A 132667-nucleotide genomic window follows, 5' to 3' on the forward strand; every position below is an offset into this window, starting at 1 on the left:
GCTGCTAACTCTTCACTTTTTTAGGTGACAACATCAATGAAACTTCGACCAGAGAATGTTAATAAATATTTATTTTATTATTTATTAAATATTTACTTTATTAACATTCTCTATTTGCGCCTTCTTTATTTATCAACATTCTCTGCTTCGACTGTAAATAGTTGATGGTTGTAATACCAAAAAACAGTTTGGTTGTTCTGAAGTTGAATTGCTTTAGCTTCAATTCAACTGAGTGCAGTAGCAAACCGTAATAAGGTTATATGTTTTGAATCAAAAAGATTTAATTTATATGCTATGCTACATACTTACGACACGCATTGTTTGGTATGCAAGAATAACACAGCTATTTGATATTTTATATATCTGACACCGCGAGAACAATGTTAGAATAATATAAAGCGACACACTAATATGATATCTCTGACAAACAATGGCGCATAATATAATCTTTATTTATTTAGTTGTTGTCAAAGGGCACTAGTAAATATCCGAATATAATTGCACCACCTACACACAACACACAAACAGTCATTAAAATGCGTCTTTATTTCGAAGGTCTCCAAAGCACCTTCGTTGTTAAACAAATATTTTGATAATCCAACAAAGTGTTGCGGAAATTGAGCGCGAGTTGCCACTTTATGCCAAAACTTATAATGCAAACAAAGGATAAGCGGAAAATGCTTGCCAGAAGTACAAAGCGCCACAACGGATAGTAATAAAGTGCGCTGAAAGCAACGCGTTATTATTTAACCTTTCCAATGGAGGTGACGTGAGAGCACTTGGGGTTCGCTTAAGACCATGAAGCGAAAAACTGTTTGGTAGAAAGCAACTTGATTTGTGGCGAAGCACACAAATGCATGCAAATAATTTGTTAGTGATAAGCGTGAAATAGCGCCGGCGTCTGAGGGAATTAAAACCGAAATGCTACAAAACTCGCACTGATATAAGGCTGCAATGGCGGACGGGCCGACCTTTTTGTGGTTATATCATCTGTTGGCAGCACAGGGTGGATGGGACATGGGCGGGCGGATATTTGCGACAAAAGGTCGGTCTATTGTGGCCACAACTGTTCATAAATTCAAATGCAAATCGTTGCCACACATGCAACTCCAATATATGTACATATGTGCATGTATATGGCATGTTGCCTGTATGTGTGCCTGAGCACAAGTGGTTTTATTTAATTGTTGAGGCGTTGTTTGGAAGTCGGAAATTAAAATTCATATGCAAATCATTTGGAAATTTGTGACATTCCCATTCCTATAGCACATACACGATCCGGCTATTAACTTTGAAATGGTCGCAATCAACCCTTTCCCATATGGTCCTTAAGATAATACTCGTGCGTTGGTATGTATACCTGTAAGGAATTCTTTTATAGCCCAAGGAAACACTTGCAGCACTCCAAATTGAAAATAAACCATTTTGTTACATTTAAATGCACATACATATGTGTGTGTAAAAATTAATTTATTTGTGTAAATATCCGTTATATTTCAGCATTAGGCATTGTAAACGCCTATTTAGCAAGCTGATGGGGGTTTCGCATATGAGTTTGCGCCCGGGTCGCTTGAGATAAGAATAATGCCGAATGCTAATTAATTTGCTTTAACACTGTATGAATGTTAATGCTAAATTGCGGGGATCCACCAATTCTCACTACTACTTGCTGTTTAAAGCAAGATAGATTGACTTACAACTAAAAAAATGCGACGTTCAATCTGCTTCAGCTACAATGATATAACCATTCATGAATCACTTAATAAAGACCACAATGCATAGCAAAACAGATTTCAGCCCACCTACAGTGCAAGTAATTGAAGCTTAAAAGTGCGGCTGTAGATCTGCTAGCCAGCATTATTAAGCATGAAGCACCTATATTAAGATTGCAAGTACCTCATTTGTACATTTGTACAAAATTTATTAGTTTTGAGTTATTATTAACAGAATTGGTCTTCATATGCCAAATGCAGTTGCCTGTAGTTTTCTGGACAGCCAATCAAATCAAATGGTATGTATTTATTTGTTTAAAATAAATTAGCTTCTTAAAAATGCATGATTTCATACCACCAATATTAGCTTTAAATTGCTGAGAGTAGTCCACAATCAACGTGACATGCAATCCAGCTCTGCATTTTTATGGTTCACATGCATTTTAGCTAACAGTCACTTCAACTAATTGGGTCGCCCATCAAGCAGCACAGCAACACAGCAGCGCAACAGCTAAATATCCGCTCAACCCACAACTGTGTTAACTCGAAGTTCCACCGCATTTCGCGCTGCACTAACAATTGCATCAATGAGCTCCCTACCTTGTCTACCGACTCCTTGCCACACAAACAGCCTGCTCACATTTCATTCGACGGCCCGCTCAAGCAGACAATCGCTTGACAGGCTGTCTTTGCTCTAAGTGACAATAGCTCTTCGGCTTGGTGTGGTGCTCTACTTTATTCTATATTCTTCAGTTGAATGCGCTAGCCGCCTGCTGCATCCGTAGAACCATCCTTTGTTGTGAGCAACGCTTGCAACACACTTTCTTTGTTACTGTTGCTGTTGCTGTTGCAGTGACGTCTTATGCTTTTTCATTGCATAAGCCATTAAGGCTAAGTGATATTCACTTTACTCATTTAAGCTTCTCTAACAAAACCTTTAACCATTTATATAACGGGTTTTGGATCTCTTGCTAATACCATATTGTGCTTTGCAAGCTATTTACTTCAGTGGGTTTCGAATGCATTTCTATTCATGCATTCTTAAAACTAATTACGCAGACAATATTTTTAAAGTTGAAATAAATAAGAGAAAATTAATTATGTACGTAAAAAGGACTTCCATACTAATTTACTTGTGTTGTGTTTTCATATTTTCTAATAGTATTATATCTGAGTGACGATATCGTTAATTTGAAGAATCGAGCGATTTTGACGATCCGACAATATGCTTATGCACCGAACATGTTATCTATTTGTATTTAATTATCTCGAATAAAATAACATATACAAGAAGCAGAACAAGATGAACCACCCTGTCTACGTATCATAAGATTATCTATAGCGCGACCGAGAATTTAAGTTTGGTAGAAGGATAATGTACCTGCAGCGAACGCAATAAAAATTGTGACATGCTTGACCAGTGCGCAGCACATTCCACACTGGCGTGTATTTTCATTTCGCACTGGAGATGCCCGCATGCCACCTCTATTCAGCGCTGCTCAAATATTTGCTCTGCCAGTTGAGTATTGAACGCCAGTGGCAATTTTTCATTGATTGCATTGGCACAGCTTTACCGCATTACACATTGGGTATCGCACGAAAGCTCTGCTGCACAATTTTACTTAGATATTTTTTTAATAACTAATTGAATTATTAACAATTGCCTCAAAACCCAACCATGAATGGTTCGAAATCTGGTTATGACGAAACCATTGGCGACGACGGTGTCTGCCTCAGCAAACCCGATGCAAACCAGTATTGTTACATGGCAGAAGCTTGAGCGCTGTCGTCGTTGCTTGTGACAAGGATCAGCAAACACCCCGCTCTTGGTAAAGCAATCAACACCTTCATCCTTCGCAGTACTTGCAGTTTCGGGCACAAGTTATTGCAGACACTAGGCCTTCGTAGCGATGATTTCGTGTGGACGAAGCTGTTGTTCCCTTTGGGCATGGTTTGCATGCCACAATTGCTACATTGGTGCTTGTTAAGCTAATCTGTGGTTGAGTATTTAACTTTTTCCGATCGTCGTATGGTTTATGGTTTCTGCTTCGCCTGTACGACTGGGCCACCACTCGCGCTTTCATTTTTCTATTCATTCCATTTACATCTTATATAATATTTGCAGCGGAATATATGAGAAATAGAAAAATTAACATATTTATAGTTTTCACTAAAATATGTATCATTCGAGTATGCTTGCTATAACCACATCTGTGGCCTAACTATATAAATGGCTATGGCCTCGAATCATTTTAATTATACTTTCAAGAAATATCACATAAACTAACTATCGGCTCGTTTAACTATTGAGTTTTATCAACCAAACTCCAGGATTATATTAGTTATTACACCTACAAGGCGTTAAATTTAGGCTGAACTTCAGACTAGTAAATGAGCAATAACTTTTGATGGCTCACAGAAGAAGAACACCTAATATTTTCAAAGTTTAACGCATACATTTGCTATTATGTCAGCTGAGTTAATAGGGAAAATCGGGCCACAACCATATTAACTCCCCATATAACGAGTGGAGAATAGCTTTATAACAGATATTTTCAAAAGACGTATGTGTCCAGCTACCCTTAATGTATTCAATTTACATTGAAAGTGCCAAATAATCAATAGCTCAAGCTTAGAATGTTAAAGAATGGTAAATATTCTATATTTTCTTTCCCCGCAAAGTTGCGATACAATTTTGAAACACACAAATTGTTCGGCAAGCTTTTACGGCATAGCAGGAACCGATGCGTGTTTCATAACCTAAGAATAAGTATCGTTTCTATATCTTAACTATCTATATTACTAAAATAGTTATTTTCCGTTTCGCATTCGAGTAAAAAAGTTATGCCAGAGTTCAGGCGAATTATTTATTTAGATTAGTCGTATGTAATTGTATATCATAAGTACCCCTACACCTGCTCTATTTGCATAACCATTGCACATATGGTTATGGGAGGTAAGTACGTAGTTGATTACGCACTCATGACTTTGCCACAAATCAGTGGTAAAGCGAAATCGGATGTCTTTACACATTCTTAACGCCACAGTTTGAATACGTGCTTTAAATTGTTGTTTGCTTCGCTGTATTGCTGTTGGCGTATGCAAAGTGAATTTATTGAGTTTAAATGCAAATTTCCCGTTCACAAAGATCCTAACATTAATCCTGCGCCACAAGAAGAATCTGCGTGAAGCTAGTCTCTCGCTCATCGTCACCGAATGCCATAATAGGAATGGGTAGGCGATATCCAAAAGTCGCAAAGTAAGCGTCTAATGCAGTCGACAGCTGCTCAAAAATGCTGCTTCACAAATTGACAAATGTTGATTCAAGTTGTTACACAAATATCTACAAATGTTTTGCATGAACTAAATGGATGGGCGCGTGGGTGGCTACGTGTGGATTAAGTGTCGATTTGTGTACTGTGCGTTGACAATTTGTTATTTCGGGATGCGAATGGCGTTAAATTCGAAGGAAGAGTATAATCGCTAAGGAATGATAAACAGTTCCGGTTGGAAAAATAAACTAATTGCAGAGATTTGCTTATCTACTTATTCACAAAAGGTTTTTGATATGAAATTTGGTACACATAATATTTTATTTACTCTTATTTACTTTAGAAGTCATATAATGCACATATAATTATCTACAGTGATCACGATTATATATTAACGAAAATAGCCGTATCTTCCTCTACGTCCATGCCGACCGCCATAGGGACCACCGTAGCCTCCGTAGCCGCCGTAACCGCCGTAACCTCCGTAACCTCCGTAGCCACCGTATCCTGGGTACCCATATGCACGACCGCCGTATCCACCACCGTAGCCATATCTGGGAAAACCAAACTGACGTTTCGTTCTTATGACAACACCATCTTCATTGGCAGCTGTGTCACTTATAACGCCTGATAAAATTATAAGAAGCAACCCGAGAAGCCTGAAAAATTTCATATTTACAATAACCTAAGTTGATTCACAAACACCTGTGACTGACTGTTTTCGTAAGTCATACCAGCTTTTATACTACAATGCATTAGCTTGTTAAAAATACCCTATGCACTTTTTAATAAAATCAAAACAAAAAGTTAACAGTAGAAGAGTGATTAAAAATCCAAAAAATCTTCTTTATACCCAATGAAAGTTTCAAATAAGTATTATCATCGAAAAATTCGGAATTACAACATATCACATTTATGTAGAAAATTTAAAGCTTCTGCTATAAAATATAACCAAGTTATAACTAAAATTCAAATACGAGTAGTGTATGCATTATATAATATTTATATAGTTTTTTCTTTCTCCTGTAAACTTATGAAAAGTGATATTATGTTTTTTGCATTATAGGTATCTACATATAACTGCTACTGCTGTTAAGAAGTGTTAACAGAAAACGATCTCAAAACTGCCTTTAATTTCAGCAGAAGTCTTCAAGAGACCTACCACACTTGAAGAAAATGTGGTAGGATTTATATTATAGAAATACATGTTTTATAAATATTTATTTATATAAGATGAAATCTATGCTATTTATAGAGCATTGCGTTTTAAGGGGTTACGTGGGTTTCGTCGAGCAATAAACACCCTATTTTCAATAATCGTTTGTTCATATAAAAAATTAAGTATTTTATTCAAACTTTTTATTATTCCAAAGATACATATTTGATAAAGATTTTTTAAAAATTTCAAGGGAAAACATTCAAAACTCGGTCATTACGACGTTATTTCCGGCAATCCCTCGAAAAAAAGGTGCTTCCGCGTTGGCAGCAGAATTACTGACAGCATCATCAAAAGTAGAAAGAAAAAATACGTGTTTGAACTAAGACCATTAACTAGGTACGGAGATGGAGAAGAAACAAATATAGTGAAAATTGTATTTTTGGCGGACGTTTTTACAAAAAACATGCAAATATTGGTGAAAATTTCTCGAAGTTTTTTGTTTTTTATATAGTTGTAATTGAACAATAAAAATCCTCCGGCAAGACCTTGTTAATTATATCTCAAAGAAATGTGTAAAATTTCATTAAGATCGGTTGAGTATTTCGTGCGAAATCTTGACAACCGACTTCGAAAACACAGTTTCGAGAAAAACGCGTTTAAAGTTTGAAGTGACTTTATAGCTGATCTCGTGCGCGCAATTTTTCAAAGCGGTATCTGCAATACTATTACTGGTATCAACTTGAGAATTTAGGACAATATTCTAGAGAGGTTATAGAAAAATTAATAAGACACCATTTTTATTTTTATTTTATTCTTTTTGAAGCCGTAAAACCCATGTAACCCTTTAACGTACCCATACTCAATGCCTGTGTTTGTTTTTCATATATTTTACAGAACATAAAATAGCATTATGTTTGTATTAAACTCTTTTCCAGCAGTTGCACATCGGGTATAAAATTGCATGCACATTTTAGAAGCCAAAACTTGTTAGCAAGATTTGCCTTTTTAAGTGCCCGGTTTTACAATTATTGCCTTCTATATTTTCATATATAACAGCTCTGTGTAAAAAATAAGTTCGAAAGCAAAATACCAACGGTGAAATAACAGTTAAAAAACTTATCCAATTTAAAGTATGGCACATGGATAATTAATTAGCGGTTTCTTGTCGCTTATAAGACAATTTATGTAAAATGTGTCCAAAAAATTTCTCTTGACTTTTGACGAAACCGGTTGGGCAGTGGCAGTGTTCAATCCTAATTTAGCTATTTATAAACTCGTATGTACATATATGAAGTTTACGAGTATTCAGAAAAACTCCTTCATGAACATAAAATCGTAATTAAATATCGCTAGCGTTTCAATTGCATGGCTGATGATGTGAATATAACTGAAAAATTCTATTTCATTACTACTTTCGATATTAGCTTGGCGGAAAGAGGCCGTACTTCAAAGGACGGAACTTATTGGAGCCCAGCTGAATGAGCAATTTGCGGTACTAAATGAATGATTTGATTTTCACCAACCCTATTCTGGCGTCTAAGGTCTAGTATTTTTTACAATACCGCGCCCATAGCATAATTCCATCTTTAAAATTCACATTAAAGGCTTTAATGTAAAGAGCAAAAAGAACATGCAAGACTATTATATTACTTGTTCTCATGTCACCGGCAGTTTAAAACCGGTTAAAGTCAGAATGAAATATTTACTAAAAATCGGTGATTATTTAATTATATTAACCCACAGAGCTATTGCATTTCTACAAAGCCGCTTAAAAAGCGCAATGTACTACCAAAGAGGCACAGCCACAACAATGAGTTAGTCTAATTTGAAATATATTTAAGATTTTATTACTTATTGTTAGGCTTTAAACACGCTGATGTAATAAATATAGAAGTATTAAAAAGTAAAAGATAATAATATATAAGAGAATACTCATATCGATAACTTTTTTACTATTTTTATTTTAATCGTTTGTATGAAGTGTCGAAACTAAATAAGGACATGTACGCAGAACTGTTTGCTGCTGGAAGTTTTTTATCGCCAAAGAACATTATCTATACCCACTTTCTTTGTCATTTACAGCCAATTGATATAAATTAGATATCCACATACAATGGGATATCGAGTGTGACCATTTCAAATTGTCACCATTTAAGCGGAAGTGCTTTCCCACATAAGTAACTTAGTATAGTTTTCAATACCACACTATTTGCTTTTCTTTGTATGTAGGTATATATGTTGGTATGCTTCCAAGCAGCAACGAGCGCACCTGTAAATGGTAAATGGTATGAACAATCAAACGCAGGAAAATGGTGAGCGAGGGTAATCGAGTCTGACAAATGCACACATCCATTGAACATTACTTAGAGAAAGCCTTTTCCTACATAAACTACTACACACACATCCACGACCGTGATAAAAGCAATAAAAATTGGACATGAAAGTATATTGACAGTGCGGTGAACAAATGAAATGAAAGTGTCCATTGCGGCGATTGTCAATGTCGATAATACATCCAAGCACACATATGTTTGTATGTATGTGTGTATGAATGCGTAGTGCAGTATGTGTTGAAGGGCATTGCGGCGTCATTATTTTGCGGCAAGCTCTACTGAGGGCTTTTAGTTGTAATTCCGGCGATTTGGCAATTTTTCTTCATCTTCTTTTTTTTACTATTTTATGTGAACATGATGCTTGCAGAGTAGTCGTGCTTTAACGGAAGTTTAGCAGTTGTTTACGTGTGCTAATAAATCACTCACAATGTGAGTGTATTGAAATATTCTTTATCGAAGTGTTAAGTAGGAGAGAGACTACTCGCATATTTTTTCAACATTTTTTACTCTACATTTGAATATGTGCACATATTTGTAATTGTGCCACATATATGTATGTACTTATACATACATAAAATTGGAACATTATAAAAAGCAAGAAGCAATTCTTCATCTTGACAATTTTAAATGCAAATAAATGCCACACAAAACGTTCAATTGTCAAAGAAATACACCTGAGAATTACACCACCCAGGACTACTTACGCACAACAACATGGACTTGACACTTAATGTCCCCACCCAAATAAAAGCATTTGACTGAGATTCGTTTTACCTCAGGGAGAAATGGCTTGAATAAAAAAGTACATTTTTTATTTCATTTCATTTGACTTTTTTCAAGGCATTTTTATGTGTATGCGCTTTTTTTGTTGTAGTTACATTAATGTTGGTCCATAGAACGCACATTTACAGTTAAGTGGTATCATGTTCACTGCTTTATGGGTTTGACAGTGTCGCCAAATTTGTATGCACCCTCACGATTTTAACATACTTCCAGGCGCTGAAGAGCATTATTCGTAATAGGCAAAACATTTAGTGAATACAGTGAAAAAAATTAAATGTTGAAACAGCAGCTTTTTGAAGCTACGTGGCTACGAAGTATATTACTTGCGTAGTTTGCAATTGCCAGTTTAGTTTGTTAGAACCAGATATCAGCATATTATTGTAGATATTGTGAAATAAATCATTTTAACTTATGTTATGATGTAAGCACACATGCCGAGGTACTTATGTGTTGCTATCCACGAGCACTTCACTTTCCGCTCGCTCTGATGCTAGCACTGATTTCAGTACTCTATATATGCACTCATGTACTCATCCTCTACACATACGCTACGCGGCCTGCTTATTCAACAAAGCGCTGTCGCCCAGCTACGCAGTTGCCCTGTTGTTGTACTGAAAACTCACACTCTTGTAAAATAAGTAAGTATCAGTGAAGTAGAGACAAAGTAACTTTTTAGCTGGCAGCGCGTGCCACACAGGCAACACCAGTGACGGCTGGAAGAGCAAATGCTTCCGTCAGATTACAACAAAATCCTCGTGCACACAACTATCAACTTACTCCGATGCCGCCGAAAATTTGTGTGTAAAACGCAAATTTGCAACACTAACAAATTTATGCGAAAATTTCCCTTATAAAAGCGGCAAAATATAAGTAAACACTTTACAAAAACTACAAAAAAGTGTTACAAAGGATATTTCCAAAATAAGAAATAAATTTTATACACCAAGCTCCATCGTGAATAACAACAAGCATACATATGTATGTATGGCGAGTGCGAGGGAGTTATGTTTTCATAAAGTTAAACTTCTGCCACACTTGCAACTCCAAAACCATATTTTCAGTTGTTCGTGCATACAACCAAATTATAGAATTGGCATTCAGTAGGCGTACCACAAAAGTGGATATTGATATTTTGTCCTAAAATTTTGTTATTTATGTTTTTTGTGTCGGTAGCTGTGCGTCGCACCCATTCTCACATACACACAAGCACTAAATGTGTAAGTCCGTTAAATTTGCACCAATTTGCAAAGTCTCCGGAAGTGCGAAATTTGAGTAAAAATTTACAATTTGCCCAGCAAAGACTACACACTAAATATATATAACACGCGGCTTTTATGTAATATTTTGTGGATTTAGGCTTCGACGAAAAAACCATTCAGCACGTCTAAGTAGAAGCTCATTGGTATTCAGCTCACATGTTTAGGTGGCAGAGAGTCGCCCTTGACAAAAGGCTCATAATGGAATTTTTCAATTGTCGAAATATGAAATTCACTTAAAACAAATATTCAATATGCTTTGGTGAGAAATGCAAGAAGTAAATTGAACGATGATAACTCTTTGCTGACGAATAAATATGTATGCCAGAAAAATCATTCTAAAATGCGGCCATTTTTGTGAGTTAAAACATTACTTATGATTAGTCTCTTATTAGTTTTGATAAAAAAAAAATGTATAATGAGCTTCATAACTTTTTCACCTTGATACTCATGTTAAAAATATTATTTTAAGTCTGAAGGACTTTTGACGAATATTTATACAACTGATAAAAAGGAGTACGAATTAACCAAAGCTTATTTCTACAAATGTTTAGAATTAGCAAACTTGACCCGTTCTCATAATTTTGAATATAAGTTAATCTATCTTAATGCCAGTTTTGAAATAGAATGTAGAATCACTACTGCCAGCGTACTGTGAAAACTAAAAATTTTTTTTGTGAAAAACATGTGCACCTACATACATATGTATGTACATATATGCATCCGAGGCGAACCTCTGAATTCAAACTTGCTGCTAACACCGGTCAACACAAAATTTTACCTAAACTTTAAAGTATTGAATTTCGACCTTTTAGGACATAATTCGACGGAAAAAAACTATATAGTAAAGTTTGATTTTCTTTTGATGCATTTTGCTATATATAATATATCAATATCACATTTACACTTTCGCGACGACATTTTTAGTTTTTCTGAACTTTTCCTAAACACCTAATCCTTGTTTAAGACTCGAGTGCCATCTAGTAGTAGTAGTGAACAAATTTCTTTTATAATTATTATATGCAATATATATGTATAATATTTTTGAATGTATTTAAAATGTTTTAAATTTAGGAAAAATTTAAAAATGAGTATTTTTACTATAACTGTTACAAAAGCAAACTTTATAACGCAAAAAGATATTTTCTTTTCGTTTTGTACATAAATAACCATAAAATCATAAAATAAACTTTAGGACGAGGAAGAAATTTTTTTATAGAGTGGTGTAATTTAAGGCCCAGAAACATATTCACTACTCTTTACACAAAAATGTTGCAGATAATTACTTTGTGCACTTAATATAATGGTCCAGCTGTGTCAAGCGCCACAAGGGAACTGTCATTTGATGCATGCAGGTTTGTATTGCAACATGCTTATTAACATTGTTTTGTTGCAAACCCCGGCTATGGACAGCACCTGATGATGATTCCGTTGTAGAATATTGCAAAATACGTACAATTCCTGAAGACTTTTCTCCAAATTGGAAGTATTGAAATTATTTTCTTTTACTATAAGACAAAAAAAAAATTACAAAGCAAACGTTTTTATTCTTTTGCAGATATTTCTTTTAATTGCTGTGCAGCAACAATTTAATCATTGTTTATGACCTCCTAATGGCTTATCGAAAGTCTGGCGCTTATGCGCTCCCTACAGATTTACGCATTATTATCACACTTAAGATATACTACTTAGTGAGTGAAAGTGAAACTAAGCGATGGAGATTTATGTGCTTCAAAACGATGTGACCAGCCCACCAACTTAGGCAAGACCACGATAAAGTCCATAAAAAATAAGTATGCGCTTACTTATGTGTATATTTATCGAAAAGTGCTGTAATAAATCTGATATCAATGCGTGTGATTCTTAATGTGCACATTTTTTATTAAGTGTTTAATGCCGACGATACAAATGTCGCAAAAAATGTTCATACTAAGTTGCTGTATACATATACATATGTATATGTACACATCGATGCTGCCACACGCATATGTGGCGCCCTGCGAAGATCCCTTCAATAAGTCAAAATCACTGTATGTAAAACAATGTCCGTCTTAACTTATACGTATTAAAGTGCATGTACATACATACATACATACATACATATGTTAGCCCTGGTGTTGGGGTGATGTGAGCAGTGTCCTTAAAAAACAACCAACCAAATAGTGGATATTTCCTTTACCGTGCTTCTCCGTAAGAGGGTTGATGTGGCCGTTCGTTGGTGTGGTGAATTGAGCGCCGTTACCCGCAGGACATCACATATCTTCCTCGCTTGTCTTGAGGAAACAAGTAAATAATTTGCGGTCATAAATCATTTTCAGGGCGCACAAGAGTGAAATATTTGCTATTGATACTTGGCTGCCAGAAGGAAACTTAGAGGCTGGTACTCCCTTGCCACACACATGTAAAAGCAAAGCTACATTTTAATTACTTTAATAATTTTTAAGCTCTACAATCATATAAATTCATCAAAGCAGGCAAATGTGGTCTAAGAAAGTTAACTACTATGATTTGAAGAGAGAGTCACATATGTTTTGGCAAAAGTAATAAATTAGTCAATATGTTGGAAGGTTTTATACCAGTACGTTCAAAATATATTTTGCATATTCACATGCATTTATATTAAAGAAATATGTGCTAAAGCTATGAGCAAGACAAAGCGAAAGGATTTAAATAAGTAGAAATACATACATACATATGAATATAACATGTAGACATACATATGTACTATGTAAATCCCATATGCATGAATAAGAAGTATTCGTTCTTTATTCATTTCCCAGCGTTTGTTTAATTCATATGCAAGGGTTACTCTAACAGTTTCGCAAATTGTTTAGAGGCTTGAGAGTTAAACAGCATTCAGATAGTTGCCGATTCTAGGCCATTTTACCGAAGTGCTTAGTAATGATTTGACTTTCTTATCTTACCTAATTGCCGCACATATTGTAATTGTCAGCAAACATGGTCCGAGCTATCAAAATCAGAAAAATTATTGTTTTAGAAAATCTTTTGTTGCGATCAATAATAGTTCGCTACATCGATATAAAAATCTGGTTGTTTACAAGTGTAAAATGTTCAGTTTTAAATATCAAACTTCAATCATGAAACGTTCTTAAAACTATTATCTCCAATTCACTCACATATAATGGATTTCAGTATGCTTGGAATTAGCCATTTTTTGTGCATATTGGTGTTCTTGTAATTTAGCGCTAGTCTAAGACCCTGGTATGAAATGATTATCAACTGACTACACGTTACAGAACTCATTTACGATTATAAAAATACACAAAAGTCAAGTTGACAACAGTATGGTCATCAAACATTACAAAAGCAACAAATACCGAAAAAGGGGAGAAGTGAAATCGAACGGAAATCATAGGCGAAACAGCAGCGTCGTTTGTAACAATGCCATAGCCATATTTACTTTCGCATTTGAATATGACATTTAGTTGACAGCTGTGGTCGTCGTAGACATTAACTCCGTTGACTGCTCTTGTATTTGCATAGGTCTGTGAGTGAGCATGTGTATTGCTGTGCGTGCAACTGCGTGGCATTGTTATACCGTTTGACGTTTGGTTTATTAATACGTTTGGCCTGCGGGAGAGTCGCCCACCCAACCAAACGGAGAAGCTCGAAACGAGTTTTAATTTTTTGCTACGACTTTTTGTCCCCCTCCCCATAGCTGACAAGTGCTTGTGGGAGTGAATAGTTAGGCGTGCGGAAGTGCACATGAAATGTTGAGTATTTGACAACTTTTTCCACCACCTCTCTTTTTTTTCATTTTTAATTTTGGCCTTTTGCGCCTTTTTGCACACTCCGTTGGTGACAGCCAGATGGGCACAACCCTGGGTTACACATTGCTCAATCCTGCGGTTTTTTTACATCTTTTCGAGATGGTACAACAAACAAAAAAGTCAACCAAATGTCAGTCGCGTGTTAATCAAGTGTGAATAAATGGCGCAAAGATTAGAGCTGCCGACAATGACGAAAAAACGCGAAAAAAGTAAAACGTGCAAACCCATTAAAAGCGAAAGTAAGCAAGTCTGATATAAAAACAACGTGGTCACAACGAGCGAACTCAATGTTTTAAAGAAGTGGGAGTTGTTTACGGCGGCATAACAGGTGGAAAGCATGCTTAAATGGAAAAATAGAATTTTTTCTCAATAAAAGTGTATGAAAAAAGAATTGCAATTTAAATGATTCTTAAAAGCAAGAAGACCTTTCATTAACCTTTGCTAACTACTTTTAGGCCTAAGAACCAAATTGCTTTGTATAAAACCTTATTTAATATAAAGCATTTATTTGGAAATTAGCGGCTTTAAGTAACATACTATTTCCGAATTTCATTAAGATCAACATAACAACCCTCAAAATCCTTAAACCCTTTGTCTTCACACCTAAACCAAAGTATTAGACATGAAATTCATGCAAATTAAACGAAATTATGTTATCATGATGTTAATGTTTTTATTTGCCTGCTCCTACCACCACTGACTTTTCGACCACCGCTACCACCGCGACAACAATCTACGAACGCCTTCAAGCGCCCCACATAACTTTAAAACATCTCTTGCTATAAAGTTGGGGTGAAAAGAAATCAGAAAACAAAACATTGTCCTTTTGTATCAAATCTGAATTCAACAATCTGTAAACAGCGAAACCTTGAGGCGAACGACCACACCCCACACAATGGCATTGATGATGCGCCATTATCTCGTATCATCACACTGTTTTTGTTGTTATTACGTACTTTAAGTATTCTCGCAATAGTCATCGGCAACGACAGTCACAGCACAAGCTGTCAACGACTTCAACCTATTCAAAAAATGTAGATTTTCAAAAATTTACACCGAAATGTCGAACCGCCTTCGGGCGGGGTTAGTGGGTGGAAACGTTTTATTGGCATTAAGGTTCGCTAACACATTCCCCAATCAAAAGGATAAAAATATATGTTATTTTCGTTAGATACATTTTTACTTGTATTACTTGGTCCAAGTGTAAGGTATGTAAAAGGATCTCAAGCTGTGCTTGTATACTAACAAATAACCACCATTGGCGATTGGCCCAATAGCTCAGGGTATACAGTGAGACGAATGGTTTGAAATACATTTAATATGTATAAAACCATCGTACTTAAATCAAACTAATTTTGCAAAACATTATAGCTTTGTATCATACATATGTAAATGTCAATATATTTATGTATATATTATATCAAAGTATTGATCTAGCTGAGTAATATATTTTAAGGATTTTTTATCATTTTTCCTATTAAGTCATGATGCAATTTAGGTTTGTCCCACTGTGCTAGAGCATTAATGTTTTTTAAAAGGGTGAAAATTGCGCTACTTTAAGACTCTCAAACTCGTTTACAAGTGTTTTTTGAATTCCTTGTTTCGGCATGGCCTGAGTGGTCTAGCTGTACACAGTTTTATCTAATCTTATTTGGCATTATTTATACGTTAAACTTGCATTTCAGCATTTTTCCTTCTTTGTCATTTATAGGCTGAGCTTGCTCAATACCATTCTTATTTTTTATTTTTTTTTTTGTGGTAAGCAATAAAACAACGGAACAATAGAGTTTAGCGGAGAAAATAGAATGCTAATTTGATGCTGTTTACACAACGGAAATTGCGACGGAACAGTAATCTTGACTAATTCAATTCATGGCATACATATTTAAAAATTGAAAATGCATAAAATTGTGTTATCAATAATAATTCGGTGGTGTTGTTGTTCGGTCAACGCTGTGATTACGACATCAATCATTTTTGCAGCATAAAAATTCGTCACAGCTGTGTATTATGCTCTATGAGATTCGTACCGTTATACTGGGGCACTCAAAAATGTTTAATAGTCTTTCGCGACGACCTCGTACATGTTGGGATCGCCAACAGGCTTCGACATGTCACAAGCCACGAGAGTCAACACAGTAGCGTTCGCGGCGATGATTTCGGCATGTGGGGATGGCAGGGATGTGGGCATGCACTATGATGGTTATGAACATTTATTGGCAAACAATATTATTTATGACTTCTGCCCGCCGCCGCCGCATGCACTTGAACGCAGAGCTTTTGCCGTACATTCACAAGGGGCAAACATGCGCTAATTTGGAATGTCATTTTAAAATTGCAATATTTCAAATATTGGATGTGGTGTAGCAATTGAAAAGAAAAGCGGATTTTGATTTATGCGTTTCGAGAGAATGAATTACATTTCTCAATGGAAAGTAGCAGGCTTTGGAAAGTGTCAGTGGTCTAAGCTGGAGTGGAACCGAACGGTAGATAGCCTTACAGGTGAAATGTTAATAAATAATGTCCAACTTATTTCGGAGTGTTAGCGCTTCTTTAAGGTCCTCTTAAATGTATTATTCATCATCGATCACGATCGGTAAGTAATATTAAGGCATGTAATATTAATGAATTGCTAGCACTTCCGACAAATATAATAAAGGGAATTAAAATAATGTCTGGATATCCCCTAAGAATCTAAAACTGCGTAGAATACTTGGAAACTATGGATGCACACATAATGGAGCCCAAATAACGAATATATCAGACGGTTACTAAGGATATAGTGGATATAGTAGCTTGGCTGAGCTGCGATGAAATTGTTTTTCCATTAGATGTCTTGTCCGTCCGAAAGGTCACCTGACGGTCCTTATAAAGAAACGAACCGAGTGAAGATGGAGTTGTGGAATACAAGACAGATTTGCGTAGTTGTTAGTATTGTAAACCAATTCTGTTTTTCAATCGTGTCACAGAATTTGATTGGATTTTCGTCTTTTCGAATATACACAAAACCAATATTCGAATATAGTATGTAATATAAACTCAAACGAAGTAGCTAAATTTAATATACTTGTAATGAGTTGATATGAAAACGTCAACCAGAGGATCGAAATTCTTTATATTAGGGATATGAGATCTAGACCAATTCAATTAATATTCAGTGGCAAACCACATAATTTTGTGAGAAATTTGGCCGCTTAATTTCATTAAAATATCACATTTTGACCAACCTAAACGGTTAAAAGACTGGTAAAAATATAAAAATAATTTTATCAGGTATATTGGGGATAGGGAAAGGGACAAGCTGATTGCATTAATTTTGACATTGCTCAGGTATACTAGAGAACATATTTTAAAGCAATTTTATATATAAATAATACTCACTGACCGAAAATCATTATAAGTAGTATATGGGAGTTGGGGGTAACGATTCGATTTTGTCTATTTTTGCGAATACCACATACCATGTGGCATGTTAGCCACATACTAATAAAATGCTCCATTTCTGTTTCATTAAGGTACCTCATAAACCATCACCAATTATATGGACTAAAGTCAGACGGATGTTCGAAAATCCTGATATTAGTTATATGGGGGCTAAGTAAAGTTTTCGCCCAATTTTTAGGCACAGGGATACATTGTTATGTGTAAAACACGTTCTCTTATTTTCATTGAGATAAATCACATATTGGCCGATATATGCGGTATAAAGTCACCCGGAAGTTTCAAAATCTTTATATTAGGTATATGGGGGCTAAAGGAAGTATTGATCCATTCAGCCCATTTTTAACATAGACATAATATTATCAGGAAAGAACCCTCTCTGAATTTCAATTACATATCTCACACATTGACCGATATTTTGGGTAAAAAGTCAATTATGGGGTCCACATATTCGGTACATAGGAGCCTGAACTGGTTTAGTACGATTTTGACAATTTTCGGTCATAAGGTGGCATGCTTTACAGGCATTATTCGTGCGAAGTTTTATCCCGATAGATTCATTAGTGCTTGATTTGTATACTGGAAAGTGAAAGAATCTGATGGAATTTAAAACTGTTTTATTTGGGAAGTCGGCGTGGTTGTAGTCCGATTTCGCACCTTTTCGCACAGAATTATAGAAATGTCAGAAGAATGTTATGTAGTATAAATTTGGTTGAAATCGATTTAGCAGGTCCCGAGATATGTGATTTCAACCAAATAGACAGTGCCATGCCCATCGTCCAATTTCGACCCCGGCTCCTGTAAAGTCTTCCCATACCATCTCGGGGGTAAAATTTAATCTTTGGCGTATTTAGTTATTGCTTTATCGCACTTTAAATAGTTTTTAACAGTACAATTATATGGGGAGTGGGCGGGGCTATCCTAAGAGATCATCCATTTTCGCTGCCGAGTTGACAATCCTTGGCCGGATAAAAATCCGGATCCGTTCCGGTTACGTACACCCGACTGTCGTAGGAACGGATTTTTCACACCGTCGGTAGGGGTACCTAAGGGATTTGTTCTGTGAGAATTTGGTTATTTTAGCTTAAATGGTTTGGGATGTATGTACATTAAACCTTTTAGAGGGCGGGGCCATGCCTATTTTTTCAAAATTTATTTTTCGTTTATTGGCGTTTTGCGGGCGTGGCAGTTCTTCGATTACACCACACCCATCTACAACCTCGTCCTAACTTTTTTGCCAAGGAACACATGTACCAAGTTTCATTACGTTTATACAGATTGCACAGATAGACGGACGGACAGATAAACATCCGGCTTTCAACTCGTCTCGTCATCGTGATCATTTATATATACATATGTATATAGCAACATGTTGCAAGAATATAATAATATAAATAAATATTATAAATAAAAAGCAAGAAAAAATAAACTAAGATGAAAACTAAAAAAAATTTTAAAAATACAATAAAACTAAATAAAAACAAACTAAGCAGGAAGAAATAAAATAAAAACAAATTATTACCAAGCCGTCGTCACAGAAAATTATTATGTATGGATACATAAAACTTTTTTTTGTAGTACATACATATATGTACATATTGACCAAGTGATTGTTCGAAATTGGGTGCATTGAATAATTTAACCCAATGCGTTCCTAACTTACAATGGGTAAATGAATGTACATCAAATTAAGAATTGTAAGGACCGTTTTCGAACTGTAACGCCATATTTCCGAGAGTGTTTTAAAATCTCATAATAACTGCCATCCTAATATAACATATTTATTAAAAAATAAAATTTAAATAAAATAAAAATATTGAATTGTTTTATGCAACATTTTGGAGAAAATAAAGAAACTGCAACAATACAATATTATTCTTCACCATTACGTATTGTCAGTAACCCACCACTTAATATGGATTAAGCGAGTACGTTGACGACATGATATGTCACAGCGAATCAACTGAAGGGATGTATTTTCAAAGCTTTGACCATTACTAACCTCAACTAGCATCTTACTGTACCCCATATATTTCCGTCAACTAATGTCTATTGGTAAGCTGACCTCTATCACGCACTGCTATGGTTAAAATATCTACAAATGTACATAAATGTATATATGGCTTTTAAATATTGTATGTTGTGTGGGTTTAGACGCTGATGATTGATTTTTCCGATGTTTATAGGTACTCGTACATATATTGTACATGTGTGAGCAAATAAAATTATTCAAGTTGACATACACAATACTGACATATATTAATAAGATTGGAATATGTCAATGGAACAAAATGTTAAATGCAATATTTAATGGAATGTATACATTACTCATGCGTTAAAAAGTACAAACAAAAAATTCACAACAGTTATTCGCCCATGATTCTCCACTGATACAAAAAACCCCTTAGCCGTGGCAGACAAGTAAAACTTTTAAATCAATCAACACATACACTCAAATCTGAATCCGTTAAATGTGTTATTGAACTAATATTTCGTATGTATAATTAATCCTCCGTTTTCGCCTTTTTACTTGTTGTTCGAATCACTTGACTTCGTTCATACTTCTCTTCTAAGAACTTAAAAACCGATTCAAAGGCAGAATATGAAGTCCATTCATGTTTAGAATGTCCTGCCGATACACTAAGCATTTCACCCTCTCCCGCATAAATTTCCGTATCGAGTGCGGCAGAACTAGATATCCAATTGCATGCAATATCCAAAACAACGTGTTTTGCATTTCCTGGTATTTGGAAATGAGCAGAGTCCGTTAGCGCAATTGCAAACACTTTATCTTCAAAAAATTTGGTAAATCGATTTGCCTAAAAGGGAAGAACATTTATTATTATTCGTATTTCTGAATTAGTATTTTATAATTGGACTTACTAAATCCATCGCAATTGCCCCACCATAACTATGCGCTACAATGGCTACACTCTCAGGGTTACAACCCATTACACATTTTTCCCATACATATCTAGCGTGTGCTGTTGCATGCCCCAGACGTGGTATTGGACGATTTTCCCCGTTGATGTTGCGATAATTGTCATTTGTATTTGTCACCAATATATCATAGCCAAGCGATTGAGCGCGTTTTATATAAGGGATCTGAGTACCATGGTCAATAGAATTGTTAATTATGAGGCTATAGTAGCGTTATAAATAGATGGATATATATTATGTATAAAGGAAATAAGCAACGATACCGCAATATAAAAATTTACTTACCTTCTAGCCCACTGCCCCGCTCTAACATAACCACTACCGTGGATTAATACAATTAATTTTTTAGGTTCCACGAGCTTTGGAGGTTTAGTAAAAATGAATGTGGCTTGCTCTTGCGGTATATCCTCCGGAAGGTAAGTGCGACTCAAACCATTTTGTTCTAATAAATCATAAACTATTTCAGGAATTTGCTGAAAAATTTTATATTACTTGTTCATCTAAAAATGTATTATGAATTTTAAACTTACATCAGCTAATTGTTCATAATGATCCTGATTTTTTTTGTGATCGTCAGATATGGTGAATTTGAAGGGCTCTTCACCTGGCTCTCCAGTAATGTCATCAATTCTCCGCAATTGTCCATCTATTTTTTTAATACATGTATATCTATGTATAATTGTATTTCATACAATAAACATTACCTGCATTGAAAGCATAGCCGAATTCACGTAATTTTTTTAGAGCCAGACCACTTCTTTCAGCTGAAGACATACTTTTGCACTCACACCCGCTGATCGGTTGTGCTGACTATAAAAGTACAAAAGCAATTAAATCGCTATTGTATTAAAAATGTTGTGCATAGAAATAAATATGCATATACATATAATACATATACTTTGACACAATAAATCTTTTATCTTTAGAGTTAGTTGTTTTGTTCTATATGTATGTATTTGCGTTGAATTTTACTGAACTCAGGAACTTGCTTGAAGGTTAGCTCTTGCATCACAATTAAAAACTTCAAGGTCAATTAAACTCACAAATTCTATTATTTTTCTCTGATCGACTAAATTTTTTGATAGCAATGCAGCTATTGTTTATTTACCTTCCGTATGTAGCGCCAAAATAATGCTACTTTACAAATTCGTGCCACAAAATTTGACATTTTCTTTTAAAACTACAGTTGCCACCTGCTATTTTTGATTTTGGCTCAATTCTAATTTGCAAGCTGTCAAATTTTCAACAATCTTGGTTTATGTTCTAAAAAGCAAGAGCAAAGATTAAAAATAATTAAATTTTTTTATTTTTGTGCTCCTTTGTTTTGTGATCTTTCAATGAGTGGAACTTTTTATTTAGAACTTTTTCAAATCGACAAATGGCAATATATTACAAAAATCCTAGAGTAAAAAGTCTCAGTTACAGATGTCGCTATTCGATATTAATCAACTAAACGAATTACAGTAGTTTAATATTTGTATTGTTGGTACAGCCATATAATATATAATATATAGAGCTCAAAAAAATCAATAAATAAATTTAAATGCTAAAAAATGAAATTCTCAAATTTAATCGAGCTGCTTTTAGAGCAAAAATAAAAAAAAAGTTTTTTACGAAATTTTTTTGGGCAATAATTATTGAAACTGGCAAATGTTTAATAACAATAGTTCATTGCCCAATATGTACGATATAATGCAACCGGAAGTTTGAAAATCGCATGTTATATGGGAGTCGCATGGGAGATAGGCGTAGCTGGCTAGCTGCTAATAGTCTCACTTTGATTACCTTTTTATTTAGACTTTTAGACATATTCACATGAAGACTTGCGAATGAAGGCAAGATAAGATGCCTGCTACTGAATCAGTTCAAAAAATCGAAATTTTAACCATTCAGATCAAAAGTTTTTTCCCAGCCAAATAAAGTGGGTGAAAGGGGAATTTAGAAAACGGAATTACTGCATATTCCAGCGAATATGACAATCTTTTATTAAAAAACGTATTATATAGTTGAATGAATACTAACTCTATTGAACTTGAGCAAAAAAGTAGCCAAATCCAAATATTTTATATGTACTACCTACAGAGAACGTATAAATGTATAATGTCAATTCGTTCTCTGCTGCCTATACAGACAGGTTAAAACCGAAGACTAAAGAAACGAACTTAAACAAATATGACCATATGTACATGTGTGTTGGCGCAAATGAACAACCACTTTTAAGTTTAAAGTTCCATATTGCAAATTTATATTTATTACAACAAAAATGATGTTAAAATGTATTTACATTTACGCCGATATCGTTTAAATTACACTAAATGAGCTAAAATATCTATACATATACATATGTAAGTGTATGTTATCTATTGCGTTTAATAACCGAAATGTATGGTTAATCACAGTTGAATCAATTACATTCTCTACAAAGTAAGACACAATCATATCTACTGGCCACCTGATGAACTGGACGAGGTGGAAGCTAGAGCATTACCACTGCTAGCCGCAAAGGCGCGCTGCAAATTGCCGAAAAAGCCCCATAGCATACCAACAAGGCTACCTGCGAAGTCAAGTAACTTGAATTCTGTGCTCTCGTTGGCGGCCTCACGGTCCTCCTCTGTCTCTATTGCTGATGATTCATTCGCGGGCATGTGATCGGCCATTCCACTCATCATTGAGCCCAACAGTTGATGATGTTGCCTGGCCGCATGTACCGTTTGGTTATGCTGATCGCGTACCGTATTTAGAAGATGACGCACAGGCTCCAAAACTGGAATACTTTGTTTCGTGCGACTCCACATCATACCGCCAACACGAGAATGACTCTCATTATTTACAGATTTAGGTGATTCATGCTGTTCATTGCGACCAAAAATGTCATCTGCGTCCTCCAATGTGTTTTGTTTTGTCAGAAGTAAGTCATCAGTATGACGCGCCGACTCCGTTGTGGATATGCCAATTACCGGAGTTGTATTAGTGCGTGAGAAGTCATTATCGAGACTCATATCTAACTGCTCAATAAATGCACCATATAACTGGGAAATGGGTGTTGAGCGTTCCGTTGCACGTATAGTAGCGTTTCGTCCGTGTTCCACACTGTGAACCCTCTCGTAGTCAAATTCCCTGATTTCAGCACTCTTAGTACCGGCCCTCCCTTGGTGTACATAGCTGACAATGTGGGTGGTATGAGGTAGAGGAGTAGTCGCCGGAAACGCTGCTATCTTCAAAATTAAGTACTGAAAGCAAAAAATGCAATATTTATTTTAAACGAGAAGTGTGAAGCCTCATAAATCGATTCGTTATTTTTATTGAATTTTGTTAAGGCAATACATGAGTAAAACCACACAAATGGCGGGCCATTAATCAAGTGGAAACACTGAAATGGTTCGTAGCTCATCAAAATTACGCACAAATATGTTATGGCATCATAACAACATAGGCACTAGGGTGGTTCAAAAAAAACTTAATTTTTCTTATGATCGAATAGAAAGATTCATATACAATACATATATCAAATTTGTTTTTTCTTTCGAATTTTATAACTCAATGAAAAAAAAGACATTTTAAATTGCAAAGCTCATAGTTTGGTCTGTATAATTTTTCGATTAAGTTCAGCGTTAAGTTAAGGAAAACACATAAAAAAAAAAACAAAAAAACCAAAAAAATTAAAAACAGAGACCATTTTTTCTAGAGCAGTAAATTTCCTACAAAACTATGAGCTTTGCAATTTAAAATAACGTTTTTTCATTGAGTTATAAAATTCCAAAGAAACAAACAAATTTGATATCTGAATATGAATCTTTCTATCCGATAATAAGCAAAGATAACGGTAAAGCGCAGAACCTCCCTGTTACAATTAAGAGCTGTTACTTGGAGAGCCTTTCTTAGAGGTTTCTACCAACCAATTTTCGGAGTACCAAGCGAAAAGAAAACCTTGGGTTTTTTGATCCACCCTAATATACAAAATCGTTTTTTGCATACGATGAGCGTATGTATGATTACAAAATATAATACATAGAGATATAACTGCACAGCTCATCGCTAAACGTGAAACCTTTTGTGCTCAAGGTCTAGAGCGAGTTATGCTTTTTCTCAAGAGAATTTGTCTTAAGCTATTCTCACCACATTACATAATTGTCACATTTTTAATTACACGATCCCGCGTATATCTTCATAATATAAAATTCAAAAATACGCTATATTATTTTACGTTATGTTATTGTTATGTAAGCTGCAATCGCTTCTGTAGAATAATAAGCGGGTTAATACAAAATTTGGGGTTAATTGTAAATACGTATGTATATGCTATGCACTTACTGTCGCAAACACATAAACACAAGTGGTATGCCACCAAAAACCGTGTACTCTCCGCATTGTGGCCGGCTCAGTTTCAAAATAATTAAATATTAGATTTAATGCAACGCGCCTGAACTCCAATAAGAGTCGATTCCGCGGGATACAATATTGCTCCAAGCAACCTAACAGACAGCTTAGCTCGAACTAACCGCCACAGACTTAGCCAATAAATCGAAAGTATAAATTAAAATTTTAGAAGTTAAACAAACTGATCCATCCACAAATTTTATCATTAATATGCAAAGCACATTTCAATACTTTTATGTATCGCTGCATTACTCACATGGATTTATAACGTGGCGCACATATAGAAACTTAATTGTAAGTAACTGCGTTTGCACTTACTGGAAGTTTATAGCGCATACGCGCACACACATACATACATGTATCTTTAGCTTTATTGATATTGTCAATGTTTAGAACGCCTTTGCATCGTTGCCAATAGCGCTGAATTATTTCGCACACACCTAAAACGCCACTACACACACAACTGTAGGGTTTTGGCTTTGCGACACTTATCGCAACAGCGATTTTTGATGTCTTTAAACGATTTACTTACTGAAGTACTCCACCCTTTTATAAAAATACTTTGCGACAAATTTGATTTTTTTTCAGTGATCTGCAAACAACTGAACCTTTTATCAAAAAATTTTCAATGAAAATTAAAAAATACGAAAAAATTGTGTCATTTCTTCTGGTTTTTAGCAAAATTTCTTGTGTAAATAAAATTTTAATTGAAAATTATGCGAATATTTGGGAAAGTCCTGCAGACTTTGCGGGTGAGTTAACAACTAGCACACACTTTTAGCGCCACTGCCACTGTGCTGAATACATATGTACGCATATACATATATTCCTTTTTAGCTGTCTCGAAGACAATCAAACTTCAAACCACGTCGCTACTCTTCAATCTTGTGCTCCCATAACTGCGCGCGTCGCACAAATCTGCATAATCGCAATTCAAAAAATGGTTCTATGCGATCGATGGCGGCAAAGTCAGGTAAATGCATGGCTATATGGCTATGAAAGAAAGCGAATTTAAATTGTTTGCGTAACTGCAGATTCATCTAACAAGGGCAATGATATAAACAAGACTACCCTAACGAACATACTGCCAGTGGCTTTGATACAGTCTAAATCTGCGACCACTTCCACAAAAATCATGTTGATTCCGCTTAACTTGTTTGACGGTGACGATGATGCCAGCAAAAACACCATGAAGACTTTATCTATTATTCGAGAACATGCTAGACAAATTGAAGCTTTTTCCGAAAATGTATTGGGCACAGCAGAATCAACACATTATGGCGTGCCATTGGCAAGTAATAACGCTGAAACATTGCTGGATCAATGTTCTGGGCAAGACGATGTTACTTTATGGACTCATGACGAGGAAATGTCCAATTCACATGCATTACAACATTGTGAAGAGACGATCAAGAGCAAGCATATATCGCTTTACGAAAAACTTGAGCGTGCCATGGCCGAACAAGAACGTAATCGTATCGAAACGCATGACTGTTACGAAGTAGCGGCCTGGAATAGTTCCAAGCGTGACTTGGTTGTGTTTGTACCCGAAAATTTAGAGCAGAAATTGCAACAAATGGCAATAGCATCTATGCAGTTGGTATTTGAAATGGATATGAGTAATATACGTGATGCTATTTTTAGAAGTGCGGCTTTAGAGAAAATTAACATGTTTAAACCTCCAACACCGAAAACTTTGACAGATCCCACAGTGAAAATTGAAGCTAATTTGGATTTAGAAAGCGCTAAAACCGAATGCACTATTCCTCTTGACTTCAATGCTATGATTCAGGGTACCGTCGAAATTGATCCATCCAAATACACACCCAGCGTTCTAGGCGAGATCAAAGTGCCGGAGTTCAATGATTGTGTCACAACCATAGCGGCTAATATATGTAGTACAGCATTACAGAAGGGATTTCCGGCGGATCTCAGCCGAATGGCATATTCTACAAAGCCGCCAGCTAAAACTAAAACCGACGCAAATCGAGATCCACACATTGTTTGTGTTCGCAACGGTTCCAAAGGGTGTGTTTCACCAGGTAACGCCGCTTATCCAAAATTCATACCTCAAGGCGCAACCGTAAATACGGAAGAAGCTAAAGGATTAGAAAAGTCGAACAAAACTAGTATATCGTCAGAAATCTCTCTACTTTCGTCTTCGGAAATCATTGACGCTTATAATTCACGCGGTCTAATGAGTTGTAAAGCTTATGCCAGGGCGCTAATTGAAGCAACTAAACGACGTGCTGAGATTGCCAACACGAGTTCTGTACAATGCGATGAAAAGAAAACTGTGAAAAAAGAAGCGTTCAAGAAGAAAGATAAGTGCGGTGACCCTAAAAACAATCCATGTACCAAACCTCTATTAGATGAATGTGGTAACGAGTTAAAAAAGAATTGTCCAACTAGGAAAAAGGAAGAGAAGAAGAAGGATCCTTGCAAGAGTGATCCTTGTAAAAAGGCGGCTAGTAAAGACAAAGGATCTTGTACCACACCGGGTGTACCGAAACCCTGTGCAGGTAAGCGTAAAAAGAAGCCGTCCAAGGATAAGGGGAAAAAGGACATATGTGGAAATTCGAAGAAAGGAAATAGATGTAATAGTGAAACTGATGCATGCCAACAGGAGAAAAAATGCCCAAAACCAAAGAAGAAGAAATGTGATTTAGGTGATCCCTGTAAGGATCCGTGTCTAAACATCAATGAAAAATCTGATAAAAACAAAAAGGAATTCTCTTCTGGAAAAGATAGCAAATGTAAGACGGTGAAGAGTTTATGTGATGTGAAAAAAACCCAATCTTCGACCTGTAATAATGATAAGGCACCAAAGAAATGTAAGAGCGCCAGTGACGTAAAAAAAGCTGATAATAAATGCGCATCCTCAAAAGCAAAAAAATCCGACTCCTCTAAAAGTAAATGCAAGCCATTTAATAGTGTTTGCCCTAAGGATAGTAATAAGTCAAAATGTGGATCAGACGGAAAATCAGGTAAAAATGCGAAAAACCTTTGCGACGTAAAAAAATCACCATCTACATCTTCATGTGAAAATAAGTCCAAATCATCCGCAAACAAAGAGTGTAAACGTTATGAAGGCTTTTGCAAAAATAAAGATTCAAAATCCTCCTGCTCAACAGCTAAAGACCCATGTAAGAAATCAAATGATTCGCGTGCATCTGGAGATAAATCAGAGTCGAAATGCAAACCTATCAAAAATCTATGCGATACAAAGAAATCGAAATCGCCATGCACCAAGGACAAAAAGCCCGATTGCAAGTCTGAAAATATACCGAAGGGAGATTCAAAATGCAAACCCATTAAAAGTCTATGCGATGCAAAGAAATCAGCATCTTCAGACAAAAAGTCTTCCAGCAAGCCAACTGACTGCAAGAAAGCTAAATCGTCGTCGTCTAAGAGTGACTCAAAAGATCAGTGTCAGAAGAAAAAGTCAACAAAACCCAATTGCAAAACCAAACCCGGCTCTTCTGCAAAGAAGTACAGCACCTTGGCGAATAACCAGTTATTTGTGGAAATATCACCCATTAAACGTTACTTCAGCACAATTCCCGTATACGCTGTTCTACGTGGATTCATTTCATGGCGACAGCTCAGTTCGAAGAAAAGTTCTAAAGGGAAAAAGAAAGGCAGCAAGGATGATGGAATGTGCATGAAGTTTCAATCAAAACCAAAGATGAAACGCATTGATAAACTTGAACGTAGGAAACCGAAAACAGACTGTTATAGCGATCCTGATGAGTGTCAAGAGCAAGCCTGTAAGGATCCTTTGAAATCCAGCTGTGCCAATAGTAAAAAGGGTAAGTAGCAAAAATATTGAAAAAGATATTGCAAAATATAAGCTTACATTTGAATTTTTAAAATAAGGTAGAAAATGAGAATCCCTCACCGCTCAGCTTTAGAACGTGCTTGAATGTGACTACTTCCTTACCTGCCCTTCACAAAAGAAATTATGGATCGGATTCCTATAATGAAAACCGAGCTCAATGCTACGAAGAAGGCAGAAAAAGTTATGAATCTGAAAACCAGCAGGAAGTTGAGCGATGTGCTGATGAAGAAGATACTAATTCATATCTTATAAACAAGACAAGAAACGAAGTGATTAGAATAATGGAACCATGTACAGTCGAACGTTGTTTAGAAGCATTACCAAAGTTTAATGAATATGGTAAAAAAAAAATTCACTATTTATGAATATATAGGAAACTGTAATTTCGAACAATAATCCACCCAATAGATGTTCTGATACGCACCGAAGCAGTTGCAATTTCAGGATCTGATCTGCATTACTACGAAACTGGAGGGAAATCCTATCCCGGCATGACGCTGGGTCACGATGCATCTGGCATAGTTCAAGAAGTATGCTCACTAATTTATATTTGACGAAATTGGTAGTACACGAACACGAACTTGCACTTTTCTATTACTAGGTTGGTTGTTCAATAACGAAAATTCGACCAGGCGACCGTGTTGTTGTTGAATCAGGCTTAGCATGTGGAATTTGCGACTATTGCAAGAAAGGCTGCTACAACATCTGCAACAATTTAATATTTAATGGATTTCTACGCAAATACCAAGTTCACCCCGCTGATTTGTGTCACAAAATTCCAGCCGATGTCGATATGATCGAAGCGACTCTTACGCAAACGTTGGCGCTTGGATGTCAGGCTTGTTTCAAAGCACAAGTTCTACCCACGACAAACATACTAATAATCGGTGCTAGTCCCACTGCCATTTCGGCGGCATTGTGCGCACGCGCGATCGGTGTTGGTAACATCTGTATAGCGTCCACTATAAAAGATCCACTCGAAACAATTGAGAATACCTTTCACTTTAAATGCATGCACTATGATGCCGATATGCAGTATTGCATGATACTTGAGTGTTTATATAGCGTTTTACATGACTGGCCAGATGCTGTTATAAACTGTGCCGTTTCAGAGAAATCGATGAATTTATCTGTAATGGCACTGAAGCCATGCGGTATATGCGTACTAGCGGAGTGCGATGCGGAGTGTGCGTGTTTCAATGCAATGGATGTGCTTATGAAAAATCTAAAACTGATTCCGAGCTTTCGTTCAATTAATATGTGAGTAATTGTCTCATTGTCCCACACGTCAACAAAGCATTTACATGTCGTTTGAATTTTTGTTTACTTGTTCAGGTTCCCAACAGCACTACAGCTGATTGATGGAGGTAAAGCGCCTATTGGTCGACTAGTTGCAAATGTATTTCAATGGTGCAAAGTTGAACAGGCTTTTCGGAAGGCATTACATGAATCAAATGTTGGTAATAAAAAGGTTGTAATAAGATGTGCTGCGGAAGAAGACAAAGATATATACAAGAAGGAAGATTGCAAAACTTAGACCAATAAAAACTAAAAAAATGGTATTTATAAGTGAAATTGTATATGTGATAGCTTTTACTCTCGCTCTTTTTCTGCAATATAAAATAAAATTACGATAAAGAATTTTGAAATATACTTGTAATAACCTGAAACGGAGCGCCCTTAGATGGGACATTCACACAAACACGCACACACACGTTTATATTGAATTTTTATGATTTTCGCTGCTTGATGATGCAAATTTGTTTTCCCATCTAGCTTACATACTCCGCCCGCTAGACGTCGCAGAAAGGTGGAAAAACACCTGTGTGCAGGTCAAAATGACCCATGGTGCATTCTATAGCGCTTCTACGCTCCTGGTGGTGGTAAACAGCTGGTTAATAGTGATTATGAAAGCCCTGTTTGTCCTCTAGGTGATCCCCTTTGTTTCATATATTTCGAAGATTTACACCCACCTTTGGCGTATCCATAAAAAATAAAAAATAAAAAAAACATGTGTTTGTACATAATTTTTTTGTTCTTATTGTAATTGCAAACTATACTAGTAGCCCAGTGTTAATCATTAAACCAACAATTGTGGTTGCTGTTTGTGCATGGTGGTTGGAAGCACTTCACTGGTTCGTTTTATTCATGCGTTTCCGGTTTCTTTTCCTTCGTATGTAGCAAACAGATGTCGCTTTAACTAATATGTCAGTAGGCGCAGCTGTTTTTGTAAAAGCATCCCTGCAAAAGAAATATACTTATTGTTTGCCTTTGGATGCAACGTGTTTGGTATATTTTTATTTGTAAAGATTTACTTATTGTTCTGCACTGAAATCGTGAAAATAAGTATATCTAAATATTATAATGGGAAAGCTCGATGTTACCGTGTTACGATATTTGAGCAAGGAGGATTTTCGTGTGCTTACAGCGGTTTGTTTTTACTAATGTAATAACGTATAGTTTGACTAATTAAGTATACATTTTAGATCGAGATGGGCATGAAGAACCATGAGCTTGTTCCTGGTCAATTAGCTGCATCTATTGCTAATTTAAAGGCTGGGGGCGTCCATAAATTACTGAGAGAGCTATGTAAGCACAAACTGGTTTCATACGAACGTGGAAAGAAATGTGGGTTTACGATAAATGCTAAATAATACGGGTATTATAATAAGTTTTTCATACAGATGATGGGTATCGCCTAACAAACACTGGGTATGACTATTTAGCTTTGAAATCACTAACTTTGCGTGGATCAGTATCATCATTCGGTAACCAAATAGGTGTAGGCAAAGAATCAAATATATATGTGGTTGCTGACGAAGATGGTAAATCTATATGCTTAAAGCTCCATCGACTAGGTAGGACCTGTTTCCGAAATATTAAATCAAAGCGAGATTATCATGGTCGTCGACACAAAGCCTCGTGGCTATATTTATCACGTATATCGGCAACTAGAGAATTTGCATATATGAGCGCGTTGCACGATCGTGGCTTCCCAGTGCCTAAACCAATAGACTTCAATCGGCATTGCGTGTTAATGGAGCTTGTCAACGGATGGCCTATGTAAGTTATATGAGAATAACATACGAACAAAATTTGAAATCAAGCAATTCTCTACAAAGGACGCAGGTTCAAGAATTAACAGATGTTGAGCAAGTTTATGATGACCTTATGAATTTAATCGTGCGTCTTGGTAATGCTGGTGTTATCCATGGGGACTTTAATGAATTCAATTTAATGCTCACAGACGATGGAACACCAATTTTAATTGACTTTCCACAAATGATGTCAACATCACACGAAAATGCGGAGTTGTAAGATATACATATACTTCTATACTTATAGACGCTCAGTTATTAATTGTGATTTGTGTTGTTTAGTTTCTTTGATCGGGATGTGAATTGCGTCCGCGAAATGTTCCGTAGAAAATTTGGTTACGAAAGCGCAGATTTCCCTAAATTTACGGACTTAAAACGTGAAGACAACTTGGATGCAGAAGTACATTGCACAGGTTACGGTGTTACCAAGGAAATGGAGAGAGACATTTTACAGGTAATTTCGTTGAATTAAATGCTCAAAGATAACTCTACGGAAACATAATTTATAAATAACATAATTTTGGTTTTTTCCAGGAATATGGCATGATTTCCGAAGACGCAGACGAAGAAAATCTTGAAAGCGATGATTCTGAGCCGGAAGAGTCGCCAGCTGAAAGTTATTCGAAGGATACTCTTAAAGAGTATCGTCTTCAGCTTCAAAATGAAGTGAATTTCAGCGAAATGAAAAATACGCATAAAACCGATGATTCTATACGCCGTTATATTGAATCATGCTCGCAATATTTGGCAAATATTGATCTAGATCCACTATCTGAACTGACAAATGAGCCCTCCCAAATAATGCAACCTAACTCAAACGAAGATAACACCAGCAGCATTGATTCAAGCCAAAATTTAGCTGAAGTTTTAAAAGATAACAAATCTAATGTGTGTGTCAACGCTAATGATTCAGATGCTGCATCATTAAGTTCTAATGATTTGGAAACCGATAACGTTCTCGAACTGAAAGACATGGATCCAAATTCACGAATGTACCGTTTAAAATTGGTGGAAAAACTTTTGAATGATACACGCAGTCAGCGATCTTACTCAACCACTGCTAGTACTATAGCGCCATCAGTAATAACTGACCGTATTAGAAAAAATATGGGTGCAAAAGAAAAACGTGAAATGCGAAAGCATTGTGTGGCGAAAGGTGAAGCTAGTGCTTTACACAGGCATCGCAAAGAAAATAAGGATGTGGTTAAAGAGTATGCTGGATGGGACTTTTGATGAGTTTGCATTTTCTATTTCTAAGCGAATGAGTGATAAATAAATGGTCTAATGAAAATCAAAGAAAAACAGACAGCGCGCTTTTGATCTTTGCTTCGTTAAAAATTAATTTCCATGTTGCTCTATTCACCAATCAATTATTTTATTTAGTTCAATGTTCAATTTTTTAAATATGGATGTCACATGATGTAAGTACTTTTTATTATGTTAATATCAGGCAACAGATGTTTTTATGAGTAGAGGGTATCAAGATATTTAAACATTTGAAATCTATTCTATAAAATTTCATTATGAATCACAGTTTAACGACCTTCTAAAAAGACGAGCCTTGAAAACTTCTGCTTTGAAATATACATAAGTATGTAGATGGTAATTATCATAAACAGCACATACGTTTAGTTGTTGTCTTACAACTGTTCCGGTCCCATTCGCGGATTTAGGTATCGTTACACATCAGACGCATTTTGTAGCAGTACTGAGACAGACTTGCTAGATGGTGGCTAGGTGCCAAATTACAGTTTGATTTCATTGTAATAATATAATTATTATGTGCGATTTTTAAGGAATATCTGTCAGTTAGACACTTCCTCACACAGAAGTATGCAAATTGTTCAATTGAAAACGTTTGCAAATAAATAACAATTAATAATAATCCTAAGTTCGCGCCAGTCGCATTAAATGTGTAAACGTAAAAGCATATGTGCTTATATCATATATGTATTTATATGTAATTGATAGCAAAATTTATTTCTTTTTGTTGTTTTATTTGTACATGACAATCTAGCATTCTTGCACAATTTAAATCTAATCAGATACATCTAAAAGTCCTTTCCGATCGAAATATGGTAGTAGTGATTTCACAATACTTTGTACCTTTTTATTAGTATACAATACTTTATAAAAATTTCTGGAACGCTCATTAACCTCGGTTAAGCTATTAAGGTCTGAATCGGCATTATTTTCACAAATCTGCAGCGGTTGGTTTACTATCGCTGATGTAAAAGCTGCGAAGTAGGAAGATTTGTATATATCATTTATATAAGAAGAGTATACAAATGTAATAAACATACCGTAAAAACGTCGTTCCTCCAGTTGAATACAGAGCTCGTGTAGAGAAGGAATATGCCCACCATATGATAATTTGTGTAGTGTGCTAGTTAAAATCTCGTGGTAATATTGAATTAATTCATCCTGACGATGTAAACGCAGTTGATTTTTAAGTGAGGTGTTAATTAGATAATGTAAATCCACGGCTGGCGATGACCAATTACTAAATTGAAAATCAATTAATCGTGCATCCTTAACGTGCTTTGTGTCATTATTTTCGTCCTGCTTTTCAAATAATAACATAATATTAGTGCTCCAAATGTCGCCATGAATTAGTGTGAAAAAATGTCCATCTTTGGGATCAAAACTCCGCACAGCATACTCAAATACGCAGTGCCTCAGTTTGAGTAATTTCTCTTTGTAGTAAGGTCCCAATTCCGCGCAATTGTGAGCGAAATTTGCACATACCTCAAGCATGCCTTTGTAGAAAGGTTCAAAGGTGCGGTTTGTACGTCTAAGAAAACCGCCTTGTAAATTTGTCAAAATGTCTGGCATGCGTTCGTTAAGCACGGCGGCAGTAGCATGAAATTTAGCCAGTTTCCTCAAGGTTAACCGTGCTTGTGATTCATCCAGTCGGCCTATGCGATCGGCTACGACAAAGCGTGACACCGACAAATCCTCAAAAATTATAGCTGATCTTTCGAAGTCCACATGTACTATATCGGCAAAGAGTTTGTCATCATCTCCTATCTCCAGCAATAAAGCGGCCATTTGTGGTAGAATCTGTTTATACATAATCATTTCTCTATTGTAAACATCGAATTTATTCATAAGTCTAGCAATGACTGGATCACCTTCATAACTAGTTTTTGCAATGTAAAATTCCTGATGCGGCTCCTTGCAGTTTGACTCTAGGAACTCCACTTTAAAACGCGTTAAAGTGCTAACGAAACTATCACCTTTTGTTGTGCCGCTAGAGTCAGTAATATTAGTTACAATGAGTCCTTTATCTTTTTTGCATTCACGCAAAATTGTCTCGAAGTATTCTTTTGTTAACCAAGTTAAAACTGACTCAGTTGTTTCCTTCATTTTCCTTTAATTAAATTAAATTCAATGCGTTCACTGCTTAACACAACCGGATCGGCCGACTTGTGGAGACAGTAAAATATTTGATGCATTTTTTATATACTCGTAAGATGCCTCTGATAATTTACCTAGTTTTACAGTGAGCTGATAAGAATAGAAATGGGTGCAATAAGAGCAGTAATTTTTCACATTATGGTGGTAACAAAAGCTAGTAACTTCGAGAATTGGTTTGGACTCTCAAAGCTAACATAGTCAAGGGCTCTTACAAAGAATAGTAACTGCCCTCTAAGTTAAAAAAAAAAATGTTTACGATATCTAGTACTTAGTTGTACTTAACTTTTCTGGTTTTTAAAGAAATATATAAAAATAAAAATTTTCAAAATATTGTAAAATAACTTAGCTCTTCATCACTAAACTCATTCAAATATAAAGGATGAATTTTGACCAGGGAACCTTATTTTAAAATGTACTTTTGATAACAATAAATTTAGACGAATGGTTTGGATAAAATTTTACAAAATTTAAACGATTTTTTAATTGAGCTTTTATTAAATATTTCCCAAATTACGTCCTTCAAAAGGAAGGCACTATACTAGAGCTATTTGCATAATCCCCTAATGTTCAAACCCGTATTTACATAAATACATATGTACTTTAGTTGTAAATTTGATACTTATTTACTTAACGATAGTAAGCACTTGTAAATATTAACACCTTAGGAACAAATATCTGACATATTAACTATTTCTTAAGCTTTATTACATCGAAGTAACACAGAGATGTCTCGAAGCATATTACAAATTGTTATTGCTGTTCCGCTGGGCACTTGCATATAGCCTTATCTTATATACCATACATACATACGTCATAGGAGCCGTCATTGTATGCCGGAATTAATGTATCATAGATATTGTAATCATCATATAATATATATTACATAAATATTTTTTCGTGAAAGTCGAGGTGAAGGCAAAAGTGCATACTAATCTGAGGAATTCATTTTGTGTCTGAGTTTATGATAAATCAAATGAAACAACATAAGTATTGAAATTGAAAACTGACTGTTTAAAGTTTATAAACTTATAACTACATCTAGCCAAGATTTAAGCTACTAATCTTTTCCGGTATACTAGGTTTCATAAATCATCTTAAAAGTGAGTTTTCAGCTAATGGTTATTTGTCAAGGTCCTGATTTCACCCATTTTAGGCAAAAGGATGCACTATTAGAAAGTGATTATTTCTAAATTTCATTAGCATTTCCTACATATTGACCGATAAATGCGGTATAAAGTAGGCATAGAGAATGCTGTCATCACAAAAATATTCTCACCGGATTTCAATACTAGACCTCACAGATTGACCGATATGTTCGGTCCACATGTTTTGTGGCTGTGTTCTTGTGAAGTTATGGTCCGATTTGACAATTTTTGGGCGTAAAATGAAATACCTTGAGGGCACTATTTGGGCAAGGTATGATATAAAGTGAAAGATTCAGATGGAAGTATAAAAGTTTGTTATATAGGAAGTAGCCGTGGTTGTCAACCGATTTCACCCATTTTCATAGCGTATAATATAAATGTTTGGATAGTTTATTTATGTCTTACCGCATGAATGTCTATTGGACAGTCTGCAGTAAGAACTACAATTGCAGCAAGATGAACTTTGCTCAGAGCAAGTAGTTCAGTACATCTGCACAAAAAGATCTCTCATTCACACAGGAGCTGGTCGTCGATCAGCGCCTGCTAAGCGCACGCGAGGTTCAATGGTCCAATAGTAGAACCTAAAACGTCTATGGATATCCAACTCGGTCCCATTCCGATGTGAGCGGGGCAAGGGGCCAGTTAACATATAAAACTATATTTTAGTTGTCTGTCGAATAAAAATAAATTTTTTGTTCAGGGTATAATAAGACAAATGTACGAGATCATTGCAAAGATTATCGCGTATTTTTGTACTCTACATACAGATGAGATTGGGAGATAATTAATAAACAAAGCTAACATTTTACGACGTAATAACCATATATTATCTACAAACGCGTTAATCCCACCGTTCATTCTCTGTATTTGTTCATGAATTTTGGAACTCCGCACAATTCATATTCATCATCGTAAATATGTGCGCTTTTTGTTTTAGAGAATATTGTGAAATAAACTTATCATGAAGAACTAAGTACTGAGTACTAAGAGTACTGTTGCGATAGTAAAGCCGTTTCTAAATTAGTTGGAGCATGCATTAATTTAAGTTATGCTTTATAATACTCATTGTGGAGTTTGATTTGCCTTAGAGTCGGCGCTAGCAACGAAAAGGCAAACAGTTTTATACAATATTTTGTAACTGTTTATTTGAGATATTATAATAAATATTTAGAAACAGCTTTTATAGTTTAGAAAAAATGAAATTTATGGCTCTCTTGATCTGTTACTCCATCCAAAACAAAATTTTTGAAACCCAATTTGTGTGGCTTTGCTGAATTATATTGTTTTAAGTAAATAGCAGTCTTGAATAGCAAGTCAACCCCAGCTTCACCTGGTGACTTCCAATCATCGTTACTGTTGAAGTGCAAACAAAAACGATTTATAGTTTTTTGACAATTGTAAGTCATGGTGCCACGTACAAATTCTTGTCCAACTGTCGTATTCCAATAGAGTCTGGAAGACGGTAATTGGTCCAACGACGTGTGCATATAAAACCATGCCTACGAGCAAAAAAAAAAATCAAAAAATCAGTATTTGCACATTGGGCCAAGTGAAGTCAACTTTCAAAACCGGTGTTCCCAATTTTTTTCGGCTTTATTTTCGAAAAGAGGGTTTGCAACAGGGGTCACATTCATCGGTCTGTGCTATACATCTTCCTGTTCGAAGTTCTGATTTGCAATAACTTCTGCATCTTATGTGTAGGCGCCATCACTTTGAAGCGCGTCGTCGATTATAAATTATCGTAAAATTATTCACTGCATTATACAGCTTCGACAATTTAATTTGAAATTCATAAAAATTCACTTTCGTTTTCTTACTTGACACGCTGATAACAATCGACTTCGCGTAAGTTACATTTTAGCAAAAAACAAAAAACAAAGAAAAAATCATAAAAAATAAGGAACTGTATGCGTTCGAAATTCAAAAATATTTTTTCTATTTACATTTTGAATATTGTGCCTCAAATTAAAGCGAGTAAGGCTAAGTACCAAGCTGCAAGGCACTTTTTACTACTGCTTCGATTTCCATTCAAAAGGACGTACTAAACTGTACGGGACAAGGTCGACGAACAATTCTTCATTTTGGTGGATTAAATTTCTAATAATAACTTACTCCATTTTGTTGGATAACATCAAGATACTTGACGCAAGTACGTTAAGATAATCAAACAAATGCCAAACAAAGATCAAAAGTGGTATTAGTCACATGTTCTTTTGCGATGAATCGTGGCTTTACTAATTCTGGTGCTAAATAAAGATTACTGATCACTTTGTAATATTAATTTATGGTATATGATATACAAATGTATGTGTGTATGTGCGTTAACAAAGCTTGTAACACTTGTACTACACTAAAGGTCCATTCACATACAACTTTCCACGGTTTGCATGACAGTTCATACTGAAACAACGAAGCGTAATAAACAAGGGGTATGCCACAATGACCGCTTTGCTTTCAGTGTTTCTCTCTAATAAAAATGGCGACTGTTGCTTGGCAAAGCGTAAAAAGTCGAGAGTTGCCCAACATTCTGCTTGGCTTCGCGTCGAAAACTTTGTTAGTGAACGTACTCAAACAAAAGCTTACATCGAACTTTTCTGCCAATACAAATGTCTAACGCAAAGCGAAGCAAAACTTTATATATTGTACTTAAACAAAAAGCTTACATCGAACTTTTCTGTCAATACAAATGTCTAACGCAAAGCGAAGCAAAAGTTCTATGTGAATTGGCCATAAGTGCACTTTGCTTCAAGTTCTGTGCGGTTTACTGTTAACTCTGTCCAACACACATACATACCATACATATATATGGACATTGGCTTCACTTGTCCAAATTCAAAAGTGACATGCGTGTATAAGTGTAGTAATATAATATATGTTGATCGTTGTAATACTTGCAAAAGTTGTTTGCAAATTCGTGGTGAAATTCTGAAGTTCGAAAAAGAATTAGTTTCTATTGTGTGCATGTGTATGATATATACATGTGTATATGTATACATACTTATTATTTTATTGTTACGCTTTTACTCCGAAATCACTTAACCGATCATTATGTAGCTTTATACACATATGCCTAATGGTATACTCAATTTGAGTAATTGTTATATACTTGTATTTTGTATAAATGAATATGTTAGAATGTTAGAATGTCACGCATTAAAACATAAAAATTAACGATTAATGGCGATTTCTTACAATATATTATAAACATTTTAATTTGATCTAACACCATATAATTATTCAGAATTCCACTATATAATTTGACTAACTACGCCACACTTACTTTCATATTATTTTGGGGATAAATAACGAAACGATATTGTATTTAGTTAGGAACATTTCTTCTATTGACATATTGTTAAAATTGCTTGTACTTATATACACACTATATAAAATCTAAAAACATTTACTATTTTAATTTAATTAGTAACATCAAGTAGTCCTTTGCGATCGAAGTAAGGCAGTATAGCTATAGCAATGTCTTGCATTCTTTTATTTGTATATAAAAGACTACGAAATTCCTGCGAACGTTCTCCACTTCCCATCATAATGTAGAAATCGGTTTCGTCAGGCTTGTCATTAATAAGGAGAGCCTGACATACCAGCGCCGAGGCAACCGCTAAAAAGAGAACGAAAAATTGTCAATGCAAAATTTAAAGTGTCAGAAATATTTGTATATACATATGTACGTTTATAGTGCATACGTACCGTAAAATCGGTGAGACTCCATTTGCACAGAAAATTCATGTAAACTAGGTATGTGGCCATTATAATGGAGTAGACGCAGAGTTTCAGACAAAAAACCATGATAATACTTGACAAGTGCATCCTCTCGGTGCAGCTTAAATTCTAAAGGCAATGAAGTTTGAATGAAATAGTGAAGATCAAGAGTCGGCGATGTCCATGCACTGTATTGAAAATCGATCAGCAGGATATCTTTAATTAACCCTCCAGTTGTTGATTGTTCATCGCTATTGCCACAGTAATCATATCTTAGCATTACATTATTGGTCCACATATCACCATGATTAAGTGTTAAAAAGTCACCCTCATTGGGATCAAAGGAACGCGCACCATATTCCATCACATGTGACTTTAATTTGAGCAATTTGTTTTTGTAATAAGAACCCAAGCTTGCACATTCGCCAGCAAAATCAGCACAAGCTTCTAGAACACCCTCAAAAAACGGTGTAAACCCACACGTTTCACGATTAAATATCCCCTTTTGCAATTTAGTTAGTATGCCAGGCTTACGCTCATTTAGTACGGCCGCGGTTGCATGCATTTTGGCTAATTTTTTAAGTGTCAACATAGTCTGCGCTTCATCCATACCAACTAACCGATCGGGAATGACAAATTTTAACACCGCAAGATCTTCAAAAATTATAGCTGAATGCTCGTAGTCCACATAAATAGTATCAGCAAATATTTTATCTTTGTCACCGATTTCCTTTAGCAATTCGGTGAGTTTTGGTAAGACTTTTTCGTACATTAACATTTCCGTATTATAGATATCATATTGACTCATGATATCTGCTGTGAAGGGATCACTTTCATGTGAGGTCTTCAAAATATATGAACCGTGTTCGGTTTTCTTAACGGTGCTTAAAGTAAAATCGACGCTGATCCGTAACATCACACTGGCATAGTTGTCACCCTTTTTTGTGGCTGGTTTAATGTCCAATTTTGTGATTATAAGTCCTTCATCCTTTTTATACTTTTGTAATATAGACTTGAGGTACTCTGCGGTTAGCCACAGGGGGGCTGCCTGATATGTTATGTCTTTCATTACTTAAATAAATTAAAACTAAATATTCACACGAACCCAAAATTAATGTATATACTATTGTTTGTGTTAACTCTGCGAGTTTTGCTACACGTATGAAAGCTTTCTTCAATCCGACACTGTCTTTTATAACTAGCTAGCCACACTTTACATTGTATATTATCAATTATATCTGCTGTCTGAGAGTGGAGGAATAGAAATGTTCAACCCACATACTTTAGCGTGTGTGTTTATGTGTGTGTAAATTCAGCAATGTCATTGTAAAATTTGTGAATGCTAACTTTGAAATACATAACTTTGTTACGTTGTAATATTAAAAAAGATAAGTTTTGTAATTTTTAGAGATAGTATTTTTATTATTATTACTATACATATATGTATGTATATACGTATGCCCATACTTAAGCGCTGGGGAACATTAGCGTCCACCATAGAGCTCTCACTCATACTAAATACGCGACTAAGCGTAAATTGAAGAGTGAATCTTTTAGATTTATTATATATACTCTTGCAACATGTTCCACAATAGATGGTTCCAATCAAAGAATATATTCATATTCGACAAAGACTCATATAAAATCGTCGATCCCTGCGGTCCATTGAGTTAGCTGAATTTTATTCCATCCCTTATATTCATCGGCCAATACATTATATAACTGAAAAAAATAATAACCTCCGTCGCTACTCTATTTAACGAACAATCAGTCCTGTTCAGATTATTTTGTAGTTAAATAGGAGCAATGTAGATATTACTTCGCTTCGCGTATAAATAACATACATAATTTTATGTAAATACTTTATATTCCTACAAAATCTGAAATATGTGTACATATTATATATAATATATGTATACCGTGATTAAATACGCAATGTCACACCGTTTGTAACCTATTCTTTGTACTTGATGAGTGGTTTTGCATTATTGGAAGTCAAACGAAATAAAATCAGCTATTAATTTAACTCGATTCTGATTTCTCGATTCTGATTTAAATTATTTATCAAGTAATTATAGATATACGAGTACATACACAAGTACCTATGTATGCATGTACTAGAGAAACGGGAAGGGTAGACTTGGCGAAATAATCTAACGTGATCATTGAAATACATTGCAACTAGACCATTTCTCTCTTAAACTTGCCAATCAAATTGGTTGCTTCAAGAATATTTCCGGCAATTTGTTTGATGAACGTGAAACGTGATTTCTGGCAAGGTCTGTGGGAAACTTCTTGCGTTACTTATTGCTTTTGTTATGAATGTCTAATGGCAACTTGAATGCTATTCTATCATTCAACATACATCCGGCAAAGTTGCCGCAAAGACTAACTATACAACTGCCAATGCGATTTTCTATTGTGAACCTATATTTTGCATCAGAAAAATGCTAGGACGAATAACGTGACAAAATCCACAATCTAGTATTCGCAGAACTCCAAATGAGAGTGTGCACGATAGTTAAGTCGGTATACATATAAAAAAACCGCTTGGTTTATATCCTGCATAAAACCATCAACCGTAATCTTTAGATATGACTTATATTGAAAAAGTCGCTCTACAGGCAGAAATTTGACTCGGAATAATAAGAGAATGTATTTTGTATACTGGTTAAAGTAGTTAGAGCATCGTTTGGGCAGTTGTATCAAGCTAAAAGGAGACTACACGTGCAGAAATAAATACTTTATTTTTACAAAATATTCGTGTTTTTATTTTTTAAATTTTTTTTGTAGGCTATGTACATACGAACCGCCCTCGTACGAGCTGTTGCAAAAATAGCGTTATTTGAACCAATTTTTAATTTTGCTAAACTTCAGATTATTAAATGAAACTATTGTTTACATCTGTTTTACAAGTCGTGTAAGCGCAGCAATGTCATTCCATTTATTGAGTAAAACATCTGGTGCGTTCTGCTCAATTACAAGTTTAAAGTTGTGAATAAAGTTGCACATTTTTTCTTAATACGTATTTTACTCAAATCGGCTGTATGTACAGTATATGCTGGAATTATTTCGATAAAATAAAACAATTCTGTATAGTTTAAAGAAGAGAGTCAAATTTAAAAGAAACTGATTTTCTACGTAAGGGCTATAATAAAAAATATCTATACGCCTTTTTAAACCATTTCAGTATGGTATTCATATATTGTAATAATTCGTTTAGATTATCAAATTTATTTAAAATACTATGTGGAAATTTGTTAGTCTGCCTGATTCACTTCCAAAAGTCCTCGTCTATGGAATAATGGCAATAAGTTTGTAAGATTTTTCTGAACCTTCTTATTGCGGTACAAATTGTATTTGAATTTGATTGCACGCTCATCCTCGCCTACCAAAGAATTAAAATCTGCATCATCTGTGTTTTCATTAATCATCACCGGTTGTATGACACACGCCGAATGAAAAGCTATAAGAGTTAAGAAGGATATACATACGTAAATATGTATGTGAATATAAAATATTTATGTTAAAAAAATTACCGAAAAAACGTTTCTGTTCAACTTGTTGACGGAAATGGTTTAACGATGGTACTGGGAGTGAACTATAGCTCAGTCTTCTCAACACATCGCTGAAAATACCATGATAATATTGGAATAGAATGTCCTGTTTGTAAAGGCGCAAAGGCTCCTGCAACGAGGTGTTGAAGAGATGGTGCAGATCTAATGTTGGCGAGCCCCAAAACGAATACTGAAAGTCGATGATGCGCACATCTACGGGTTCTCCAGTCTGCGGATCGTATTTGAACATAACATTGTTGATCCAGACATCGCCATGGGCCAACACATTTACTTGCCCCGGTGTGGGTGTGAAGCAACGTTTTCCGATTTCCATGTAATGCGGTGCCAGTCTTTTTAATTTATCACCATACAACGCAAGGTCGGGCATATTTTTCAAAATAAACTCAGCACATGACAACAGGGATCCAACAAAATAGGTACTATAATTGTCGGTGTAGCGGTTAAAGAATCCGCGATCGTATTTTTCTAAGTGACCATTCTGACGCTCATTAAGCACTGCCGATGTAGCATGCATTTTAGCCAACTTTTGCAATATTAGTTTTGTATGTGGCATATCTAGGCCATGCAAGCGATTCGCCATGATAAAGCCCTTCTCCACAAGATCCTCGAAAATCAGCAATTGACGTTTGTAATCTACATGGATGGCTGTAGAAAATAACTCATCTGAATCATTGATCTCGCGAAGCAGCTCAGTTAATTTAGGCAGCACTTCCTCATAAATGAACATTTCACGATTAAATATATCATATGGGGCCATTATGGCGCTTGCAATGGGATCGCTTTCGTAAGAAGTCTTCACAATTAAGCTCTTTTCGAGTCGCTGTTGACTTCTGCTAAGTTGATATTTTGCTTTGACACGAGTCAAAACTCCACCAAAATTCTCACCCTTCCCCATAGCCGGTTGGACGTGCATGGAGTATAGTTGAAGACTGGGATCTTTATGGTGAACACGTAACGCCTCCTGTACATAATTCTCTGTCAGCCACTCAGGCAAATTCAGCCTCTGAAATGCCATTTAAATTTTTTGTAAAGATTTCTGATGCATACAGCGCTTTTATATACGAAATCCCAGCGTTAGTATTTTAACACTTTGGCTACATTTGTTTAAATAAGCGTTTAAAATTTGAACAAAAATCTGCTGCTGAGAGATTTAAACAATTTACTGCACGAGAAATACGCTGGGAATTTGTATTGTTAATTATATTTGCATTCCTTCATGTACAGAGTCGATTACCCTTTGTAAGTAGTCGCTGTGATAGCACGTAATTGTAGGAGGAGGAATTGCGTTCGCCTCCGAATGACGATGTAGGTCTTATATTTAGACGGTATTACTTACGCAAATATAAATATGACTTTTGTACATAAAAGTAAATGTAAATAAAAATATAACATTTTTAGACAAATACCTGTATAATTAAAATTTAAAGCTAAAGATTACGTTGATCAGCTGTACAACTCGCTATTAGTACTAAGTTATTTTTCGAATGCTAATTTGTAAGATTAAACTAAAATTGTTTATAATTATTATGATGGCGGTAAAGGGTTAAGCCGCCAGCGGTAAACATTGCACAAGAAATACAAAACTTTTCTTTATAAGTTTGCGCATTGGATAACAGTACAATACTATTTAATCTCAGACCAACAGTCCGCCTTTGGATTAATTTGCACTAATATTTGGGCTATAAATAGAGTTTGCATTCTGCACACTTTTATACAATAAAACGTTCAATTAGTACATATCATGCTGTGAGACCTTGCCAGTACTTTCTTATCGAAAAATACATAAAGTAAGGACTCTAGTAAAGATGTATGGGGACTATAATCCTCTCTGTAAGCAGTGTCACTAGTTCGTCTTACCAAATCATTGATGTGGCTGTTGTACTTCTGAAAAAGCAAAACATATAACTTTATTTAAAACTATTATTTTATTTTAATCATTGTGTTCGTTATTTTATTTAACTCTAGTATTTGCAACGCGCTTCACAACATCTGCTATTAAATTTCCGGCGTGGTTCATTGAATTCGTGAATTCATGAGTTATACGAGTGTGTATGTAAGAACTTATTGCTTTAAATGCTAATTTGCGCTTTAGAAATATTTATATGTAATATAATTGTATTTTACACACTTGTGACTGCTCGCGGTTTTACTTTAACTCACATATGTTTGTATATGTACACTCGCCAGAAAAAGTCTGCGTACACGCTTATATCTTATTTTCTTTTGTTAAAAATAACTTTTATACACATAATTTTAAAGCATAATCATATTAAGTGCTTTATTACTAATCTATTGCATAATCCTATAGCATTTAAAGCAATAAAAATCTGGCACCATAGTTTTATAGACAAGTTTACAAAAAATAGTCATTTGGCAACGCAGAAAATGTCTATGTACAAGTAGTAAAATGGGAATTCCCTACGTAATAACCAAATGTAAAAATGTCGGAAAGTTAGAGTTTTACTATTTTTCGTAAAAGTAGCAATTTTTAAAGACTTTTGTTTTATTCAGTTTGTTATTAAATTTAGAATATATTATCTCGCCTAAAAGAGAAGAAATAAGCCCACCTGAAAGCGTAATAATGGTTAAACTTTTCGAACACGGAAAAACATACCCTGAAATCGTTCGAATTGTTGGAAGAACACATTCTTTCATACAAAGAGTAATCAAAGAATTAGTTAATATTTACGATGAAAGCATGTTTTGCGTCTTTCGAAACAAGGGTCCTAAGATTTTATGGCGAAAAACAGGCGCGGCACTCTATAAGGAAATCTTGATGCATACTGAGAAAAACGGTGGTGAAGAAACAATGATATGGTGGTGCATAGCTAGTAATTGTGTGAGCCAAATGGTTAAATATGCATGCCTTAATATCTTAACAATAAATTTGAAGCAAAGAGCGGAGGCATTGGGTTTGAAAGTGACTCCTATTTGCTACAGGATAACGACCCGAAGCATGCAGCAGGCATAGTTAAGCTTTAGTTACACTACAACTTTCTCAAGCAGCTTCAAACAGCACCAGAATCAACAGATTTTAATCTTATGAGATTCACTGGTACTGGCACGAGGAATGGACTCACATCGCTTCGACAGAAACCTCTAAGCTTGACTATTCCATGCAAAGCCCCTTAGCGGAAGTTTTAAAAAAATTGGGGATATCCGAGTTCCTATTAAATTTTAAGAAGAATTTGTAGCAAGAATAACTTTATTCAACTTATGTACCTTGTACGCAGACTTTTTCTAATGGATTTTCTATCAAATATATATTGGTTTTTATAAAAAGCCATATAAAATTATTTTTTCCAACAATTTATTTTTGTTGATACCTTGTACGCAGACTTTTTTTGCTCAGTGTATATCCATTTTCCTAACAATTGAAATAAAATATACTTTCCTCCACAATGTTGTAAATCAGGGCGGTCATAAAAATTGGCTAAGTCGTGTCGTCTCAGCCGAGGCACGGCAAGTATCAAATATTAAATATAAAAGGTTACATCTCTAGTATTTCCTTCGTTATTTGAATATACGGCCTTGAGTGGGTTAAACGATTTCTCCAGTGTCTACTGTATATTTGTTGTGTTTAAATCAGTGTGCAATATGTCGACGTCTGACGTTAGTATAATGAATTCTTCGGAAAATTTACTAAATATATCCAAGGAGTCCTTCAGCGCTCCCATCGTTGAAAGCAGTGAAGATCTCCAGCAGTCAGATACGCCTACTTGGCTAACAAAAGACTATTTAGAACAGTGTCTACGTAAACATTACAAGGATCAAAAGCTAAAAATTCTCAAATGGAACATTCGTCCAGCGCTTGGAAAAGGTGAAAATTATGGTGGAGTTTTAACTCGCATTCGTGCCGAATGTCAAACACACTTGGGCACTGTACTCTCTGGTCACTATGTCGTAAAAGCATCTTTTGAAGCCGATGAGTTTGCACGAAAAACTATGGAACCGTACGATATTTTTAATCGTGAAATGTCTATCTACGAAAATGTGTTGCCACGGCTAAATGCATTGTTGTGTGAAATAGGTGACCACGACAAAATCTTTGCTGAGACTATAGCGGTTGATCGTGAACGCTCTGCACTCATATTCGAAGACTTAAATGTACGGGAATTTGTCATGCCGAACCGCTTAGCTGGGCTGAATATGACTTTGTCAAAGATGGTGCTACGCAAAATAGCAAAAATGCACGCTTCTTCAGCAGTATTAAACGAGCGAGAAAATGGTTGTCTTGAAACCTTTGATCGTGGTTTCTTTAATAGGCATACAGACAGTTATATGCCCGGGTTTGAAGGCCTATTGTTGGCTTGCAGTCGACGTGTTGCCCAGTGGGACGGCTATCAATATTACGCGAACAAGTTAATGGCTTTGAAAACTAAGTATACGGAATTAGGAAAACAAGTATTTGATCCTATTCCAGGTCATTTGAATGTGTTGGCGCATGGTGATCTCTGGACAAACAATGTAATGGTTAAATACGACAAAAATACTGGCGAACCTTTAGATGTGATAATAATCGATTTTCAATATGCTGTTTGGGGATCGCCGGCTGTAGATCTCCACTATTTTCTTAATACCTCATTGGAGGAGGATATGCATTTGAATCGTCAAGATGAGCTCATAAAATGTTATTATGAAACTTTTTCGGACACATTAAACAAATTGCAGTACCGAGCTAAAATTCCAAGCTTACACAAGTTTCATTTGCAACTTGAAGAAAAAGCATTTTACGGTGAGCTGTAATTTTTATAAAATTAAATTTGAGTGATCAAATATTTAACGTTAACTTTTGCTTTACAGCGTTTAACTCTACTTGCGTTATATTAGCGGTTCAGCGAAACGAGGATACCGAAGACGCAGATTTTACAGCGATTATGCAGAATGACCAGCGTGCTACTCGCTTCAAGGACACATGCTTTAAAAATATTTATGTTCAACGTATTATAAAAAGTCTTCTACCCATATATGAACGACGTGGTTTGCTGGATCACGAGCAATAGTTTAACTTGCTTTCTTGTGATTTCTAACGCTGTAAATTATTTTTTTGTTATAAAGTAAAATAATAAAGATACATTTTTTTTTTATATTGAAATAAATAAAAATGTTCCATACATGGCAATATTTACCAAATCCTACAGATTTTCTTTTGAAAATGACCTTATAATCTTAACAGTGGCAAAGTTTTAGCAAATAAGTTTTATCAAATAATCCACTTTATATAAAATATTTCTGGCACGATTAAACACTTAATTTTTCGTTCCTTCTACATTTTTACGCCATCAGAAAATAACCGATAAGAGGTTAATAAAATTTTTTCATTCCGAATATACATCTACATACATATTATATATTTTGCAAATGTTTCAGCCTTATCAGTTTTCTTGTGAGACTCTATGTAACATTTCTCTTACAGAACTATTCATAACTTACGAAAGACAATCATAACAATAAAAAATATATTTTATAATATATTTATTTTTTTAAATCATTACATTTATTTAATATTTATTGGCATCTACCATAGGTCTATTAATGATGAAGTAATAAAAGTCAGGGAACCGGAAAATAAAATAGCTAAATAATCGGTTGTATGGGAGAAATGTGATATGCATACATCTGAACGATTCCGACAAATGTCAAAATGCTCCTATGTATTAAATTTCATTCGTATATCTCAAAAACTAACGAAGAAATTGTTATAATCCTGTAAAATTAAACTTCACCTAAAATATCGCTGGCTCGAAACCGGTTTTAGACCCATATTCTCGCATCCTTCTGAACAACTTTGCCTATGTTCAGAAGGATGCGTAGCTCTAATGTACATACATATATAGTAAGTACGAGTATAACATTTTATTACGGATTCTTGAAGGTGTTCGTAGTCCAGAATGGACTCAGATATGTAATGATGGGTCCATTTTCACTCTTTGTCAGAAATCGGTGTAAAAACTGAGAACTTAATGATCGATGTTCAAATAAGGCGGCACTCATTTCATGATTTTTAGCACCAATAATATAGATATAATAGAAAATAAAAATCTTAAAATTGGGTTTAGGTGGCTAGGCCAAAGTTTATACCGATTACATTCAGGTTTAACACAAACCCCGTTGTGGCCAAGAAAAATTGTGTCCTTAATTTAATTAAGATAGTTGTATTCGATATCATTAGCCATTGTCAAATTTGCACTAGAATAACGAAATTCACTGTATATATGTTAGTAAATTGTAATTCGTCGGCTGATATCAACCTTTTTCAGCTTTAAACTACAGTACTTCCAAAAAGGTTCGATTATATTAGGTCGAAAAGGAATAATGGACCGATTTTTATTAACCTTTGGTACCAAGGCGCATTATTATCGGGTAAGGAAGCCCTTTCAATTTGATTCACATTCAGTAAATGAGAGCTTAAGCCGATTTCGACTCTTTTTTACATGATAACTGTCACTTCATGCATACTCTCTTTGTGAAAAGTTTAATTCCGATGTCTTTCGTGTTTAATTTTTCTTTTGTAAAATTAAGGAATCTGAAGGAATTCAAAACTATATTCTGTATCAAATTAACTTGTAATTGGTTAAATAGTTGCTGTGGTGTGCGTTTTGACCTTAAAGTGAGTAGTGCCAATTTTCACACCTAGTCACATGCAACCCTGCTGTACCATCTTTACAATAAAATTTGACGTTTCAGACGTTTTTTTTTAGCGTTTAACTAGTTTTACTAGTAACCGATTAGTGAGATATATATGTAAATTAAGCCTTTCATAGAACGATTCACTCCCAATTTTCTAGAAATTTTAAGTCTCAAGTACTGTGATTCTCTGTACTAAATTCATTGGTAGCGTAATTTGTGGCTTAGTTGTAGATGTTTATAGATTTTTCACTTAACGGCAATATTCTGATCATTTTGATTTGCATAGCTCAATATCTATCTTGACTAGTTTTAGATGTTGCAAGGAAAAATTAGACGACCAAAACGATTAGATTGCAGCAGAACTGTGTCTTATCGGTCCATATTATGTCCCAGTGCTAAAATTGTGGCTATACTAATTTCTGTTAATCAAATTGCCTTAATGTAGATATTTCGAACATTAAGCAAGACCTAAGACTGAAGCTTAATCATATGATAAAAGTTAATCGCTCATCTACAATACCGAACTTCTTATAGTACCAAGTTTGATCAAGATATCTTAAGTTTTACTGAAGTTACAGCTTGCACGGACAGAGGGACAGATGGACGGACAGACAGTCATCCAGATTTCAACTCGTCTTGCCATCCTGATTATATATATATATATATATATGTCTATCTCAATTAGCTTTAGATGATACAAACAACCGTTAGGAGAACAAAACTATTATACTCTGAGCAACGGTTTATATATATATGTAGGTATGTTGCTGCGATATTTTATTTTTTTCCTGATTATAACATTAAAATCGCGCGATCCTTCTGGCCGAGAGTGGATCGCAGGAGGTCGGGGGATCTTCTCGCCTTGAACAAAGTTCACCTCGCCGCCATGGTAGGAGTTCTCACTGGGCAATGTCCAATGGGAACTCATGCGGTGCGGCTTAGAATACTACCCGATGGCAGTTGTCAAAGCTGTATGGAGGAGGGTGAAGTGGAAACATCCCGGCACTTTCTCCTCCATTGTCCGGCTTTTGCTAGGTTGAGATTGAAACATCTCGGCAATCATACTTTTGGCGGTCCAGAAGATCTGGCCGAAACAGATATTGGCCATCTCAACAAGTTTGTCATAGGCACAAAGCGCTTTGTCGACATGTAAGGGTCTATTGATCCGGCTCATAGGAGTTTTGGGTACCACAACGGACCGGCGTTTAAGCTGTCCAAGTGTGATCCTTCTTAGGATCGACCCGCTAACCTAACCTAACCTAACCTAACATTAAAATATGTTGCATGAAATTAGATAAATATTTTGTTTAAATATAATAGGACTTTTGCCTTGTACTCTTTAACGTACAGTATAGTCTATTTGATTTTCAGCAACTTAAAAGTTCTCTCTGAACTATTTTATTATAATGACACAATGCTGTAGAGTTTATAATTATTAACCTATGTTTTCTCATATATGTGTATGTACATATGTTCTATTTTCATATTTTATGCATAATATATCGATATATGTATGTAGGTATGTACTTATGATAACAATTTTCACTTGTCCAAAAATCCGCACAACTCGAACTCTTTAACAGTGCGCTGCAGAAATGCCCGATACTTGGGATTTTCAACATTTTGTCGTCTCATTTCATCGCCTTCTTCTGTGCGTGAGGTAAGATTCTCCAGTTTTTCATCGCCCGTGGATTCCATGAAGATAAGTGGTGTGAGGCATGTCGCAGCGATGACACCTGAAATTAAAATATTAATTATATCGCGCATACTCATATTGCATTTGTGCTATAACTCATATTTGTACCTAGAAGACTGTTCTTAATAAGCTCGATATTTATGTCCTTCAACGTTGGTATATAACCGTCATAATGAAGCTTTTCTAATGTTTCTTTCAATATGCGATGATATTCGCGTACGATAAATTTAAAATGTACTTTCCGCACATTCTCATTTAATGAACCAAAAAGGAAGTAATTCAGATCCACGGCCGGTGAGCCGTAGTAGGACAGCTGGAAGTCTAACTGCAAAAAAAAAAACAAAGTCAAATCCATTTAACAAATGTACGACATACTGCATTCTCACCATGACCACATCATCGGGATCCTTTGTGTCATTATTTATATGGAACATTAAGTTGTCAATCCACAAATCGGCTAGGTTAAAAACTCGAAAACTCTGTTCATGTGACTCGTACAGTTCAAGCGCATTTTGAAGCACATTTTCAGCCAATTTGAACATTTTCTCTGTGATCTCTTCATAACCCTTCCAGTGTGTCAATTCCTCAGCAACACATCTTATATTAACAGGAAAGAATGAAAGAAATTCCTTGCGGTCTGGATTCCTAGAAATGGGGGCTTCTTTGAAAAAATCGAAAATTTCCGGTGTCTCTTTAGCGATGACCGCGGAACAGGCATGCAACTTTGCCAACCTCTCAATGGTCAACAGAGTATAGTCTAGATTAAGCAAACGACATCTTTCAAAATTCTCATAACCCGTTAGTTGCATATCCTCAAGCACAAGGAATGGCTCCGGCGTTTCGGTGGTATAATAGCATGCAGGCGCAATTTTTGTTTTGTCACCAATAGAAGCCAACAACTCCTCTACGCGCGGCAAAATTTCTTTATAGGCCAGAATTTCACGTTTAAATAATTTACTTTTGTGTGCAACAACACCAGTATAGCCTTTTGGATGATCCTAACAAAATTGGTTAGTTCAGCAGTGACGTACGAGTATGTGCACAACAATCATAACATGCGCTCACTTACTTTAATTATAACCGAGAAGCGACCGGTAACGTCTTTCCGCGCCAAATTAAATGTTACGCGATGCATTTCGCTAGCAAAGCCACTGCCATTATCACCAGTCAGCAGCGCATCTTTCACCACTATCTCCTGCACTTCTAAAGTATCGTCTTTGAAATATTCCTTTAACACATCTTGCAAGAATTCAGCATTAATCCATTCCGGTGGCTGGTAGTTTTTCGCACCTGTACCCATTCTAACAAAAGTTCGGAAAAATGTCCATAAAATCTAACATTCTTTCAATTTTATTAATTGTGTTAGTAGTCACCTGACTGAAATTGACTGCTTTGGCGCTAACTGGCGTTCTATGTCTAGCTCTGCAACTGTTTGTAGCTTAATGACGGTCCAAATAGTACTGTGCTTTTGGAAACCTGCCGCTTTTGAAAGTGAGTGAGAGGGGTTGGCTCTCACGTGCTTCAGCAGTTAGCTTTTCGTTCATTCCCATTGAATATATGCTTGTTTACACACATTTATTTAACGTTCTGGTGTAGCTCTGTATTTTATTGTAAATTCTCTATGCGGGGCAAAAAATATAAATAATGCATGCACATATATATGCATGATATGTAATACATTTTCATATGGCCTAAGCGCAAACAGCTGATTTTGATAGCAACAGAAAGCTTTTTTGAAAAAATAGAAAACGAAAATGTAGCTGTGGAAGTCTAACATGTATGTATGTTTCAAAGCTAGCATATCTGTACATATGGTACATACATATGTATAATATGTACAAGTTTGTAGATAAGTCCTTATCACGTGTAAATATTTATAACATATATCGGCAAACCTTAAAAATATTAAATAAGTACTGAAAATAAATGAAACAAAGCTATTAAGCACTATACTCTTTTGTTTTTTTTTTTATATTACCCATGAATATTCCTTGCTTGAACACATGTCCCGATAAATACGTGTACGGGATTTGATTTTTAATTCTTTGCCTTTTAACCTATTAAAAATCGATAAAAACACGTCTATACAAAAATGTTAAAATATCCAACATAGCGCACATATAGAGCGGGTTGGTATAAGAATTGTGTCGGGTTTTGTTGCCTGCGCCACCAAGCTGGCGTCCTAAGCTGAACGCAGGTGTATCAAAATCAGATGTGTAAATGTTGTACGATACGCTGTGAAAGATATTAGTACATATGTATATGTATGCAAATGCATTAAAATAAAATATAATACATCCCAACAGGGCGTCTATTCGGACAATAACTCTCGACCTATAATCCGTATTTCAGCATGCTAATATGTTGGTGGGAGAGTTTTGGCGGTGGTTTGGCATAATTTAATACTTTTTCACATTTAAGCAGATGTGCATGATAAATTCGTATGAATTGGTCAAATTGACAAATACACAAGTTGCTCAAAACGGAGCATACTATAAGCTCCCATAGATCCTGTGCTGGACTGCCCCACTTGCATAGTTGAAAGTCTACGAAGCGTATTTGATTCACCTTACCACTTAAAGTGTAATTTAGCATAATATTGCTAAATGGCATGCTTTGAGTCTATTCATGTTTCGAAATTTCTTTGTACTGAAATCTTCGAGAACGATAGTAATGCGACTGGATTTTCTCTCGATCCATTGACAGTTGGGTGCGAATTAGGTTTTTTGCCGAGATCATGGTAAAAGTGTTCCAGCTGAGGAAAAATTTTTCCATACATAAGTCTTTCCTTCGAAAAGAGATGAAATGTATTGATAAGTGTTCCGCCCTCATCATTATCCAGCATTGTTTTGACAATATACTTGTACGACTTCTGTTGTGTGTAATCATCTCGAATATTGTGGTTAGAAAATATAAGCGCAAACAAAGTAATAAAAACAAAATTTGTACTAATCTTAATATAATTATTAGAGTGTTAAAATATCCTTATTAGCAGTTGAGTCTGGGGCCTATCCCGACTTCGAAATATTTAGCATTTATCCATTTAGGAATGTCCAATTGTATATTGTAATTGAATTTTTTGCTATTGTCGTCCATTATTTTATTATCTGTTATGTGAGCTCAATATTTAAACCTGTTAGAGTACATTCGTAACCTAATGTTAAGGGGAAACTAAACGCTCGTACAAATTGTGTTCTGAATAGCTTTCAGTTACACGCTCATAGCCATTTATTTATGTGTTTATTTGTATATATTATTTAACTTATCTAGAATCACCGAAGCTGAGCGTATGTCAGTTGTGTACACTTGCTGTTTATATAAACGAGCTTACAAAAAGCTCAGAGAGTTAATTAATATTTACGTAGAGATATACTGGTTGCTTAATTTATTCCAAATGACTTTATTTTATAGTAATGTTCTATATTAGTCACCTATGATCTGTTTTCAGTTATCTTTAATTTAAACCCCTTCCTTTCAAAGGATTACTTGATGTACACAATTTCGTTGTTGCCGCACTTAAAACTTTCATTTCAATGAAATTTAAATATTTTGTTGAAAGTAAAATTAAAAAAAAAGTAACTAAATAGTAATCTGAAGTCAAGCGGTCTATATGCATGAATTTGTAATTTAATTCATCATCATTTTGTGATGCTCATGAGCTTACCTTTAGTCAAATATACTTGTCATAAACTAATTCAAAATTATTTTAAATTTACGTGTTGATTCCCACGACTTCACAAAGCTCAGATTTCGACCAGAAATCTTTTTTTGGCTAGTTAATTTCAGACAGGAATTTTTTTTAGTAAACTGGCATATTTACTGACTCTTCATTGCAGGGTTCGCAATATTTTATAGCCGAATTATTCACCTACATATGTTATATTATTATTTTTTCATGATTTTGCAACTTGTTTATATAACGGGTTAAATTTAATCAAATTAAAGCATTTGCAACAAGGCGCAAGAAGAACATTTGTTTGGAAATGATTGAGTGTATGCCGTCAATATCGTTTGGTGAGGGAGATGTTGAAATAAAACATGAAAAAACGTTAACTTCGGTTGCACCGAAGCTATAATACCTTTCACAAATACAAATGATTTTTTATAAGAACTTGATTTTGATCGGTCAGTACGCATTGCAACTATATGCTATAGTCACTCGATGTTATGATGTTGAGGAAAAGTTCAATCATAATTTGAGATGAGTGGATAATGGCTCATAAATATTCTCGAAGCTTTGCACAGCACAATGCAAGATTTAAACGGCAGCGATGAAATTGCTAATTCAAGATTACCAAAAGTTGAAAGGGTCGCTCTTATGGTGAAGTGTTGAGACAATTTGATTGACCATAAATATGCGTATGTAATTGCAAGTTTATTAATCAGAAATATATTATGTTTTAATGAACTTTATGTGTACATCGTAAATGTTTATACGAGTACATCAGAAGCATATGATACTATCTATCTAAAGATCGTTGCATTTGAAGGTCGCTAGACCTTCCAGTCCAGCAAACCACGATTATCCAACCACGGTAAAATCTCCGATACGGACTCAACATATTTTGGATTAGTATACATGGCAAATTTAAGTTTATCCTCGTCTTGCGTTCCATTTCTGTTGGTTTCATCACCACTCTTCTCCAGCATTACGACGGGCAATATTTTAGAGACCACCAAATAGGCTAAAAAATTAATTGTTTTCATGTTTTCAATTAAATAAAGTGGCATATATGGATATTATCTACAATTCTTACCTGTTAGACCATGTTTCAGCAACACGGAATGGAGATTACGAAGTTTCGGTAAAGGTCTGTGATATTGAAGAAGTTTTAAATTCTCAACCAGGTTATCGAAATAGTAACGAACCAAGTAATCAAAATGTGCTATTTTGATGTCTGCAGCAGTGGAGGATAGTATGAAGTAATACAGATCATTAGCTGGCGAGCCGTATTTGCCCACTTGAAAGTCAATAAAACGAGTATCCGTAATTTTGCCGAACGCATTATACTTAAATAAAATGTTATTCACCCAACAATCGCCGTGGTTGAGTACGTTGAATTCACTTGGATTATAAGTCTGATCCTGCAGCAGACGATCCACCAAGTAGCTGTCGCTGTCAGCCTAAAAGATAGGATATAAGTTATTTCTAAAAGCATACTATTGAATATTAATAATAGTAATCTGCTTATTAGCAAAATTTCAGTATAGATAGAGGTCCTTAATGCAAATATATATTTAATATTTAACCTACTACTTACCAACTTTTCATAAAACGCTTGACCATTCTTCCACTTTTTCAATTGCGCTAAAAATGCACTAGACGAGTTGAATTGCTTCAGGAGTTCTGTATTATTCTTCGAATAAAATCCAACAGTGAATTCCTCGGGAAACATTCCAAAGTGTTCCACGTAGCACGCGGATGCAGCATGAAACTCGGCCAGTTTCTGAAGCACATGCTTTGTATGTTCCAAGTCTAAACCTTTGATTCGATTGGCATTTTTATAACCTCTTGGACGTAGATCTTCCAGTAAAATATAATCGACACCTATGTCGCGATCAAATTGATACGCATTCGGGGCAAATTTAATATCACTGCCCACTTGCGTGTATAGCGTTTCGAATTTCGGTATAATACTGTGGTACATTTTTTCCTCCTTCGGGAAAAGTTTTAACAGGTTTATTATTTTTGACATTATTTCGTTGCTATGCGGTGCTTTAAGGACGAAGGTAACTGTTTTTATACTGCCATCTGTATGTGAAATTGTAGTGTGTTAAAATAAAACATTGGTATAAAGCACAAGATCAAACATTCTAGTAATACAAATAATTATGCGCATAAAAACCTGTAAGCTCTACATCCAGATGGAGACGTAGCAGTAAAGAGGAATAGTTGGCTTTACTACTCGGGTCACTCTCAAATCGAGCGTTGACAATTTTGCCAAAATCTTCACCAATATGCGTGCGTGCGGCATTTTCAAAAGTTACTGCTTCCAACCACTCAGGTAGTTTGCCAACATCATTCTCGGCATTTCCGTTTGGTGTGTTAGTCATTGTCATTTAGTAAACCTTAGAAGAATACATGCATACCATATATATGCATATTATTAATTAAATACAAATAATTTGGGAAAATATACATAGTTATAAATTGGAAAAATATATTTTTGCATCAACGAAATACAGATGTCGCTTGAGTTTGTGGGTGGAGCTATACAGTCCTTCTTGTAAAAGTCTGAGCAAATCATCCCTAAAAGTACATGAGTATACATACACGAATATTAGAATACATCCTCGTATAACTTCTCATTCGGCAAAAAAAAAATATGTAACAGGTGACTAAATGTGGAGCATTGTACGAGTTAGTTTTCACTTGTTGTTTGAGTATACTACATGCCTTAGATATCTAAAATATGTCGCATTCAAAAATAAATAATATTTTAAGATCAGTTCTCAGAGTTTAATATCTGATATTGTCAAGACGATAATATCAAAAAAAAAAAAAAAAAATATGGGGAAAGCACTAAGTAATCAAACTTTTTTTTTACAGTAAATGTCAATTTTTACTAAGGCATAACTACCATTTAGCTCACCGCAAAAAGTATTCTAAACTTAGACACCTACATATATATGTACCTATAAATGTTTGAATGGTTATATTCACATTCACTATGCTTTTCTATTTTAATTAAATACCAATTTAAAATTTCGCATTTTATTTTTAGAAATGTCAGAATTATTGTTAACTTTCTAACTGATTATATCACACTTCATGTTAAGTAGTATACTTGTAGTATGTTCAGTTCGTCATGTTGTCAAAAGTGTCGGGAATTAAGCCCATTTATAATTTTAATTTGATGACGGGCAGCTAATAATCACTTTTCACTATACTTTATACTTAAGTTACTTTTATTAACGCTTGTAGTAAATCAGAAGTTTTTTATTTTCACTTTGTGCATACATATGTACATGTAAAGTTTTACCATTTTATCAATCACAGTTTTCGATACAAACCAATGACTTTTTTTGTACTGATAATTTCTAGGCACATTTCTTTCCTTTTATATTAAGAGAAATAAATGTTTGCTTACACTTCATTAACTTCATTACTAGTGAAAAATAAAATGAAAGTATAAGTATAAATTGGAGGAACTTGATCATTAACTTTTACCTCTTGCTATAAAGATAGAATTGTATTTTATTTGCACGATTGCAGCGGTCGCACCCAATGTTTGCCGAAAGATTGCTGGTTCTGGAATGAAATGTGTTTGGTTTGTTTAAGAATTGTTCCGAATTCGCAAATGTCGAATTAGATTTGTTGAAGTTTATTTACTACACACAAAATTATTCTGTTTCGATTTATAGCCGATGAAGAAAAATGCAACAACTACATTCATTTATCATGCCTCCTCATCCAATCGTGTTCCCCCCTACCTGACTTTAACATCGACAATGGCAGGTTGGGCCACTATCGACACTTTCTATGTATGGTATCATTATCATTATGCGATTGGCAAAACGGTCATATCACAAGAACCGTGAGTGCCACTAATAATGTTTGATTGATAAGTCTGTTTTGTGAGTGTACCTGTTTGATTCGAGCTGTGGCCTGCTTTCGTTATAAATTTGATATGTCTACATATGCACAGTTAAGTGTTTGCTTATTACCGGGACATGTGATGCGATTTTTTTACACATATACATACCTATGTACATATGTGTGCAATGAATTATGCTGATGCACATTTTTTGAAACACAACGTCAAAGAATCCGCCTCGACCATAAAAAGTAAAAATCCCCTACGGCTACGATATATGCGTTCCAGGTTATACTACACTTTCAACTTAAAAGAACATTTTAATTAATGCGACTGCTCTTCAATTTGGCTTTAATTGGTGTTAATTGATGTGCGCCACTAGTATTATATATATACGTATATTTATACCCTGAACAGGATATATTAACCCTTAGTAGCCTTATGTACGAAAGTGATTTATTTTTAATATTACTGTGTTTGCTTTTGGGTCTAGATGAAGGGAAAAATAGCTAAAAAAAAGTCACAATATTTATTTTACATATTTATTTAGGAAAAAAAAACAGGTATCAATTTTGATACTTCATGCATTAACACCATAAAGAAATCAGATATACCTATGTATGAAATAATGCGAAACATTGATTGTTTTTATCATCGCATAACGACACTTTACATTTTTTACAGAACCAGGAGGTAAGTTTCCTACAATTATTAAATTTACACTTATTTCTAGAATCCATAAATATTTTTTCATGACCAATACAATCGCAACGCACGTCAGTAGAGGGTGGTACTTGTACACCTGTCCGGGTGTGTTTACTTATTCACTTTGCCACGCGAGTATTATGTCATAGATAAAATAAAACAATACTGACATTTGATTTTTTTTTCAATTTCGTTGGAAAGAATATTATACAACAGTAAAATACGTACAGCCAACCTCTAAAAAAAACTAATAGTAATGTGAACATTCGGTTTAAAATATTGGTATCAAAATTGAAACTCTAGGTTATTAAGGGTTAAATTAACCACGAAGTTTTTAAGACACAAAAGGAAACGTCGTCCTTTAAAAAAAAAAAAACATATATATATATATAATATATAAATGATCAGCGTAATGAACAGAGTTGATGCCATGTACGCCTGTACACACAAACTAGTCTCTCAGTTTTTGAGATAAGTCGGAACCGCCGATATCGGATCACTATAGCATGTAGCTGCTATACAAGCTGAACGATCAAAATCAAGTTCTTGTATGGAAATTTCTGTATTTGTGAAGGGTATTCTAAGTTCGGTGCAAACGAAGTAAACGCTTTACCTTGTTATTTAATATAACAAGGTGAAAAAAACAAAGTTTACTTGAAGAAGAAAAAATTACAAATTATTGAAAAGATTTCTGTTCAAAATTTCAATTATCGAAAAAAATCGTTTGTGCAGGCGTCCAGCTTCGTTCGATTTCTTCTTGGGTAATTTAGACTGATGCGCTAATCCGGCCTAATGACGACATTGAATTGAAGCGATGAGTTGATAAACAAAACATTTAAAAATACGAGTTTGTATATTTTTTTTTGCTCAAATAGAGCTTTTGCGCCAAAGCTTTCGCATACATAAGCATGTTGTATATTCTTCAGCAAACTTTATGGTACTCATGTACTTCAACTCTTTTTAAGAGATCTTGAAAAAATTTACTCTTCAAACTTCAATAGCGCGTAAGAGTAATATATCTGCTATGAGTATCAGTGAAACAATATAACTTTTGTGCGTTTCTTCGAAAATTAAACAGCACATCCTATAATATGAAGCATAGAAAGTGCATATTACTGCTTGCCAATTAAAATGCTCGTAAATGAGGTCATAGCAATGCATTTCACCAGAGTTGCAAACTAAATTTAATATCTGCGCGCAGTTAGGAAGGAAATATTAAATAATAGATTTAATTTGTAAAATTAATTTTTATTACAAATTTGAATACAATATTTTGACTTGCAATATATACGAAAACTTTTATGATGTAAGTTTGATTTAATATACATATTCCAGTTGATATTTATACGGAGATACAATTTGTTACAACCATAACCCAACCCGAGCAATGATCGTGAAGTAATGAGCTGATGTAGAGACAGTAGTTGGTCCACTGATGCATTACAGCAGAGCTTTTGGTGTTCCAATGGATTATTTGAAGTTCATTGGTAAATATTCAATTTATTTTTATTTACACAATCACTCAGTGTTTCACATTCGATGCGCAAGGATTGTGGTAGTTAACATATCATACTTCGAAGACACCACGATTGCTCATCCAGGGCATTACAATTTCCAAATGTTTGCGGTATCTGGGGTTAGAGAACATCAAATTTCTAAACCGTTCACCAGCATCCGAATCATTAATGAAACTGTCTATATTAGCATCGTGATTGGATTCCAACAAAGCCGCTGCCATAACACCGAACGACGTTGATAAACCTTTTGGTATGTTGAATTGTACATATGTATACACTCATAATAATATGAATAAATTACTTACCCCATATTCCATATTTTATAATTGCACAATGAATTTCTTTCAATGACGGCAATTTTTTGGGGTACTTCAAAATTGTTAAGTTTTTCGTTAAGTTTTCGTGATAGAATTTAATAAGATAGTTGAATTCTTTGACTTTTAAATCATATGCAGTAGACGATAGCAAGAAGTACAGCAAGTCTTTCGCCGGAGAGCCATAATTCACCATTTGGTAGTCGATGAGTACCGCGTCTACAATTTTGCCTTCTTCATCGTATTTAAACATGATGTTGTTGCTCCAGCAATCGCCATGGTTCAGAACATTAAATTCATTTGGATCATACTTTGATGTACTGAACAATAAATCGGTAATATTATGTAAAACATTCACCTGCGTGTTTAATTGATTCAATCTGATTAGAAAGTTTGCGCGAAAAGAACAACTAAAGCATTTAGTGAGTCACTTACCAAGTCGTCCATATAATCTTCGCTACCCTCAATTGTTTTTATAGAGGACAAAAATTGTGGCTTAATTGTTGCACTGAAATTTTCCATTGTTTCTCGCTGTGTTTCGCTAAACATACCTTTAGCGATTATCTCCGGGTATATGCCTTTAGTCTCGACACGTGCGGCCGAAGCAGCATGCCACTGCGATAAACGCTCAAGCACTGCCTTTGTATGCTCCAAGTTGAGACCCTCCAATCGATTGGCGTTCTTATAACCAAGTGGCCGAAGGTCTTCCAATAATATTACACCAAACTCGGAAGGTGTATCGATATTATAACAATTTGCGGAAAACATTGCATTGACTCCGGCACTTAGATACATCTTCTTGAACTCGGGTAAAACTTCATGATACATTTTGTACTCGATTTCGAAAATGTTATGCTTGCGCATCATATCTTGAAGAATTTTGTTTTCCTGTGGCAGCTTCATCATGAGCGAGATCGAATCCGTTAATGTATCTGCAGTTGAAATAGCGGAGTCGAAGAAAAATAAAATTATATATTAATTTAATAAATTGTATATTTTATATTTTTCATAAATAATCATTAACCTGTTAGTTCAAAGTCTATATGAATACGTAGCATGACAGTGGCATAGTTTTCTCCAGCAGCTAATGCGGGCTTAGCTTCGAAACGTGTGATTTTTCGAAATTTCGGAATATACTCGTTAAGAACATTTTCAAATAGTTCTGCCGTTAACCATTTTGGATTTTCAAAACCTACACCTGGTTTTATTTCTGCCGCTTCATTCTCATTCTGATCGGTTATGGATGACATCCTAAATTCTGTATACTATATGTATTATAACATTAAATATTTATATTTTTGTTAATGAACAGCGTTTATGCTGCTCAACGGTTCACTCACGACTACTTGCAATTTTGCCAAGCACTTGTCTCACTATTGCTACCAGATCGGGTCGGATGACTCGTCTCGCTCTTTGTACAGAGAGCGCATCAACAAACAATTTAATCATTTAGTACTGATACAAATTAAAAATAATTGCGAAATATTATCTACGAAGTTTGTTGTCACAAAACACCACATTGCATTTCATTGCAGGGAAATATTTCATAACTAAGTGCTTAAGATTGTAAAGGCACTCATCGCATTTTACATAGATATGTACGCTACTAAATATTTCAATTTTACATTGCGAATTGGAATTTAAGTGTTCTGCATGTTTAGTAATTAACTACGTATGTATGTGTATATGTATATTCCGAGTACCTGGTGATGCCATTCAGTTTAATGCGTACATATGCATATATGAATAGCATATGGTATATGTACATACATACATATGTACATGAATTAAAATTCGTTAACAATATGAGTAGATAGTAAATACCATAGTCTGTAAGTAGACTGTAATATGAATATCATATCAACTTTATGACCGAAAGGAAAGCATTTGCGAATATGAAGTACACGAATACTCTCTACACTTACATATTTATGTACCTATGGTGGCTTACAGCCAAAGTGATGCAGTTCTGTCAGATATACTAAAGCAAGCATTACCTGAAAACTAAACACATTTTCCAAAAACACTTGAATACCGCCTAACAGTGATAGTTTTATTTCTTTTATTTAGTTAATAACAAAAACAAACAAAATTAAATTAGTTTAGGAGCATAATAAAAGTACAGGATTTAACAATAAGCGTGATATGATTTTTTTTCGAAAAAAAATCACACTAATGTTAAGGAAATTCAAATGTTTTTTATTTAGTGTGAAGTACAATCGATAATATTAAGTTCTGAATATAACATGACGGAGGCCCCACGACTTCTTTTGCAGGAACGAACTCGATGAACCCAATTTTCAAGTACTTTTTCCACTAAATCAAGTCGCATGTTATGAATAGCACGTTCAATACTGACTTCTAAAGCTGGTTTATTGCTAAAGGCCAATGACTTCAAAATAAGTCATGTTAAATTAAAACATCTTGGAGGCCAATGTCACTTATTGGAACCAGTTGTTATCAAGATCAACTTTTTCCAATTGCAGCCATAAAAAGTTGGTTACCATCGATCTATACCGCTCTCCATTGACAATAACGGTGTCACCAGCTTCATTTCAAAAGAAGTATGGCCCGATGGTTCCACCAGTCCTAAAACTACACCAAACAATTCCGATGATTCCACCAGTCCTAAAACTACACTAAAAATCAATTTAGTTGTTTAGTTGGTTGTTCATGAACGATTTGCGGATTTTCTTCGCACCAGAATCGACAGTTTGGTTTATTTACCGCACCATTATTATGACCATAAAATGGTGACAGCGAACAAAAAGTTGCAATTGGAGAACGATTATTTTGATAATAAAATTTAATAATTTGTAAACGTTGTTCATGTGTATATATTTTCGTAATGAAATTGTAAACATTACTGGACACGACGAAAAAAATTACAGATAATCGAATCTCTCGTTCCAAAACAGACCACAGATTCTCAGTTGCAATCAAATCTGGAGACTGGTGTTTTTATAAATGCGCACAGTTCTAAATTAGTTAAATTTGCACAACTCCGTATTTTTTTGGACCGAAAGTTATTACGATTATTTAATTTGGAGGCAGCAGATGACATACTCGTACAGCCCCACACATTATATATCCTCCACGATGTTTTACGATGCTACGTAAATTTTGCGCTTGTAGCTCAGCATTTGGTTGTAAAATGGAAAAACTAAAGATGACTTTGTACTAAACGCGTTTTCATTTTGACTGTGAGCCACTGTATGTAAAATTAAATTTATCTATAGTCAAAACATGATTATATATCGTTGATTAAATATTGCGCGTAAGTAGTAAAGTTCAGATTATTTAGTGATAACAGAAAAAGTTGTAACCTTCATTTCCAAGTGTGTATGTGTTCATGGTTTTTACTGAAGTTTTAATAAGTCATTACAGCAAACAAAATTTATTATGTATCACCCTACTCTTTTATTTGAAAACAGTGATTATTTCACAACATCGAATTCGAAAAACTTAGCAGCGTAAATTAATATTAATAGTATTACTTCATCGACTTACGCTGTCGGCATTTAACGGAAAATTTCGATTGCAATGCGGTTTACAGCTTGACCTTTTTGTAACAAATTAATTGTTGTAGAAAATGAAAGAGAACAAGAGCTCTTCGAGCTCATTTCTAAATATATTTTAGCTGGTCCCATAAATAAACAAACAACAACAAAAAATATTAATAACTAACTTAAAGTTTAATTGCGATAGAATTGCTAGCTTTAGCCATGTGAATTTTGGTAATTTAAGTTCCCTTAAAATAGACATATAAACATATACATATGTATGTATGGTTATAAAGCACTAGGTATATCAGATATTTATTTTTATTTGGCATGAAAGCTCAGCACTCCGAAACGCCGCGGTTGTGTAGCCATGATAATTTGACTTCAGCGTGCTTTCGAAATCTCGCATTTGAAAATAACTGCCTTTTGAAATCATTCACAGCTTTACTCCCTCCATTTAAGCTCTCGAGATTAGCTTTATCAGTGGGGTCCAACAAAACGGCAGCCATAACTGCCGTTACCGTCAGATAAGCAAACAAATATGTGTAATGAAAAACTACTTTGAGGCATAAAAATTTATTTACCCCAAATATTGTATTGCTGTAACATTACATGAATATCCTTCAACTTCGGTATTGGCTATGGATATTTTAACAGAGCCAGATTTTCCACCAGACAGTCATAGTAGAATTTTATGAAATAATTGAATTGTTTCAATCTCAATACGAAGGCCGCAGAAGACAAGATAATATAATATAAATCCTGAGCTAACTATGCATACTTTGATATCTTATAATCTGTCAAATTTGTTTCTCTGATCGCACCGGTGGCATCATGTTGAAACGTGACATTATTGGACCAGCAATCACCGTGATTTAAGACAAAATTGGTTTGGATCAAATTTCCCTGCTTGGAAAAACTTATCAAACTGCCATTAAATTGCTCCTGTATACGTATGCGAGTTGAAGCAGTTGACCAACTTCGATAGTGTCTGAATGTCATAATGCCTTGCAGGAAACTTCACTTCGACCCCAGCATCACGATACATCTGCTCCATTTCGGGCACTACTGAACGGTACATGATGGACTCAATGTCAAATACGTTGTGCTTCTCCAAAATGCTCAGCGTAGAAGCAATTGGTATTTTCATCATATAAAATAGTATTTTCTCCTCGCCAGCTATTCGGTAGCAGAAACATTACATTTCACCTATGTTATGATTTGAAAACAAAGAAAAAAACTTTTCAAACTTACAACGTGTATTGATATCAATTTTAATGTGTATCTGTATTGTAGTGTATATCTCGCCTGGCGCCAATGCAGGTTTCACTTTAAAATTCCTCATTTTCTGAAACTCTAGCTCTTTTACTTCAATAAGTCTACAAACGGTTCGGCGTTTACACACTCGGGTATTGAAGGCCCAATGCTATCTTTAGCATCATTGTTATTGACGTTTTCGTCACTGCTCGGAGACTCACTTCTATGAGATTTTGCTTCCGTCATCGACATTTTCGAGGTCAATATGTGGCATTCGTAATAAGCAACGCTTAACAAGTCAACTTTGAGTGAGCGAACAACAATTCGCAGCTTTAAATGAAATGTTTAGTTTAATTGTTGAAAGCCCACAAGTTTGCTCTTAGAGATAAAATCTCAGTACTTGCATTAGGTTAAGAGAGTAGTCGTTCGTCAGGTTACTCTTTATTATGACATCAACCGTTTATGCTTGCGTTATTTTCATTTTTCTTTATTTTTCAAATAAATATTTTGCATTTTAAACTAGTTTTTCGATTTCGATGATATCAAACTTTAATTAGTATGCTAATACAAGTAGAGTGTTGGAAATATTGAACCTATTGATTAGATGAAAATATTTAATCTCCAACTGATATCTTTCATTCGGAATATACAATTGTTAAAGCGACGTTCTCTTTTTATTTGTTCTTTGTTTTTTCATTTCGAACAATATATAACTAAGGTGACATACTTTCAATTTTTCGCATTTTTCTCAAGGAAATAAACAGTTTTAATGGTGGACTCAAAAGATGAATATTAAATGTTTGATCCTAGTTGAATAAATTAACTTACCTCTATATGAACTACCAAATAAGTCTATCAAACCAATTTTCATATATTACAAACCGTAGAAATAATTAAAATGAGTGATTTGAAATTTAATAAGCTGGGCAGCTTTTTATTTATTGTAATAATACCGAATTATTATAATTACTATAGGTAGGCGTTGCATTGTTAAATACCAATCAATTATGAGATCTGCGTCATGTAATGCAAGTAATTCTTCTGTATTAGCCAAGGCAAGATCTCTTTCACTTGTTGTACATATTTGGGATTGTAAAACATGCGTTTTTTAAAAGCTTTTCCCGCCTCATTATTGCTCATGAAAGTTTCAATGTTGGAATTTTCATGCGGATCTAGTAAAGCCACTGCAAGCATCCGCTGAACACAAACAAAAGCTGTAGGAGTAAATAATTATAATTCATATAAAAATAAATATAAACTTTTATATATGTTACATACCCCACAAACCGTATTTTTCCAGTTGAGCATTTAACTGATCGAGTGTAGGTACTGGCTTCATGTAATTTAATGTTGTCAAGTTTCGAACTAGCTCGGTATGATAGAACTGTATGAAATTTTCAAAATTTGTCAATTTTATATTCCATTGTGGTGAAGTCATCAAAAAGCAGAATACATCCATTGCGAAACTTCCATACTTGGGCAGTTGAAAATCAACGAAGAGCACCTCCTGAACTGTCACTCCGTCATCCTCACTGTGCCGAAACATGATGTTATTTATCCAAAAGTCGCCGTGGTTAAGAACATTGAAGGCTTGTGCATCGATAGTGCCAAATTTTAAATATAATTCATTCATGTTTTTCATGTAATTCAACTATGCAGACAACAAAAAATTACATTATTAAATTGTTAATCTGCTTTTCTATTTACGGAAATTAGTGTTCAAAATTTCAAACGAATTGGTGCAGTAGTTTTGAAGGTCACCAACTTTGAAAATGTGTGTTGTGGGGAAAATGCTTTAAAGTTTTGAAAACTGATGTAAAACGTTCATAAGACAGGTACAAAAATAAAAAAATAAAAAAATAAAAAATTTTCTTCAAATATTATAATTTAAATAAAAGAAAACACAAAATAAAACATGTAGGAAAGCGCTAAGTTCGAGTGTAAACGAACATTGCATACTCTTGCAACTTGCTAGGATCAAAGCCGATGACCTTCAGGTGTTTGCAAAACTTTATGTTAAATAATGTTTCGAAAAAATTCAACATTCATTATGCGACGAAATCGTAAATTGTTTACAATCAAATTTGGTATTTTATTAAGTTATATTATAGCTCATAGACTTACTTAGTTTTATTTACTCAGCTGGAAGTCGGACATCACTACACACAGTATATTGGGGGCAGATAAAGCTCTGGGCTTGTTGTATTGTCATGACATAATCAGAATTACCGATATATACGGTATAAAGTCAAATGAAAGTTTGAAAATCTTATTTTAGGTATATGGGAGCAAGGGGTAGCAGGGGCCGCATTTTATCCATTACCACATATTCTTAACAGAAAAGGATGCTGTCTGAGGTTATTTAAGGTACATCACATATCATCACCAATATATGTATGTATAAGAGTAAAGTCAACAGGATGTGTGTAAATCCTGATATTAGTTGGGGCTAGGGCAAGTTTTCATTGGTACTTAATTTATTTTCTAGAAAGTGATTTAATAAGATGAAATTTAAAGTTCTGTCATATGGGAAATAGTCGTGGTTGTAGTTCAAGTTTTGCACTGCAATATAAGAAAATGAGAATAGGTAATTTGGTTAAAATTGGTTTCGTAGGTCTGGAGATATGTGATTTCACTTAAATGTGGGCGGGGTCACACCCATCGTATAATTTTGGCACCGGCATCCGTCGAAAAGATTTGTTCTGTGCAAATTTGGATCAAATAGCTTGAATGGTTGGAATGGCCACGCCCACTGTTTTAAGATTTTCAAACCACAGATGCCCCTCCCAAATGCGATACAGTACGAAATTGCATTTTTGCATCCTAATTTGCGGCTTAGCTATGGCAATTAATAGGTTTGCGATTAATGGCGTTTTGTAGGCGTGGCAGTGTTCGATTATGCCTATCTGCAATAGCAACCCTCTTTGGATGCCAAGGAATAAGTATGTGTACAAAGTTTCATAAAGATTACTTATTTTTTACTCAAGTTATCGCTTGCACGGACAGACTGATAGTCATCAGAACTATTACACTCTATAGCAAGAGTATAAAAATTTAAAAACCTTAAATGTGTAAAATTCACGGGTTTCCGCAGTAAAACACTGAATTACTCACAATGATCTCCTTCTCTGGAAGCAGCAAATCATAGCTTTCCAAACACTGGGCAAACGGCTCATTGAATGCAGCATTCATATTTTCAATAAAGGTCAAATTCTGCTGTGAGAAGTAACTGTTTAAATACTCTTCTGGGTAATCGCCTCTTATTTCAACTCTCTTAGCGGAAGCAGCATGCCACTGCGCCAACTTTGCTAGCACCGCGTTAGTATGCTCTACGTTGAGACCCTCTCGCCTTGGCGCATTTTTAAATCCCCTTGCCTGTAGATCTTCCAGAAGAATATAATTGCAAGTTAGTTCATGAGCAAACCGATATTGTTTAGGTTTGAAATATATTTTGTTATCGAAATTTGCATATAACCCCTCCAACTCTGGTACGATTTTGTCATACATATCCGATTCGATGACAAATAATTCATGATAATCGTCTGCTGAAGTTGGCACTTTCTCTTCGTTGTTTTCGCTCCCTTTATTTTCATTAACCTTCAAGGGTATTTTCAGTATGAGTTGCACGCGTTGGAGGCTTGTATCTAAAAACCGAAAGCACACCATAAAAGTAAATAAAAACAGAGTCAAAAAAACCGTAATATAAACAATTTCAGTTTGAATTGCACTCGTATGTGGGAAACTTAACTTACCTTTCAGCTTTATGTCGGCACGAATTCTTATGATCGTAGTAATATAGTTTTCGCCGTCATCTAAGGCTCGAACTGCAGAAAAGTTTACAAGATCATCAAAATTTTCGAAATTCGCACGGAGAAATAGTTTGAATTGTTCACATGTCACCAACGCTGCAGTTTGTTTGTTCATCTTAGCTCACATGCATACACAACACTGACGGATCGAGACATTGTGTAAAGTTTAAATAGTTGATACAATGTCTCACAGTACAAATATGTAAAAACTATATAAACTTTACACAATGTCTCGATCTGTTGGTGTTTGTACTATAAACCAACAAGTAACAAAAGAACCAGCTGTTTTCCATCAGTTTTACACATTTTTTATCAACTGATCAAAATCTGCTTTTTTGGGCTCAGAGATGCAAGTAAATGGAATGTAGTGTAATAAGTTTTTGTGAACAGGTATTTGTAATGGAAAACATTAATGAAAACTTGCAAGAATATTTTCGAAACAAAAGTTTATATCTATACTAATATTATAAATGCGAAAGTCCGTTTGTTTGTTAAGCTTTCACGCAAAAACTACTTAACAGATCATCATGAAATTTTGTACATATACTCTTAGAGGTGTCAGAATGAACATAGGATACTTTTTATTACAAAATTTATAAATTTTTTACGGATTATTAAAAAAATTATTTTGGAAGATTATATATGTTTGGAAAATAAATTTGAAAATTTTGAAATTGAAAAACAAAAGTTTGGCAGAAATGATTGTTTGTCGAAAAAATTAAAAATGAAAGAAAACATAAATGTATAAAAAACGTAAATCAGAGAAATAACACAAATATTATTAGTTACTCTTATTAAATATAAAAATGCCTCGAAAGCGGAAATCGGCGCTGTCAAGAAATTCTACGCCGGTGCGTAAGGCTAAAGTTACACGAAATAAAGAATGTGAAGTTCAAGCAGAGCTGAGAAGGCAACAGCAAGCAGATCGACAACGTGTTTTGAGAGCAGCTGAAACTTCTCATCAGGCACGAGTACGTTCGAAAAGACAAGCTTAGCAGCAGGAAGCTAGAAGAGCAACGGAAACGCAAGAACAATTGCAGGCAAGAAGAATTAATGATGCAGAAGTAAGAACCACGCGTCGTCGTAATTTCATAACTAAGAATTGGAATATATATAAAATATATTCTTTATATGGATCCATATCTACTATAATGATATCAGTTATTTATTTGATGGATTCGATGCGAACGAAGCCGCGGGTAAAAGCTAGTATACTATATAAATATATAGGTACACTCCATGAATATTAATTATTGTACATTAACAATATAACATTACCAATTTGATAAAGTTGACAATATTTAATCATATTTTTATACAAAAAATAATATTTTGGGCAAAACTATATAAATTTAATCTTTATGAATTTTAATGATCGAAAAATATTTGAATATGTATTAAAAACATTCTTCAAAGTTATATATTTTATAACATAACACGGCAACACACTGTAGCATATTTGAGGTATTTGGAGTTAGTAGTGGAGATTTTAGTAGTAGAATATTAGTAGGCAACCCATGCGAAATATCAATTTTCTGCATATGTGCTAGGGGGAAACTTAGGATTGGTTACTTGTCGATTTATAAAATGGATCGAGATGAAATACTGTCCCATATGTGCCGACAAAAGTGCATGCAACATACATACATATGTATGTAAGTGCAAGTTATTTCAAAGCTTCGATGTTCACGAACTATGGTTCTCAGAGAGACATATCATCTCAGTAATGCGTGCTTTGTACTGGGAACCAATGTTGCCACTCGAGAAATTCTTTGGGTACCAATGTGCTTACCAAATCTGTTTCAAATTTTCTTATCAATAAAACATTGTGCTTTATTTCACTTCACATTTGGAAAAATATGTGCATACATAGAAATAAACCTTTAAGCTCAATTAACTTTAGCTATATGTACACTCTTCATTATCTTCAAGCAAACCGAATATTTTAAACCACTCCCTATGATATGATTGCTTTGACTACAAAAGATGATGGAAGCTTTCATTTACCTGACGTCTATATAATTTTCTTTGCTCACTGCGCAGGTTTTAGGCACTTTATTGTTATACCTAAAAACCAGTTGAAAAGTATAATATTAACAATTATTTAAATTAAAATTAAAATTAAAAGTATTTACATGCCCATGAGCCCCTTTTTCTTTAATTTGATGCATGAAGTTAAAGAAATGGGTGAATATATCAGATTCTTGACACTTTTCATCTTTATTTCACAGTTTCAATTATGGTTAGATCTCTCATTTTCCACACATTAGGCAGATCATAACTATTTTCACTATTTTTTAGTTAGTATGAATAGCAGACAAGAAAGTATGCAATTTTAAGCAAATGAGACTACCTATTTTGGCCCGATTGTACCAAAACGGCCACGCTGCTCTGAACATATTGCTCTCTTATTTATTTAAGTAAGAGCAGATTGTTATATGTACTGATTGGAATTCTGGATTTCAAAACAATGCCTTTCACTTTAGGTGTATGTAGATGCATTCGTTGGTTCAAGTACTATCTAAAAATATATTTTACAAAACTTTAGATATTAGCGAAGCCCAGGAATTAAAGTACAGTTATATATTTGCTAAATTCAATGATACAATATCAATTAGAGAAAATGTTACCTAACCTACACAAACAAATCGAAACGTAATTAGTACTCGAAATTACAAATTACTGTTAAATATCACGTACATATATGTATATCACTATAGTATGTCCAATATTATTCGTTCAGTTAATTTTAAGATATCTTACATATTGGCCGATATATACGGAATAAAGTCAATCAGAAGTTTGAAAATCAAATATTTGGTATATGAGAGATAGGGATAGTATTGAAATGCTTTTGTCCATTTTTGCCATTACCACAGAAAAAGATGATCTCCGAGTTTCATTAAGGTCCTCTACATACCATCACAAATATATGTGGAATAAAGTCAACCGGATGTTTTAAAATCCAGATAATGGTTATATGGCGGCTAGGGCAAGTTTTAAACCGATTTTATCCATTTCATGCAAAAAGATACATACACGCTGTTTTTATTTCATTAAGCTAACTCGCATATTCACCGATATTTGCAGTATAAAGTTAGCCGGAAGTTCGAAAATTTGTCTATTAGGTATATTTAGACTAAGGGAATTATTGATCTGATTCAATCCATTTTTGGCACACGGGCATATTGATAGCAGATAAAGATTCTCTATAATATATCTCACAAATTGAAAGATACTATTATATTTGGTAGCAACCTCAATAATAAGTAAATTATTGCAATTAAGGTTTTTACTTCATGATTGTGATATACGTATGTATTTTTATATGTTCATATAATGTATGGTCAGAGTTACAAGTCAGAAGTCAGCCAAATGCCGCATAATTTAATCGCTGTCATGCCTCCAGGAAGCCTCGGTTTTCCATCCACGGTAAAATCAAAGCAATTTCCCTGGCATATCGGGGATTCGCATAAGCTTCATTGATAAATACCGTATTTAGCTCATGGTTGCGTATTAGGATTTCATTTAAGTGGAACTCGCTAACGCCAAACGACAACAGCACAGCTGGCAATATTTTTTCGATCACTTCAAAACCTGTCAAGTAAAACCGTATTAATGATATTTGTATACATTTAGACATATGTACTATGTAGTTGTAACAGCATTTACCCCACCAATAGAACTTTAATATGGCCAGATGTAGGTCCGTTAACTTCGGAGGGTCTTTGTTATACTCCAATAACTTCAAGTTGAGGCACAACTCATCATGATATACCTTAACGAAGTAATCAAATTTGCTTAACTTATTTGCCAAGCAAGGCGCTGATAGTAGCAACGCGAGCAAATCAATCGCAGGTGAGCCCCACTGACAGTTGCTGAAATTAGTGAACAGCACATCTTTTATTTTGCCGAAAGCATCGTAGCTGTAGAGAAAATTATTTGGCCAACAATTGCCATACAAGAGAACATTGAATTCGCTGACATCACAAGTAGCGCGTAACTGCTTTTGACGCTGGAGGGCTTTTGCAAAAGACCTCTACAAAACGGAAACGTTTCAAATACGCAAATTTATTTGGACTCAGTGCACATTAGTAAGTACTCACTATCTTATCCTGATATTCACGCATGTCATAAAAGCGAAGTCCTTCAATAAATTTACGATTTAGTACAACATCACGCTCAATGAGCAACGCGCTTCCATGGTGCTGGACAGAAGTGCTAGTTTGAAAACGTTGTCTAAACTCTCTAAATAAAGCGACGTGATGGTTGGATGCATAAACAGCAGATGCTGCATGGAATGTAGCCAGTTTTTTCAAAGCATATTCAATGTGCGTAACATCAAGCCCTTCGGGGTTGCTGGCATTCCGATAACCTTTTGAAAGTGCATCTTCTAATAGGATACATTCTTTTATGGAACCTTCATTGAATTCCTGAGAAAATGATTGCGCAATTTGTGAAAATTTAACCTCTTTAAAAACGTCAGCATAGAGTTGCTCAAAGGCAGGCGTCAACTCGGTATACATGTAAAATTCTCTACTTAATGCGTCTGAACACTTTACTTTCGCTGACGGTTGTGCCTTGAGCACATATTGGCCTGTTCGTAATTTTCCATCTACGAAAATCTAAAATAGTACTACGAATATATAGCGATGAGTGTTAATCCACTTACCTTCTAACTGAATTTCGATTGTTATGGAGCAAGAAAAATTCCGCGGGGTTCTCCATTGGCAATTGAATTTTAAGATTTTGTGAAAACCTTTTATATTTTGCTGTAGCAGACGTGTTAAGAGAGCCTCGTTCAGCCAATTCGACTCTATGTTTTCTTTACACTCTAATTCTGTCGAATGTGTCCGACACTGCACTGTGGACATGGCGAATGTTTTCAACTAAATTCATTGGCACAAGCATTTAACTTATTTAATGAAATAATTTCAAATTGATTGAAATTATCAGCTATATCGCGATTTATAGTCACGTTCTAGATGATTAGATAAAAGCCTGTATTTTTCTTCAGGCTATTCTACGGTAACGCGTAGGAAATTTTTACCGTAACAGTCGTAGTTGTCGAATTATGCTTTTGTTGGTCGTGAATACGGAATTTTGTGTTCACACAGCAACTTATTTAAAATTCCACTACGTCTACTTTGCCAAGTTCAAGTACAGCATGTAAGAATATATTTACTCCTTGAGGATATTTGCATTTGTAACAGGAAACAACCGCTCTTGACTTTGTCCATGGTTTTCCTCAACTTATGAATGCTATGTGCATGTGTTTAGGATTAGAAATTGGCCCAAATCTCTATTTAGTTATTAGTAAATTCGTTAAATGATGAAAAGATACACTAGTGAACGATTTACCCCATTTTTATAGTTGTAATTCGCGAGTCGAAATAGAAGAAGAACATATAAAGCTGCTGTACTCTTGTTCATAAGATAAAGTAAAAGTAATTCATCATATCGGTTTAATTTAGTTCAACCTTTTGCTACTGCTTTTTGTGGCAAATGTAATAAAATCTGCACAAAATTGCAAGTGCAATCAACTTGTCACGGAGTGTCATTAAATCTGGGTAAAGTCAGGGTGTTTTAAATCAATGTATGTACGTACTCGGAGCTATTGTAATGCTAATCTGATTAATTTGTTATGGGAGGAAAAACAGTAGAAACATACGATTGATATGAACGAAGCAGACAGCATAGCGCTTCGGCAGCTTGTTTAATTCAATATGAGCGCAATTTGTTTCACACATAGCCTTTAGAGGTGTGTAAGTGCCAACAAATAAACGTTTTCAATTTCAACTACTCCATATCATTCTTCACGGCTGAAAAATCCGTCCATATTGCGACATTACTGTGCCGGAGTTCCCAAAATTGCTACAATTTTATTTAATAATGTTTTAATAAGACTATCAGAAGTCATGTTTTCCCCACGTGCTAATCGGTGGCACGTGAGCCTTCTTCAATACGGCGCACACACCAAAGCCAAATGCGCACGTTAATCCGCCCTTCATAATTGGCAGAATGAGGGTGCACTCATCACTCACTTGCTCGCCGGCGCGTTCGAGCGTTGCTACTCTACTTAGCGACTGATCACTGTTCGAGATGCATACACGGGCGCACAAGTATTTGGCTTGGCGGGGTACGCACTTTTATGCATGAAGTGTCACTAATTCCACAAAACATATTTCACGCCTTTTTGAGGCGCATACAACATTCCCTTATAGCACAGAAGATTGTGAAACAAATGTGGCATTCGAATATTACATAACAACCCTATTATAATTGGCAATGGAAATAACTGTAAAGGTTTTATAAAGCATTTTTGTAAGGAGCTTTCAAGTAATATCTGCCAATTTGGATTCAATTAAGTAAAATATGAAATGTTTATTCCTTCGTTCACACAAATGAGCAACTATACTACATAACTAAATTTGTGTAAGTGTTTTAACTATGCTGAGTTATATATGCTTTACACATACATATTTTTATACTGGCGTACAGCTTTTAACCAATGCATGGTACAACAAAACGTAAATTCTGTGCTATTTCTTTGGTTGCACTCAATTAGCTATTACTAAGGGGGTTGGCTTTGTACGCATCCCTTATCTCGTTTGCCTTAACGCATCAAACACACACTAGCACACAAGCGTCTGAATATTACACAATCTGTTACATTTAATTAAATTATAATTTTACGCTTTACTAATATGTCTCTCCTCGCTTTACTCCATTAGCTATGTATATGCCCACGGTCAGGTGCAGAGATTCTCATACGCCTGACTTCTTACTATTTGCGGTTAGGGCGCATTGTTTACTAACAAGTGTATAATTCCTTTTTTCAATGGCAATTACGTAGTGGGATTATCAGGTCTATTTTGGTTCTTTGCAAACAAGTAAAAAACGTTTCGTTGGCGTGTGTTCTGCGACGGTTTTCTCTATCGCCAGATCAAATAAATTGATCATACCTATTTGCGAGTACATAAATGTGCATGCATTAGTATGAATGTTGCTATGAAAACTCAATTCCTCTAATATAACATTTTTTTTTTGCTGTTTCGAAAAAATGCGGAAACTACTTATCAACTAAAAAGTTTAGAAACCTGTGTTAAAGATGTTTCGACGTACTCTGTAAATTTGCTGGAATGAGAAGTTCGCTTTGAACAGAAATGAATATTATACACTTTATTGTCCTTTTAAGTCATAAACTATAAGATTTTTGCGTACTCAGGTATACATAAATAAAATGAAGCAATAAAAGGAAATGCGTTATCGGCTGAAAGCGATTTTCCGAACTAGCAAAGTTTATGGATAACAGTATCAATAATAATATATCACATGGGGCCAGATCCGGAGCAAGTTTGTCATCGTGTTCGTTGATTTGTGTCACGGTGTATTGCCGAGATTTTGAGCTCTCCCACTAGAGCTTACGCATGCCCAAACGATATGCCCAACACGCCTGTTAAACATATTGAGAGTATCAGCTATCTTGATCGTCCTCAGTTCATGATCATACAAAATAATTTTTTGATTTTTGAAAATCCATGAAATTTCTTTTTAATCCTGTATAGCTTTTCAAAATATCAAAACGTTCCTCAGTCAAACCTATATCTAACGAACCCAATTATTAACAAAGGTAGGTCTAAAAATAAAATATTAATTATATTGGCACTTTTTAATATGCACGAGAAGAACTTTTCAGCCTGCTTTTTTCTTATTTTTTATGATGCTCACTCCGCTATGGATCGTCAATAAGAATGGATTCATATTTGGATGAACGAATTTGTCTGTATTTAACAGATATATGCACATGGTCCTTGTGATAACAATTAGCAGCTCAATGTACTGGGCCAAATCGTTCTGGCGCTAAATAGCCCTCATTGCAAAGACCATAATCATATGCATGCATAACTCCTGTATTTGTTATTGGTGAATCATGACGGTGCAATAAATAATAAAATTTGGTTTGCTTCATTTATTGCTTATGTAAAATAAAAACAATGTACATTTATCAACAGAAGTATTAAGCTATTTTTCACCTCGCTCTTTTTCCACTTATATTTATAAAGCTAGCTTAACAACTTAGCCTAAGCTGTGACTATAGGGCGATACGAAATCTCTTTGAAATGCCGACGGATGAAGATGGTGATGACCGATCGGGCCGGGATGATGGTGGCCATTCATGCCCGCATAAAGATCGTTCGAACGCGGTTTGTGCGTCGACATCGGGGCACCAGTCAAAAGTTCGGTCATGAATCCTATGTATGTGATTGCTAGGCGTAAAGTTTCGATGCGTGACAGTCTCTTTTCGTAAGCAAATGTTGGTACTTTTCGTCGCAATTTGTCAAACGCTTCATTTAGATTAAACATCCTACGGCGTTCGCGAATATTTGCCGCCCGTCGTTGAGCCATCGATGCCACCCGTCGACGTGTTTTTTTCGTTAGGCTTCCGTTGGTCGATTCCGAATTATGGCTGCGACTGTTTGTGGATCGGTGATTACTTACCAAATTGCTTACTTGTGAGCGTTGCCAAAGAGCTGTTGAGAACAAACATTAAAAATTCCACCAAATATATATGTAACAATTAAATACTCTTTCCAAAATTTACACACCTAAATCGGTACAGGGAAAGCCTGCGATTAATTCTTGATATGGCACAATTGGAGGCGGAGGTGGCGCTTCCTGCCCCCATAAAGGCTGAAACGGCACTTCCGGCATATAAGACGGTTCGGGATGATGTTGCATTCTGAACAACTCCACGATTTCCGCAAATTTCTATCACACGTTATAAATAAATAAAATTGTTGCACTTATTCACTAAATCTTATCAGACTAAAATTCTCTTGCACAGTTCTATTTGGAAGCTGAAGTTGAAATGTCGCAAAGGCGATGTGTCTGCTAGTTATTATATAAATTATATAGAGCCACATCGACATCTTAATGTGGCAGCCATTTTTAATCAGGCAACAGTTTTCATCTCTCTGATTGGTGGAAATATTCGCTTCCCTTTTAGGGGTAGAATTTTAGAAAGCGCGACTGAAATCAAATTGAAACTCCCTCAGTCGAAGAAATGTGACACACAGGCGGCGAAAAATGGTTGTTGAACAGACTGAAAGTGTGGTATGTGACCTCGCTAAATCCTGATCAGAGAATGTTAATAAATAGAGAAGGCGCAAATGTTAGCTGTGTAAATGTTAACCACCTTATAAAGGAACGGCTGATATATGTATGCGCAGATGTTCTTTGGCATGCGTATTAAGGAAAATTAAAATAACAAATAGAAATAATAGATTTTGTAGAACATTTAAATAATTTATTTTTTGCTTATAATTCAACATCGAACAAAGGGTTTCAAATAGGACACAGGCTTCGATTTTTTGAGTTTAAGACCATTGTAACCTTTATTTCTTGTGATAGTAATTATATCAATATAATTTAGAACAAGGAAATAAGAGCTTTATTTTTAAAATGTTGCGCGTGAATTTAGTCTTAAGTTGCGAACCAATCGCTCTCATGTTTACATCCGAAATATCAATATTAAAATAAATCTAACTAAAATATTCATAATAATCATAGTGAAACTAAGGATCAATGTAACTCATTTTTGACACCGCATGACAAAATGCTAAGCGAAATTTGTTCGATTACTTCAATTTGTATAGTATATTCCTTCCATAAAAGTGCTTCCACCAATTTCGTCAGATATTCTGAGATTACTTAAAACTCCGTAACTATCCCACTCCACAAAAGCTTCCCATAATCTGTCTTAATTGTTGTATTCCAAAATATACTTTCGGAAAACTTATCGAACAGCACACCAATTTTAAAAACCCTAATTTCTTATTAGAGCAAACTTAATTGTATTACATATGGTAAAATAATTGATGAATTGTATTGGCTGAGTGGCACATTCACAATAAGTATACGCAGTGTACTCGCATGACTTCAGAAGCGTTTCTACTTGCCGTACATCTAAATACATATGTATGTATGTGCATTGAAAGCTCTAAAACATGTCCAACCTACGCATAAAACGACACTTAAAATAAATTTCTGATTTAGTGTTCGCCCTCCTGTATTTGAGTAGAGTTACAATAATCAGCAAACGCTCGTAAACTTACATACACATTTACATAAGTGAGCAGAAGAATGGTAGAGGTGTAAATGCACTTGCTACGATTCACTGCAAACGAAATAGTGCGAGTGGTAAGAATGCACACCTGTAGGTTCGTAGACCCGTAAGCCAGCAGAGTCACAACTCAGCAGCCTAGCAGTTAAGGTACACGCAAACATCTTGACCCAGTAATTCCCTTTAATTCATGCTTCATGCGTGTTTGCTGCATTCAACACTGCTCGACAAAATATTATTGTTATGGTGTCGAGTCAGAGAGGCATACAAGCAGAAATCCTTCTTACGCAGTGCAGTGATGCAGCCCGGCTTTGGTCCAAAGAAAATTTCGTGCGCGTATAACACTTCAGACTTTCCGACCAACATCTAAGCAAAACAACAACTTCATCATGCAGCTAGCACAACAGCAATGTGGTGAAAATTTAGGTACGAGAAGCTTATGTTGCAGCTGATGGAATGGTGCATTAATTGCAAGTTGAAAATTTGACTTGGTAAATGGAGTAGAAATAGCATTCGAATAATTTTCCATGCATATACCAGCAGACGCTTTACCCTGCAATATTGGTCGGCTTATGAGTATGCCAAACTCTTGTGAATATACGGTAAAACATAGTATTGATTGCTGACATTTATTGCAAAACTCATCACTTGGTATGATATGTGGATGTGTGTATTAAGACTACACACTTTGCTCAGCAGCAGTAGATCTCCAATGCAGGCTTCTCTGGTATAATTGGCATACCACTACCACTTAAGGCTTCTTTATGGATAATTGCCATGGCAATCGAGTCAAATCTTTACCTTTACATCAACTAGTGTATGTATCTAAGTGTAGGCGCATAACTTGCTTATTTTCTTGACCTTAAATTGACAATATAACACAGAGCATAGGACAATGGCAAGCGATATTTATGGGCCATAAGGCAAATATATGTAACTGTATGTAGATAGATAAGGCAGATTTAACGAGAGACATCAAGTAAATTGACTATAAATACTGTGCACAAAACGTCAGAAGCCAAATAGGCAAAGCACAAAATAATTTAAATTGTGTAAAGTTAAACAGTTCATTTTATATTCCATGTACATATATGACAACGACCAAAAGCAATAAGTTTCAATTGACAATCAATCCCTTTTTTAGTCATAAATTCAATATATTATCATCTCTTTATTCGTCGTCTTTTTCGATAGAAGTTCAAAGGATAGTATGAATTTTTAAATAAATGTTCGTTAAGCGTAAAGCCTATTTATGTATATCCAAAGGTCACAAAGTTCTGGTAGAACTTAAAATTATATACTCTTACAGTTTTGTAAGAACTAAAAGAAAAAATTTCGTTGAATAACACATTCGTTATTGGACGAAATTGTAAATCGATTAAAATCAACATCATTATATTGCGCATATCCGGATTAGAAGAACGTAAAGACCGGTTTCAAAAGTTTTTTATATCAAACCCCATTATGTATGTTTAAATAATACGTTCACTTAATGCTAATAAAATATTCTTCATTTTAACTGTTATAGGTACAAGCTTTGATGTGAGGAAAACAGATCCCCGTAAAATAATTCAAATATCGCACATATTGCTCAATACATACGGAAGATTGAAATTGACTATATTGGAAGGTTTGGACTGATTTCATGTACTCTGCCATTCAACTTAAATATTCACGCTCATAGTTATTAAGATATCTTATATATTTACCGATATACTTACGTGGTGTAAAGACAACTTAAAGCACAAATGTTTTCTTAGTCCGACCAATTTTAGGTGAAAATTCTCATATGGTAAATTCTTTGAATTCATTGGTTCTTGAATTATTTATTGTGACTTCAACTTAATATAAATCGGCCAACTATTATCTCTCGCGCTTATAATGGCGTTTAGATATCGTCAACTGGCAGCCATCCTGTCACAACACTTGCTTGATAAACAGCAACCTTGCACACCTGCTTGCATTAGCCGGACATAACCGCACTGGTTAATGAAGTTTTCTGTTTGTGGGACAAGGACGGTGTGTGGATGCAGGTTACGCTACAGTGTCTAATGCTCATTTTGCTTTCATTTCGTCGTTGCCTATAGTTACTGTGTTGGTACATCAGCAACGAGTTAAGCATAGTCGAGCTAGAGGAAATCATAATCGAAGGAATGGAATAAATTTTTTCTCACAGTGTTGCAACTTTGCTTCCAGGCTTTCCTTAGATTTATCGTTGTCATTGTGCAAGGCACACAAGAGTCAATACTCGGCCGCATTTCGTTGGCGGCTAAAGTTAAATTCATATTAAATTGTAAAACAACAGCAATATTGCTAAACTCGTCACAGTAAGAGTCTGATTGCGAAACTGTATAAACACAGTTGGTTGTTGTAGTTGTTGCGGTTCATCCTTGAGTCTGAGCGCAAAAGTTTGCAAGTGCATTTGGATGTGTCAAATTTCTATTAAATTAGTCTAAAAAATTAAATTATGTGTAAACAATAAAGGACAACAGTTTTGCTTTAAAAACTAACAGTAAGCTAATTTTAGTAATAATAGCCACGTTGCACACTGGTACCTGAATGTATGAATTTATGTGCATATAAACATATAATATACTCGGGCGAGCATATTCTCGGCTTATAAATACAAATAACAGCATAAGACTAGTGTTTCTGGACCGTTGGTTAACTTTTATTTTTTATGTTTTGATCCGCTCTAGTGGTCCATCAGTTGAAGTTAGCTTGTAGTGGGGATAAAGTTTTAAGCCGTGCTGTGCTTATTACATAGATTGCTAATAAACATTGTTGCCATACAGCAGCTTTCGGAGCAAAAGGAAAAAGATACTTAAACATAGCTAGTTTTCAAAGTCATCATAAATTGGTATATTATTTACAGGCTTTTAACTTTTTATATTATTTTCGTAAAGCAAAATAAACAAATTGAACCGGCACGCATGCTGTTATCCGCACATGCGCTCTCTGTAATACCTTAAACTCTCTGCGTGTTTCATCTTTGAGTGTAATAAAATTTGGAAATAATCACATTGGAAGTAACTGGAAAGGATTGATAACAGCAGCCAAATGGGGCAGTTGACCATTTGAACCCAACTCTCCTGCCATTAAATTGCTGTGTTCGTTGAGACATTTTAATTGTCGTATATTTAGTCTACCATATTGCTTGCTTGTTAAATGTACAGGCACATTTAAGAAAGACTGCTATTCTTTCCAAAACAAAAAGAGAAATGAAAAAAAAAATCACTTCACTAACTAAAATTTATATATCGAATGGAAAAGGCAATTAATTAAGTAATAACACGAAGAGTAAAATTCATTCTTTAATTTGTTAAAAATAAATGCAAATCAGAACCTCACTTTTAGCCATGATAAAAATATGTTTTCAGCAATTAGTGCCGAGATAACTTGTTTAGTAGGGATATAATTTTCGAACATCAATTCCATTTACGATATAAAAGCCCATTTGACTGACTAGAACAACGAAATCGTTGGCGATAAATTGAAGTAAATATGCTGGAAAAATTTTTAACGAATTAACAAAATGTGCAATACTCAGCTATGGTAGAGGTCCGTAAAATTTTAGCAAGCCCGGCAAAAAGGCTAGATTGCCATAAGCTTTTGGAATTATGTATGTATATGTCTAAAGTGATTTACATTGCTTTGACATACACCTATACATGTGGTATACGAAGTGGTTGTAGGCAATACTGAATTTTTGATCTGCCATACATTACATACATACAGGCTTCAAGTTCATACAGGGCGAGCTACTACTATATTGGCACAAACATAATTATGTCACCAATTTAAAAATATAAACTTCTTCAAGCTAAAAGCATAGTTCTTAAATCTTAAATCTAAATTGTATCATAAATCATTGCGTTTTTTCACACACATATCCTCATATATGTACTTACACATATACATAACATAACATATGCCGACAGCACATGGGGCGTATACTTAACGTGTAAGTCATTGCTGAGAACTCTCGAAAGGCTGACGTATCCCAAGTGATATAACGTATATCGAACAAGTATATCGTATACTAGTATGTATATAATTATTTTATATCATATGACAAAGTAAAGGCACATATTTCAAACCGCTATCTGTATGCAAATATGTGGACCCAAAAACTGGTTTAAATAATCCACGAAATGCTACCATAATATTAGGATTATCCAATACAGTCCCCGCGGCACTAAAAGCAATGCAAGCGCATTCGCTTACAATGATTTTTTCCTTCGGCTATCTGGCGAAATTGCGCCCCAAATTATATTATAGGCTAATTTCGGAAATTGTTGCTTTGCTCGGGGACTCAAAGAAAAATATTCATAAAAACACAATAAGGAAGCAATTGATAACAGTGCTTATGTTACTGCTGTTCCTGTTGAATCGCTTGCTTAGGGCACGTACATATACAATATATGTATGTAGATAAGAAAGTGCGGTTGGATAGATGTTATAAACGCAGACGAATGGTTAGCTGCTTTAACCCTAAGGCGGTATACTTGAAATAATTATGAATAGATTAGGGATGAAGGGAGGGAATATTTACAGAATATGTTGAAGTGTAGGGAATAGGCTATTCAAGCTGTTTATGAATGTTGTCTGTTCGCCATATGTGGTTGTAACTGAGGGTATTTTCGTTGATGCCTTAAAGGGGAAATTTGTATTGCTAGCAATATTTCCAATGAAGAATTCACTTTGCTAATGCTTAACAATGAATGTCTAACGCGTGTAGGTACGTTCGAGCTGAAAGGTCGGATGTTTGAGCTCTTGAACCGCTTAAAAAATGTATGAGAATGACAAATATTTATGTGTAGAATGAAAAAGTAGAAATTCTCTTTTTTCCAAAATTTACTTTTTGGAAAAATCAGATTTCATATTTAAGACTAAAATAGTTTTTATGTAATGTTTATTTTCCAATTCAATAATTAAGTATGAGCATTAATATTTACATATGCTAACAATTATCATTAAAATATTAACCATACATATATGTATATATATTTATATATTATTATATACATATATTATATTATTATATACATATATATAATATTTAATTACTATTTTTACAGTTTTACTAAATTTCTTTTTTGAAAGCACTTTGCTCATACGCCATGTAGGTTTCACCTTATAATTTTCATTATTTCAATTAGTTGTTTGGAAGCCCCGTAATTTCGGTTTATTAAAGGCTGTATGGGACTAAATTCAAACAACAATTTTTGTTAATATAACAAGTACAGCCCTTTGATATGGTGCACGCTTCAGAATCAGCTCCATTAATACAAAGAAATGGGCCACAACTCAAGCACGGCTATAAAGAAATATTTAAAAGGAATCTCATCAATCAGTCAACCAGTTACAATCGGCCAAAGTTTAAGAATACGTCCCTGTGCCTGTACAGTCTAAGTTTTTCATGGATTTAAACGTGTGTGTGTAAGGTCATGTCGGTGGTCACTTTAGATACGTGCTCGGAATACTAAAGCTTCAAACTTCAACTTTTCAAAGGACAATGCTACTCTCAGTTTTTTCCCGAAGACATAATAGCAAATTATTCTACATTGACCTACAAATTAAAATTCTAAATGCATAAACCGCGCTCCTTCTTTCGTCGCGCTAACTTCATTTTAATGGCTGAAAACGACTCCGCAACGATTTGCTTAGACGCTTGAGGCAAGCCTCAGATGAGTTGTTGCCAAATTAAAAACCATTTAGGGCTTTGTGGAAGGACATTTTTTGTAGTTATATATGTGTCTATACATATGAATAAAAAGTATGTAGATATAGGTTTCACGAATGATTAAGCGACTGTGGACTACTGTCTGCCCACAGTTTACCAAATTGGCAAACAATTTTTCATTTTGAACTTTTCAAAGAACGGCTAACTGTATGCCCAAGCAATGCATTGAGTTTTTAATAACAGAATAGCTCAGATGCCAGCTGCCAGCTGCGATGTGGGCTCCATTTGAACTCAATTAATGAACTGCGCTGCTAATGAGTTTCCAGTGGTTATTTAGGAAACCCAACTAGTGAGGCATACTTACAAATATTTTTTACGAGTGTGCCAGTCTTGAATTTTGTTTTTGGTTTTGTTTTACAACAACATATAACGACCATTTGCTTAGCAAACGAGCTGATGAAAGCAACGGTAGTCGACCAGTCTTTTCTTGCAAATTTCTAAAAAAGTCAGATTTAGTGCACTATTTGGTTGCTCTTTAAAGCCTTAAAGTCTCATACCTCACGCTTCGTTTATATTTCTGAAATCAATACAGATACTGATACGCAGCAACCCCGATTCCGTTTATTTTCATTTACGTTTACACTAATTTGGAAGTGCAGAACCATAAATCACACTGAAGCCAGTTCGCTTTCATTTCAACATTGGCAACAGTGGCATTTTTCTTTCCAAAGTGCCAAGACTCATCAACATTTCGCTATTGCCGCTATCATTGCTATTCGCCGTTGTTGTTGCAGCGATATTGTGTGGTATAAATAACAACTAGATAAACCTGTATATATATATGTATGAACTGAAAAGGCAGGCTGTGCAAAGGGAGTGCGTCTGTTTCCACTCATGCGCTCCATAAAACTTTAATAGCGTCACTAAGGTTATGAAAGAAGATGAATATGGAATATGCGACATTTTCAGCTTCAACAGATTCAGAACTAATATTTCTTTCCTTCGATTGTAACTAATTTTGGTATGTTTTGGATCGAATTAAATAAGAGAAGCATGCACTAGATATTATACGGCGGCACAATCTTAGAAAGAGCAAGAGTGGATCATTAAAACAACAATTGTTGGTTACTTGTACTGAGCATGCCAGTAACATATAACCAGTTTTGTTGTTTATTGATAATCCTGAGAAAATGAAATTTAAACATCAAGAAATCCGTAACGGAAATAAACCTAACACGATCGCAAAGTATACGCAAAATGTTTACATACTTTTAGGCGAGGTGATTTAAAAATTATAATACTTAAGTTACAGTTTTTTTTATGGCAAATAAACATTTAATTAATAAAAATTAAATTATTCAATATTCGCAGTCATAATATTAGTACAATTATTATTATTTTGGTAAATAGCTACGCCACCTTTTGGAACAGTATCTCATTTGACTTGAACAAAACAATTGAAATTAAGTGTATTATCAATAACAATAACAAATTTCCACGTATCTTAGCTGGCGATTTCAACATCAACTTCGCTGATAAAATATCAGAGCGGTTGACTACTTTTCAAAACCCGCAAGAACCCACACCGTTAACAATGATTTAAGTTATTCTATGTTACCAAAACTGACACGTAAGCAAATAATATACTTTCTGGGAACTGGTAGCTATTTCGAAATAGTGGATTCACTGCATCATGTCAACCGATTTAGAAGAATGGATTACAGTACCAAACCAAAAAACATTCATGGTGTTTTGCGACCTTTAATGAACGCCCATTTACCGTGGAGTTACTTGCATTATACCTATATGTATATAAAACCACAATGATTGTGTGCTGGAATGAAGTGGGTTGAAATGAATTTTCAAAAAAGGGTTACGACTGGAGTTGAGTGCGTCTTAAAGATATGTAGTTAGCAAATATGGCCTGCGAATGAAGGAGCAAAAATGCATTAAAATAGGTGAGGAGTTGAGTTCTATAGTACCATATATGAAAAACAAGTGCGAACTCCCACAATTCGGAAAGGCAAAGCAAACTGCAAGAGAATTTAGTCAGGGTATGAGTGTGCCGAACATAAATGTGAATGCGATAACGAGTGCAATGTAAGGATGCTTATTCGCGGGTCTTACTAACAAATGCATAAATATATCAACTGTGTTGTCTATTTGTGAGATGTGCACATACTTGTTAGATAATGGAAGTTCTCATAGCAACGACGAATGATGCGGAAGAAGAAAATACATTGTCCCTGAGGTTTGTCATTTGCGCACACAAACATTTACACCTGTGATATTAGTTTTGAATTCTTCCATGGGAATTTTTCACATTCCGCCGTAGTGAAAATGCGCTCAGTCGTGAATGCGAGAATGGAAATCAATGATCCTAAAGGACGAGCGCAGAACAACAAGTGTGGCGAAGAAGAGCTGAGTGATTAAATGGCATAAGCATATGTGCACCCTGTAGTGAAAGCAACTAAATTAATTCTACTGTACAATCGGAATAAACCACTTGCCCAACTAGTCAGCCGACTGCATGTTTCTAAAAATATTGTACATTTTAATTAGGCAGCAGATTTCCTCATTTTAGTATTAAATCCTCAATAACAGTTCAGCATTCAAATCAAATAAAAGAACGTGTTAGTAACTTGTTCTATAATTGGTGTAAATCTAATGTGTTTAAGATTGTTTGTTTGAAAATAAATTTAAGTAGCATGTAAGGCACACACATTTATACACACATATATATTCATAACCAGCGTTTTCGTTATAAACATGCAGTCTATACCGAAGTTACGTGCATTAATAGTCCATATGTTAATCATATAATATGAGCTCGAGCAACTGCTGAAAGGCAGTATTCTGGAAAACTGTAAAAAAGTCTGAAAATACAAACAATCAGCATATTATTGCCCAATAATATTACTAAAAGTTTGGTAAGAGATTAGTTGTGTAATATTTTGAATAAACTCGGCTGGTTTTTTCACTTTCATGAGGTAAAAAAGCTGCTAAATATGAGACACCTATTAGTTTTGTAATAATAATTTTGCCAAGTTTTCACATACATATGTAACGTTTTTAGCTGAGAGCAGCCGAATGTCATCAACTTGTTACCCATTGTTCTATCTTAACAATTTAGGCTCAACACTTGAAACGCAACTTAGTATGAAAATGAACTAAATCAAATTCTATACACTTGCATGCTTCAAAATAAAGATAAATTCAACCCATTAATTTTCGTAAGGTCGTCACCACTTTGCTTCTGGTTGCACTCACAATGCGCTCGACATTTCTCTACTAGATACACTAAGAATGACAATGTGACCAAGAACGGACAGAAAATGATGAGATATTTTTAAAGATATATGTACTCTATACAGTTATTTTTTATTTGCGCACATTTAATATGTTACGTAACAACTTATACTTAGAGTTTTATATTAAATTTCATCCAAGCCAGGTGACCACCAGCCACTACCACCCATGGCTTAATGGAGGGAATCAAATTCCACCACTGTCTTCCCTTTGTATCTGCCGCCCTACCTTTGTGTACGTGCTTCTTAATTCACTGGCTGCTACTGTTGGCATTGTGGCACTCTAATCTCCACTCAAGACGCCTTAAGCCACTAAAAGGGATTAAAAATTAACCTTTCTACGCTTAACTCGAGAGCGATAAATCACAGTGCAGTTGACAGTCAACTTAGCCAAGATTGCTGCGGGCAATGTTCTTATTGCCATTGGGTGGTTTCTGCTGTTGCTCTCTTGCCAAATGTTAACAGTGTACAAAAGCATACTCATAAATAAGCTTTTATTGTTGTGAAATCAAATATGTAGGTGCTTTACAACAACGACAATGTAGTGCTGTGTAGTGAATACAACAGGTGCTGGCTGCTTGGCCAAGGATTTCAGAGTTAGACATGTCGAAACCAAAAAATTTCCTTTGATAAACATAATGCCGCTATATTTGCGAATATATTATATATATGATATTTATATATGTATATATGCATTAATGTGTAGTTGCTTATTGTTTATTGCTGAAGTTAATAAAGATAATATGCAAATTGAGTGGAGAAAGAAGAAATTGCTTTGTGTGTTCTGATATAAATAGGAGCTTAATAAAATGCCACAAAATTCACACTCAGACACATAGAATGCGTGTTGAAGTTCAACTTTCCAACGCATTAATTGTGTCTAATCTCTTCCAGCTCCCCATTGGCGCGTTTCTGCAGGCTTCTTCCTGTCTTCAAACTACTTACGCCTCTCAAATCTACGCCTTAACTCACTTTGTTCAAATAAGAATGCATTTCAAAGATCAGTAAGCCATTTATATATACATACATACCAGCAGCATAATTAAACAGGTAACGGTTGTCAGATTCGGGTACCATTAGAAGGTTCGTAGCAATATACATGCCACATGTTACTTCCGGGGTGCGCGACAGGGGCCAGGCAAGTGTGTGTGCTTCACCTAGATTGCTTAGAAGTGTTACGCCTGCACCCAGCTACTTGAGCATATGCCGAAGCACGTGCTCCAACATGCTAATGAAATCTTATGAAAAATGTAAACAAAATCATCAATGGGGCGACAATTGAAACCGCAGCGCTATATGCGGTACAAGCAACACAGTCGCGGAAAGTGTTGAATAGAAGAAGCAGATAAAAAGCCGGCTACACAAAACAATTCAACTTTATCCGCGCAGCCGCATAACTGAATGAGAATAACGGTGAGATGAAATCACTGGAAAATCAGCACGCTCCTTTTAGAATGGCGCCTATAAAAGCTGCGTCGACTATTGAACAATCTCCAGTTGACTGATTGGCGCGTCTGAACGCAGTTCAGGGAAAGCGGGGCGAAAGCATAAATCATTTGAGATCTTAGTGAAACGCAACAATTGTCATTAAATAGGCAATGTAAAGTAGAAAAAGAAAGTTTCTGAAAAAAGAAAGCACAAATAAAGTTGAATTCGGTCAAACGATTAACTGCGAAACCGCGACTGGAATCCACGAAGCATATATTCGTTCCAAACATTTGCAGCTTACGGCAAACAAATTTTATTTATAAAGAATTATAAAAACAATATTGTATATGTTTGTGTGTATTATGGTTTTGCAAATGAATACAAGTTATTAGTGCGCCATTGAAAGACTGTGAAAGTAAGATGTTTGTGAATATGTCAGGAGAATAAGTGCATGCAAAATATGCAATACTTTGTGCTTTGCAAATGAAAAGTAGTTCTAACTGTTTGTCGTGATCATGCTTAAACGCAAACCATATCCATACTAATATTATAAATGTGAATGTGAATTTTGTTAAGCCGAAACCACGTAACTGATCATCATGAAACTTTCTGCACATACATATGTCTTATGGTATTAGAAAGTACATAGGATATTTATTATTAAAATCAAAATAATATTTTTTCGAATTGTGAAAAAAAATTATTTTGAAAGATCATATCTGTTTGTACAATAAATTCGAAAATTTGAAAATTGTGCAAAAAAAAAATTTCAAAATGTAATATAAAACAAGTAAGGAAGGGCTAAGTTCGGATGTAACCGACCATTTTATACTCTCGCAAAGTCAAATGGTATACTCGTTTGAGATTTCTTTGTGGATTGACTGATATTTTCGGTAGAAGGTCAACTATAGGCACTGGGGTCCACATATTTAGTACTTAGGGGTTTGAACAGTTTTGGTTCGATTTAGACAATTTTTGGCCGCATGGTGGCATACTTTAATTTCATTATTCACGCAAAGTTTTACCCCGATATAATCATTGTTACCTGATTTGCATAGTGGAAAGTGAAAGAATCAGATGGAATTGAAAATGGTGTTACATGGGAAGTAAGCGTGATTGTAGTCCGATTTCGCCCATTTTCGCACTATGCCATAGAAACATGAAAAGAACGTTATGCACCGAATTTGGTTGAAATCGGTTGAGCAGATCTGAAGATATGGGTTTTCACCTAAAAGTGGGCTGTGCCACGCCCACTGACTAATTTTGAACGCGGTTCCTATAAAGCCAATTTATACCATCTCAGAGATAAGATTTAATGTCTCTGGCGTGTTTAGTGCTTGATTTATCGCGCTTTTAGTAGTTTTTAACAGTACCGTTATATGGGGAGTGGGCGGAGTTGCCACCCGATTTCAACTATTTTCACACCGTCAATAGAAGTGCTAAAAACATTTGTTTCTAGTGAATTTTGTTGTTATAGCATTAGCGGTTTAGGAGATATGCACATTAAACCTATTAGAGGCGGGACCACGCCCACTTTTAAAAAAAAAAGTTTTAACTGCAGATGCCCCTCTGTAATGTGATCCTGTGTACCAAATAACAGTCTTGTATCTTATTGCGGAGCTTAGTTATGGCAAGTTATTTGTTTTTGATTAATGGCGTTTTGTGGGCGTGGCAGTGGTCCGATTACGCCCATCTGCAATACCAACCGTCTCACGGTACCAAGAAACATGTCTACCAAGTTTCATAAAGATATCTCAATTTTTACTCAAGTTAGAGCTTGCACGGACGGACGGACGGACAGACAGTCACCCGGATTTCAACTCGTCTCTTCATCCTGATCATTTATATATATATAACCCTATATCTAACTCGATTAGTTTTAGGTGATACAAACAACCGTTAGGTGAACAAAACTATTATACTCTGTAGCAACAGGTTGCGAGAGTATAAAAATGCATCAAAAGCGTAAATCAGACAAAATTGTGATTTTCTAGTTACCACCACCAACAAGAAGATGAACAGCGCGATATAGTATTCGTGTACATACTATGCATTTAAATATATATTTTTTGTAAATAATATTTGATATTTATTTAAGGAATTCAAGCCACTGTAAAAGCTTATAAAATATAAATCAAAGCCAAATAAATCAAACACTTGTTTTATGTGATGAAAATTTATTTCCCAGCGATACAGTGTGAATCGCTCAAACGATTATATGTACTTAACATACATATATGCTGAACTAACTGCAAGCGATAGTTCAATTCCAATTTCAATGTGTCAAATATTTGCTTACAAAACAAGATTCGGTAAAGGATTTCTGGAGTAATATCAGCTAACACCACCACCGTTATCACCTACTGTTATGGATAGTAAGTTATACACTGTTCAAGTAGTACTTGCTGCAGAATTTCTGTTAACATTTGTCAATTGCAGAAGTGCTTTTAATTAGTTTCTGTGGCTTTCTACATTGAAATATAAGCACATACCTATTTATTTAGCGCGTTACTTTGCTATAGTTTAATTAATTATTTGTTGCACTTATGTAAATAGGTTGAGAAAAGTTTCTGGAAGCTAATGTAATTTATTATTGGTTAAGCAAAGCAGAAACCAAGCATCGTATACATTCATGAATGCATGTCGTTGATTGTCCTGTTGCAAGGCTATAAGTTTTTATATATCAAAGCAAGGAAAAGAATTGCGCCACTTCCTTAACAACGTTAGCAAGAAGGACAAGAAAAGTAACTCGAAATTACCACAAAAACTGTTGCTATAGGCATTCTCAAATGACTGAAAATCTACTTCGAGCAATTCATACTTGTTTTATTCTACAAGAAAATGCTAATAAATTTTTGGCGTAAATAAAAGACTGAAATGTCCGGAGGACAAAGGCGGCCAACTGTTTTCATTCTAGCACAAATTTCAAGGAATTCGTACGACAAACACGCTTTAGTACATTCACTTCGCTAAAAATTGGCAAACAATGCAAGGTTTGAAATGTGAATAGCGTAAGTAGATCAAAGAGGGTAATAAGCAAAGAGCCAATAACTTGACTTCCTAAAAGATAGCAGTAATTATATGTGCAGCGTGCTAGGATTTTTAATTACATTAGTAATGCATTACAATTTTAATTTTCTGAAGTTGATGTTGCTATAATATGCTAAACGTTAGTTAGAGCACTTGAGAATTTTTACTGTTCAATGACGTTGTTACTCATTTAATATATCCAGTCAACTGAAGCACTTACTTGAGAAATTATTATGTATAATTTTCAGTACATCAATTCCAAATGCATATAAGGCATCGATCTCAATAAATTTTAATTTAATTTTAAAGCGAAAGCATTCAAACATGGATTAAGCACACGCATTATTTCAAAAATCACATCATTCTGCTTGCTAGAACAGAAGTAACAAACATAACTTATAAGTGTATCTGCATGTTAGTAGTTTCACCACTTTGATTTGCTAGAGTCGCAGAGCTTATCTGCTTAACTAAATTTTCATTCCGGCATAGGATTAAAATTGTAGAGCAATCGCAGGTAAGGTTTTACGAAATTATTGTCCTGAGGTGAGTGAAGAAATGTGTAACGACACCTGGCAAACGCTTTTGTAGCGAATGCAGATACGAGTGAATAAATTCCAAATTAAAAGCTTTATTGCACAGTAAATTTAATTTCGCAGGGAGAAGCTTAAATTAATGTAACCTCTGCTACTTAGCTTGTATACATGCACACAATCACACATATGCACATATAAAAACAGCATATATGTATATGACACAGTCGTTAGTTAATCCTGATGAACGTCGAGTCTTCACACTCGTTTCAGATTTCTTGCAATTCTTTTTAAACACACATACAGTTACTGTGCTAACTTTGTTCCCAATTAAATTGAAAATAACTTTGTGCGCTTCACCATATACCGTGTCACTTATGAAATCCATTTCTAATTTTATGTCATCATAATTATTCCCATGAGGATGTACTTCAAGCCGCACAAAACATTTCGTATTATTTCTGCGCAATTGAAAAGGCTCAATTTGTGCGAAGAAGTTTTACTGAGCAAATCGGCAAACACAAAGTCTTCTGAGGTACAACAATCACAAGCTTTCAAACAGTCATAAACGCAAAAATACCACAGAGCGGCTGTCTATCGGAGACAATAGCACAATAACAAATTCAACAACGAGATAATGAATATGCTTCCCCAAGGACACGAAAATGAAATGTTATTCTTATGTATGTACATATGTATCCACAGGCACTCTCAAAAAATGTTCAAAGCTAAAAGCTTGTAAGCTAAGTAACAGATTGTAAAAAGATACACTCACCCAAATATTCCCATCACTAAACGAGACGCTTATAAATACCACAGATACTTTGGGCACAAATTATACTTAAAATCCCTTTGCAGCCTTGTGAGCGAGTGTAAATGTGTGTGTTAGGTTCTTGGCAATTGAACCTTGCACTCACAAGAATTTATTTGTAGCATAACTGCTTTTTCGGAGCGGTCTATAAAGGGCCCAGTACCCTTTTGAGACATACTTGAGGGATTTGTCCGTGTCAGTTATGGTGATTATGTAAAATGTTGTAAAAGTTATTTAATAAAATACATAAAGCGCAACTCAAAAAGGTTCATTTAGATGACTGACGGTGGGCGTTGATGAAGTTGGTTGGTTGGTTGCGCACAATAACAATAAAACTTCATTTCAGTTCAATTACTGCAAACCACATACCATGTGTGTATGTATGTATATGCATATCTATAGATCACATATGTACACACATTTTAAGCGTTCAGCAAAGCGAAATATTATAGTTTGGCCCTTTGGGTTCTACATTAATTTTTGTACTCCTGCAACATGTTGCTACAGAGTATAATAGTTTCGGTCACCTAACGGTTGTTTGTATCACCTAAAAATAATTGGGTTATATATAGGGTTAAGTATATATAAATAATCAGGATTACAAGACGAGTTGAAATACGAGTGACTGTCTGTCTGTTCGTCCGTCTGTCCATCCATGCAAGCTGTAACTTAGTAAAAATTAAGATATCTTTATGAAACTTTTTACACGTGTTCCTTGGCACCACAAGAAGTTTGGTATTGTGGATAGGCGTAATGGGATCTCCGGAAGTACTTGACCAATTTCAACCAACATTATCCTGACAATCCCATGTTACAGTGCAGTGTAATCCATTCACGATTTCGTTTAATAATTATGTTGAATACTTTTGCAACATTTTTTAATATAAAGTTTTCTTAACACCTGCAGATATTTCCCGAGCGTTGATCCTTGCAAGTTGCAAAAGTATAAAATGTTCGATTACACCTGAATTTAGCCCTCCCTTACTTGTTATTGATACATTCACCGCCCGAGAATTTACATACTTGGTTCAAAACAATTTCATCAATCTGCACAAGTACCGTGTATAAGAAATTAATAAAGCAACTAATATAATATGAATTATAACAACAACATCGTGAAACACAACACAAAGATATACAATGTACTTGTATGTGTGTATATCCTGACGTTTAGAACATTGCCCAAAGTTTTCAATTATTAATAAATTCGCACAATAATGCAATGATTCGAACTCCATTAATATCGCCATTTCCAAAGGATAACACTTTCTTTTAATTCTTTTCATTTTGAAAATTTCATTAAAAAGGCAAAACACGTCGCATGCAGATATTCAATGCAAAATCAAAAAGTAAACCTGCCTGCAAATTCGTGGAAAGTAAATCTATTACACTTTTAATGAAAGCACATAAATGCAGGTGAAAATTTATGTCACCATTTGCTAGTTTAATTCGAGATGTAACTTTACCCACGTGACACACTTACATCCCTACATATGGGTAAGTATGTATGGTTCAGGCTACACACATTCACGGCGGCATAAATCATTCAGGGAAGCAGCCATTATGTTAGATTTCTTTTTAGCGGCTCTTTAAATCTCTACATGTTTGCTTCATTAAGTATGTTGTCGAATATTTGTTGATGTACCCATCTACATCATCAAGTTGTGGTGTCATTTGATGGATGCACTATTTAAAGCAGAATCAGAGTTACATTCTTTAAATGAAATAATAAATATGTGTCCTAAAAATAGTATATAAACCCAGGCATAGTGTTATAAGTAAGCATAGTATGTATCCAATGAAATGTGCTAAGAATATCCTTTTGCGATTGGTTGCAAAATCGGTGCTTTAGTTACTTCTTTAAAAACCACGTATGTTTCTGATAACAAAATTGATTTATTAATGTTTCTTATTAACTTATAAAGAGGTCTACACTTTCCACGAAAAATCGCAATGAATGGGTACCAACATCGCCATGATGCGTTAACTTTTCTTGGTTGTTTATAGCGTTGAAAGATTACATTTTTGGGTTGTTGTTGTTGATTATTTTAAGTTGATACAAGAAGGTCGCCATCTTTAGTTGTTGTCTTATCGACAAAATATAACTGTCAATGACTTTTTAGTATACTGTTAACAAATAATTTAAAAATTTCATTGCTGTAAAAGAGTGTGCCACACTTTGTTGAGTATTAAAGCAAACTTGTTTTTTCAGATATTGAATCATGGGTAGAAAAGAAAGTTTTCCGGTCTGGTGTGTAACATTTTTCGTTTAAAATCGTAAACAAATTATATACATATGCACATAGTATATCCAAAAATACCAGCCGAATTTTTTTTTATAAATGAATGTGAATTATGAAAGTGTTGGTCAATTGGCGGTTGTAATTTCTTTTGTTGTTGTGCTCTATATACATGTATTATTAGTAGTATTGACACGGCTGGCTTGTGTCTCCGTGCTTGTGGCAAGCCTGGCAAAAATGCAGCGTGAATATCTTCTGTTGTCACTCCATTTGACGTGCTCTTTTGTGCGTTTTTGGGTAATTATGGCTCTGGCTCCACTCTGCAGGAATAAATGAATTCTGAACATCATTCATTGGCATTTTGGTTTTCATTTGGTTGTTTGATTGTTTGTCTAATATTTTCGGTGTCGATTGGTATTCATAGTAAGCGCGCATTTGTACATGAGGACATACATATGTGCTCATACTTGTATAAGCGTATAATCAGATTCAAGAGCCCAGATACCGAATATGTGGACCCCATTCGTATTCCTATTGCGAACTTTTTATCAAAAATATCGTTAAATCTGTATGATAAATTTATAATAGTATGCCTGAATGCCAAAAAAGGATTAAATCGAATTAATAATTCCCATAGCCCCCATATACCTAATAGAAAGATTTTCGAACTTCCAACTGACTATACCGCATATATCGAGAAATATTTGAGTTATCTTACTAAAATTGAAGAGCGTGTTTTTTTAATAACGGTGCATCTTTTTGCCTAAACTTGATAAAATTGGGTGCAAACATGCTCTTGTCCCCATATAACTGATATTCTGGATTTTGAAACATCCGGCTAACTTTAATCCATATATTATAGGTATATTGTTAATGGTTGTGAGATACCACAATTAAACTCAAAGAGCATCTTTTTCTGGTAACAATATGCAATAATTCCAAAAATAGATAAAATCGTGTCAATACAACCCCATCTGCCATATTCCTAAAATAAGATTTTCAAACTACCGGTTGGCTTTATACCGGATATACTGGTCAATATGTAGCTTTGATCTTGGCAAGTTGCAAAAGTATGACATTTTCGGTTACATCCGAATTTAACCTTCCCTTACTTGTGTATACACTCCATATATTTGAGTGGCACTTTTGGCTTTTAATACCTCTCACACACTATTAAGTCAACATTTTGGTAAGTGTTTTGAATTTTCCGATCTTTCTTTGTTGGATATTCCTAGTGCTACGTTTAATTCTGCACTTCCGGCTTGTTCGACATGCCGCAGTTGCTAACGTTTTGTGTGCACTTTTATTGCTGCCACAATTTCCATTGCCAAGTGGCTGGCTGCCCTTGCTTATTTATATTAAATTTTATGGTCTGAGTGTTGAACTGAAATCAGAACCGTCGAGTTGGAGACTTGCGTTACTTTTATTGTGTTTTTATTTTGAAATTGATTCTTAAATGTGTGTGCATGTACTTTCTGGCCAATAACAAAATACGTATAAAATAATAAGATTGCATTATTTGCAGAGCATATAACGATGAAGCTACAATTTCAGTAAGAATTTTTTTTTTTTATGAGTTGAACTAAAAGACAACGTAACAGAAAATATAGCACACAAAAATGTTCTTTGTTATGGCATTCGGCTGTTATAGACCACCGAATATATTTTAGCCTACAGTCCGTTTCCTGACTGAAAATTTGTAGGCCCCTGCACTTAACGTATAAATGAATAATACAAATGTATGACCTTTTTTCACTTCCCATTTAACGTATCGTATAGTAAGAGGTAGCAAATAGAGCGGAAAGTTTTCATGGAAAGTAGAGAATGCTTGAAAAATGCGTGAGTCTTAACAGATAACTTAATGGATGTAAATAACTTTCCAATTGTACTATTTTTTATATCTTCGTCAGAGTAATTGTACCCAATCAGGCTTAATGCCAAAATCACTTAGTATTTTGCTATATTATGATATAAAACTGACAGTCTCAACATTTATGTACCCATTTTAATTATATTTTATATACTTACTAGGCAACTGAATTCTATTCATCTGTTTTGTTGAACCTCTTAAAAGCAAGTGTAAGAAGATTTGAAGAATAGTTCAAATTCAGTTCAAAAGTGGATTAAAAAGATAATAAAAACGTGACATTTGACCTAAACTGAATAAACAAGAAATCCGATAAGTTTACGAACGCTTACAGCGCACTAAAAAAAGTTATAAAAAGACCCAGCGTATTGTACAATAACTGCCACGTTCGCTAACTTGAACATTTCCTCTTTCCTTTAAGGCGCCTGTGAAGTGAAATTGTTGCTTGTGGCTAAAAATACGGCAGCAACAGTCAGCAACACTCTACTGAGCACTTGAGGAGCAAATTGTGGTAGCCTCAAAATCATATCCTCAACAAGCAGACGGTAAACATAAGTACAGGAGAAGTACAACATTACATAAAGTGCAAAGAAAACTCCAGAAACCACTAAAAATTCCAAACAAGTGGGCTGTTCTAATAAAAGCGGTAGAAATGTGCATCAACAAGCAGTCGTGGCCCGTGGTTGTCGCCTACGTCTTGCTTTGTTCCACTCTGCTCATCTCCAGCATTCACTCGACACCTATTTCAGTAAAAGGTGGACTCGGCGCCGCACCCTGTGTCCACGATAGCATCTCCGAGTTGATCAAAAAGAGCCCGGTCATACTGAAAGCTCTTGGCGCACATATCTTCACAGACGACGCCAACACCAATGATTTACTAAATGCAGCGAAATTGGGCGCTGGTGCAGATAGAAACAGCGCTGTCAATGACGAAGTGAAAAAGCAGAATTTGCAAAATAATTTGTTCGCATCAGCAACATTTCACACAACCGTTGGCAGTCCAACGGCCGTCGCAGCAACAACCCAACAACGGCCAGCGGCGAACACGGCCATTTTAATAACTTTAACACCGGAAACGATATACAAAGGCGCGTCACTTTTGAAAATGACACCCGGAGCGGATAATGCAGCACGTGGAGGAAGCGGTGGCGGAGTTAACAACAACGGTAGAGGAGATGGCAGTGGCATAGGCCGTGGTAGTAGCTATGGCCCTGGATGTGGCAACAGCGCAACAGCCGAGTCTGCATATCAGTATGAAGGGTAAGTTGAACCAAATATGTCGACGAATACGTAAATGACGGCTTTGAGCAGTATTGCCCTGCTGCACGAGTGGCAACTCCTACGATTGCTGGCAAAGCAAGTCGCTTGCTTGTTAACGCGTGTGTAAGCGGTGTAGAAAAGTGACAATTTAATTCAAAAAGCGTTAAACAATTTACAAACTCTTCCTATTAGAGTGCACTTCAAAAACACTCTTATGCACAAATTTGGCCAAACGAATGCCTCCAGTGGGCACGCATTTCTTAACGTCGCTCTTTTCCCGTACCATATTTCAACACTTCGACAAAAGTAATCGCGATTTAAGAAGTTTTTATTTAAACATTTTATTTTATCTTTTCGAAATTAAAATTTGGAAAATAAATATATCACTGTGCCACATTCCAAAAGTCAATTTCTTATGCTCAAAATTTATCCATGAAAATAGTTTATGTTATGATTTAGGTTGAAGCGATAATGGCAGTATAATTTCCCATCTGTACTTATATACCAAAGCGGAGGCAACTTGACCACAATTCATTTCCCTACAGTAATGTATACAATTTTAACCATATTTAATGCCTATACCGCCAACAATGTGACAGAGCACATTCATACTCAATGACCGTTTTATAGAAATTTTTATGCTTGTATTTCTATCCGGTTCAAATGGTATCCTAAAAGCCAGAAGTTATTTATGACTGCAACATGTTTTAATAAATATGTTTAAATGGAGTTGGTAATGGAAATACAATCAAACTTCTTTATAATTTAAATAAAGAGATCTTCAAATTATTCAAATATATGTAGATGCATACAAATTGTTTGCTACTTACTCATACATATTTGAGGGTTGTTAAAAATAACCTAGCTGTGTGATGAGGAAAAGCATTTATGTCACTTTTACTATGCAATTGCTATTTCACCTTATTTCGCATTCAAATTGAAACCAATAATATCAAACAATAATGAAACGTTAAAATCAACAGGCAGTTAAATGCAACACTCCAGCCTTTGTCTTGCTTCGATAGAAACCTTTTGAAAAGTCTACCCACCGAGTTAATTGTTTTTGGCAAATTGCGAACTGCACAGCAGCAACAACAATTACGAAGCGAATTTAATACAGCTCCACAAAGTGACTTTTTGTCCATAAGCATAAATGGTTTGCACCGTTGGAGTCCACAATTTGAAAGTCACATCTGGAAACATTTGGGTGAGTATGAAAAAACATGAATTACTTATTGTAATGTAGTTCGTTTTGCAAAAGTATATTGGAATAGATATCGTGAGACTAAATTAACTTTGATAAAAGTTTTAATTGAGGCACTCAGATTTAAATATCAAACATACTCAAATAGTACACACCTATGCACTAATTGTTTAATGCATGTACATATAATATATAAAATGTTAACGCAATCGTACCGTCTGCTCTCACATATATTATATGGTACACAATATGCGGAGCCTACTCAGATTCAATGAATGAATGCGTATTCCGTATGAGGTATGAATAATCAGATTTAGAGTTTATAGTTCCTATATACTGTATAAATGAAAGCTTTCGAACGTTTGAATATGAACATGGTTATCTGTTGCAATATACATAGTATATTGCATAATTTAAAATTCCTTAACATTACAAATGTAGTCAATAGTCCGCGTTCTTGCTTGCATGCTTGGTATTGATACGTCCTTTAACCCGCTTACTTTTGGTTAATAAAGACTTCAAATAGCATTAATCTGACATATGCGAGACGTTTTTGATCTCATCAGGTTAAGCATATAGTAGTAACCGCATCACCACTCTGAGGGTGACAAGGGTTCGTACCACATACGCATTTCCATATGTATTATTAATAGCGAATTTTTATGCATTTGTATGTATCCAAACAGCGGAAAATCTGCCAACAAGCCTATGGTGTTTAGTGTAAATTCGCTATCGATTTTATATTCACATTCACATCTACCACCCAACATCCCTTGTACTTGAACTGTCAACATTTCATATGATGGGAATAAGGCGAATGTTCCATTTATTGGCAACGATTCTCATGCGTATGGGGGAAATAGTAGAAAACAGATAAAAACTCCAGAATATAAAGTGGCTGAATTTGCAGAAAAATTCAAAAATTGATATTGCAAGAAACGCAAATTTAACAGAAAATATTTCGCTAGTGGTTGGGAACATATGCAAGCTTTTAGAGTTATGTAGTGTATACTCGTAAGTAAATAGCTGTAAATGAGGTTGATTAAAGTTTAACAATACTTTAATTGGAGCTTTAAAATCCTAAAAGATTGCAACTGCCTATAAAAACGTTAAAAAATCTCCTTATCCCAAGTATTCATTAAATAGTGCCTAGTTTCTTCAAATTAGCTTGAAGTAACGAAAATTTATATTATATAGTTTTTTGCATTCGTCATATGAGGTTTAAGGGATTAAATTTCTTAGATATATCCAATTTCAGCTCATGGATACTATAAAAAGAGAAACTGTGAAGAGAGAGAACTAACGGCTTCTAAAGGCTAATAGAACATTTGAAGTGATTTGAGGCATTTTCCGAAGAGGTTTGTCACATATCAGTAGTATTTGCAGCAGATTTCTTTCGACCCTTTTAATGAAGTTTGGACTTAATTTAATAAAACAAAGAAGTAGGGCTAATGATATTAAAAACTCGTGTACTAACTCCACTCCAGTCATAAAACTCAATTTAATAATTTGGTTTTGTTGAAGTCGCATCAATAACCTTATTAAATGCCTGCACATCGGGTGCGCCTATACTGGTACTCATTGTTGGCTTAAATATCCAACTAAACACTACAAAAATAAAGATAAAATTTAAATACAAGTTACCGTTCACTCATTCTCATTTCATGTTTGGTACACGTTGTTGGCGACTGTTATGATGATTTCGCACCACTCTCGAAACCACATCACCACTTTAACATCCAATATCGCCGGCACAAATTGCGACGATGGCCCTCTTGATGATGAATGAACGTTTCACGAACGACATACTACCGTCCCTCTGTCTGCTGCTGCTGCAACATTGACCGTTTCGCACGGGGCACGTAATTTATGGCACCATATCGCAACATGCCTCCACTGCTATGCTCAAAAACACACCACTGTCACCTGAAATTGCAAAAACAACAACGAGAGCAAAACATTCATACTGTTACTATAATGGCGCCTGACAACGAATTCAACAACTTGAAATCTTGTGACATGCATAAACCACCGGCCGTTGAAAAACGGACTGGACCCGGACTTGTGTGTTTACCACAGGCTGGGATAATTGGAGTGATTTTACGCTTTGCAGTGTTACATGCGGCAAAGGTGTACAACAACGGTTTCGCCGTTGTCTGCTCGATAATCCGATGGTGAATTTCAACATGCACCTAAACCTGAACGCGGCAACTGACGCTGAGGTGGACGATGACGAGGTTGTCGTGGACGAGCTGAGCAGTGCGGGCTTTGAAAACACCGAATTGCTAGACAATACATTAGGAGACTTCAACAGCGCAGACTTTGATACTGCGGCAATGATGGACAAAAATGATAAGGATTATCAAAGGCAGCCAATTGCAGAGGATAGCAGCGACAATTTACAACTGCGAAAACGAAAAACAACCATGAAAGTTTCCGCCGAATTTGAAACTACTCTAGGGGTTGATACTTCTTTTGCTACAGTTGCAGACGTTGTGACATCAAAAGTACAATCAGATCGCGAGATTAATGCGGTGCCAGAATCTAATTTGCTGAAAAGACTGACTCAGCGAGCCCCCCCTACACCGGCAGTAGCAATCGACGCAAGAACAGCTAAAACCAATAATATTGACCGAATTGATTATTCCAAAGGCAAAAACCAAAACAACATCGACGTATTGGTGCACAAATTCGAAACTAATCTCCAAGTAAATGAAGCCAGTTTTCTCAAGAATGACCACCTGAAAGTAATTGACAATTTTGCAAATAAGGCAACGAAGGATGAATTGAACAAAAAAACTACAATCGAAGTGCTATCGAAGAATATAAAGGAACGTCAGCATATACGCCGAAGACCAATGAAAAACTATTCCACTATGTTTTGTGAAGGTTACAACATAGAACAGCGAAATTGTAACACTTTCGATTGCAGCGGTAAGTGACGAAGTATACCCACATTTTAACTAGGCCAAGGTAATGAGAATGCCTTACACTACTTCGCAGCATGGCTGATCTGTAGTATTTTCCATGCGCTTTCCTCCATTGCTTTGCATGGTGGACCGCTGCTCATAAGCTTCGAAAAAGTTTCAGCATTTTTTGAACTCTGGCCACAATCAGCAGACTTCGGTTCTTCTGTAGTTGATATATGGCACATATCTCTGATATCCCTGGCTTTTTTTTACTTTTTCCAATTCTATTTTCCATTGGGTTTTTCGTTTACTTTTTTGCCAAACGGTGAAAAGTGTTACAAATCCCTGTCTTTGCTCATTCTAGATGACATAAACGACTTATTAAAGTTTTATAAAAAGTTCCTTATGCCGGAGGATGCTTCAAGCCCCGCTACAGTTCCATTGCAATCATCTGCCGGAACGTCGATGGCAGTTGATGGACATGCCACATCAACAGCTACCACGATGGAATCAGGCACCGTGACAGTTAACTTGGTTGCCAATGCGGCTACAACAGGCGCCACATTAGCTACTAACAAGAGAGATGCCTCCATTTTGAACGCTGATATCAGAGCCTCTGGCAGCGGTGCGATAAATGCAAATACTTTTGGCAGCAAAGCGACTATTGGCAACAATGCACCTTCGACGACGCCAGCAAACATGGGCTACATACGTAGTTGGCGGAATCCACTGAACTTTACGATAATGCTGACCTTACGAGTTCGAGTAAGTATTAATATTTATGCCTGATTTATTCTTTTCCAAAGGGGATTTCAGTAAAATATATGAATGCATGCATTAACTCCTTTAAATTGCTACAACAAATGTACATACATATGTACGTATCTTAGCATCCATCTTATACCGGTGTCCAAAAATGTTGTATAATATGCAAAAAAAATAATTTGAATGTAAAAGCTAAAACAAAGTAATCCAGTTGAATGCCAAATAGATGAGCATGTGAATACCTTTTAAAGATGGTAGAACCCTCACGCTTAACAAAACCTAAAAATACTTAAAGTGCAGAAAGTCTATAAATAAATGAGTCAGAGGAATAAATTTTACACCCGAGATGATAGGAGAAAGCTTTATGGTGAGGGCAAAGTAAGTTTAAATTTGAATTAAACATAGTTGAGCATTAAGCGATGAAAAATAAATCCGCTAGTGCTTTTTAAGTTATTTACTTGCAACACTGGAATGAAGTACTCTAAGGCAGGTGACAAAAGGTAATGTAAAAGTCCCGTGTCAGCACCTGTCACAAACACATGCATATAAATATTCGCATTGCATCGACTCTTTCTGTAGATTGTTTATTATTTTTGTTGATTTCCTGAAAATGTTTTTCATATGATAAAGCGTTTTATATTTTATTTATACACACATGCAAATATTTTTCACCATTTTACACCGTTACAACTTTCCAAATGCATCGTTTGTGATGTATGTCTTGCAACACGCTCCGCACAGAACGACAGTAAAACCGCAACGACCATTTTCTCCATACGCAATGCCACCCACAATATGTATTTGGAATCATGCAAGGACGGTTTGCGATTGTATCTAGAGCGAGACGGCACCACTGAAATGCTGCCAGTGAAATTTAATTTATACGATTTTCGTTGGCATCAAGTGGCCATCAGGTGAGTTACATATACATACCTATATATGGATAGTCTATAAATAGCTGAAATATCTTTTGTTTTTATTCGAATTTTGTGTGTTTGTGTGAGGAGGATTGGGCTTAATATTAAGGTTGGCCTTTTGTTTTAAGTTTGACTAAATCCATACGGGGGGTTATGTTTTTTTTTAAGAACTAAGCAAATAAATATTTAAGTTTTCCGTATATGTGCTGTAGAACATTGAGTTCCCGAAACAGAACATAAAACAATCGAAACATGACGGCATGCAAATATGGGTTCACAACAAATAAAGATATTATCTAAGCTTTAGATGGCTAACGTATGTATGTATGTATAATGCTATACTTAATGTCATATATATGTATATTGATTATATCGTCTATCTGTTTTACAAAATTCATCATTTTATTCCTTACTCTCATTCATTGCGTTCATAGAAATAGCATTTACGTGTATGCGAAATAAAGAGAGGTGAAGTGTCCTCTTACTATAACCAATTCAAATGTAGCAAATTCATGACTCATGATTCATGAGCATTATGTGAATAAATGAGGCATCAGTCAAGTCAACAGCATACAAAAAAATATTGCAACAGTTCGTCATACCCAATATTTATTGAAATTGTATAAATTGTTACACGATTAATGTCGCTTCGCGCCGCTTGATGCCTTAGTATGCCAGGCATACATTCTCTACACACTACCTATATTTAAAACCGCTACTGGAGTGAATAAACACGGCGTATATTTTTCGCTTTTGTTTCACCGCTGTATAATTGCCTTTTCTACATCTAACTGTTGCACAAATTGCCCTTTTGCGTTGCAATACAAGCCAATTTTTTTATAGTTTCGAGCTTTATTTTATTTCACAGCTATATAAGAGCAAATACATATGCATAACTTTTCAGTACTTTTATATGGTTTTTGTTCGACTTTAAATTACATTTATCTCTTTCGCTTTATTATTTCATGCGTGCCTCCTTTCCGCACTTGCCACGGATATAATTGCAGCATACAAAATGGCGATTTCATTTCCATTTATACCGATTGTTCCTGGACAAACAGTTTTGTTGTGTCGAAGCGCCTTTACACGCTGCCACTGGATGCCGATGTGGAAATTGGACGAGGCTTTAATGTGAGTTTTGGGACGCATTCCGTCACACATAAATGGTGCCGAAATTGCCCTCAAGAGTATATTTATGGTTTTATATAAGAAATTCATTGCTGTATTTTGGCAAAAAGCTTCAACCAGCCATATTTATATATGTAACATTAATATATTAAAATTATATATTCTTTTATGAGAAATCATCATTTAATCAACGCATTACAAGAATAATATTGATAATGCATTATTATTATATTATACAAGTAATATACAATATTTGGTCGGGATAATTCTTAAAATTTTCCCATATTGAAAGGCACACAACATATCCGCAAATCTTTCCAAGTTCACACTCTAATGGAATATGCATAAGCCAGATGCATATTTTTGTTTGCTCATATTCAAGATCTCTCAGTATCAAGGCCAAAAACTTATTTCTAGAGTTTTAGATGTATTATTTTAATTACTATTGAGTAACGGCAATTTAAATTCAATTATAATGAGCAGGCAAGCGTAATTAAACTAATCAGAATAAAATATAATGGGGCTTAAGTATAAAGTTTATTTTTGTTCTCAAGCATTAAAATTAAAAAGAAAATTATATTTTTCTTATTCTCTATTTTTTTATAATATTACACAAATCAAATGTATTACAATACACAAAAGGGCGAACTGCAACAATTATTGGTGCTGCCCGATAACCAGGAACGACATCAATGCTCCAACAAACGTACATCAATAAATGAGGTAAAACGATACATTATCGACACGTTCATCGACGATTACGGCAACTAGGATGAGCCAGGTGGATAATTGCAAGACTTGCAAACAAATCGGCGGAATGTCTATATGCAAAACGAATACGCCAACTTACCATAAATTATGTGGAATTAAATGTGACGTAATGATCGAAAGTGAAATGCTTGCTGAGTGCAGAAGTGAAAGTAATTAAGAATTAATATTGTGATTCATGTGTGTCCTAAAAGAAAATTAAAAGTGTTTAGTTAATAAACCGATTTGTTATAAAAGTTGAATTAATCACTATAAATAAGCCGTAAGATCAAAATAAGTGTATGACGATTAACCAAAAATATAGAAGTCGATCGAAGTCTTACAAGAAACTTTGACATAAAACAATAACTACTGTAACATGTTTGTTAAGCTCTAAGTATAACTAAGCATAAGAATTCTCATATACTACACTTAGAATGTAACAAAAAATGTACACTTGCATATACACATTTGAAATATACACATATTCATACGTACATATTATATATATATATATGTATATGTTTAGTAATTGAGATATCATCTGACGTAAAAAATACCTATTTACACAAGTGGTAGAAAGGCGCCATGCAGGAAGGGTAAAGAGCAAATGTTACTCTTGTCAATCTGCGAGTATGCTTTAAAAATCAGTTCAATTTCGCACATGCTCTAGAAGCATTTTAAAAGAAATAGTCCTAACTAAGTAATATTAACCTTAAGTAGTTTAACCGGCTATTTCTTCAGGCAGACTAAATACATTATTCTTACATAATAAGATTATTCAAAGTTTTACTTTACATCTGACAAAAAGCCTCTTACGAATTGCTCTCATTCACATAGCACACATTTGTATATTCATAGTTTCGTAGCACCATTTAGTTTGCTTCCTTTGCAGGCTGACTGACTGGCTGGCAAGCTTCGTCGGCCGAGTTTCGCGAAACAAAAGTTGCAATTGTCATCGTTAAGCGCAATGAAAGCGAAAAAAGAGAATACAAATTAGTGCACAATAATTGCCAATGCTACAATAAGTAATGAAACTAAGTGGGCAATGAAAAATTTCCCATATACATATGTTTACATACACACAGTATTATGCCCTATATATATAAATATAACATATACTTTCGTAACCATATACCATACATACATATGATAATGAAAAAGTTGCCAAATAAAAGGAGAAAAAATATTCGGACTGACCAGAAAATATTTTATTTCATTCATAAAATGACCAGTTAGGTAAGTTGTGATTAACGTACAAAAATTAAACACGTTTTTCATGGTGCGATTAGTGAGTGCAATTGCTCTCAATAATTGAATCAAACATATTAATTTTACGTACTGTATATTTTTAATGAGTAAGTCAATTATGGCAAGTACACAGTCCGACGCTATTCACATGTATATGTACATATAAATCTGCTAACTTTCAGCTGCTTTTTCCAGTCATTGCTTATTACAAACTCAACGGCATTCGTCACTCAATTATTCTTAATTTTGGGAATCCACTGTAAATTACTTCATGTATCACAACCAAGAATAGTTCTCTCGCTGCTAATCCGCTTATTTCTAAATAACTTTGTCATTTTATCTGGATTCCAGCCGCTTGAATTTGATTAATGAAATTAGGTTATATAATATACTATAGTTAGAAAGAAATATAAGTTGGCATTAAGTACATACCGCTTACTTATTTGTAGTACGGAGAGTTATATAATATTTTTTGACCATCGACAGCTTCCTTAATAAGCATTTAGACGTAAAAGCATTTAATAACAATCAACAAATGCCTCAGCGCGAAACATTATTTCAAACGCCTTTCAGCGAAACTTAATTTATTTTCCTTATACATACAAGTTATGGCATACCTATGTGAGATAACAAAATGGTTATGCGAAATACTGCGCAACAGCATGAATTATGATGATATTTGTAGAACAAGCATCATCTTTTTCGCCTGCGTAAAACTAAGTTAAAGAACAAGTACAAGATGTTCGACTGATGGCACATGAATTATCGTGTTACCATCATCGTCTTTCGCAGACACTTTGGATGTCAACGTCTTGTGTACGAATGCGCCGAGCTTAATTGAGTTGGTGGTGAAGTTCGGCGCCAACTATTATCAGCAGCCAACCATCCGGTGCTGGTAGGCAATTTCAGTGGCTGGAAAAAGTCGTTGACAGCAGGAAATTCATCACCGTGCTTGATGCGACATTTCCTGTCGTCTTCCAGTATGACAGAATGAAGCCGCCTGCGGCTGCTTGCTTTGAATAAAATACTCAAATAGAGAGATTCACAGTTGCCAACTCTATGATTTTGTTGCTAATCGCTTCAGCTGCCAGCTTACAAGTTCTAAAACAAATAGCGACAAAATTATTCTCCTGCTCGAAACTGCTCACCGCGTCGGAAAAGGTAAAACGGAAAACGCTCATCTGCGGCTTGTAATCGTCCAGGAAATTGTGGCACTTGGTATCCGTACGGGAAGATGCGGACCCTTAGCGTATATAGAGGAAAAAATCAGAACTTATAGAAATGAATGAAATAACATAACAATATAATTTTATTCCTCTATGGTAAGAAAAGGACATGATCAGACATCAGATTCAATAATACAAGGGCATATAAACCGCAATTTATACTAAGTGTTTTCACTCATAATGTCAAAATCAGATGTCAAAATCAGATGTTTATTCCAAAATGAATAACTTTACACAATAATTAGTAATACAAGTATGCATAATTTTGAAATTTTATTGCCTGCGGTATGCAAAACAGGTCTCTAACCTAAAAGCAAGCACAACATAGTGTAAACTTTCCAACAAAGATCTTGTATTTTACATATCCTTTTTTACTGTCAGTATTATCTGTGTCTTACTAAGTTATGAACCGACCTAACTTCACGGACTCTCTTTTTTACATCTAGTACAGTTATAGCGTTACTGTGAATGAGGTTGTATAGTAGAAGACTGCGCAATATTCAATGTATTGTTCGCACTGTAAGGTAACAAATTTGAAATAAATTTCTAGCATGGGCCAGATTACGAATGTAAGATAGAACTGCAGACAATTTTTGGACAAACAAATCCCCACACTAATTTAGATTATTCCCACATTATTGTTGCGGTAGTTTTATATATCCATATAAGAGAACACAACTTCCTCCAAACCCTAAAAAGATTAATTGAAGAGTTAACACCAATGACATAACAAGTAGTAAAGTATAAAGTCTAAACTTCCATTACAAGCCTTAGTAAGCCAGTTACATTTTTTATTGAAAGTGCTTTATCGTGGCCCTAATATTGCTACTCCTTTTTACAGCAACGAGGACTTTGATTTGTCACTAGCATTTTCATATAAATTAACATCTTGATCCTTTGTCAAATCACTGGAGCGTTGCAGTTGTCGTACATGACTGCGTATTAAACTCACGCGCGCACAAAACTCATTTTCAAACATTAAATTCCACATTCCAGGCTCATGCATTGGAATGCTTAGGGAGCACAGGAGGAGCTGCCCATTCGCCGGAGCCTACGATTCCAGATAGCAGTGAACGCAAGACACACAAAAACACGTACGCATACCGACGCTCATATATTTACCATATATGCACAGGCATGATTATATGTTTTTACAGGAGATAACCGTATTGATGCCAGCGTTGTTCGCATGCAAACACACATATGTACATAGAAGAGTGTGTGAGTTTTAGATGCATTGTCAAGCGCCATCGTGAGGGTAAAGTGCAACACCCAACGCAAGAATTTGTCGGCAACCTCTTTTATTTCTGCTATGTACTCATATTGTCGTAAACATTAAAAGCATTTGTTGTTCTTTTGAACTGAGCAAAAGCAAAAAGCACTAACTTTAAACTTTAAGGTTATATGCTGCGATAGTGGCTAAAGTTCTTGTGTGGGTATCGCTTTTAAATATTAAGTACTCGGTTCAGACCACGATTTTAAATTCGCGCCACATACACACATATACAAATGTAAATATATTTACATTTCTTTGTATATATGTATGTATGTTGGTTATAATTAAGTATGCTTGTATTTAAGGTATAATTGTTTATACAAAAGTACTTGTATTCATTACTACCGTACTCACTTTTCTTATGATTGATTATGTCGATTTATTTCCAATTGAACAAATTGAGAATACTTTGCGCTTATTTCTGATTGAATGACAGACTCTTTTGGCAAGAAAATATTTCGAAACACTCTTCATTAGTTTAACGAGATAAACATTCTAAGTACTTTTCGAAAAAAATATTAGTAAAAAATTTGAAAATCGTAGATTTTTTCCTTTAATCGGATTTCATCATCATTGCATTTTTTCATGCAGGTCGCCAAGCCGTGTTGACTTAAAAAATATGTGTACAGTCAAACCTGAGTAAGAGAGAACTGGGTAAGTGAGAAAACTCTGTAAGTGAGAATAATTCTCAAGTCCCGAACTTTGACCTCTCAAAAACCTCTATGAGTGAGAAACAAAAACCTCCATCAGTGACAGTCGTTTTTCCCACTCTGATCTCTTTAACTGAGAGCTTCTTTTGTATTTACCTCTATAAGCAACAATTTTCCTATGTATGACTCATTCTTTTTTTTTAGAAATCACGAGCTTTATTTAACTGTATTAACTTACACAAGCATTTTTCCTAATTTATAAATTGTATTGCTTCTGAAGCAACACCCCAGATGACGACGAGATTTATCGAAACTAAAAACCTACAAAGTATTTTGTCCTCCCTGGAAGTCTGCTGAAACTCCTTATATATCCAGTGGTTTCCCTAAAAGTAGCAAGAACCCCCTCGCCTTAATTCAACTACATGTCGAAGAAGTACAAAAAGGAAGCAAAAGATCTGGCTAATATGTTACTGTGAGGGTTCAAAGAAAGTCGAAAACACCTTTACTATTACTTCAGAAGCTAAGGAACTAAACAAAATTGCGCTTTTGCCTAACTACACAATATCGTCACTTCGGAAATAACAGCAATTGAAGAAGCCGCAAAAACCCAAAAGACCGTAAACTAATAATTTACACAGACAGTCGCTGTTCAATAAGTATTTTTTTAAATGCTATAAAATCATCGAATATTAGCGATATCCTCATCCATAGGGTCAAAGAGACTCTTATACGAGGCAACATAAGCACTTTATATGGTATACTCATGTAAAAATTACAGATAACGAAAACGCCGATCAAATGGCAAAGGTCGCACACACTCACCCTACCATTTTAATCAACAGCTACACCGAAAAAGCTGTAAACAGGTGCCACGCCGACTTCATTAAAACGCAACGTGTCTCTAATTATGAGGATAAATTTTACAAACAAAACACCAGCAACGTGTTATGACGAGACTTAAACACGGTCATACCAAACTAACACACGGACGCCACCACTTTGCCCGAACTGTAATGATACCCTAATCATGCAACACCTAAAAAACTGCGATACATCGGTACATCGCAAAATGTAGCAAACACCTACTTATCTTCAATACCATTAAAATTAATTTTAAATTGAAATGTACACATACGAAAATTAATATGTTTCTACACAAAATGGGATGGATAACTTAGTAACCAGTTCCCCTAGTTTCCTAGTTTAAATAAAATATAAAATATATTAATATATATAAACTAATTTTTTTACTTAGTAATACCCAGAGTTTGCCGTATGGTGTTATTATAGTCAAACCGCTCTGATCTGCAACCTTAGTTTACTCCATAATATTTCTCTTCGTTATTCATCTCAAACAATGGGTAACTGGAAGCGGAATAACCACTAAATAAATGTAGACAAGTTAAAATGCGGCAGAAGTTTAATTTAGTTCTCTTGTCACTTGTAATTGTTTTTGCCCTATTTCCACATTTAATGCAATTATTAACGCTCACTAACTTTTACTTCCCTCTTCTGTTGGAGATACCACAGAACTTTGTCTTCGAATTTTCCACTTTAAAAGTTTTTTGCGTTAATTCGTTAGCTCTCATCTTTATTAGTATACCACAGGCCTTTTCTACAAATACCGTTAGCGCATCGAAATCAGCCTCTTCATGAGAACAAGCCTTTACGCTCCGCCTTGCCTACCCACCCCATTTCATAATTGGCCATTGTTTGTCCCCCATTTGGCTTATGACAAAGTTGGCAACAAAGTAATGTGTGAAAATTAAATGCCACATATGGTTGCACTTTCCCCCTAGGCTAAGATGGTCGTCCATGCACTCTACACATACAATGCAGTTTGTGCACTCAACTCTTCAATGACCTCGTTGCTGGGCAACAAAGTATCGCTTTAACGGTTTCGGCAATAATACCAGCAAACACAGAAATAAACAGCAACAACAATGTCATGCTGCGTTATTTCAAAGTCATAGGCTTCTTATATATGATTTTTAGTTGTTTTGTAGCAAATATACACTGGGTTGATATTTCCCACAATTTTAAAGCCTTCTCAGCACCGAGACTATTACTTCTATGTACCTACAGATATATGTGTACGCTCAGCAGCCTCCTAATAGGTATGTACGAGTGTGTATTTGAGTAAGAAGTACAGAGAAAAGGATCGCTGGCGGCATGCTACAACAGAAACCTTCTAAAACAATAGTGCTGTTTTCTTTTTTGTTGCACTCATTTGAGTATCTACATAGTACGTACATACATGCCTTCGTGCGTATGAGCTTTACTTTGTTGTCATTTAAGTGCACATTTTAAATGAATATTTGCTTTAGTGAAATCACATTGATATTAATCCCTGCATATACATACCTCATATAGTACATCTATGCGTTTTTGAGTAAAATTTTGATGTGTAAATGTATTTCCATATACCTGCCATATATACTTATAGCTAACACGCCTGATCAACAATTGTTGATCAATAATGAACTTCGCGAAGAATGGGCACATCAGTCAACTCAGCAGAGGAAATCCATCAATGCATGCCCTATTTAAATTAAGACCATTCTGTTGAATGATTGCCTTTAATTTCAGGACAAACAGGCTTTGAAAGAAACCGATGGAGATACGTATACAGTTTTGCGAGCGCAATAATTCTCTTCGCGCACAATTTATCGATCCATTCATTATAATATTATTCTAGAAGACCTGAGAGACAAACGCCCGCATCTATAAACAGATTTAGAGAACATTGTTCCCGGAAATGCTGCATTTTCAACTCCATCACTTCAATGCACAATGACGAACTTAGGAAAGATAAACGAAAAGCAAGTACCATTTACTTCCCAAATAATATTTTTAGAGAATGCTAATACGGTCCTGGATAATGTGTCACACTAAATTCGGGAATGACCACATTTGTCTATCGATACGGTGAGCCTGAACGGCGACTTACCAAACAAGTTTATACACACTTAAATGCCCAAATATCTATACTACAAGTATAAATCATATATATTAAAGTTGTCGATTTCTGTCACGAGTGTATCGAAGTATCACCACTTTAAACAGTGCAGACGACTTTAGGGAACCAGTGATTTATAGCCCTTTTACCGCTGCCACATTTTGGAACACAGAAAGAAAATTTTATCGAGTTCGATATGTTTGTTATGTAGGCATTTGTTTGTAATTGTAAATGTCCAATTCATTTTAATAGAATAACTGTTAACACTAAAACTGTTATGTTCAAAAGAAGATTTTATTGATTGGATAAAATTGGATTTCTCGGAACTTACTTAAGCGGTAGAATGGGTGTATGCATAATAGCAAAAACCAAATTATATCGAGATACTATTACATATGTATCCAAATTATATACATACATATATACTTATTCATATCCATACGTTTATGTAACACGTAACAACAACGCTCGGACTACGTATGAATTTTCCAACGGTCGGCTTGACTCCATATTGCATATCTATCAAAATAAATATTTAGTTCTATTTTTCCAGTGTATCTAACGCCAAATTACCACAACGTGCTACTTATGTAGCCGACGGCACTCCGGAGCTCGGTAAACGAGGGGAAAGTGTTTTCAAAACTAGCAAACCATTTAAGATTTGCGAATCTTAGAGCGAGTTCTCACTCACGAAGCGAACACATAACAAAACACACGATATCAAAGTGCAAGTGCAAGTAAATTGAGCCAAATGTAGCATGCCAACATACAGCGTAACTAGATGGCGTGGAAAAGTGAAAAGTTAAAAGGAGACCAAAGTTTCCGTACAGTTTAACGCTCTCTTGGCCATAAAACTTGGCACGTTTATCAGCTGGACAATCAGCGAACGGATATCAAAGACTCAGGATGCAAGCAGTTAAGGTGCAAACTTACCCATACAGATACATATACATACATACATATGTATAGCACAACACACTCTTGCGTACATTAACAAATAGCGAGCATCGCAGAAACCAAGACGACTACGACGGACAAATGACGAAACTTGGCGAAGAGTAGCAACACTCCATTTACTTATATATATTTTGAGTAGTATTTGTTAGTAAACCAATGCCAATACCGCCAACACGGAGATAAATTGCTTGCAATTTTCGTATTCTAACGGAAATTTTTCTTCATTCTCTAGCAGAAGACGAAGTCAGTTTTGCAAAAAGGCAAGCAACAAACTAAGAGGCGACTAAAAATCACCATTTGAAGAGGAAAAGTGCTGGTGGAGAAGCCGAGGTTCGACAGTAGGATAGATCAACTAACTCACCTCAGGGTTATTTCACTGTTTGCCAGTTGGTTAACACTTACCTTTTTGGTTGACTTTAGCTCTGTAGAAAGACGTACTTGAAGCTTCGTTATATATTGAAGGGACTAAATAAACTGGTGCAATATCAACTGCATTACTCTACTCATGTACCTGTAAATACATACGAGTATATAGTAGGTAGCACTATGGTGCTTGCAGAAGCTACTAACTTTCTGCTTTCTTATACCAATTCGGGGTATTGTGTGAGTATGCAACGTTTCCGCAAAAAATGTATATACATACATACATACGAGTATGTGCCTGTCTGAGAGGTAAAATAAATAATTGTAAGTGGAATTGTCGTACGAGGTACTCTTCAAATGGATACCACAATCAAGTGATATAATGCGGTTAAAACAGTAAATGGAAAAATGGATATAAATCAATTCAAGAAAAATATCAAAGGCGATTATGGTTTTCTGTACTGGTATGTGTGAACGACCGCTATGCCTTCGCCATAATTTTGTTGATTGAGAGTGTGACCATGAATGAATGGAATGAATGAAGTCGATTACAGCACTATTCCGCACTTGCTGTGAAATTCAATCATTGTTGGCATAAAATGTAAATACGACCAATCCTAGCGCTTGCGACGCTAATACGAGTAAGGGTGTGACGTATACGTGAATATCTCTCTAAAGCGGAACGAATTTTCGTACATGTGCCCTTTCATGAATCATGTTTGTGTAAGGGAACATATGTACTAACATATGTATGTATGTCAATGGTGCAGATAGTAGATTAATTTATATATTACCTTTTTATACCCTGAACAGGGTATATTAAGTTTGCCACGTTGTTTGTAACACCCAAAAGGAAACGTCGGAGACCCTATAAAATATTATATATCAATAAATGATCGGCATGATAAGCTGAGTTGATTTTGCCATGTCTGTCTGTCTGTCCGTCTGTCTGTATATATATACAAACTAGTCCGCCAGTTTTTAAGCTATCGATCTGAAATTTTGCACCTGTCCTTTTCTCACTAAGAAGTTGCTCATTTGTCGGAACGGCCGATATCGGACCACTTTAGCATATAGCTGTCATACAAACTGAACAATCGGAATCAGAACTTGTATGGAAAACTCTTTTATTTCACGAAGTATCTTCACGAAATTAGGCATATGTTATTGTCTAAGGCAGCAATGTAATATCCGAATAAATTGTTCAGATCAGATCACTATATTATATAGCTGCCATACTAATTGAACGTTTGGAATTGAGTTCTTGTAAGGAACCTTTGTATTTGTGCCGAAGTAAACATTTTTTTTTTGTTTTCAACTAAGAAACGCATCTAAACTAAAAGACGACTTAAGTTATTCAGTAAACAGATATGGACAAGCTTGGATATAGAAAGTACATAAAGCCTTTTAAAGTTAAGACTAAAATAACATCTACATATGTATATTACCAATCGGCTCTACTCACCGACCGAAAATGACATTTTATGACATTTTAATGTTAAGTTACTATATAAGATACACATATATGTATCACTCAATCAGACGTTTACCAAATTGATTACGTAGTAGAAATCAATTGTGTGGAAATTTTAACACAACGATTTGATAAACTACCCTCCGGCAGTCTACAATGCTACACAACTGCTTTGCAAAATCTGTTGATAGAATGTCAATACTAAATTGCTCAGCTCTATTACTGCTAATTGCAATGAGTGCTGCCGCTAGTAGCAAATAAAACAAATAAGCGCAAATTAAAACGAAAAGCATGTTCAATGGATTTGTACAACATTTTCAAATCCAGTAATCCAATGAAGCAAGTAGAAATTCCAAGAACTTTCAAACCTGTTACCACTTGCTGGCCTCCAAATGGGTATCGGAAATTTCACCCTACCCGAAAATCCAAAGAATAAATATTATCAGAAAATAACAAAATGGTCAAATATATTTAAATTAAAAGCGAAAACGTAAGCGGTAGAGGAAAGATAGTCAAACCCAACTACAAATTGTGGGTAAAGAGAGGAGAGAGAAGAAGAGAAGAAAGTGCAAAGCTGGAATGGTAAAGTTTTCATTGAAATTCACTAAAAAGGACTTCATCATTTATCAATTATTTGCATTGTGCTGAAAAGGACACAGTACTATCTCAAAAAAGAATTAACAAAAAGCACTAAGAAGAGAGCGTGGTAAAGTTCTTGTGAATAAGATAGAATTCAATATATTGAGTGGTGAGTGCTGGTTTCACAACTGTTGGGCGCTTAAATTAGTTTGCTTTACAAAATTGCGGGCAAAGTTTAGCCTCAAAATTGTGTTACATATATAATATGCTTACACTAAACGTAACGATGAAGATACGCTATGACTGAAAAGTAGATCATTATTGTTGAATGCAGTGCATACATATTACATACATATGTATATTGTGTATATTTGATGTTATGTGCTTTATTAGCTGAGAAATCAGTTTAGTGGTGTAGAGAACTCTGAACTTTATCAGTCTCACTACTAAATAAAAAGTTACTGCAAAAGCATATCAAATTGAATGATTTCCGCAGCAAGAAGCATTTTTCTAAGAGGCAAATATTGATTTCAATGCCTTTTTCGCTTTATTGAATCTATCTACTTCTTCAAGTGGGTGCAGATGTTGGCAATCTACCCACGCGTGCCATATTCATGCTGCAATTATAAGCAATTTGAGCTTATCACCGCTCTGTACATACATACAGATATACCCTAACGACTAATGCTCCTATAACTGGCGCACAGCTTTACACAAGGTAGTAGTGATTTGTAAAGCTATCGGCCAATATTAAAGCCAATATAGCCAATGTCATCGCTCAAATTTAACCGAATCTATAAAGTAATGCTTTCAGTTTTTCGACCTTTCAAAAGAGTAGCAGCCAACAAAAAATAAACTTTGTTGCCTGAATACGAACATAACGCTCAGAAATCCGTTCAACAATTAAAATCTCAATCGTAATATTTATTTTTAGGTTAAACAAGTAATGAAGGGCTAAGTTAGTGTGTAACCGAACATTTTATACATTTGCAACTTGGAAGAATTAACGGTAGGGAAATACTTTCAGCTGTTGGCAAAACTTTACATTAAAAAATGTTGCGAAAGAATTCAACATTCATTTGGTATTTTATTAAGATATACTATAGCGCATAGACTGACTTAATTTTATTGCTATATTCCACTACGCATCAGCTAAAATTATATTAAAATCATCTACAAATGAGATATATGTGATATTAACCCAACCGTAGAAGCAAAATTTAATAAATGGTATTAAATTTATATGGAAAACGTCAACCAATCGAAATTCATTATATTCGGAATAAAAAATTTAGACCAACTCCATTCATATTAAGCACTTAACCATTAATACAACTTCATACTTATATTTACTTTAAATAGTAAAATTTTAATTCCCATACAACAATAAAAGTTAACCGGAATTTGATGCGCGTTGTGTTGCTTATACGCCATGCTGTGCTCACACTGAAAGCCTCTTGCTTGTGCAAATAGGCATAAAATCAAAAAGATAAATAAGAAGGATATTAATACGCGAGGTCAATAGATACGCCACGCCATGACAATTTATTCTGGAAGTTAGGAAAAACGAATCGAATTTTTTTATTCATCTACATAAGACTAAGTAAATGACGTCTGTATGTTTTTTAGCTTTACACCAGTTTTTCGCAGAATAACGGACTTATAAAAAATGTTAACTTTTTGCTGCAAATTTGATCACCAATCTGTTTATGAAAAAAATTACAATAATAACAAAAAATCGTGCGTGGTTTTATAGATAACATTAGCGTCTAACCCAATATACGAGTATTAGTGTTTGGCTTGCTATTTGGAGCTCGATCCACAATATATATTCGAATAGCCATCGGGGAAATATAACAGTTAAAAATATTAGGTTCCGCTCGATTTAAGCCATACGGTACTGGTTTCGAAAGGTATTTCTGTAATGCTCGTTTAGCAAAATAACATGAATTCGTGAAATGCAGAAAGGAACCAAGTCTAAAACCACAAAAAGGTATAAAACGCAGTAAAATACGATTTAACAGAAACAAATTTATATATGTATACAAAGCATTACAATAAAATTTAATCAAAATGGTGAACGTGCTGAGGGCTCTTCAATTTAGTTATGGCAAGAACGCACATTTTTCCCCTTGCAGCTTTAAGCAAATTGAAGCGTATGTATGCACGCAGAAGAGAAAAAGGAGAAAATATTAAGTATTCATAATTTTCGACAACAGTATTTTTCTTTGTGTTGTAAAAGAATATATTTTCAAGGGCGAAAAGTTGGAGAAAACGAGAATCTCACATCTACATACATTTAACAGGCGTTTTTCGACAGTGTCGTCCCTTCATTTCATTTGAATGAGTTCTGCTATTTAATGTCATCTGTAGTTATGTAGAGTTATACAGTTTTTGCCGAATTAATCTGTGTACGCACACTTACAAACATATACACGTGTACTTGTGAATATTTGCAATATGATTTGATATACTAAAATATTGAACTCCAACGCAGAGTTTTTGTGAAAAAGAATTACGGTTTGCATACATACAAACTCGTATATTCTATGTACGTAGGTAGGTATGTGTGTGATAGTCGTTAAAATGTCACTGCATGCAAGCGTGTAATTTGAGTGTGTTTTATAGCTTTTGGTGAAGTGCTGCCGTGCAAATTCTTGTAAATATGTACATATGTAAATGTGTTGCATATATGTATGTACATCTGCTTAAAATTGCCGAAAGCAGTTCAAATTCATTTTATTATGGTCATCCTTCTAGGTCTACATTATGCCAATATTCGCGCTTATTTTTGATAACTGCCGAAAGTACTGTTAAGTATTAGCAATGTATATACCCACAAATTTAAATACATTTATATTATTTTTATAATACTTTGTTGGTAGTCCTTACTTTCTAGATTTTTTGGTACATTTTCCACCAATTTCTGCACATTTTTATTTGGAAAACCATACCAAAACTTTAGTGATTCATTCTGTCTATTGAGCGTGCGAGTTGGCTTACTTTGAACATGCGCACAATTGATAGATGTGTTGTTGATGGAAATAATTTATATTGAAACAAAAAATGCATTAATTTCGGCTACACCGAAGCTATAGTACCCTTCAGCGGTGCATTTCTTATAGCAACTATATGAATAACTAAATCTGAACAATTTGTTCCGTGATAGCGTTGCCTCGGACAATAATATGCCAAACTTCGTTAAGATAATTTGTCATATAAAACAGTTTTCCATACAAGAACCTAATTTCGATCGGTCAGTTTGTTTATACACTATCGTGGTCGATTTCGGCGGTTAAAAGTTACAAATCAATAGCTTAAAAAATTCGACAGACGGATCAATATAGTATATTTTATTTGAATAATTTACGATAATATTGATAATATGTTTCTATACCCTGAATAGGGTATATTAAATTTGCCACGAAGTTTGTAACACCCAAAAGAAAACGTCGGAGACCCTATAAAATATATCAATAAATGATCAGCATGATGAGCTGAGTTGATTTACCCATGTCCGACTGTCTGTATATACACAAACCCCAGTTTTTAAGCTATCGATCTGAAATTTTGCACCTGTCTTTTCCTCACTAAAAAACTGCTTATTTATCGGACCGGCCGAACTTTTTTATTTGACGAGGTATTTTCATAAAATTCGGCATGGATTATTATTTAAAGCAATAATGAAATCTCCTAATAAATTGTATAGTTTGTATGACTATAGCATATAGCTGCCATATCAACTGAACGATCGGAATCAAGCGCTTGTATGGAAAACTCTTTCATTTCACGAGATATCTTCACAAAATTAGGCATATGTTATTGTCTAAGGCAACAATGTAATATCCGGAGAAATTGTTCAGATCAGATCACTATAGCATATAGCTGTTATACAAATTGAACGATCGGAATCTAGTTCTTGTAAGGAACCTTTGCATTTGTGAATGATTTATAGCTTCGGAGCAACCGAATTTAACGTTATTTTCGTTTGCAAAGCACAACTTCGAATTCCTTTTTTGCCGAATTTATATTTCAATTTCCCAACAGGATTCATTCTTATGGTTATGTCTCCTAACTCCTATTACATATACTTGTATATACATATATATATTTCAGTAAGTATATATACAAATACAAATTACATACCAAATTCACTTTAGAACTCGCATCCTTTGCGATTCTGCAGCAAACAAAAACTCGGCAAATTGTCTGTGAAACTTTTTCATAAAGTCATTTTCATGCTATTTGCCGAAATTACTTGAAATAATAAAAACCCCACACACTGCAAACGGCACATAGATAAATGAAACAAATAAACGTTTAAATACTGACATACATGCATAGATACATACGATCTCCATACCTACTCCACCAGTTCACCATTTACCCAACAACTATTTTTAAAAACCCCGCTCCTTACTTTCAGAATCAGAGCATACACTCGCGAAATCAGGACAACGCCTACAATGATATGTTTTTTCTCAAATGAAATGTTTTTACTCGTTAGATATTTTGCAAATAACAAAAACTTTTTATATAAAAACTTTTGTAAACAATTGTCAGACATCAAAACCCCGCAAAAAATTCGAAAGGCAGCCAAGCGAATGCCACCCACCGTAAACGAGCATTGTGTGCTACTTACCTTCAGCACTCGTTACGCATCGGCAGCATCACACTCACTGCGACGAACAAAATATTATAATAAAGAGGTAGTTAAATGCAAATACCTAATACTTTGGACAAAAAGCACTGATAACATCTGCCTCAGTCTCATGCGGATGGACTTCTGAGCGTCCAATTTGAATTTAGCTACTTGCTTGCGACATCCGGCATTTTCACACGACATTACAATAACCAAAACCAGAACAATTTTTTAGAACCATGTCTTTGTGAATTTAAAACAATAACAGATGTGCTGTGCCAATACTCTACTCTAATGGTTCGATCACCTTGTCGTTCTTACTCATCACTTCAGTCCTTTCATTTTCTTTTGCTATGGCAATAGTACTATACTTATTCAAAAACTTGCATCATAAGCCCTGGAATGAAGTTGGGTTGCTTAAGTGCTGGTCTTCTAACACTTTCAACAGTCGGTAGACTTTTAACTGTCCTCACCAAATCAAATGCAAAATCAACCTTTGAAGCAAATCGTTAGAATAAATTGCAAAATGATCGTTTAAACAGCAGAGGGTAGCATTCTTATTATTACTAATATGTATTGAATCCTTTTAAGCCTTTAACCAGCACAACGCAACTCAATGAATTAGATGCAGGGCATAATACGCCCCATCTCGGTTTAACATTGTATTCCATCACATACTGACAATTGCCTTGTTTTTCAGTTTCTTCAACTTCGTTGACCTTTTCAACTTAAGTGATTATGTGACCTAACAAAATGTATTACTCGCTCTCTTTTCTGGTCTCTGCCGCCAACCTTAGCAACGGAGAAACTGGTCAAAGTTCATAACTTCTGTGAGTCTTGCACGTAACATCTCCTTTATGTGATTGTACCGTTAATTCGCATGTGCATGAAGTGATACGCGAAAATATTAACTGCTTGATAGTACTGCTAGAGGTTTATGTATGACTTAAATAAACAAATAAGTGTGTACATGCTTTTACAATAAAAATTTGAAAGTCAAATTTTTACAACAAATATTAATAAAATAAGATAAGTATTAATATATGAAAAAAATTTACCCATATGCACAAGCTCATGAAAACCATATAATACATGGAATAGTAATTTGACGTATTTCATTACAAAAATTCAAAAATATTTTACTGACATCACAGTCTATGCCATGTCTCGCAACGAACCATTTACCTATACATTTCTCGATTAACAAACTTTCCGAGCTGATTTACATTCCTACAAATTTAACCGTTGCCGAACGTTACAACAACAATTTTAGAAACGAATGCGACCGAACGGGGTGATGCCTATAATGAGAATTACAATTCGTCATAAGTGGGCGAAATGGGTTGAGCACCAAAATCCATATAACTTGTAAGTTCTGGTTAATCGTTTTCCTACCCAACTCGATGAAGCATGATAACCGTTTTGAAACTTCATTCGATGGACGCGAATTTTTATTCGACCAGAACTATGAACTCGGCTGTATTGCTGAGAATTATTTGGATATATTTTAATCACTATAAATCAATAACACAACGAGAGTACCAATTTTAGTAGTACCATGACACACTACCAAGAGACGTTGGAAACTGAAAAGCTAAACAGATAAAACAAACTATCCGTGACAGTGATCAGTAGAATTTCGAAGTCTAAAACATAAACTCAGATAAATTTTGGCGCGGGTACGCAAGTTTTCCTAAAAAACCGCGATTGTAACCAAGTTACAGAGTGGATACTGATTAAACATACATCTTTTAAATTGAGCCAAAGCTGAATAAACCATTTCGCAACGAGTTACCACCCACCTAAACGCACTCTTTGAATACACACTTAGCTATGTTCCGATCGCGTCAAAAGAGCTCGTTACCTGGATATCTCATTAGATGACATCGAAGAAGATTCTTGTAGCCACTAAAACAACCACAACAATAACGGATGGTACTCATGCGTTGCTATATACTAAGCTGAACTTTTCGTCCTCTTGATGGTAAGCATCGAAACACTGTCCAACAAACATCGATTTCAGAACCCACCAACTGCTCGTATATGGTGGTCACAATTCTCAGCTATAATATTAATAATAGTAGCTAAAAAAGTCTTACTACACAAGGGTATTTATGCCTCATTATTTTCATTTCATTTATTTATTCTAATTAAATTCTTCAAATAATACATTTTACTGTTATGTACAATCCTGACCTCGCTTATTTTTTTATTAAAGAATTCAACTCATACATTTCCAAGCATGTTGGTATTTCTATGCATGCTTTACCAATTCACATGCAACCTTGAGAATTGTTGAATGGAAATGCCATTTTATACAAACGTAATCAATCATAAATAACTTGTACATGGACCTGTTTTTAAAACAGGCTGAAATTTCGTCTGAATATTTAAGAATAAATATTTCAAAAGCACAATTCATATAAAATATAAATATTAATATTGTAATATTAACAGGCAAAACCATTGTTAATCGAGCCTTGGACAACCTGAAATAAACTTGGAGATTTTACACTTTCAGGAACAATCTAAAATGTAATGCCAAGTACTTTTTCAATATAATAAGCATTTACATTTTTTCAAGTATGCACTAATCTTATCAGCAATGGAAACTGCAGAATCTTTTTCATAGTACTGTATATATATATGTATAGCTGTATATGCATATATTGCGTTTCAGTTTGACCTACAATTCAATAACATTACATAATTTCATTTTTAATATGTTAAGATGAACATACCTTTGTATATATGTATACATGCTACTTATTATGGTGTTATATACCAAGTTTCATATTGATTTGCTTGTCTCTGTTTTGTTAGCATTCATTTAACTATGGTTATGTGGTTATGATTATAATAAAATAAAGCTAATTTTATTGTATATTTGAATATACATACTTATATATATATATAAGATATAAACCTTCTCAATGCATTATGATTGTGTGATTCCAACTAAGCATATGTGAAGTTATCCTAAAGACCCCATTCTTATAATGTGCATATGTTACAAGAAATCATAGCATTACGATATTTAATTGTTCCGATAGTTTAAGCCGATCTCAAATATAATTTAGTTTTTGTTTTGTAACTACTGGTATATATTTTTTTAAATGTCTGAAACTGAAGTACTGAAAATCAAATCAATTAAACATTTAATGTAATTACATAACGATTTCCACCACTGATAATAATTTTAATTAGATAATTGGTTTAAAACTCTTAATCACCATAACATAAAAATCCAAACTTTTCGAGAGTGTATACATACATATGGTATATGAAATAAAAGTATTGATTGATAATTTTTTTTCAATATCTTTGAAATAAGTTCGAAAGCAAAAACGTATGTAGAAATATCCAAATAAGATATGTTAAATGGTTTTCTTACTAAAAGTGTTGTAATTACTTTTTATTCCATGTGCGATGCGTGGTCAATCATTGTTGTCTGCACTATATTACAGTCAAAGAAAAAAATTAGCGTTTTTCATAACATAACATTTTAAATGCTTATTGTGCTATTGTGATATATTGTTATTAATCTATTACATTGCTTTCGGTTCTTTCTCTTAATTAAATTTAATTTTAATAATCTTAATCAAATATACATACAAATATATATTATAAAAAGGTGCAGTAGTCCTTCCTAAATGTATACATACATAAAATATATAATTAAGCATTTTCAATTTAAAATTTAAATCGATTTCATATTACATTTTCAGTTTAAATATTAATGTAGTAAATATTAATACAAATATACGTGAAGGTACCCATGTTATAGAAAATATGCCAACAACTTTCATTGCGTACGTATGGAACACGCTTATTCAGCTCTAATTCTAGGTAAGTTTTTCTAACATTTGCAACACATTATTCATCATATAGAAACGCTTGTCAATATATTATATGTACATATTAACTACATATGTACCATATATTGTTATCTCTCTATCCTCTCAGCCGCATTTATAGTGACATATTGTTACGTCTACCATTAACCTTATTAACTAAATTGCATATCTTTAAGGCTGGTCCCAACTTAAGACCCATATACTTCATCATCATTTCGGAATTAAGCAGAAGCAGCGCTTTTCCATCGATTTCCTGCAAATAACAGAATAGAAATTTTAAATATCAAAATGTATAACAATGTATAATATATCGTACATGTTTTCTAAATAGATCACCATGTACGGCAAGTGAAGTGTCATTGCTTTCGATGAATTGTATGACTTCTTCAATTGACCAATCTCCGGGATGTGAACGGAGTGGTGGTAAAGAGGCAGAACTCATTGCTGACGCTGCTGATGTGGGTGGCGCTGCGGCCGACAAAACTATTGTACCAGCTGCTGCAGACGCTGTCGATGAAGCCGACTGTAAACCACTAAATGGCGTCGATACAGATGTAGGTAAGGATGCGCTCGATGATAACGTCGAAGGCGATTTGTATGTCGATGAGCCAATAACAGTATTCACCACACTTGATTGTTCCGGATGTACCTCAGCCACAAGAGGGGCAAGATACTTCACATTTGAATTTGTAGAACTTGCAGCAGCCGATGTAGGATTCGAAATCTGCTTCGACTCCTCCTGACTGTTTAAGTGATGAAGTCGTATCTGCCGCAAAGAGTGAGTTTGTGATGCAATAGTCGAGGTTCCATTTGTATTAGGTTCGACCTTTATTTGCACTGGTAATAAGTTGTTATTGTTTATAGATAGCTTGTGTTCAGCATCAGCTTTTGGAATACTGCCCCCAACCGTTACCATAACTGGTGCAGATGAAGAATCTACAACGTGCGATGAAGTTGTGGTTGAAGTTGGTATTTCTTGTTTGATTAGATGTGTCTTGTCGCTTAATAAGCCGAGTGTTTTTCTTTTCTCCGGTATAACTGGTGACGTGGGCGGTGTGGAATTCGTGGATAACAAGCGCTTCTTTGTAATGACACATTTGTCACATTCTTCCGTTGCGGGTACCAACGATATGAGATTAGGGCATGCTCTACATGTAGTGCATAGTGTTTCTATAAATTGTGCCAAACTGTCATCGTCTCTCATTCGTAATTGTGATGGAATTTTCACCTAAATATTAAGAAACAAAATTGTACAGTTATATTTGCAAACAAATATTGTATAAACAACTTTACTTACTGTGAAGTTCTTTCCTGCTGCTGGCACTATGTGAACATCTCCTTCTAGTGCAAATAATAATTTTGAAAGCTGCTGAGTATCTGTGCTTGCAGCAAGCACTTCTTGCAAACATAATTTTGCTAGAGTTTGATGGGTTGGCCCTGTAACCATTGATGGCAATTTGGTGCTATTAATGAATGGTCCTCCTTTGCAATTTGTGTGGAAATGTGCGGTAACCGGTGTGGCTGGCACCATTGCGTCCGCCTCTTGAACGAAGGTGTAGCGTGGTCGGGGGCTGCGATGCTTGCTCGAACTCGAATCGGTACGCGATTTATGACCCGGCGGTTGCATTGGATGACAACTACGTGCGCACCAACCAACCGGAAATATATCTCTGGAGTCGTAGCTGCACCAATAGTCGAACGCTCCACGCCACCCATCGAAAGTCACATGAATTTGGTCGTCTTTAATCGCATCAACTGTCGCACAGCAAATCAGTTGTGGATTCTTTTTGTCGACCGCCTCGAGCTTTTGGCCAACTTTGAAGAGATTCTCCGAGGGACCTGGCGGCTCTGGTTGGAAAATATCTTCCGGTGCAACCATGGCATTATTTAAAATTTTGCAAAGGTAACCGGGCCAGCTGGAGGCATTCATGCGAAAACCGAGTGGTGGTTGCAACATTCCGCCGTTCTTCTCACAGTGCCCAATCGCATGGATTTCATTCGAGTCGACCAAGCGCCAAAAATCATTTTGACTGTCACTGCCATCCAAGCGCAGCCGCAGCCGCGAACCGAGCACACCCACAACACTCGCAATACATGTTGAAGTTACGTTTCGAGGATCTAATGCCTCTAGTTTCATGCCTATTTTAAAATCATTGATTGGAGGATTAAGCGCTTGTTTAAAACATTCTGGTGGTGCTGCTTCGCTACCAGTCTCCTAAAGCAAATGAACAATATGAATAAGATAAGACATTTTTATTCACATAACAAAATACCTCTAAATACGCATCCCAATCAAATACATGAAAACTTTCATACTGGAATGGTCCAGTTGGTGTACAGGATCCACCTCCAATTGAAGACATTTTTCCACGATCGGAATCTCCTCGCCCACCACCTCCCACACCACTATGCTGTCGAGTGGAGCCGTTCTTTTTTTGGTGTTTATTCATACACATCACTGAACAAAAATCTTTATTTGGCGCCCCTTCTCGTATCACATTATCACACTGAGTGCAAGCGCCTTTATTATAAGCTTTCCGGAACTCTGCGATGCATGTTTCCGAACAGAATTCTTTCTTGCCATTCTGCGTTGGTAACACATATTGCAGCAGTTGCTTACTTTCACCACACCACGTACAAGTAGCGCGTTTGGCCGGTCGCCCGCGAGAGCGCTGATTGCCATTGTTATTTTGGCCTGAAGATGTGGGCGTGGAAGATGCAGTTGTCGAAACACCGCTACTGTTGGAGCTTGCATTACTGCTGTTTGACTCTCTTCCGCCTGACATTACTGTCGCCTTACACACTTTTTTTATATTTTCCACTAACTTTTATCTTATTTTATAGTGTCTATTAAACAATTTTAACTTCACGCCGGTGGACACGACGTTGCTTTGCCTTGTCACATACAACTCAATTCCACTATCGAATATTTCTTTTGGGAGATTTATTTCCGCAAATGCGAAAATATTATTAACATTTTTTATTTTCAACGACCACTTTTACCGAGATTATTCTTGATTTTAGTTGATTCTTCATTAGATTCTCGGCATTTTTCTGCTGTTTGCTGTACTCCTTATTCCACTTTCAAAATGTCAACTTTGGCGTTCTTTCATTTTCTCCCACTCTCTCACTCTAACTTCTTAATTCCCACAATTGGAGAGTATATATGTTTCATTTTCCCGATTGTCACGTAATAACTTTTTTAGTAAATTTAATTATATTTACTAGAGAATTTCAGAAAATACTTTTTTAATTTGTGTTTATAAAGCTTTTATGCAAACTTTACACCTAGGTTTTGCGCATTATTCGGCTGCTTTACATTAACGTAAATAAACGACGGCCACATGAATCTAGTACACTTATTATAATCTTTTACAAAAAAATTATCTGAGATACGCAGAGTACGTAACGTAACGTGACCCTTTTTAACGTTCTCTGATCTACGTTTTATAAATACGCACATCACGATTCGTGGTGTTTGGCTTGGCTAACTTTGCCCGCAGAGGAGAGAATGTAGATGAATAGAGAAGGCACAAACAGGGAATGTTAATAAATAGAGAAGGCACAAATGTTAGCTGTGCTAAAATGTAAATTATTAAAAGGGAACATCAAAAAAGCCCAAGTTCGAATATGAAATTACACCACGTCATAAGAGAACATTTACCACTCTAAAAGGGAACCAAGCTAGTTTTCACCACCTTATAAGAGTGGCAACCCAAATGTATGTATGCGCAGATGTTCTTTGGCATGCATATTAAGGATACTTATATTAACAAAAAGGAAATGCATTAACTTATGGGATAGAGCTGCAAAACTATCGATAGTCGGACCACTCGTTAGTGTCAATAGCTTAAACAAATACTATCGATAGTATCAATAGTTTTCCCCAATGAAAACTTCTTACTTTTCGCTGGTCAAAATTTAAAATCCTTGGCTTTGTACACTTTATTTATATGAAATAATCTTTAGATTCATTTATAAAGCAAAACATGAACAATAACGGAAAACACAAAAAAAAATAATAAAGTTCCATAAAAAATTGTTCATGTAACTATATAAACTGCTCTGAGAGCTGACGAGTTATAACACGATACATTTTTTTATACATTTACAATGTAATATGAGATCCACAAATTGCGGCTGTTTGTATGAGTAACTGATGTTGCACCCGGTATTTCAGAGCATTAGAAATTCTTACCTAGTTGTAAATATTTCAAAACATTCTTTTCATCCAACGCATCCAAAAAAATAGTTAAATTTAATTATTTGTATATTATTTTAAACATTTTCTGTACTTACGAATTTGACACCATATGTGGGCAACCAAGCCAAGATTGAGAAGAGATTTTAATGCTTTCTATCAGTTTCTAAAAGTCAAATTGACAATCCTAATTAAAATCGTGTGTATGTCTGATCGTTCACCTCTTCCTTTCGAGTTTGGCTAATGAGCTGCACGTTGTATATGTGTTAGTTTCCCCGCTAATTCAATATCATATAAATTTTAATTAATAAAATAAATAGGAAAATTAAATTTAAGATTCATGATTTTCAGTATTCGAACGTAAGTGTTCGTATTTGCATTGAGCTTAATGCTCTAAACGATACGACTGCACGACAGCGAAATTTTCTGGTCGGTAAATGTCGT

The 132667-nt window shown here is 35.1% G+C and overlaps 13 protein-coding genes, 1 long non-coding RNA gene and 2 pseudogenes across 18 annotated transcripts; 4 read left to right on the forward strand and 12 right to left on the reverse strand.

Annotated features, from left to right (window-relative positions):
- Window positions 1-20025: 20025 nt before the first annotated feature.
- Window positions 20026-21898, reverse strand: LOC106620058 (FAM172 family protein homolog CG10038). 2 transcript variants are annotated; one of them, XM_014238444.3, is made up of 6 exons: window positions 21796-21898; window positions 21392-21497; window positions 21218-21333; window positions 20973-21160; window positions 20631-20889; window positions 20026-20566 (listed from the first exon to the last, which is right to left on the reverse strand). In XM_014238444.3, the coding sequence occupies exons 1-6, from the start codon at window positions 21853-21855 to the stop codon at window positions 20252-20254; spliced, it is 1044 nt and encodes a 347-aa protein (XP_014093919.1). In that variant the 5' UTR covers window positions 21856-21898; the 3' UTR covers window positions 20026-20251. The 2 variants fall into 2 exon arrangements, with proteins under 2 accessions (XP_014093919.1, XP_014093920.1); XM_014238445.3 differs by having other exon boundaries at window positions 21731-21819.
- Window positions 21899-22901: 1003 nt separating this feature from the next.
- On the reverse strand, window positions 22902-25198 carry LOC106620063 (uncharacterized). Its single transcript, XM_014238449.3, has 2 exons — window positions 24999-25198; window positions 22902-23917 (listed from the first exon to the last, which is right to left on the reverse strand). The coding sequence occupies exons 1-2, from the start codon at window positions 25053-25055 to the stop codon at window positions 23129-23131; spliced, it is 846 nt and encodes a 281-aa protein (XP_014093924.1). The 5' UTR covers window positions 25056-25198; the 3' UTR covers window positions 22902-23128.
- A 493-nt stretch (window positions 25199-25691) lies between these two features.
- Window positions 25692-30554, forward strand: LOC106620078 (uncharacterized). Its single transcript, XM_070111999.1, has 7 exons — window positions 25692-25816; window positions 25902-26037; window positions 26099-28876; window positions 28948-29244; window positions 29314-29435; window positions 29507-30165; window positions 30241-30554. The coding sequence occupies exons 1-7, from the start codon at window positions 25781-25783 to the stop codon at window positions 30440-30442; spliced, it is 4230 nt and encodes a 1409-aa protein (XP_069968100.1). The 5' UTR covers window positions 25692-25780; the 3' UTR covers window positions 30443-30554.
- Window positions 30555-31160: 606 nt separating this feature from the next.
- Window positions 31161-33309, forward strand: RIOK2 (RIO kinase 2). Its single transcript, XM_014238470.3, has 6 exons — window positions 31161-31335; window positions 31392-31533; window positions 31590-31968; window positions 32028-32219; window positions 32286-32457; window positions 32538-33309. The coding sequence occupies exons 1-6, from the start codon at window positions 31270-31272 to the stop codon at window positions 33234-33236; spliced, it is 1650 nt and encodes a 549-aa protein (XP_014093945.1). The 5' UTR covers window positions 31161-31269; the 3' UTR covers window positions 33237-33309.
- A 626-nt stretch (window positions 33310-33935) lies between these two features.
- Window positions 33936-41453, reverse strand: LOC106620081 (uncharacterized). The gene is made up of 4 exons (XM_014238471.3): window positions 40274-41453; window positions 39989-40184; window positions 34307-35376; window positions 33936-34240 (listed from the first exon to the last, which is right to left on the reverse strand). The coding sequence occupies exons 1-4, from the start codon at window positions 41352-41354 to the stop codon at window positions 34041-34043; spliced, it is 2547 nt and encodes an 848-aa protein (XP_014093946.2). The 5' UTR covers window positions 41355-41453; the 3' UTR covers window positions 33936-34040.
- Window positions 41454-43452: 1999 nt separating this feature from the next.
- On the reverse strand, window positions 43453-44907 carry LOC106620062 (uncharacterized). Its single transcript, XM_014238448.3, has 2 exons — window positions 43825-44907; window positions 43453-43751 (listed from the first exon to the last, which is right to left on the reverse strand). The coding sequence occupies exons 1-2, from the start codon at window positions 44876-44878 to the stop codon at window positions 43546-43548; spliced, it is 1260 nt and encodes a 419-aa protein (XP_014093923.3). The 5' UTR covers window positions 44879-44907; the 3' UTR covers window positions 43453-43545.
- Window positions 44908-47367: 2460 nt separating this feature from the next.
- LOC106620072 (uncharacterized) lies at window positions 47368-48996 on the forward strand. Its single transcript, XM_014238464.3, has 2 exons — window positions 47368-48598; window positions 48667-48996. The coding sequence occupies exons 1-2, from the start codon at window positions 47461-47463 to the stop codon at window positions 48864-48866; spliced, it is 1338 nt and encodes a 445-aa protein (XP_014093939.1). The 5' UTR covers window positions 47368-47460; the 3' UTR covers window positions 48867-48996.
- A 2917-nt stretch (window positions 48997-51913) lies between these two features.
- Window positions 51914-54469, reverse strand: LOC106620077 (uncharacterized). Its single transcript, XM_014238468.3, has 6 exons — window positions 54168-54469; window positions 53563-54105; window positions 53259-53490; window positions 52576-53187; window positions 52298-52514; window positions 51914-52229 (listed from the first exon to the last, which is right to left on the reverse strand). Exons 3-6 carry the CDS (start codon window positions 53487-53489, stop codon window positions 52036-52038), a joined length of 1254 nt encoding a protein of 417 aa, XP_014093943.1. The 5' UTR covers window position 53490; window positions 53563-54105; window positions 54168-54469; the 3' UTR covers window positions 51914-52035.
- A 177-nt stretch (window positions 54470-54646) lies between these two features.
- LOC138857915 (uncharacterized) lies at window positions 54647-55343 on the reverse strand (annotated as a pseudogene).
- Window positions 55344-56527: 1184 nt separating this feature from the next.
- LOC106620073 (uncharacterized) lies at window positions 56528-63621 on the reverse strand. Its single transcript, XM_014238465.3, has 8 exons — window positions 63288-63621; window positions 62699-63195; window positions 62255-62621; window positions 62003-62193; window positions 58036-58249; window positions 57451-57941; window positions 56947-57313; window positions 56528-56874 (listed from the first exon to the last, which is right to left on the reverse strand). Exons 1-8 carry the CDS (start codon window positions 63511-63513, stop codon window positions 56684-56686), a joined length of 2544 nt encoding a protein of 847 aa, XP_014093940.2. The 5' UTR covers window positions 63514-63621; the 3' UTR covers window positions 56528-56683.
- Window positions 63622-66015: 2394 nt separating this feature from the next.
- Window positions 66016-67283, reverse strand: LOC106620055 (uncharacterized; annotated as a pseudogene).
- Window positions 67284-67929: 646 nt separating this feature from the next.
- On the reverse strand, window positions 67930-75721 carry LOC106620061 (CHK domain ov2). Its single transcript, XM_070113192.1, has 9 exons — window positions 75505-75721; window positions 74939-75447; window positions 74505-74871; window positions 74236-74429; window positions 71057-71069; window positions 70776-70952; window positions 70138-70667; window positions 68302-68674; window positions 67930-68237 (listed from the first exon to the last, which is right to left on the reverse strand). Exons 1-9 carry the CDS (start codon window positions 75704-75706, stop codon window positions 68029-68031), a joined length of 2574 nt encoding a protein of 857 aa, XP_069969293.1. The 5' UTR covers window positions 75707-75721; the 3' UTR covers window positions 67930-68028.
- Window positions 75722-78803: 3082 nt separating this feature from the next.
- Fer3 (48 related 3) lies at window positions 78804-79682 on the reverse strand. The gene is made up of 2 exons (XM_014238442.3): window positions 79442-79682; window positions 78804-79366 (listed from the first exon to the last, which is right to left on the reverse strand). Exons 1-2 carry the CDS (start codon window positions 79572-79574, stop codon window positions 78912-78914), a joined length of 588 nt encoding a protein of 195 aa, XP_014093917.1. The 5' UTR covers window positions 79575-79682; the 3' UTR covers window positions 78804-78911.
- An 11780-nt stretch (window positions 79683-91462) lies between these two features.
- LOC106620065 (uncharacterized) lies at window positions 91463-109995 on the forward strand. 4 transcript variants are annotated; one of them, XM_036377546.2, is made up of 9 exons: window positions 91463-92011; window positions 93479-93755; window positions 100280-101118; window positions 102102-102325; window positions 104402-105256; window positions 105596-105996; window positions 106738-106910; window positions 107921-108044; window positions 108684-109995. In XM_036377546.2, the coding sequence occupies exons 3-9, from the start codon at window positions 100511-100513 to the stop codon at window positions 108810-108812; spliced, it is 2514 nt and encodes an 837-aa protein (XP_036233439.2). In that variant the 5' UTR covers window positions 91463-92011; window positions 93479-93755; window positions 100280-100510; the 3' UTR covers window positions 108813-109995. The 4 variants fall into 4 exon arrangements, with proteins under 4 accessions (XP_036233439.2, XP_036233440.2, XP_014093927.2 ...); XM_036377547.2 differs by having other exon boundaries at window positions 91463-91795; XM_014238452.3 differs by lacking the exon at window positions 93479-93755.
- Window positions 109996-110116: 121 nt separating this feature from the next.
- Window positions 110117-110644, reverse strand: LOC118683714 (uncharacterized). Its single transcript, XR_004979577.2, has 2 exons — window positions 110472-110644; window positions 110117-110393 (listed from the first exon to the last, which is right to left on the reverse strand). It is a non-coding gene; the product is annotated as an uncharacterized lncRNA (long non-coding RNA).
- A 15632-nt stretch (window positions 110645-126276) lies between these two features.
- Window positions 126277-131330, reverse strand: Scm (Polycomb protein Scm). The gene is made up of 4 exons (XM_014238472.3): window positions 130296-131330; window positions 129320-130237; window positions 128339-129250; window positions 126277-128275 (listed from the first exon to the last, which is right to left on the reverse strand). The coding sequence occupies exons 1-4, from the start codon at window positions 130806-130808 to the stop codon at window positions 128138-128140; spliced, it is 2481 nt and encodes an 826-aa protein (XP_014093947.1). The 5' UTR covers window positions 130809-131330; the 3' UTR covers window positions 126277-128137.
- Between the last annotated feature and the right edge of the window lie 1337 nt (window positions 131331-132667).

The sequence above is a fragment of the Bactrocera oleae genome, chromosome 2, assembly GCF_042242935.1.
Source record: "Bactrocera oleae isolate idBacOlea1 chromosome 2, idBacOlea1, whole genome shotgun sequence".
Taxonomy (NCBI): Eukaryota; Metazoa; Arthropoda; class Insecta; order Diptera; family Tephritidae; genus Bactrocera; species Bactrocera oleae.

Bases quoted from the DNA above. Each gene is read 5' to 3' on its own strand.
- LOC106620058 (XM_014238444.3), bottom strand. From the start codon at position 21,855: ATGTCAAATTTTGTGGCACGAATTTGTAAAGTAGCATTATTTTGGCGC. The intron at 21,334-21,391 runs GTAATGTTTATT...TTAAAAAAATAG, and splicing joins CGGCTATGCTTTCAATGCAG to ATGGACAATTGCGGAGAATT. The intron at 21,161-21,217 runs GTAAGTTTAAAA...AAAATTTTTCAG, and splicing joins ATTATGAACAATTAGCTGAT to CAAATTCCTGAAATAGTTTA.
- LOC106620063 (XM_014238449.3), bottom strand. From the start codon at position 25,055: ATGCGGAGAGTACACGGTTTTTGGTGGCATACCACTTGTGTTTATGTG. The intron at 23,918-24,998 runs GTAAGTGCATAG...TTTTGCTTTCAG, and splicing joins GTGTTTATGTGTTTGCGACA to TACTTAATTTTGAAGATAGC.
- LOC106620078 (XM_070111999.1), top strand. From the start codon at position 25,781: ATGCGAATATTTGGGAAAGTCCTGCAGACTTTGCGG. The intron at 28,877-28,947 runs GTAAGTAGCAAA...AAAATAAGGTAG, and splicing joins CTGTGCCAATAGTAAAAAGG to AAAATGAGAATCCCTCACCG. The intron at 30,166-30,240 runs GTGAGTAATTGT...TTACTTGTTCAG, and splicing joins AGCTTTCGTTCAATTAATAT to GTTCCCAACAGCACTACAGC.
- RIOK2 (XM_014238470.3), top strand. From the start codon at position 31,270: ATGGGAAAGCTCGATGTTACCGTGTTACGATATTTGAGCAAGGAGGAT. The intron at 31,336-31,391 runs GTTTGTTTTTAC...TATACATTTTAG, and splicing joins ATTTTCGTGTGCTTACAGCG to ATCGAGATGGGCATGAAGAA. The intron at 31,534-31,589 runs GTGGGTTTACGA...TTTTTCATACAG, and splicing joins ATACGAACGTGGAAAGAAAT to ATGATGGGTATCGCCTAACA.
- LOC106620081 (XM_014238471.3), bottom strand. From the start codon at position 41,354: ATGAAAGACATAACATATCAGGCAGCCCCCCTGTGGCTAACCGCAGAG. The intron at 40,185-40,273 runs GTACGTATGCAC...TTCTCTTTTTAG, and splicing joins GGAGTCTCACCGATTTTACG to CGGTTGCCTCGGCGCTGGTA. The intron at 35,377-39,988 runs TTAAATTAAAAT...ATTTAATTAAAG, and splicing joins GGACTACTTGATGTTACTAA to GAAAATGAAGGAAACAACTG.
- LOC106620062 (XM_014238448.3), bottom strand. From the start codon at position 44,878: ATGGCATTTCAGAGGCTGAATTTGCCTGAGTGGCTGACAGAGAATTAT. The intron at 43,752-43,824 runs GTAATTTTTTTA...TAACTCTTATAG, and splicing joins TGAACAGAAACGTTTTTTCG to CTTTTCATTCGGCGTGTGTC.
- LOC106620072 (XM_014238464.3), top strand. From the start codon at position 47,461: ATGTCGACGTCTGACGTTAGTATAATGAATTCTTCGGAAAATTTACTA. The intron at 48,599-48,666 runs GTGAGCTGTAAT...TTTGCTTTACAG, and splicing joins TGAAGAAAAAGCATTTTACG to CGTTTAACTCTACTTGCGTT.
- LOC106620077 (XM_014238468.3), bottom strand. From the start codon at position 53,489: ATGGGTACAGGTGCGAAAAACTACCAGCCACCGGAATGGATTAATGCT. The intron at 53,188-53,258 runs GTAAGTGAGCGC...CAATTTTGTTAG, and splicing joins GCTTCTCGGTTATAATTAAA to GATCATCCAAAAGGCTATAC. The intron at 52,515-52,575 runs GTGAGAATGCAG...TTTTTTTTGCAG, and splicing joins ATCCCGATGATGTGGTCATG to TTAGACTTCCAGCTGTCCTA.
- LOC106620073 (XM_014238465.3), bottom strand. From the start codon at position 63,513: ATGTCATCCATAACCGATCAGAATGAGAATGAAGCGGCAGAAATAAAA. The intron at 63,196-63,287 runs GTTAATGATTAT...TTTCAACTGCAG, and splicing joins TATAGACTTTGAACTAACAG to ATACATTAACGGATTCGATC. The intron at 58,250-62,002 runs TGATATGTTAAC...AAGGTTTACTAA, and splicing joins ATCGTGGTGTCTTCGAAGTA to ATGACAATGACTAACACACC.
- LOC106620061 (XM_070113192.1), bottom strand. From the start codon at position 75,706: ATGTCCACAGTGCAGTGTCGGACACATTCGACAGAATTAGAGTGTAAA. The intron at 75,448-75,504 runs GTAAGTGGATTA...AGATTTTCGTAG, and splicing joins AATCGAAATTCAGTTAGAAG to ATGGAAAATTACGAACAGGC. The intron at 74,430-74,504 runs GTAAATGCTGTT...TTTACTTGACAG, and splicing joins ATTAAAGTTCTATTGGTGGG to GTTTTGAAGTGATCGAAAAA.
- Fer3 (XM_014238442.3), bottom strand. From the start codon at position 79,574: ATGCAACATCATCCCGAACCGTCTTATATGCCGGAAGTGCCGTTTCAG. The intron at 79,367-79,441 runs GTGTGTAAATTT...TGTTCTCAACAG, and splicing joins CTTTCCCTGTACCGATTTAG to CTCTTTGGCAACGCTCACAA.
- LOC106620065 (XM_036377546.2), top strand. From the start codon at position 100,511: ATGTGCATCAACAAGCAGTCGTGGCCCGTGGTTGTCGCCTACGTCTTG. The intron at 105,257-105,595 runs GTAAGTGACGAA...TGCTCATTCTAG, and splicing joins TAACACTTTCGATTGCAGCG to ATGACATAAACGACTTATTA. The intron at 108,045-108,683 runs GTGAGTTTTGGG...AATACACAAAAG, and splicing joins AAATTGGACGAGGCTTTAAT to GGCGAACTGCAACAATTATT.
- Scm (XM_014238472.3), bottom strand. From the start codon at position 130,808: ATGTCAGGCGGAAGAGAGTCAAACAGCAGTAATGCAAGCTCCAACAGT. The intron at 130,238-130,295 runs GTATTTTGTTAT...CATTTGCTTTAG, and splicing joins ATTGGGATGCGTATTTAGAG to GAGACTGGTAGCGAAGCAGC. The intron at 128,276-128,338 runs GTACGATATATT...TGTTATTTGCAG, and splicing joins GTGATCTATTTAGAAAACAT to GAAATCGATGGAAAAGCGCT.